General features: G+C 38.3%; 2 protein-coding genes and 1 non-coding gene across 3 annotated transcripts; 1 reads left to right on the top strand and 2 right to left on the bottom strand.

Moving 5' to 3' along the window:
* Positions 1 to 9,614: 9,614 nt before the first annotated feature.
* Positions 9,615 to 58,422, bottom strand: LOC124383806 (collagen alpha-6(VI) chain-like). Its single transcript, XM_046846131.1, has 40 exons — positions 58,404 to 58,422; positions 47,198 to 47,285; positions 43,438 to 44,016; positions 42,728 to 43,312; positions 41,943 to 42,575; positions 41,096 to 41,701; positions 40,421 to 40,981; positions 39,719 to 40,330; positions 37,552 to 38,127; positions 35,200 to 35,784; positions 34,690 to 35,042; positions 34,449 to 34,527; positions 34,142 to 34,290; positions 33,790 to 33,882; positions 33,076 to 33,129; positions 30,917 to 30,988; positions 30,799 to 30,825; positions 29,632 to 29,676; positions 29,413 to 29,466; positions 29,222 to 29,284; positions 20,311 to 20,376; positions 19,730 to 19,783; positions 19,595 to 19,630; positions 19,048 to 19,110; positions 18,407 to 18,469; positions 18,254 to 18,316; positions 18,074 to 18,136; positions 17,686 to 17,736; positions 17,567 to 17,602; positions 17,361 to 17,423; positions 17,208 to 17,270; positions 17,085 to 17,120; positions 16,230 to 16,266; positions 16,135 to 16,146; positions 15,518 to 16,011; positions 15,300 to 15,396; positions 13,413 to 14,081; positions 13,165 to 13,291; positions 12,170 to 12,327; positions 9,615 to 10,669 (listed from the first exon to the last, which is right to left on the bottom strand). The coding sequence occupies exons 1-40, from the start codon at positions 58,404 to 58,406 to the stop codon at positions 10,482 to 10,484; spliced, it is 8,256 nt and encodes a 2,751-aa protein (XP_046702087.1). The 5' UTR covers positions 58,407 to 58,422; the 3' UTR covers positions 9,615 to 10,481.
* A 5,279-nt stretch (positions 58,423 to 63,701) lies between these two features.
* LOC124383962 (collagen alpha-6(VI) chain-like) lies at positions 63,702 to 96,840 on the bottom strand. Its single transcript, XM_046846361.1, is given in 42 exon segments — positions 63,702 to 64,692; positions 64,824 to 64,994; positions 65,267 to 65,421; positions 67,973 to 68,099; positions 68,219 to 68,887; positions 69,036 to 69,132; positions 69,228 to 69,721; positions 69,855 to 69,866; positions 69,970 to 70,006; positions 70,081 to 70,116; positions 70,216 to 70,278; positions 70,355 to 70,417; positions 71,474 to 71,509; positions 71,612 to 71,662; positions 71,876 to 71,938; positions 72,041 to 72,103; positions 72,189 to 72,251; positions 72,989 to 73,051; positions 73,180 to 73,215; positions 73,299 to 73,352; positions 73,593 to 73,658; positions 74,773 to 74,835; positions 74,995 to 75,048; positions 75,163 to 75,207; positions 76,227 to 76,253; positions 76,348 to 76,419; positions 76,513 to 76,566; positions 76,661 to 76,753; positions 77,165 to 77,310; positions 78,977 to 79,055; positions 79,161 to 79,504; positions 79,603 to 80,184; positions 80,363 to 80,937; positions 82,608 to 82,902; positions 82,905 to 83,162; positions 83,298 to 83,858; positions 84,199 to 84,819; positions 85,168 to 85,779; positions 85,862 to 86,437; positions 91,575 to 92,183; positions 92,626 to 92,713; positions 96,680 to 96,840. Coding segments are annotated over 41 exon segments (8,349 nt in total). The 5' UTR covers positions 92,702 to 92,713; positions 96,680 to 96,840; the 3' UTR covers positions 63,702 to 64,504.
* A 9,718-nt stretch (positions 96,841 to 106,558) lies between these two features.
* On the top strand, positions 106,559 to 106,630 carry trnae-uuc. Its single transcript has one exon. It is a non-coding gene; the product is annotated as a tRNA-Glu (tRNA).
* The last annotated feature ends 28,706 nt before the right edge of the window (positions 106,631 to 135,336 follow it).

Here is a 135,336-nt window from a genome sequence, read left to right on the forward strand (position 1 = left end):
TCTAGTGTCTTTGGACAGCTCTTTGGTCTTGGCCATGTTAGTAGTTGGATTTTTACTGATTGTATGGGGTGGACAGGTGTCTTTATGCAGCTAACGACCTCAAACAGTTGCATCTAATTTAGGATAATAAATGTAGTGGAGGTGGACATTTTAAAGGCAGACTAACAGGTCTTTGAGGGTCAGAATTCTAGCTGATAGACAGGTGTTCAAATACTTATTTGCAGCTGTATCATACAAATAAATAGGTTAAAATTCATATATAAATTGTGATTTCTGGATTTTTTTTATTTAGATTATGTCTCTCACAGTGGACATGATTTCTAAGTGGGAGAACTTGCAAAATAGCAGGGTGTTCAAATACTTATTTTCCTCACTGTACCTGCTTTACTTTGCCAAACAAACCAAAAGCTGAAAAACATATAGGACTAATAAACTTGCATCCTAAAAAGAAACACAAAACAGGAAGCATGCTGTCAGAGCACAGTGAAGCAACTTTATTTGTAATATATGTTTTTCAACACTTATGCCTGTAGTATACTATTTGGTCTTTTAACAGATCTAATATGAAATTTGAATGAACATAAAAATTAAACATGTGTGGCTTTTTCTGGCTGTATTCTAAGACTGTGTTAAAATCAATGTGATTACAACATTGATTCACTCTATGGGCTCTGCTCCACTCAAGAGTCTCAGGCATGCAAACACTTTTGTTTCACATATGCTCACAAGTCTGAAGCATAGCCACAGTATGCAGGAATGTTAAACCACATGAAAACAATTTGGACCACATGACAGCAGTTTATTAGAAAGTAAAAATCTGCATAGCTTTGATGCTTGATAGCATTGAGGCCTGAGAACTGTACCTACTACTGAAGCATTAAAAAAGTGTCACGTCCCTGAACTATCCAGATGTATGTTGATCACAATCAGAGACTTATATCTGTACCAGAAAGACACCCTCTTAAATCATTAAAACCATGTGCTAATTTCTATGGCTACAGACGCCATTATTGTTTAAGCCAGAAATCATCCTCCCACACACTTTAAACACACACAGAAAACAATTTGCAAGAATGCAGTAATTGTATTTTTAATAATAAATTTCATTATTTGAACATAAAACTCCATAAAAACAATTCCCTATAAGTTTTTTGGTCTATCGTGCTACCTGCGGGAGACCGGGAAAATCGACAAAACAAATTAGTTATGTGGCAAATGCAATTCCGTGATAAACCGGGGGCATAAGACCTGAACCGCATTAAAGTGGGCGATTACTATATAGCAGTGGTGGGAGGTCAGGGCCAGAAAAGCCTTCTCTGCTGGCCTAAACACTATCAGAAGCACTGACCTACATTTACAACCTAAATTCTAATATTTGTTCCATGAAATTGTATTAATTTATTCCCAACAGTTTATTCTCTTTATTTCGTAGCGTTTCTTTTGGCTGCACTGCTTCCAGTACGTGTATGTGGATGTTACATTTTTTGTACAATCAGATTTCAGCCTTTATGTGTTGCCATATCTTATCTGCCCAGGGCCTGCAAAGATAGTTCTGCTGGTACTTTTACTGCTGGTCTCTTTTAGCAACAGGTCTGTTTCTCTAACTAATCAGATTTCATATTCACCTCACAGGACCAGCTAGCTGGCTCTAAATAGCATCAGCATTTTTCCATCCTCTGATTGGTTGGTTAGAGGGAAACTGTTACAGCCAAGTTCGACTGGCAAAACACGTCTGTAGCGATCTGCACACATGTATACATCAGAGTTATAATTTTTAATGTTTAGAAGAGAAATTGATTTGGTCTCGGACATAATTAAAAATACATTTTCAAAAGAGCTAGACATCGTGAGGAGAGGTCGGTCAACCCTGAAGCTAGCTAGCTTGTCTCAGCCAGGGAAATGGTTTGTTCACCACTTCCAGACCAGTGAATACGAGTCGTACCACTGGCTTACAGCATCTGTGGAGCAGTGCAAATTATAAGTCTGCGTTTCTGGTGAGTAGGTTGTATTTTATTAAATCTTTCATGTTTTTGTCATGTTAATCCAGCCATTAGGGTTGCACAAGCCAGTGCACTCTTAGTGCCGGACCCAAGCCTGGGTAAATGGGGAGGGTTGCGTTAGGAAGGGCATCCAGCTTAAAACATGTGCCAAATCAAATATGCGGATCACGGATAACAATTTCATACTGGATCGGTTGAGGCCTGGGGTACCATCGGGCTGGAAATAGTATAGCATTTCATTAAACTATATTATTTTCACATGAAGAGGATTATACAGTTTTTGCTTACCATGCTGATGTTTTGCCTTTATCCGTGACACCAGTGTATTTCTACAGTATGTGAAATCAGATATTGAACACCCATTTTTATCCAAAATGACATAATCCTCATTTTGCAACACTTCTGCGAAGATTCGACTGTGAGATCGGTAGTAGAATCAGGCTCCTCCAATCAAAGCATCCATTCTGCTAATATAGTATATAGATTTTAATTCACCAATTGAAATAAATCCATGTAAATAATATAGAAAATACATTTGGCATGTAGAGATATATTTTTCTAAAGGGGCATTTTGTTTACATTCACTCACTACACATTCATACAGTTATGTAATCAGTCAATCATGAGACAACAGCATAATGCTAAATATCCTGCAGATAGCGCTTCAGTTAATGTTTACATCTAAAGAAAGATTGGGTAAAATGTGAACACTGTGGCTTTAACAGTGACATACTTGTACCAGATAGGTTTGTTTGTTTCTTGAGAAAGGTTATTGACTCTAAACAGGCAAATGTATTGTATGGTATGTCTGCCTTTGCTCTCAATACCTTTAAAATGAATTAGCCCCTGCATGGGTAAACGTTTTTTTAAATAAGGTTTATTGAGTCACTCACTATTCCTGACATATATCATACCAGTTATACATACACCAAAAATCAATGTGTTAAAAGCATAACAACTATAAGTGACTCTAAGTGGTAGCTCAGCGGTTAAGATGTTGAACTTCTAATCAAGTTTTGAGTTTAAATCCCAGCACCACCATGCTGCACTGGTGGGCCCTTGAGCAAGGCCCTTAACCCCTTAATTGTAGACATCAGTAACAAAAATAAGATAATTGTAAATCGCTTTGGGGAAAGGTTTCTGCCAAATGTCATAACTGGAGAGGTTAATAGTGTATGCTTAAGAAAGATTTGAGCTGTTTAATACTTTGCTACCATGCCTTATGCTCTACATACATACAGTCTCATGTTGTACAGTTGATCCAATAACACAAGTGCCAACAAAGGGTGTAAATTTACCACTGTTATTGTGACTATATGCTACTTAATATAGGAGTCAGCATCTCATAAATATTGTTGGAGAATTATTGACATAATGACAGGATATTGACATTCAACATTATACTACAGAGACACATGTATGGTACACATAACACAGTGTTAAAATGAATTAAATTCAGAAAAAAGATTAATGAATTCAATTTATTAGGCAACCACTCACTCATCATAACTAAACTTGAGTCTATTAGACATGTTGCCTCATAAAATTACCTATGCCTACTTAATTAATAATATAATATTTTTGAATGTGCATATAGATAACCTATGTTGAAATGTACAGTAAAAAAAACTTTCTCTGGCTTTTTTGACTGGGAAAATTAGGATTTTACCCTTTCAGGGTCTAATTATTAACACATGGCCTCTAAGCATGTAATAATCATGAAAAAGCACTGCACATAAAAACACAATACAGTGAAGAATAGTGCATTGTTGCCTTGACTGAATGCTAAACAAAGTTAATTGAAAACATGTAGGAAAGGTTGGTGTGTAATAAAGTAATAACTGGACCAAGTTAGCAAGTTTGACTAAGAATTGAAGGTATTTGTAATTATGCACCCTTGATTGGATGGAATGAAAACCTGCACCCACACCAGCCCTTTGTCGAAAAGATTGGACACCCCTGCTCTAAGGGAACCAATGGAGGCCTTTTGGTTGTGTGCCATAATAGGTGTGTATTTGGACCTATCAATGATTCCCGCCATGACTTTAATCCCAACAGAAAAGCAGCAGCCTATGATGCCGTCAGCAGGCTTAACCATGAAAACATTTCATTACATGTTGTACTCTGTATGAATATGTATGTGACAAATAAAATTTTAATTTGATTAGAATTTTGTAAAATTTGAACAGTGTAGTTTATTGGGGGCATTATGCCAAACATATATTTTAGAACCAGCCTGGAGAGGAAGGGTTTCAACAAAAAGAGACAATACAAGAGGTTATTGTCATATTCCTGCAGCTTCCTAAATGTTGCCATACTTGTCTTACCAGCATCACTGATAAGATTTTGTTAAATATTTGCATGAGTTTTTGCTTTGTAATGTCTTTGCTTTGCAGACTTTGTTCAGCAGGTGGATCCAAAAAGATTTTTTGCAAAATCAAAAATACAATATACAAATACTTGTGTAGTAGGCTGATAACAGAATTAAAGTGACAAAATCAACTGAAGAAAATGTAAGTATTCTAGGTTCTGATCATGTTGCTTATATTCAGGTATGCACTTATTAACAAAACAAAAATATCCACTAACATGACGCTAGTTATAGCACTATAACACAGATCGGATTGAATCCAAGTTTCATGCTGTGTTTACGATTTACATTTACATTTGCGGCATTTAGCAGATGCCCCTGTCCAGAGCGATGTACAAAAGTACTTTGAGTCTCTAACTATGAATAAATCTACACTGGTATGCTGGATTACAAACTTTTACTACAACTCTTGATTTTTACAAAGCAAACTTGGAAAGTGCTAATTTAAGTGTTTCAGGAAGAGGTAGGTCTTCAACTGTCGCTTGAGGACTCCACTGTTCAGACATCTAGGTGTTTAAATGTATCTTTTTGTATTGAACACTGTCAGTGTTGTATTCAGTTACACTGTCAGTTACTAATAAGTCTCATGTTTACACAGACCTCTGGCACTCTGAAGTGCAGCACTTTTTATAGCCAAGCTTTTCTCTTTTTTCCCCTTTTCTTTTTCTTTTTTTTTTCAACCAATCCCCTAACCCTGCACAGAACAGTGAAATATTTGAGCAGCCTTCTCTGCACTTTTAACTCTTGTAATAAAATTGTAACCTTTTTCTATTTTTTAAACATGTTTAGCGATTTAATTTTTTAGCCTGTAAACCAGGTTGTGTATATGATATGCAAGTCTACTGGAAATATGACTTTGTCCCATAGGGTGAGTAGCTCCTTTGCAGTTTTCCAGCTACTGTAGTTGAAACAAATTTAACTATGCTAATAAAAAAAGACACTGTTAAACATGTCAAACCCTCAATATGTCATTTATCCCATTACAGGCAATCAGAAAGTCACTGTTACAAACAATTGAGCAAGCTCAACCTTTTTGTAAACTACAACACCTCTGCAGTGCATTGGACTATGGTATGAAGAACTAATGGATGAAGAAATATGGGGATATATAATTTGCTCTGTCTGCAATGTAACTGATTACAAATAAAATTCACTGCATACTCAAGACAAGTCATTTGCTTTAAGAAATCTCCTACATTTCAAAAATTACTTTATTATTTGTTGACTGACATCTAATGTTCTTTCATTAAATACATAATCATACATACCAAGCAGTGACACTCTGCACTCACCAGGCACCTTATTAGAAACATTTTTGCATTCATGCAGTTCATTTATCAGCCAATCACATGGCAGAAACACAGTGCCTTGCAAATACAGCCTTGCAAACACAGTGATCCCTGTGACTATGTTGCATAGTTTTTATTAGCAGAATGGCTGTTTTGAGTATTTCAGTTTTGATCTACTTCAAACTGCTGTTCTGTTATTTTCACACATTGCAGTCTCTAGTGTATGCATATAATAGTTGTAAAGTGTGGTTATTTGGGTTAATGTAGACTACTTGTTATTTCCGACTAATCTGGCGTTTATCCTTTGATCCTACTCAAGCCCTTCCACATTCCTATCCTTAAGGCCATACCTACCCACCACCTTCTCATCACCTCTGTTCCCCTCACCAACATACCTATTAAAGTCTGCCCCATTATCTTATTTTCTTAGTTAACCTTCTAATACTTCATCTAACTGTGCAAACTGTGCATCTAAGTGCAAACATTAACATTGAGCTAAAATGTGTTACTGATTGCAAGTTTAGACATGTTATAAAATAACATTATGTTAACTGTTTAAATATATCTTTAAATATGGAAATATATTCAATATTCAAAAGGAATTGTGTTTCCCATATGTGGACGCATAAATTGGGACATTTATCTTGCCTTATGATGTCCATTTAAACAGCAATATAATTTGACCATGTTTGCTTTTACACTTTCTCTGCTTGGCGTATGTAGCCTGCCAAAACTGAAAAGAAATCGCAATTTCTTTTGCATTTGAATTTCCAAAGCCTTGAACTGAAAGCTGTCAGGGGTGGAACAATATTATTGGGCTTGCATGTAAGAGGGGAAATGGCAGTAGTAGGTGATTTTGCAGAATGTTTTGAACAATGGATGTAGTTGGTAAAATTGTAATGGACATCAACTTGCACAGCACATCAAGTTGATGACAGTTCATACTCTACATGGAAACCAACCTGCCTTAGTTACTGTCACTATGTCCAAAAAGCCATGTCACCGTGACAAGAGCGCATGTCAGTCAAGCTCTTTGTAAAGTGTCAATTGCTAATACATTTATGTAAACTGTATTTACTGTATTTATCCATGCTATTCCAGTTTTCTACGGATGGTTCGCTCAGATACTCCAAGCAGCAGTGCAAGCTGGACACGAGTAATCACTAGGGGTGTAACGGTACATAAAATTCACGATCTGGTATGTACCTCAGTTTTTAAGTCACGGTTCAGTTAAATTTCGGTATGGTTTATGGGAAGAAATGCAAAGCATAAAATTGCTTGTCATGTTATTAACGCAGTTTAATAATATTAACATTTATGATAATCACCATTTGAACAGTTTACATTTTTAAATGTAATGTCATACACTTTTTATCATATTGATTAAATTGGGTAATCAATTATCAACCGTGGATGAGACAAAGTGTGTTTTATGTGAAACATAACTGAGAAAAGAGACATTCCTGATCATCTAAACATCATCACCTTTTCTCTGCTTGCATTTTGTATGGTGGTTGTTCAGCCTGGGTACATTTATAAGATACATTTTTTATATTTTGTATTAATATATTATTATGATGTGAGGTCCAGTTACCAGCATGACACTAAAACAGGGACTATTAATGGCTACTATTTACTTAAGTACATGTGAGAGCCCATACTACTTTAACTTGAGTGAAAAAGCATATTTAGTATTTCAACTTTCAACAGAGTATCTGTACTTCTACTTCAGGAAAAAACTTGTGTGTACTTTTGCCATCTCTGGTACTCAATCATTTCTAGTGGTATGTCCATCAAAGGACATCCTGGTCCTTTAGATGTTCTGTCCTTCACAAAAAGTTTGTTAGCTCCTTCACTTACTTTGGCGGAGACAACAATACTGATGTTGCTGTAAAATTAAATGGCTTCTGAAAAAGAGGAAATCTGTAGCGTATAAACTGTCATCAGCTTGCTGCACGAGCATCATAATGTCCTCTACATTATCACTACCTCCACTGTTTAAAACATTCCGCAAAATTGTCTTCAGGCTTCCTTTAGAGTTTTGACAGGCTACATACGTAACGCAAAGAAAAGAAAGTGAAAAATCAAACTTAGTATTTAATATTGCTATTTAAATATGATGTCATAACTTGTAAGAAAAGTTTAACCTCCTGTAATGCTTAACTCTAAGGCAGGGTTGTCAAACTCAATTGCACCGGGGGCCAAAACTCAAAACACACTTTAGGTCACGGGCCGAACAGGACAAACATTTATTGAACACACTAAAACTAAATGTTTTTTTTTTTTTTACATAAATATGAATAAAAACCAGACAGGAATGTTATTCCAGAATAAATAATCTTAAACTTTATATAACTTCAAGTTAGAAATATGAACATGATGCAAAAAAACCCCTGAATCAATATAATAAAATCAATAAAAATTGTGCTTTTAAGTAAACGTTAAAATAACAACAAATCAAAGATTTGTTTTCTCTTATGCCATTTTATAAAAAATAATTTAAAACTTTAAATAACTTAAAATATTTTGCTCTCCATAAAAATATCTCCAGTCAAACACCAGACGTCTCACAGCTTCATCATGCAGCACTTCAGAAACTCTCCCTCAGTAAATAACCGGCTGATGAGACTCTGATTTCTCCTCCGTTTTCACACCAGCTTCACTTTGTGATTTTGCTCTGGTGAAAAACATCTGCTGAAATGTCAGATTCTTCTTTAACTCTTCTACTTTCTGGATCTTCTGCTCTGCATTCAGGCTTTTCAGCTTCTCCTGATGTTTTGTCTCGTATTTCTGTCTTAGATTTAATTCCTTATTACAGCCATATTCACTCCTCAAATAAGACACACGTGTTTACCAGCAGTGTCAGTAAACATCTACTCAGAATCCCTTCGGTTTTGAAAGGCTCTGTTTTCAGAATCCACTTTTCTCTTGGTCATTGTGAGGAGCTTCAAAATAACTATACAATAGGGTTAAATACATCAACAGAAGCTCGACTTGATTGACGCTGGAATGGTCCCAGGTAGTCTAGCGTTCGGTAAGTCAGCCGAAGCGCTGCATTATGGGATCTGTAGTTTGCGCTTTATATCACCGGGACATTAATAACAATAATAATAGATCTTTATAAAATCATCTCGTGGGCCAGATGTAATTGTACATCGGGCCAGATGTGGCCTGCAGGCCTTGTGTTTGACACATGTGCTCTAAGGCAACATCAGCAGAACTAAAATAGAACACTTAATCATTTCATGACACTTAAATTGTGACACAGGTAATAGAGCTTCATAGTGCATTGATACCCCCTCAAGCCCCATTCATTTCCAACCCTGATGCTAACCAACATTAACAATGTAATGCAATGATGCAGTGCAACTCTTCAATAATAATGTAAAGTAAAGATATGAGTATTATTAACTAATCTCTACATGCTTGTGCAAGTTTTATAAGCTGCCAGCTCAGGGACCTTTGTGAAACACATCTTATACTGCATGATTAAGCTTTTGCATTGCTTGCACTTGAAGTCAAAGTGGTCACTTAAATATGGCCAGGAATTTGTTTCATAACAAATAAATGACATTTCTACATTTTGCTTTCAGCTGGGTATTACAGGCATCTAGAGGAACCATTACGGTTTCTGGGTCCCCAGGCTAATTTGTAATCTGGGCCCCAAGACCTAATCCACTACTTATATAATCTCTTTGCTACAGGTAACAATATCCATTATCAAAAAGCATAACAATTATAGTGTATTCAGTAAGAGACAATAAACTAAATTTTAACAGTTTATTAAATTAACTGTATGCATACTGTAAACAGTGAAGCAATTAAGACCACTGTATGGTCTCTCCCACAGACAACTGAAACATTATCTGCAATATTATAATCAGAGTGATAAGAGAATATAAATAATGAATGTTTCACACAACAGCAGCTCCAGAAAGAAATGCAGACATTAGCTCAAACCAAAACAGTTTATTTGTGAATCATTTATGCTGCTTTTATCAATGTGTTTCTTCAACTGAACTATTCTTGATTTGAACAATCTAATTGTAACAACACATCCATAAACTAAGTAAAAATAAAGAAACATTTTTGAAAAAATAGAAGTACACGAAAAAAAACTCCTCAATTACAGTAACATGAATACATGTACAGTAATTTGTTACTTTTCACCTCTGTTATGTGTGAAATACCATACAAGTAAAAAAATAAAAGAAAAAAAAAATGAAGCATAACATGTTCAGGTGAAAGATAAACAGTATCTGACAGTATAAAGACAGACATGCTGTGACTGCACTGAGCACTATTTATTACAATTATTAAACAAAAAAGGAATGCAAGTATTTAAAAAAGACAAGGACAAATTGTGACCCATTGAGCCTCAGTAAAGGAGGCAATTTCTTTTTTTTTTTAGTTCACCTTAACAACCTGTAACAGGCTATTTACATTAATCATCATGTAAATAACTCCACCCATGCTACGCTGGCTATTAAAAGTAATTAATTATTTAATGATCATCATCAGAAGAAGTGGTAGTAGTAGTGTTTTTTTATACAAAATACAAACAGAAAATAAAAAAAACAAGTGAATTCAGTACCATGTGTCAATTTGTTTTTAAAACATGAGCACCTTCATGATTTCCATATATAAAAGTTACATTGTGACAGAAGACCGCATTTTGTCAGCACCAAATAAGAAAATGGAATATGAAAATGCAACATCTACAAAACACGTAGTTTAACCTTGTAAGGTTAAGTTGAGTTAAATATACATAGATATTTTCTATATCCTAGGATGTTTGCATTGTAAGTAGTTTGATTAAAGTCACTGTAGGGTATGAAGGTCCACACATCGGGTTTCACATTGCTCCTTACTGTCAAATCTGTTAAGGTTTCCATCACATCCTCCATACCAGAACTGAATGCATTGATTTTTGTTTTGATCATAAAACCATTTAAGTACAAAATTTGTACAGGGCCCATCATTCTTTTTCAAGTAGCACATATCTGTAGCTAGAGAAAGACAAAGATAGAAATAGAGAGAGAGAGAGAGAGAGAGAAAGAGAGAGGTTCCAGAGGTTAGCAATAATGCACTAACAGGTTGTAACATTAATACTGCACTGTTTATGGATGCAGATGACTTACTATTCATGACACAAGTTTTGTAGCATTCAACATTTGTGCTAAATCGGTTGCTGTTGCCATCACAACCGCCATACCAGAAGAGTAAGCATGCACCAACCTCACTATCATATTACAGTGGAACCCCGTTGTACGAGCAACCTATAGTACGAGCAAACAGAGATACGAGCGACCTCGCTCGCAAAATTTTACCCTGTTTCACGAGCAAATTTCGAAGGCACAAGCAAACTTACGCTGCCGGTTCCCCGTTTTCGGCGGAGGGTCGCATCAGTCGCTTAGTTGATGACGTATCACTCGGTGGCTCTCGTTGTTCAGTGCAGCAAAAGCGTAACTGTGGCAGCAGGGGCGTGGCCGAGCGGCGGTTAGTGAATGGAGGGCGGGTCCGAGAGCAGATAGGCAGGGGATTTCCTCACCTGAAGTTAATGTGACTTAATGATTGTTCTCTCTTTTCAAGTGATCGGAGGGTGCATTTAAGGAGGAGACTGTGTGTGTGTGCGCGTGCGTGCGCGCGCGCCTGAGAGCGCCTGAGATGTGCTGCGTGGAGCACTAAGCAGACCGACACAAAAAACCCAAATAAAAGTGGATGTGAAGCCTTTGCATCTGACCTGTTGTGGCGTTCCTTATTCCCATATTCATACGCTCTCCCACAGTAACTTTTTTTAGTTTTATATTTTTATTTCACTAGAAATCTTGAAAAATGTCTCCCAAGAAAATCATTGATGGTGCTGTGAAAACAAAAGTAAATAGAATTACATGGAAACCGAGGAGGTTATGAGCGTTTTGTTCATCTCACACTCGCAATCAGCCACTATCACATGAGTAAGTGTTAAATTATGTTTACATTACGGTCATTTGCTGTGTATTTGTTTTTGAAAATAGGCTACGAATACTTTTTAAGTGCAGAAATAAGCGATCAGATGAGATCTCGGAACGGATTAAATCACTTTTACATTCATTCCTATGGGGAAAATCAGTTCGAACATACGAGCAAATGGACACGAGCAATTTTCAAGAACGAATTATGCTCGTACAACGGGGTTCCACTGTACTACCTTTTGACATACTCTTCACACATGGTGCCACTGTCCGTATGCAGTAAACACTCGGCTAGACAGAAGAAATTACAGACACGTGCATTGTGCATGCATCTCACTATTCATTCTTACATTTGTATTATTTACTATGCATAAAACACATCTGTCATGCAATTTTTCATTTACTTTTGCTACATCAGTGTTAACAGTGTTGGAAATTGTTATATTAGTAAGGCTATGCTCATATGTTCTCAGATATATTAAACACTTCAAGTGCACTTGTGCTACCCGCTTTACGGACATGCTCAATTCCACAGTCAAACAGAAGCCACTTTACCATTTGACATTCCAGGTCCCAAGAAGAGCCCATCCTCATTTCTATACTCAGTCTCCATCTGTGGCCCTCTCTGTTCTGAAAACTCTGTTTCTTCTTCAATCTCCTCCACAAATTCTTTCTCTGTAACCTCAGTGTAAGTAGATCCTGTGAGAGGAAACCTGAAGGAATTGCACTTCTTTTATTCAAACTGCCTTTCCATACACATGCTTCTTTTTATAATATAATGTGGAACATCATGCCTATTATGTGTGACATACTGTACATAGCATCCACTAACAACAACATAACAATCCACCTCTCTGTGCCAATCAATACAGACTAAATAAATAAGAAAACAAAAAATCCATGGATAAAACATTGTGCTTGACAACACAATTTTCATTTAACAAATATTGTTGGAATTTAATGTTCCCTGCTGGAAATATTAGTGTAGTTAGTGAGTACTTAATGTCAGTTTGAGCATCTGGCAGACTATAATACAATATAAAAACAATGTTAAACCATTTGAACTAAAGCTAAATTGAAAACGGTTTCCTTTTTGAACAAGCAAGTGGAAAATCTGTTTAATTTTACAGCATCAAGCCATTTACACATTTTGATGTTGCACTGCACTAAAATTCTGCATGTTAGTATTGAACCCTTGTAAATATAAATGTTTTCTGTGCAGTTTCTCTTAAACTAAGGCATAGATTAAAGTTTTGGTTGATTACCTTTTGGTTTTGGTTGATTAACTAATCAAACAATTAATTAATCAATTTGTTTGTTCATTTATTTATTTTAAACCCTCAAAAAAAAAGGGTCACAGCATTTTCTGTATTCAATTCCAAGGCAATTTGAAATTAAGAAGCAATACAAAAGCTTTACAACTAAAGCTCAAATAGATATGATTAACTGCATAAGATTCAGAATAACCCTTTTAGCTTCCATCTTCACATAATAAGTTGCTAGTTTAAGTGTGCTAACATTTCAGATAGATCATTGCATTGTTACAGTACCTGTTAATGGGTGGTCTCTTGACAGCCTCAAAGACATCAAGGACAGGGCCTTTACCTTGTCCTTGCTGTTGCTGAAGACTCTTACATTGTTGTTTAAACAATGGAGAAGGGTAGGTGTTCATTTGCCCTGCATTTATAAATAAATAATAAACCAAACTTAAATATACATTCACATATAAATACCTGAGAGCACCCTCATATATTAAAACTTTTATATTTTTGTAAAAAATTATAGAATAAAAACTCACGACTCAGAATGTGTAGGAAAGTCCTTATAAAGCGGCGAGCGTATTCCTGCTCTCCTTGCTTTACATGGCCCAAGTGAACAATGTGCTGCTCTGTGGGGAAGCTGGCAATTTCCTCTACCTGAGTGCTGTTGAAATTATCACCAACTGCAAGAGTACAAAGCACCACACCCTGGCACTTTGCCATTCTGGAGATAAAGTCCAATTTTTCTCTATCAGAATATTCTGTCTCTCCTCCCACTATAAGCAGCAGCATCTTGTATTTTCGAGGCTTGGAAACAGTGAAAAGATTCTTCAAGATTACAAATTCCATGGCTTGACCCAGCCTGGAGTAGCCACCAGTCTGCTGTAGATTTTCAAAGATTCTTTGCTTCATCAGGTTACGGTTTTGGAACTGCTGGAAAGTAAAGATCTGCTTGACTGGAGCCTGGACCTCACTATATGATGAGCTTTGCTGGTAAAGTGCCACTCGTGCCTGTCCGTCAACTTTACTTGGCTGAGCACTCACTACAAGCTGGTCCAACAATGTGCCTAGCACTTGCTTTACGCCCTCATACTGATCAGCCTGGATGTTCCGGGAACCATCTACCAACAAAGCCAGATCCATGTTTACCTCCTTCGAAGTAGAAGCTGCGCTGGTGTTTGGACAACCTATAGCTGGATTGCATAGATCTGAAAAGACAGCAGATAAAGTAAATCAATATAATTAAATCATTCTGTGAATTCTTTGTTAATGACTTAAATAATTTTATTTTTCATTAGATGACAAAATATTTTGTTAGATAAACATCAACTTATTTTTACAACTCCAATTCCAAAAAAGTTGGGATGGTGTGTAAAATGTAAATCAAGACAGAATGCAATGATTTGAAAATCTCAAACCCATATTTTATTAATGATAGAACACAGGAGAACATATCAAATGTTAGGCTTTTTATAAAAAAAACAAAAAACAAAAAAAACAATTAGTTATGAATTTTTTGGCCACAACATACAAGTCGGGACAGGGCCAAATTTACCATTGTGTAGCCTCCCCTCTTCCTTTAAAACCAGTCTATACACATATAGGAATTCAGTGTGACCAGTGCTGGGGTTTTGGCAGAGGAATATTTTTCACATTTGTGTTTGATACAGAATTTTATCTGTAGTTCTGGAATAATTTTGTAGAATTTTGTGTTTCATGGTGGGTTAAATATTTTTGGTTAATGGAAGATCTGTACTGCAGGCAGCTCCTTATCCAGAGCGGGTTTTACAATTACCTCATTCATAAAATGTAGCTGTTGTGGGTTAAGGGCCTTGCTCTAGGACCCAAGAGTGGAGGCTTGGTGTTATTGGGATTTGATCTCATAACTATTCACTTCCCACACAATCAGGCTTTTAAACTGAGAGCTGATAAACCGGTTGATCCCTCTCTTTTTTTAGTCTTGAGTATGCAGAGTCCATGGTTTACAAAAATAATTTAAAATAACCAAAGAACAGTGTTCCAACTTTATAGAAGACAATTTTAATTGAGATTTGGCCCAGAGAAGATGGCAGCTTTAAGTGCTTTAACCTGCATCTTTGGATGTCACTAAGAACAATGTGTTCAGACAGTGATTTTGGAAGCGTTTCTGAGCTCATGCATTACAATTCATTACCATACCTGTTTTTAATGTCGTGCCACCTGAGGGCCAAAAGAGGACAGGCTTCCAATATTGATTTTTTTTTTTTGCCCTTGTGTTTTTTTTTTTCTTTAAAATTTAGTATTTTCTCAGTTTAAACATTTGATATGTTTTATATGAATGATTCTGAATAAAACATGGGTTTATGAGATTTGCAAACGATTGCTTTTTGTTATTTACATTTTACATAGCATCCCAACATTTTTGTAATTAGGGTTGTACATATTACCAAAGCAGATGACACATCGCTGGATCTTCTCAAGTGCTGCGTTCTGGGTATCTGATGTTTCCACCACTGACAAAATAAAACTTCCAGTCTCATCAGCCTTCATTATAACACACAACAAAAGCACAGTTGTTAAGTCTTTAAAAAGTGCATCACACCAATCAATTTGATCCTTAATGCTTCATTTTTTTTCAGGTATCACTGCTGCCATTTTATATTACCTCAAAAGCACGCCGAACATTTGGAGTGTCCCTAAATCCAATGACACCAAGGTTTATATCCAGAGCCTTGTATTCTAAAACAGCTGTGATTATGGAGGTCACATCCTGGGACTGTCCACCAGAGAGGAAGATCGCCACCTTTCTGATCAGAACACCCTGACGAATACGTTTAAAAACATTTCTACCCACAAAGCGCATAGCTGCACCTATGTTGCGTCTGTTGGAGGTACGTTCCAGAGGGATGTTTTTCACAGCTTCCACCAAATCTTTCTTACGGCGATGGTCAGAAAAACGTATGAGGTGCTTGGTGTTAGAGTTGTAAGAGACCACAGACACTCGTGTCCCTTGGGGACAGTTGCTTTCAGTGATATCAATGCTGCCCAGCAAAGAAAGAAGAGTTGAGCGCATTCTTTCAAATAATGGAGAACTAACGTCATCAGACATGTCCAGACCAATCACCAGTTCAGTTGGGTAGACAGGGCAAGCTGCTTTATCTAGATGTGCAGACATGCCAAAGAAATAAAGAGGTGCTCATGTTCATTAGTGCACTTTTAACAGTGATTCCTTATAATCCTTATTATTGGTGTGTTGCAAAGTAAAGAAAGTGTCAAACCTACCTTTACAGCAGCCTGTGGGAGCAAAATGTGAAATTACAGTTAAAAACCTGAATAAACATTTAGAACTATAGCACAGTAGAAGACTAAAAATTTACCACAGTTGTTCCTGATGTAGCTAATCAGTTGACAAGTCTAAAATGATAAAAAAAAAAAAGAAACTTAGTGACCACTGATAATGTGATTGGTGGTGAGAGCAGGGAGCAGGTTGTGAAGAGCCTGGAGAGATGGAGGTACACGCTGGAGAGAAGGGGAATGAAAGTCAATAGGAATAAGACAGAGTACATGTGTGTGAATGAGAGGGAGGGCAGTCGAGTGGTGCAGTTGCAGGGAGAAGAGGTGGAGAAGGTGGAGTTCAGGTACCTGGGTTCAACAGTGCAAAGTAATGGTGAGTGTGTTAGAGAAGTGAAGAAAAGAGTGCAGGCACAGTGGAGTGGGTGGAGAAGAGTGACAGGAGTGATTTGTGATAGAAGGGTATCTACAGATACCTGCGATGTTGTATGGTTTAGACAGTGGCATTGAGTAAAAGACAGACGGTGGAACTGGAGGTAGCAGAGCTGAAGATGTTGAGGTTTTTGTTAGGAGTGACGAAGATGGACATGATTAGAAATTAGTTTATTAGAGGGGCAGCGCATGCAGGACGTTTTGGAGACAAGGTGAGGGAGGCGAGCTTGAGATGGTTTGGACATGTGCAGAGGAGGGGCATGGTGTATATCGGTAGGAGAATGCTGAGGATGGAGCTGCCAGGACGGAGAAAAAAAGAAAGGCCAAGGAGGAGGTTCATGGATGTGGTGAGGAAAGACATGCAGGTAGTTGTTTTGAAAGAGGCAGATGTAGAGAACGGGGGGTATGGAGGTGGATAGTCCGCTGTGGCAACCCCTAATGGGAGAAGCCGAAAGAAGTAATAACCACTGATCCCCCAAAAAAAAAAAACTTAAAAAAGAAAGACTTACAGACATTTCCATAGTTCCTGGGGGTCCTTTAGGGCCCTTTCATGGAAAGCACAAGAACTATTAATGTAATGAATAGTTATTTGTCTCAAAAATAAATAAATAATATTACTAAGAATTGCAAACCTTGTGTCCAGGTGGTCCAATGCTGCCAGGATTTCCAGGTGTTCCCATCCCACCTGCACTACCCTGTAATACATCAGACCAACACTGAAGAAACTATCCAGTTTCTTCAGCGAAAAGAACTTTAAATTATGGAAAATATATTACTATTCTTACCTCTCTTCCTCTTAAACCCTTAGGGCCATTATCACCATTTCTCCCAGGATCTCCAGGTTCACCCTGCATAAAATAGCTCAATACTGTTAAGTTAAATTGATGATTGATGTGATTTTTTAATTAGCTGATAGAATGCAAGACACCACATATGTTGGTATCTACACAAACTCAACTCTACAAAATGTAAATATGCAAAGAAAGTGTACCTGAAATCCAGGATGTCCTGGAAATCCAGGGTCTCCCTTGGAATAGATCAAATCAGTTTAGTGTTTTGTTAAACATTTTTAAAAACTAATTGCAACAAGAAAAAACAGTAGCGAGTTACCTTCAGTCCTTTAGGTCCTGCTAACCCAAATCCATCTTGACCATCATTACCCTGTGGTAGAGAGCCAACAAAGGTAGAACTGTCATTAACATCAGAATAAGTCAAAACACTTGAAAAGTTTTCAGAAATTACATGAAAAGAGTGCAATATGGCATTCCTTGATCAACCCAGCCTAATTAGTATTTTTTTTTTATCAACCCTATTAATTTAAATGTCTTTTTTTTAATAGTGGTTTTAACAATGACATCATTCCAAAGCAGCTTTATAGAAAAATATAGATTATAAATATAACCTTTAGCATAAAAAAATCCTTATTTGTTTATCCCTAATTAACAATCCAATAGTGACAAGTGACAAGTACCAAATTAAAAGAATATTTCATTTATACCGGTGGGCCTCTGGGACCCTGTGGTCCAGCTGTTCCTTTATTTCCAGGTTCCCCAGGCTGACCCTGCACAAGAAGATGGACTTAAACATAGATTGGCCAAGTGCTAAAGCTAAGCTGTACACAAGTACAATATACGTTAAATCTCGAAATATTACATGCACGGGGTAAAAACAAAAATACCTTTTGTCCCCTGGGTCCAACATTTCCTTTAGGTCCGGTGTTTCCTTGTGTACCAGGTAGTCCCTGGTTGGAAGTACACAATTAGTATTGTTAAAGAATTAGCCTTGGGTGGAAAAATGTTTTTGATGTAGTGGACTGAACTTTGAAGCATACCTGTGGTCCTGGAAAACCAGATATCCCTTTCTGTCCAAGAGATCCAGAAGGACCCATTGGTCCCTGCACAACAAAAGAAAGACAACAGGATGTATCCACCAGGACGGGGAAAAAGAGGAAGGCCAGGGAGGAGGTTCATGGATGTGGTGAGGGAAGACATGCATGTAGTTGGTTTGAAAGAGGCAGATGTAGAGGACAAAGAGCTGTGGAGATGGATGATACGCTGGGACAAACCGTAACGTGAGCAGCAGAAAGAATAAGAAGACTTTAAAGAGTCTCTACATTGTCTGTCTGGCCTTCCCCTGAAGGGTTATCAGCTGTATTAGTGTTGGTTAATTTTTGTGCCTTAACCATCAGCTGATTGATATTGAAAGAAGCTGTTAAAAGCCTTGTCCTGGGAAGTTAAAAGTACCCACAGAGTTAGCAAATCAGATGCAACCTCAATGTTTTTTTTTTTTTCCCCCAATGTTTTCTTATACATTATTTCTTTAAACTGTGGATCACTCAGCTTGGGAGATAGAACAACTAGTTTGTCTCAACTACAACAAATGTTTGAAATCTTTAGGAAAAGTTAAGCAAAATCTAACAAGGATAACATGGTAAATGACATTAACCAAAAGACAAAAATTTAAATAAGGCACCAGTGATCCTGAAGGTCCTGAGATTCCTTGTGGTCCTGACTGTCCTTGAGGTCCTCTGGCACCCTGAGAAAACAAGTAAATGAGTAAAACAACAGCATCTAATGTATACTGCTGTAATGTAATTTAAGATATAAAACATGCAAATGCTGATTTTATTTTGAAGGATTAAAACAAATAAGCAACTAACCAAATCCGTGAAAAAAAGAACCAAAAACAAATAAACACTGGATCTGCTACAAAACTAGAATTTATGTAGGGTTATGTAAGGTAATAGATGATTAGTGAACACAGGACAGGTGTCAGTTCTGATGGGTGACAGGTCATGTGATATGCAGGGGATGATGGGTACTGGGGTCAAAGATTGTGATTTCAGCGTAATCCTGACAATTGCATGCTGCTCCTTCATTATAATTCTTAGTCATCCCCTACAGTGTGCTCCTCATTTGTACTCATGCATTTTAATACACAATAATTCATGCTCACTAATAAAGGAAAAAGGTACGGTGGAGTTCCAATGATAAAAGAACATTTGTGGTAGATTTCATACCGGTAGACCTGAGGCGCCTCTTCTTCCTTTTTGACCCTGTAAAAAGATGAAATATAATTAAAAATTAATGAATAAAAGTTACGCATTAAAACCTCAGTTTGCTATTATTTTTTATTGAAAATTGAGAGAACCTACACGATTGCCAGCATCCCCAGGAGAACCTGGACTGCCATCTGGACCTGTGTCACCCTGTCATTAAAACAAAGAAAGTTATTGTCCTATAATAGATCCTGATGTCCACTGCAAATAAACATCTATAATATATATCTGTAAATATCTATATTTAATAGATAAAATCATACAGATCAAAGTTATCAGGTAAGGTTAACCTCAAATATCATAATAAAACAAAAAAAAAAACCACAGATCTTAGTGAGACTACTTTGTTTCAGTATTTTGAAAAGCTGATGTTCTGGGATTTTCTTTTAATTAGTTAATTAAACTAACTAAATAAAAACAAATTAGCAGCAAGTGAAATTTTATTGGGGAAAATGCTTTTAGATGAGTGAAGTTTGAGGATGATAACCAGACTGATTTCAAGCTGAAGGCTATGCCAACTCAAATAAAAACTCTTTACAAACATTTCAAACAGAAAAGCATTTTAGAACCTTCATGCTGAAACTTGAGTAAAATAGGCTGTAAACGTGCATTATATCTGGTTTCAGTGAATTTCAGCTGCAGAAATCACTGTCTGAAAAAGTCTGAACAAGACATACCTGTAGGCCAGGGTATCCAAGTTCACCCTTGGGACCACGTCTATTGTTGTCACTGCCTGTTTCACCCTTGTTAGAAGAGCAGAATACAACATTAGACCTCTTGCGCCATACCTAAATATTTAGTATATTCCGTGTAATGAGGAACAACACAGGGATTCAACAGCATGTTTATTTTAATAAATACTTCCAAGTCACAAAAACAAGATTTCTATGTCTTAAAATTTTTTTACATGAAATTTAAAATTTTTATTTTTCCATGCACATAGAAACCCCAGTAGGCAAGACTGCAAATGTGTGGACATGTTTACCGTTCGTTGTAGAGACAGCTTTGAGCACCATTTTTCACAAAAAATGGTAAACAGTTTAGTTTACCATTTTGTTAATCATTTGGAGTGTTGTACTCTTTTGCATTTTCACAGAGCATTATCTTCCACTGAACAGATTCAGTCAGTCTATTGGAGGACATATTTTGGCAATTGTTTTTTTTCCAAATACAAAATTCCATGAGTGGGGTATGTGATAGCCACAGTATTTACAGTACATGGTAAACAGTATTGGTGCTTCAATCAAGGTAAATAGAAATGTGAAGATTATTTTTTAACTGAAAAATGAGAGAACCTACACGATTGCTAGCATCCCCAGGATCTGTGTTGCAACAAAACCCTAATGATTCAAACAAACAAATTACACTTCAAGGCTCTTCTCTGTTCTGGCACCAAGGTGGTGGAATGAACTTTCCCTAGATGTCCGTACAGCGGAGTCCCTGACTATCTTCAAGCGACGACTGAAGACATACCTTTTCCTGAAACACTTAAATTAGCACTTTCCAAGTTTGTAGAATTCTAGTGTTATATTTATATTAAGTTTGTAATCTTGCGTACCAGTGTAGATTTATTAATTACTAGAGACTCAAAGCACTTTTGTACGTCGCTCTGGATAAGGGCGCCTGCTAAATGCCGCAATTGTAAATGTAAATGTAATGTAAACAAATCAGTGTTTTTATGTCCTACTAGAACGCTACAGACTTGTGAGATCGAAGTTGGAGCTAAACTCTGCCATATCTCAAGTGTAAGGGTTGAGAACCCTTGGTATACATCAGTGTTTTTCAATCCTGGTCCTGGAGACACACTGATCTGGACATTTGAAATGTCTCTCTTATCTGACACAATTAGGGTATGTTTACATGATAACTTCTTCTTCTTTCGGCTTCTCCCATTAGGGGTCACCACAGTGGATCATCCATCTTCATACCCCCTGTCCTCTACATCTGCCTCTTTCAAACCAACTACCTGCATGTCTTCCCTCACCACATACATAAACCTCCTCCTTGGCCTTCCTTTTTCCTCCTTCCTGGCAGCTCCATTCTCAGCATTCTTCTACCGATATAACCCATGTCCATCCTCTGTACATGTCCAAACCATCTCAATCACGCCTCCCTCACCTTGTCTCCAAAACTTCCTACATACGCTGTCCCTCTTATAAATTCGTTTCTAATCCTGTTTCTAAGGCTAGATTAAGAACTAAGTATAAGAACTCAAAGCCTGGGAAACACCAAGCCTACAGTAAGTCATTTGACAATGTCGGGTAATTTTTGTTCTTTAGTTTTAGGTATTTGTTATGTTCCATACCGTTGGGTTTAGTGCGCCAGATGTACATGCCTAACAATCGGCCTAATTTGCAACAAAATTGGTCATGCCAAATAATCAAACAATCACAAAAATCATCCTGATTAATCCTCTGGCCGATCAATCGGTCGACCTCTTGTTAAACAGAACAAAGATACACATACAGGTTTGGAACAAAGTTAGGCTATTATGACAGAATTGATTTTTTTTTTAACTATCCCTTTAATAAAATTACCTATAGGCTTTTTTCGTAAAAAACAATTATTTTGATAATCAATTAACCAGACAATTATTAATTTATTTATTTTAATTAATCAGATATAAACATTTAATAAGCTGTTTTGCTTATTATAACTACATAGAACCCTAATTCAGGGTATTTATGTATATTTATGTATATAAATATATTTATGTATTAAAAAAATGCCAAAGCCACATATTGAGTTTAACTATCTTGATAAATTTTTAAGTGTATAGTGGCTGCTTGTTGACTGCATAGAAGATTTTTCCTTTGAACAAATTCACTCATGCTGTGTTGTTTCTATATGAAATTTTTTTTTTTAAATAAACAATGATAACTTTTAATGATAACTGCAGATGGCAATTTGACAACCATGCTTTAAAAAATTACACAGACATTTTGTTTAGTTTTGTTAACATCTTGTTAGCATCTTGTTTAGTAAAGCTTTAAGCATCTAGAATATAATTAATTACATTTTGTATAATAATTAAATGATATATGCATAAATAAAATTTACAAACATTGAAAACAAGCATTTCAGACAGGTTAACTGTTGTAGCAGACAAATGCAATAAAAAGGAAAGGAATGGACAAATGCAGGAAGCCACCGGCTTAAAAAGAAAGGAAAAATGCATTGGTGTACAAATGGATAAGCATTCGCTGAAAAATACAAGTGACTAAAATGTAATCATTTACTGCTGCTGTTATTTGCTGCTTTTAGATTTAGTGTTTGTTTGCACTGTTTTAATTGAATCCATCACTATGTTGCGAGCTCGCAAAACACGCCAGAACAGATCCAGTGCGACTTTCCCAAAGTTAGCAAACAGTTTACTTAATAGCACTTCATTAAACTATACCATTTTCCATACCAGTTTTGCTTACCGAGCTGATGTTTCACCTTCCTCCGCGATATCAGTATTTTCTTTTCCTGCTGCTGTTCGACCCTGTTACTATCCTCCATTTTTAAGTAGCTGTGTTAACTTACCATCACGCTAAGCCTTAACTTGAGCAGCCCAACTAATTGATAACAGCATTCGGCATTGATTTCTTTATTCTCATGAACCATTTCTATCCCACAACAAATGAAACATCAAACTACTGATTTTGATGTTTGTTGTGTTTGCGGTCTAAATTCTGTATTTAAATTTTTTGTTTTCTAGCCCTCAGAGGATCCTGATACCTAAATCCACCTGCACGTGTTTTCCAGTCCTGTCTTGCTGGTTGGTGAGGATTACTGTGGTTGTCAAAGACTTGCACCATGAGGGGCCTCTTTACCTTCTGGCCTATTAATATTCACCTCACATACCCAAATACACTCTTGTCTGTGTTGCAAACAAGTTCCGAGAGATGCCATCCACAACCAGAATGCAACCCCCTTTGAGAATGTTTGTTGATTAATTAGTTATTTAAACCTGATTTATGGCTGAGGCTCTAAAATGGCTGCAGTGTTTTTTTTTTTTAGTTCCATTTGCACATGATTTGTGCTGTCAGAAGTTTCCCCCATTTTTTAGTAGTGTTTCATGTACCTGCCATAAAGTAATGCAATTTACCCACCCTTATGCTGTTTTAAACCTGTATGAGTTTCTTTCTTCTGTTGAGTACAGGAGAAGCTATTTTGGAGAATGTTGGTAACCAGACATTGGATGGTACCCACTGATTCCACATTATTTCTTTCACCTGCTATAGAAGTCGATGGCTACCGTCAATAGTCTGGTCAACTGTTGTACTTTTAAAGCAATTTTGGTTAGTAAAGACTTTGGTTATCCAAAAAGAATCTTGGGTTTAATTGACATTCACAAATGAGGCAAACCATTTCAGTTTTAGATGCCAAGGAGAAGAACACAAAGCTATGAACTGCCCAAAGAAGCAGGGTGTAAACAAGGTGAGTTGCAAACAAATCACAATCAAGATGCAGACTGAAACCAAGATGTCTTCGCTGCTGTGAGTCAAGAAAGACCAAATCACATGACCATTTACTTGCCTATGCTGTGGGAACATGCCCAGTTGTGGACATAAAGACAGATGATAGGTCTCAACACTGAAAGTCAAGTAAGCACCATAACTGAACAGTTTTTCCATCAGCACTTTTGTGGTGAAGAGCAAAACATGCTGTCTATAGGCAGTTAGAGATTAGAGATTCCATACCTTAGCTATCTTAAGTAAGATGTGGAAACAATGGGCTGGAGAATTCCTGATTTTTTGAAGATAAAGAACCCCAGACTTTTGGGAATTCTGTACCTGTTATCATTTGTTGTCAACTTGTCCATGCTGGGTTTGAGACTACTCTTGAAGAAAAACTAGCTTCAAAGTGGGAGAGTGTTTTTTAACCAGTGCAGAAATGTGGTATTAACAGGCGAATATTAGCAAGATTGGCTGGTCGAGACAATGTACATCCCTGCAGCATTAGTAATTACTTTTATGTCTAAAATGTTTCCAAAATAAACTAGAAACTGAATGTCAGAGGCTATTAAAGTCAATGAACAAACCTTTACTGGAAGGTTGTCTGGTGGTCCTAGTAGAAATACAGTGCTTGTACAAGTGGTAAACCTCACCCAGGAAGATGTGTGGTTACAACCTAGGACATGTCTGTAGGTGTTGTATCTCCAGTAGAGTGCATCAGTGATAATCTTCATGTTAAAGTTAAGTTGTAGCGAATTTCGGGAAGTACTGAACATGTCCCATTTGACTCAATGGATTGTCAGTCTCAGTATTAAAGCAATCTTAGACAAACTAGACTTTGAGGTACCAGCAAACAATGAGTTAAGAGCATTGTTGACTAGGTATACAAATGTTTTGGCTATTTATGATGACGACCTATTATATACTGAGAGAGCGCTCCAGATCATATGCATCTGTAACACAGGTCAGAATTTAACGCGGAAAAAAAGTAAATAATATCATTTGCAATAATTATATTTTTTGGTTTAAAAAAAATAAAATAAAAAAAAATATATATCCGATTTCATGGTGCAATAAAAAAATTACATCTATTTAAGTAATTACATACAAAGTATGAAACAGACGTAAATTGCCGTCAGGAAGTACAGGAAGTAGGAAGAGAAACACGCTTTGCAGATCGCGGGAGCTTTGGAGATAAATATAAGGGCGATGGTTGTTGATTTTGATGCCGGTGATTGCTGATTGAGAATATAAAATCCCATGCATAATTTTCATGGAATTTAACAATGTCTATATTTGTTTATAAGTTGCATTATTCTGTTTCTGATTTAAACTTTGGTTTGGTGATACTGTATTTTTTCTTCTTTGCAGTATTTTATTTATTTATTTTTTTTAAGTTACGTTTCTGTGACGAGGATAAACAACCCAGAAGTAATAAGAGGTTTCAACAACTAATTATTATTAAGCCATAAATTATCATAAATAAATTTCCATATAATAGATATAGATTAAGAACGAATAATAAATAGGATTATTACATTAATAATATACAAACATTAGATTACCACAATAAAATAATAAATAGACATAAATCAAGTAGCATAGACCAAGTAAAAGAAAAAAGTGTTCAAAATGAATTGAAAGACCAAGAGAAACAAATACACCTTGTTGTTTTCAGTTGTTTTCTTTTTTTTCCTTCTGTAATTTAATTTCCTGTAAACATATGTAAATTACTAAAATACATCCCATATTGGGTATAATTCATCTCCTAGTCTCAGTGTGTTTATGGATGTTATACAAATTGCCCATTGCAGAGACCTAGATAACTGCTCTTTTACCTGGTTTTCTTCAGTCTGGTTAACAGTAACTGTGGTAGCAGGTGTTACACATCTCTAGTAGTTGTCATTAGGAAGACTGATGGGAGCAAAAGACTATGTGTTGATAATTGCAAACTTAACCAGAAAACCAAAAAAAGATGCTTTTGCTTTGTCCTGCATTGATGACCCGCTCTAATGCTCTGCAAGGTGCAACGTTTTTCTTGACTAAAGACCTGGCAAGTGGCACTATAACTAGTTCACCGTGGCAGAGTATGACCGATATAAGACTGCATTATTTAGTTAATTTGGTCTCTAAGAGCATTTAATGAGCCCGCAACTTTTCAATAGCTAATTCAAACCACAATTAAATATTAAATGTTTTAGATAATGCTAGTTTATTTAGGTGACATTTACATTTTTGCCATAGACCTATATACTAAGAATGAAGTCAAGAAATTAAGTTGAGAAGAAAATTAAAATGGGTATTTACATCCCGAAAATTAGTAAAGTCCGACATTTGGAAATTGTTGAAATTGTTACAAAAAAAAATGGAAATTAACTATTCTTTGTAAGTTGCAACAAATGTGCAACAGGTGGTGAAGGTGGATGAGTTCAGGTACCTGGAGTCAACAGTGCAACGTAATGAAGATTATGTTAGAGAGGCAGGAGTGATTTGTGATAGATGGGTATATGTGAAAGTTTATAGGACTGTGGTGAGACCTGTTATGCTGTATGATTTAGGGACAGTGGCATGACTAAAATACAGCAGGTGGAGCTGGAGGTGGCAGAGCTGAAGATGTTTAGATTTTCATTGGAAGTGACGAGGATGGACAGGATTTGCAACAATTTTATAAGAGGGACAGCGCATGTAGGACGTTTTGGGGACAAAGTGGGAGAAACCGATCGAGATGTGGACATGTGCAGAGGAGGTACATGGGTTATATCGGTAGGAGATTGCTGACCATTGAGCCACCAGAAAGGAGGAAAAAAAGAAAACCAAGGAGGAGGTTCATGGATGTGGTGAGGGAAGCGTGCAGGTAGTTGGGTTGAAAGAGGCAGATGTAGGTGGATGATCCACTGTGGTGACCCCTAATGAGAGCAGTAAAAAGAAGAAGAAGAAGAAGAAGAAGAAGAAGAAGAAGAAGAAGAAGAATTAATGTAATTCATTTTGGAATAAGGCTGAAACATAACAAACTGTGGAAAAAGTGCTTTCCGGATGCACTCTAAGAAAGAAAGAAAAAACAAAGGAAAAAAAAGAAAGAAATCTCAGGAATAACTTGAATAAGAACTTTTTTTTGCATAATAATAAAAATATATATTTAATAATTCCACTACCAATAATAATAATTATAATTTTTTTACTATCTAATCCAAAGGTGCAAATAAAAATATGCACAGGATGAGGTTTGACTTGGTTCCAACCAACAGCCAACAGCTAAAAAACTAATCTCCTCTAACTGATTCACAGACTGGGAAGAGAGGGCATCCAAATTGCACTTTCCTGTGCTCTCAAAACTTGCATGTTTAATTTTATAAGTCCTTGCATCGAATGCACAAACAGGAGGAGATTTAGTGTGTGGGTGGATCTTGAAAGAAAGACACTCAAGCCTGGAACCGCAGTTAATTAATAACATTCTCTTCCTCCATAGCATTCTGGAGCAGGCTAGGGCAAGTAATTTCATTCGTTAAGTATGTTTATTAATTTTTTTAATTTTTTTGTATTATTTATTTTATTATCTATTATTATCTATTATCTATAATAAAAAAAACAGTACTAATACTTCTAATGTGAAGTATTTGGACTCTTAAATGTCAAAGTGCTTTTGATGTCTTAAAGCTTAAGAACTGATGTCTAGTGAACCAATGTTAGAATATGCAGATTTTACTCATCCGTTCATTGTTGAAACAGAAGTCATGGTTTAGGAGCTACCCTGCATCAGCAACAAGATAGGAAAAAGTGAGTAATAGCATATACCAGATGGCAAAAGGAATGTCATTGTTAAAAGATTCCAATGCTACATGCTTTTATTTAATTTACTGTCTGGACTGATAATAACCCCTTGTGTCATCTTAGCACTGCTAGATTAGAGACTTTAATTAGACCAATCGCATCTGAGCAGGGGTCAATCTCATCTTCCAGATAGTTCTCTGTTAGGTCAGGATTCAGCTGTCAAAACAAAGCACGATTGCCTTGTTATACACCAGACACATCTGGAAGATGCACATGTCAAGGCAAAAGAGTATTTTGACTTCAAAGTGGCAGAACGCATTTCTGTTTTAAAGTCTATTGTCCATCTACTAAAGTAGGTCGGACTGTGTATTTGAGAAACAGGCCCGTAGGCCGAAAAAAGATCCAAGATGCATGGAAACCCATTCCTCATCATGTGGTGGAAGTATAAGGAACAGATGTCAGTGTCTAACTCCAGAAACTGATTCAGATTCTAATAATGCTTCGGATGACAGGGTGACTGAGACAGTGGAGGCCCCAAACTCAGGTCCAGAGATGAGTAACCCCTGCAATCAGATTTACCTGTTGGGTAGTAGAGATATTACCCTTGGATGAGGTGAACAACTCAAAACCCCAGGAATCAGTATCTAAAACTAAACCAGAGCCTAGACCTACCCAGAAACATCTCCAGTTCCCCAAATGCAGAACAGTATTCAAATGTACCAAAGTCTGTGTTAGACCACATGTCCTCTCAGATCACAATTTTTATGCAGTGTTTTGTTTACTGTTCGGTGTAGTCTACAACTATGTGCACCATTTTCCAATCCCACGTTCGGGATCTATCAGATAAATTAATCTGAAAAACACCAACATTAAATTCACAGCTGAGACTGAGCGGTGTTCACAAGTCAATTCATGAAGTCAAGAAGCTTTTATTGTCTTTTCTACCATATTATGCTGACGCAGTACACCTTAAAATGAGACAATGATTCTCCAGAACCCTGGTGCTACATAAAACAACATAGAGCTACATCACACAATATAACAGAACACAGAGCTAAGGACTAGGTTAGTTGTCCTAGCCACATAAAGTGAATCGTGTGCAACCTAGTGCAAATAGTGCAAGAAAAAAGACAGTGCACCAGACAATACAGGACAGTGTGGGACATACAGTATACACAAAACACATAATAGTGCCGACCAGTAAACCTACAGTATTGCATAATGTGTTATACAGTACAATGTGCAACAGTGAATGTTATAATTAATGAAATTGGATTTAACATTGCCAAATGTGCTGATAACTAACTGTTTAAAAAACACATCATACATGAAATAGTGTGGTTCTGTACGGCAACAATAAGAAATAGAGAAAGCTTACTGGATCTCCTCTCAGCCCTTTTTGTCCAGGGAATCCTGGTATTCCTCTAACACCCTTCTTGCCCTGTAATGTTTGTTTAATATATTATATTATTTAATTTTTAACATGAAAATAACTAGATGATGGCAATGGCAGAACAAAACTGTAATGTGAATGGAGTAAATTAAAGTGAGGAGAGTGAATGTCTTTACTTGGATGCCTGGTTCCCCTCGCTGTCCTGGGGCTCCTGCTAATCCAACTACCCCCTAAAGAAAACAATGTTTAATCAGCATATTGTCACTGTAGCCTGAAAAAAAATGTTGATTTTTTTTTTTTTTTTTTTACAAAATACACAGTTAACATCATGTCAAATTACATGATCAATTAGTCTTGAATAGTCAAATGGTTGCAAAAACAGAGAAAAATATTACCTGCTCTCCATTTACACCATCCAAACCACATTCTCCATGCTCTCCCTATCAGACACAAATGTATTGAAAACAATTTGAAAATTTTTACCATTACTTGAACACATTTATGTATAGATACACTAAATGGACAAAATTTGTGGATTGACAGTCACACCCATATGTGGGGGAAGCAGCAGCTCAGTGGTTAAGGCTCTGGGAGGCTGATCAAAAGGTTGAGGAGTTCAAACCCGAGTTTGGCAATAGCCCTTCAGCACGGCCTATACCCCTCTGTGTTCCAGGGGTGCTGGAAAATGGCATGACAATGTACTCAGACCCCAGCATCCTAACATTGTTTGGGTTTGCGAAGATAGAATTTCAGTGTAGTGTAAAGTACATGTGACAAGTATAAAGCACTTTCCTTTCCTTGGACATCCAATTACATATTGGATTTTCTCTTTACCTCACATCTAAACGTTTAGAGTTCTGGTTAATTTCAGAGTTGGCATTCAGAGTTTTGGGTCATTTCAAATGTGTTTAGTGGAGTTGAGGTCATGGCTCAGCATAGGCCACCTGAGTTCTTCTACTGTGACAAACTTTGTATTCATGAACCCCACTTTGCATGCAAGGGAATTATCATACTAGAAAAGTCATCCTACTCTACATAATAGTGTACTTCCATTTTTTGTGGCAACAGTTTAGAGGAAGCCCATGTATGGGTGTCATGGTCATGTCTACAATTCTTTGGGCATGTGGTGTATAAAAATACATATATTAAATAAGAGCCTTAGTGAGCTAGAACAGTTAATGGTTATGATAGTCTTGTTTAAGGACCCAACAGTGACAGCTTGATGATACTGAGTTTTGAAATCACAACCTCCTGAGCAGTATTCCAATATTTTTCTAACCACTGACCACACTGTCCATTACAAAAAAAAGTGTTATTTTTGTATTTTTTTCAATGTCATATTATTAAAATTATTTAGCCAATTTTACCCAGCCAAGGAGATTTACATCTGACCATGGCCTGACTTTCATGATATGTGTCTAAACACAAATGTGCTTGATAATTACTGTAGTTGATAGCATTTTCAGCAGCAGCTTTTGGTTTGTAAAATCAATTACTATTATTGTACACAAGCTAGCAAAAACATTAAACCATAGTCATATTTGTAATAATTCAGCACTTACTGTTTCGCCTGTGTAGCCTCTGTTACCCTGTAAAAAAAGTTGTTTTTTTATTTCAAAATGTAACATGATCATGTTTCTGAGACAAAAAATAGCATGCACTAATAAGAACAACCACTACCTTTAGGCCTCTATTTCCACGGCAGCCTTGAAATCCCTGGGTTCCGTTTAGACCCGATGGCCCCCTCTTTCCCTGTAACAGTGTATTAAAGGAATCTGTAAGAAATATTTTAGAAGATAGTACTTTCCCTTCTGACAGCACCCATCTAACAGTTTTTGGTGATTTCAACCACCCTTGCCTTCTGACTCTCCTGAATTTATTTTCCTTGACATTCAACAGCTGCCCTCCCACTCACAGGGGAGGAAATGTCCTGAATCTGGTTTTCACATGCCCTACCCCATCTACAAACATGACTGCTACACCACTTCACATTTCTGCTCATAGCCTGTTTTCCTTTACAATCACTCTAACTATACTATCTAAAAACACATTCCAATTAAAACAATCCCAAACAAAAAAAACAACAACAAAAAAAAACAATTTCAACATCTCTCTTATTTGTTGTAACCTCCACTCCACCCCACACTTTACTTTCCTCTCATTCCTCAACCGTGAACCTCCTCTGCCCCCTGTCTTCTAAACTCAAGAAAACTCGCCTCTTACGGTGCACTCCTGGTGTGACTTCTGACAAGACTGCTTTTTAAAAAGAAAAGCTTAAGACCTCTTCACAAGATCACTACTCAACCCCCTGCTCCACCTGCTTTATCCTAACTGACAGCCAAAACTTTGCCTATGAAGAAGATTGAGGAAATCTGCCAGACCTTCACTTCCAGTCCAACCATGCCTACATTACACAGCCAGGAATCCCCTACTTCTTCGTTGTCAAATTTATACCATAACCATAGCAGAAGAAGAGATAATACAAGTCAATCCCACCACCTGCCTGCTAGATCCAATCCCTTCAACTATGCTCCACACCATCTCACAAGACCTACTGCCGTTCATCATCACAATCCTCAATGAGTCCTACCTAGACATGCTTCCTACCTGGAAAGTTGCACATACCAGGTAACATGGAGGGGGTCAACATCTGCCCCACACAGACTCTCCACTGGTGTCCCACAAGGCTTAGTAGGCTTGGCCCTCTCTTTTCTCCCTCTATACTCACTCTCTTGGTGAAGTCATATCCTCATGGGTCATGGGTTTCTTACAACTGCTATGCTGATGACATTCAACTGATCTAATCCTTCCCTCCCTCAAATACTACAGCTGCTGTTTGGATCTCAGCATGCCTGTCAGACATATCATTATAATTGAGTGTCCATCAACTTAAACTTAAAGGATAACCTTAACCATGGACAATCAACTATTCTTTTCCTTAAATGTAGCTAATGTGACTCACTCTTGTTGGTTTCTTCTCTACAGCATCAGAAACATTCAAGCATTTTTATACACATAGGCTGCTCAAGTTCTTGTTCAGTCTCTTGTCATTTCAAGACTGGACTACTGCAACTCTCTGCTGGCAGGTCTACCTCTGAACGCTATTTATCCACTGCAAATAATCCTACCCAAGTTCTCCCACACCACCCCACTGCTGCATTTTTTCCACTGGCTTCCATTAACTGTAGGCATCAGATTAAAAACACTGATGCTTACCTACAAAGCCGAAAATGGACCAGCAACCTCTTACGTCAAAGATTTTATAACCCCTCACACTGCACCAGGTTGCCTAATATCGTCTAGCACTGCTCGACTGACCCCACTTTTTCTCAGAGGAAGAGGTGGGTTTACATCAAAGCTCCTTTCTGTTCTGGCACAGAGGTGGTGGAATGAACTTCACCTAGATCTCCGAACAGCCAAGTCAATGGCTTCTTCAAGTGATGGGTGAAGACCTATCTCTTCCTTAAACTAGCACTTTTCACAGTTTGTTTTTTCTTTAATAATAATAATGATAATAATAATAATAATAATAATAATAATAATAATAATAATTATTATTATTATTATAATTATTATTTAGGCTAATGGTATTTTAAGTTTGTTAACTAGTGAACCAGTGTTTATTTATTAATTGATAGAGACTCAAAGCACTTTTGTACGTTGCTCTGGATAAGGGCATCTACTAAATGCCAATAATGTAAATGCAATTTTAAATGGTGCGTTTTTTACATCTGAGTTTAAGTATAAAGGAAGATATCCATTTCAAATATCTATGTATGTGCTGTATATTTAAAAGTGAAAAACTCAATTCATGTAAAATATATTGAGAATACACTCACAGGTTCTCCTTCTTCTCCAGGAAATCCACGGGATCCTTGCTGCCCGGGTGAGCCCTTTTAAGTTATAAAAGACATCCAATTTAATAAAATATTCCAGGATTTTTTTTCAAGTGTGTATTTTGCATTGCAACAAACAGTACATGATTACTGTACTGACTGATTACAACACACTGGGATTTGTCATCACTTTATAAAGTCCCAAATCTCACAACAGTTTTTAGTAATACCAAAAACACTGGTGAAAAATGATTATGTGACTAAATGGAACTGCACTGGCTTAATCTTACAACTTACATTTCTATTTACCTAATATTGTTGCAAAGATTCCTTTTAACATTGATTAAATACATATTTCTAAATAATACTGTAAAATATGTTCCTATTAGCCTACAAGTCACCATTGTATGGGTTACATTTAAATGTGTTCTGTTACTTGATGTATTTACATACACTAAAAGTATTGGGTGACCTGATCTTTCCTGCTATATGTGTTTCTTTTCCAAACTGTTACCACAAAGCTGGAGGCACTCAATTGTATACGATGTCTTTGAACTTTGTCTTTGATTTGTAAAGAACATGGAAACCACAAAAATCACATACTATACTTATGACCAGGTGACCCAATACTTTTTGTAAATATAGTGTATAAAATAATTTAAACTATAAATATCTAAAAAGAAAGTATATGATCAAATATGTGATATGATACAAAACCTTTGTCCCTTGAGGTCCTCCATGTCCTCGCACCCCTTCATCACCAGTGCATTTGCACATCACATTACAACACTCTCGTGAAGCCACATTATCCTAGATAGAGATAGAAAGGAAAAGACCTGTGGACTAATTTTTGCACAAAGTAATGCTCTGCACAATCTGCTTCTGCTGAAATTTAAAACCTTATAATTATGTACAGGAATTCTGCTATTTATAGGCCTTGCTTCATTTTTCCATTTCTTACCCAGAAACTTTATTATAACCTTTTTTGATTCCATAGTTGTAAATTTGTTGATTTTAACTCCTACTTAAGAATAAACTCAGCATTCATTATTTAAAATATATTACTCACAATCTGCTTCTGCAAGACACTGGCTACATTTTGAATGCCAATCATGATTGGCTCTCTGTATTCAAATCCTCGTCCATACTGCAGCTTTTGTAGGTCTGTGATGCTGCTTTTGAATCCTTCCAGAGCTACTGGTATCAGTGCATGAACTCCTGTCGTATAAATATGATAAGTAAAAACACTATGGGTCCACTTACTCACATGCACACCAAAATACAATTGATGTTCCTAATATTACTATTTTTTTTACCAACTAAAAAAAAGTTTAGTTTAGCAATAACAATATGTGTGAAAGGTGTAGTCCTTTTACCACTTCTTCTAAGATTATTTGAGGCAGCCACAAGATCATCTACAGGTTCATCCAGGCCATCAGAGAAAATGATCAATACCTGAAAACCAACCTCGAGTTAGATTTAAAGTGTCAAAATGAAATTATACCCAATGGCACTATTATCAGATGCTAAAAGAATTCAGAAATTCTTTCTTTAATATGGATGTCTATAAGTGCAAGTGAACTTAATCCTCTGCAAAGATTATCTGCAACTGCTTACCTTCACACCAGATCTAGAGCTTTCAAACTTATCCTGAAAAGAGCGCAGGAGCTGGGTGTTAAAGGCCACACCCTGAGTCATCCGCAATGCTTTTACCTTCTTTATTATTTCATCACTGTAATGCTCAAAACTAGTATCATACAGTGTTCTACCATCGCTAGTAACCAAACGGAATCCAATGTTGGTTTGTAGAGCAGGCTGCTTGGGTAGACAGCACAAGTTATGCAGAGTGGAAATTTGACTGATAATCTCAGACAGGTAGCGCTGCAGCAGATATTGACTACTAAAGAGTGACTGTGAGCTTAAACTACTATGGGAGATATCAAATCCAACTCCAATATTTACAGTGCAGCCTGTAAGAAGAGGCAAAATACCGCTAATTAGAGGAACTTATTAATTTTGTATGTGTTTGGAATATTTTAAATTAAATGAGCACAACAAAAGCTAATGTTAATGTTATTCAAAAGCACACTAATTTATATTCTGCCATTCTGTGTTTTATATACTCACTTGCTGTTATATCGCTTGGAGTAGTATCACAAATCCCATTTACCAACTGCTGTGTAGTCTGATTCACAATGCGAGGGTGAAAACTGTCGAATATAAACACTTTTTTTTTTGAACCAGTAATGCTATTGAGCTGAGTTTCGATTTTTTCAGTTGTTCCGATAGCAATTATCTGAATTCCCATGGTTCTTAACTCAACTGCTGCATCAGTATAATTGTCAGATGAAGTTCCGACAGTGATCAAAAGTAGATATTGTGGAATTTCTTCTTCAATACGGCTCCCATTATTGGTGTTAAAGAACTCTTTTACTTTGTTTAGTGCAAATCCAATGTTTCTTTTTTTTTTCATCGGGGTCATTTTCTTAATGGCCCCCTTTACTTTCTCTTCACTACAATATTCATTCAAGTAAAACTCCTTTCTGTATGTTGTACTAAACTGGGCAACACCAACTCTAAAGAGGTGTGGTTTGATACGAAGATTATCTACAAGACCCATTGTAAAATTTTGCATGCTGTTCCACAAATCTCCTCCGGTTTTTTCAGAACCATCAATCAAAATGACCAAATCAGCAGCCTCTTTTTGGCACTCTGAAAAAAAAGTATAAGAACAAAGATTTAAACAGTGCATTTTTTGTGCCTAGGCAACAGGCAACAATTATTTTACACAAGTAAAAAAAAAAAAGTTTATTGTTTCAGATATTTACTATGTACTAAGTATTATTTCTACTATGTTTTTTAATTTATTTAAGGAAAAAAGATATTTAAAAAAGTAATTGCTCCCTTATTTGAAAAAAGTAGAAAAGTTGCAAGGTAAAAACCACTGCTAGCCAACAGGGAAGTTGACTTATTTTAAATTTGTCAAAAATATCCTGGTGACCCACAAGCATTTTTTTGGATAATGTACAATTGTCTAATGAAAGACACGTGTCACATTAAATCATGCTTAAAGCTTAGAGAACAACATACTAGTAGTAAAACTAAGTCATAATGTAATTTCCTGCTTCATAGCCTTGGCATCTTTCTATAATTAGAAGAACCATGAATTGTGCTCTGTGACAGAAAATCCCGAAGTAGAATACCTATGCATCAGTCCCTAATCTGAAGTCCAATTAGACTATGCAGAAAGGCTATTTAAAGAATAGTGGGCCAGATTCCTCCACAATGGTGTAAAGGACCTGATCTAAAACACTTTTATGTAGGAGAAAAACAAGATATCAATATATTATTAATAAATTTAATCAAGGGTGGGCCGTCAGGGCCAGCAAAGCCTTCTCTGCCGGCCTAAACACTATCAAAAGCACTGACCTAAATACTAATATATCTTTCATGAAATTGTAATAATTTATTCCAAACAGTCTATTCTCTTCATTTTCATGCGCTCATTTCAGTAAGTGTATGTGGGTGTTAGATTTTTTTATCCAATCAGAATTCAGCCTTTATGTGCTGCCATGTCAATCTAATCTGCCCAGGGCCTTCAGACTCAGTAGTGCTGGCCTTTTTACCTTAGTCTATATAAGAAATTGGTCTGTTTCTTTAATCAATCAGATTTAAAATTCGCCGGCCCAGAATAGCGTCAGCATTTTTCCGTCCTCTGCTTGGTTGGTCAGAGTGAAAATGTTACTGCCAAGTTTGACTAGCAAAACACATCTGTAGCTCTGCACACATTAATACATATAAGTTAGACTTTTTTTAAATAAATAAATAATTATTTGGTTTCGGACATACATAAAATGTATTTTCAAGAAAAGCTAGACATCGTGAGGAGAGGTCGGCCAACCCCGAAGCTAGCTAGCTTGTTTCGGGAAGCCCAGGAAAGGGTTTGTTCACCACTTCCAGACCATTGAATACGAGCAGTACCACTGGCTTACAGCCTCTGAGGAGCGGTGCAAATTATGAGTCTGCATCTCTGGTGAGTAGGTTGTATTTTATTTCTATTTTAATGTTTTTGTCATGTTATTAGACAAATATTGATTCTGAACTGCTCCAGGTGATGTAGGTGGAACAGTTGCGGTTGTAGTGTGGAGGTTTGGAGCTTGTTTTACTAAAGATTGTATTTACCCTTCATATGTGAAATGCCTCTCTCTCTGTAATGCCACGTGTTATATTGCATTTCTGTATAGTATTGATGGTTTCTGTGACATGATAGTGATGGTATTAAGAAGTGGACTAAGTTGGGTAAGTCCCCACTGAAGGCCCAGGTACCAAATGCATGGCCCCCCAATGAAATTCACCAAGGCTTAATTTAAGAATGGCAGTGTCTAGCAACAGGTTTCTGTTTTATTTAACCTTACTAGTTGAAAATAAGTGAAATCATTACTATTGCTTTTGTTTTCGATATGCCGGTTATATTTTTACCTGGTTTTGTTTCCTTGCAGATCTCATTTGAAATGTTTTGCCAAAGGTTGTTCAAAGCTTGAAAGTTGTTAACATGGAAAATCTTGTTCTTGTCTTTGGTGATTTTCTCTAGCTCATCTATACTTGCATTTGCAACTCCAATACCATACAAACTAACTCCAAATCTGTGAAGCTTATTTGCAGCATCCTCTAATCCATGTGGATCTGTGGCTTCACCATCAGTAATGACGAACATCATCTGTGGGACACCACTTGCACGTCTCCCACCATTGGTTTCATGAAAGTAATCCACAGAGTACTTTAGTGCCTTGGTTGTGTAGGTATCCCCAGTGGGATAATGTAGAGCACTGACAGCATTCTGCACCTCTTCTTTGCTGTGGTAATCATTAAGGCGGAACTGGATCTTAGGTACATTCGAATAGACAATTGTACATATACGGACATTGTTTTGTCCAACCTGTGTGCTGTTCACTATTGAGATCATAAAGAACTTAATTCTTTCAAAGTTTGTAGACAGAATGCTGGTTGAACCATCCACTAAGAATACAACATCAGCCACCTGTGATTTCTGGCAAACTACAAAAAAAAAAAAAAAAGAATAATCAAATCAGCGCAACTAGAACAGATAAAATATTTTACTATATAAAATTGAACTGATAGGAATGAAATTATCTGAATTCTGGCTCTTTTATTTTCTTAGTTTAGTTAACGGGCAGTGGTGGCTCATTGGTTAGGGTGCTGGCTTACTGATCTGTAGGTTGGGAGTTCAAGCCCTGGTATCGCCAAGCTGCCACCTTTGGGCCCTTGAGCAAGTCCCTTAACCCTCTGTGCTCCAGGGGTGCCTTATCATGGCTCACTCTGCGCTCTGACCCCAGCTTCCAAGCAAGCTGGGATATGCGAAAAACGAATTTCACTAAACTATAATGTATATCTGACCAATAAAGGCTATTCTTCTCCTTAAATTTTTTAGGTTAATTAAAAAATGTTCTTATAGAAATGTGTACACATTGCTTTTGTTTGTACCTGACTTCTTCTTTCGGCTTCTCCCATTAGCGGTCATCACAACGGCTCATCCATCTCCACCCCCCTGTCCGCTACATCTGCCTCTTTCAAACCAACTACCTGCATGTCTTCCCTTACCACATCCATAAACCTCCTTCTAGGCCTTCCTCTTTTCCTCCTACCCGGTGGCTCCATCCTCAGCATTCTCCTACCGATATAACCTATGCCATCTAAACCATCTAAATCTCGCCTCCCTCACCTTGTCTCCAAAACATCCTACATGTGCTGTCCCTCTAATAAACTAATTTCTAATCCTGTCTATACTTTTCTCTTTTCTTCACATCTCTAACACACTATCCATTACTTTGTACTGTTGACCCCAGGTACCTGAACTCCTCCACCTTCTCCACCTCTTCTCCCTGCAACCGCACCACTCCACTTATCTCTCATTCACACACATGTACTCTGTCTTACTCCTACTGACTTTCATTCCCCTTCTCTCCACCGTGTATCTCCACCTCTCCAGGCTCATCTTAACCTTCTCTCTACTCTCACCGCCTGACTAAAATGTTTTAATTATTAAATGAATTTAATTCATACTATTTCTATAATAATTGCCTAATTGAACCAGTTAACCAGTCTATGAACAGTGTATAAACAAGTCTGGAGACAAATCTGTGCACATCAAAGCACTCCAGTTTCATATTTTTATCAAAAAGTGTCTTGGAAACTCATGGAGGAATGGATTCTACAAGACTCTCTCTGCAGGCTGGTCCTCCCTGCTGACCTTTGTAAGGTTTTATAACATTGCCCCTTCGTCATTTTGACCTAGCTTGGCTCATACACACTATTCCGGGACTGGTCAGTCTGGCGCTATTGGATTCTGGTTCCCAAAGCGTTACGACACAGAGTCTCTTTCCCTCAGGGATCTAGGGTTACAAACACTAACCCAGAGACGGTCTTCATGCCTGCATATTTTTTCTTTATCCAATATGCGAATCAACTGATTGCTTACCATTGAATATTTTACATATTGACATGCTATGTTATTACAACATAATTGACTTAATCACTGTGATTGGTCATAATGTTTGGCTACTGGGTATATTGTTCAATATTGTTGTTGTGCTTCCACATGGAATCTTTTCACTATAATAACGTGTACATAAAATGATGTTAGTATGGCTTACCTTTAGAAGATTTGCAGATTTTAGCGATAAGACAGTATCTAAGAACTCCAACATTTCATCATCTTTTTCCAGAAAAAAAATGTCCTGAGTCCCACTGATCTCTCTCAGTTGTGAGGTGCTAGAATCACCCACTCCTATGGAATATATTGTAATGCTCTTATTTCTGATGGCTTCTGCAGGCTGAGCAACATCGTCCATCGACCTGCCATTTGTTAACATGATGAGGAACTGTGGGGCATTTAAACGTCCCCCTTTTGATTGATCAAAATACTCTGACACAAAATTGAGGGCAGCCCCAATCTTAGATCCTTTTTCCAGTTGCTTCATACTCTTAATTGGCTGCTTCTGTTGCTGCATCTTATTAATGGCCTGCAGCATCTGTTTTTTATCAGAAAACGTATTGAGGGCAAATTCAGTTTTTGGGTTTGGGTCAAACTTCACGACTCCAACTTGCACACTATCCTTGTCAATTATAAACAATGACACTGCAGTTTGCAAGAATTCCTTTATCTTTAAGAAGTCCTCAGGGGTAGTGCTTCCTGAGCCATCAACTAAAAAAATGATGTCTGCCCACATACTTGTACAGGCTATAAATGGAAAGATATGTGCAGGTCAGCATAGTCCTCATGAAATAGTTTAGTGAAAAATAACACTAAAAACTCAATTTAAACACTTACCATCTTCCAAGCAAATCCTACTAACAATTTTCTCCTTAAGGTCTGTCAGTGCATGATAGTTGGTGATTGAAAACCTTCTCTTTGGATTATCTACTATTTGCGATAGCTTTGAGTCCTCGTTCTCGTTTATACCAACAGCATATGTTGACACCCCCTGTGCTGCTAACTTTGCTGCTGGTAGGACTACTTCATCCCAAGAATCTCCATCAGATAGAACAATGAGGATACTGCGAACCTCAGTGCCTCTTGTCTTTTTGGCTTCCTCAAAGTATTTTATCATGCTAGAGAGGGCTTTTCCTATAAAGGTGTCTCCACTGCCATGTTTAATGTTGTTCACAGCTTTATCAAGAGAGCTTTTGTCATTATATGCATCTAGACGAAACTCTAGTACAGGCTCTTCTGCAAATTTTACCACACCTACACGAACTTGTTTTGGTCCAATAGAAAACATCGATATGAAGTAAAGAATGAAGTTTTTAATATCCTGTGCATCTTTTTCATCAATACTAGTGGACTCGTCAATGAGGAAATAGATGTCTGCTTTTTCTGTCTGTACACATCCTGAAAGTAAATGTTATAAATGGTGTATCAGATTGAGATATGTGCAATAAAATTAATCTGGTTCAATTATAAACTTATTTGTTTTGCTATATTATTGGAGACAGTGACATTTACCTTGTTTTAAATCAAAATTCCTGGTCTTCAAATGTGAATGGACTGTACTGTGATCAACAGCCCCCCTCAAAGTTTTTTCCACTTTATAAATATTAGAAAAGCTCTGGAGACTGAGCACAAATTTTGTTGAAGGATAAGATGCTATTTGCTTCAACTGTTCTTTATTATCATCGGAGACTCCAATAGCATAGACTTGTACTCCAGAGCGTTTTAAACTAGCAGCTTCTGCAGTTGCTTCATTATCCAGGGACTTCACCTCTGTTATTACCACAGCAATCTGCTCTGCTTCTATGGCATATCGGCTGCCCAGCTCTTTGGCAAACATCTTCTCTCTTGCAAACTTCAGAGCCTTGCTAGGTTTGGACTCTCCACCACCAAATGGCAATCCTTTAATGTACTGCAAAATTTCAGACTTGCTTTTAAATGAATTTAAGTAAAAATCAGCTGAAGGTGTTTCACTGTACAAGACAATTCCCAAACGCATACAGTCAGACTCCAACTGTAAAAGATTAATTATGCGACTGAGGAAAAAACGGACCAAGTCTGGATGTCTGGTACTGTCTGACACATCCACAATAAACACAATATCAGCCAGTGACTTGCACTCTGTGAAGCAAACAAAGAAATCATGAATCAAACAGCAATCTACTTAAAGTTTATATCAGAATTTTGTTCCATAAAATAAATCCTTGCTTATCAAACAGAGGTAAAGGCTACTGATGTCATATATCCCTACACTACATTAAAGAAATCTATAGACCTTTTAGACACATTTGCTACCAGTTTTGAGGTATGTTGTCAAACAACAGAATTCCAAGTTTTGCAATTAAAACAATTAGAAACTTACCCTGAGCTGTACTAAGCTCATCCTTAGAACCCAATATTGTCACTGCACTTTCAGCTATTTGTTGAATGTCTCCAGCTGCAGAATAGACAATTGGTGGTAATGGCACAATAGGAGAATATCTGGCAGATAAGCCAGGTTGTATAGATTCACCAGATATATCAGGTTCAGAAGGGATTGTAATGAGTTCAGAATCTGTAACTTCACTTAGGTCAATGTTGACAAGGATCACTCCCTGATCCTTTAATGCACGAACTGCTTTAAGTATATTGTCATCGGATTCTCCTTTGCTTACCACCAGCAGGTACTGCTTATAACCTTTAGCAATTCGGCTACCTGCTGCACTGTTGAAAAGATTGATGCGCACATAATCCATCGCTTTTCCAAGTTTGCGCTGCTGCCCAGGGCTTTTTAGTTGGAATTTGCGGATAAGTGCAAGTGCTTCCTTTTTTGTTTTGTAACCATCAAAACGAAAATCCACTGAAACATCTTCACCAAACTGAGCCAAAGCCAGCCGATTAGATAGACTTGACACGTTAAGTTGATTGGCTATTCGAATTAGCAACTCTATCACCTTTTGCTGTTCAACTGAGCTGTCCACCAACACAAACACATCTGCGAACTTTGGAACTAGAGCTAAGAGAGAGAACAGAATTTCAGTAAAATAAGTGGTGTCAGTGGTAGTGAACTGCAAAATTATAATGTTTTATAAAAATGGAAAATGATTGGAAAGGTATATTATGATTGGTAATATACCAATTGTATATAATATACCGATTGTACATTACCTTGTTGCTGGGCCTCCACAGAAATACACACTTTGTCTACTGTTCTTGTGGTGGCTTTCAGAAGCTCCTCATAGTCAGTGAAACTGAGCACAAAATGCTGATGCGGTTTGTTGGCAATGGACTGCAAGGCTGTAATGCTGGCTTCACCAACCCCTATGGTAAAAATTAACACCCCCTTTCTCCGTAACTCCATGGCTGGAATCTCAATCTCATCAGCAGAGTCACCATTTGTGATCACTACAGCAATCTGAGGCACACTCTGATTGAGCCGACTGCCACCTGCCTCAGTAAAGTAATTATTTTGGATAAAAGTGAGAGCTTTTCCAATTTCTGTGTCTTCTTTCAGGTGGGTGAGTTTCTCCACTTTCTCCAGCAGGTTATTCTTGTCCACATATTCACCCAACAGGAACTCTTGTTTAGGGTCATTGCTAAACTGTGCAAGTCCTACTCTGACTTTATCAGGCTTAACATCGAGACCCACTAGGAATGTCTGCAGGAACTTCTTTACTTTCCGGAAGTCTGCATCACCAATACTGCTAGAACTATCCACTAAGAACACAATGTCAGCCAAAATAGTCTTGCACCCTAGAAATAACAACAAGGCATGTTATTCAGTTAATTAATTAATTACCTTTTTTTTTTTTAAATTAGTTTTTTACAACCATCCCTTTTAACAAAAAGTACTTAATCTAAAAAAAAAGTTACTTTACCTTGAGACACTGGAAATTTGGGTCCCTCCAAACTTGTAGAGAGAAACTGGATGAATCTCTGTGTGTTTCCTTGCAAAGCTATGAAATCAGGCACAATATAGATGTGCTCCTCATGTGGCTTACTAGCAATTTCTTTTAGCTCGTCTTTATTGGCATCTTTAATACCAATGGCAAAGGCAATGATTCCTTTGTGCTTCAAGTCCTGTGCATGCACCTTCACATTGTCCTCTGACTGTCCACCTGTGATAACCACAGCAATCTGAGGCACCCCATTTTCAGCACGACTTCCTGCTTCTTTTACAAAATGTTGTTTTAGAAGTAAAGTTAACCCTAGTCCAGTCTTGGTGCCACCTCCACGGTATGGGAGCTTTGTGATGTAGTCAAGAATCTTCAGTTTGGTTTCAGAACTGTTAAGGTAGAACTCAGTGTGGGGTGAGTCACCATACTGCACTAGGCCAATCTGAACCTCATTAGGACTCACATTAAAACTGTTTACGAAAGTGAAGAGGAAATCACGGATCTTCGGGAAGTTTTCTGTGCCAATACTCCAAGAACCATCAACCAGGAAGACAATATCAGCTAATACAAAAATCAGGTGATTAGTACAAAAAATCAAGTGAATGAGCTGTTGAAGTTTAGTAAACAATATTTAATATGATGTTTGCATTTTTGTACTTTTATTCATACATTAAAATGAATCGACTCCAGGTTACGTCTGCAATGCTGGTTCCCTGAGTGCTTTGGGAATGCTTCCACGTTGTCCATGCTCTGAAACACGTTTGTAATCCATCCAATGAAAAGCGTGGCATCACTAAACAACCGGTGATGTCACGAACCAGGTAGCTATAAAAAGCCCATGAAGTGAGCTTCTGTAAGGAGAAGGAAGTGCTGCAGGAATCGCCTCGTTCCCTCAGGGAGCCAGGGTAACATACATAACCTGGAGATGGGCCAGGAGTGGCCCATCTCTTTGGATGGCCATAGCATGTGAACAGCTGGTCCAACTTCCTCCACGGACTCGTCTTGTGGATGTAGGTGTCCAGCGCCCACACCTGGCACAGCAGGTTGAGCTTTTTTTTTACGGGTCTGAGGCCTGAAAAGTAGGAGGATAGAATGCCTTTAGCCTGATAGGTTACCGTGACCGTGGGCCCCTTAGGGATGTAACACGTTTTAGGGTAAAGTAAGGCATTCGCCATGCCTTGAGTGAACACCAAAAAAGATGGGGTCACAGAGAGGGCATGCAAATCCCCTACTTTCTTAAGAGAGCAAATGGCCTCCAGGTGTTGCATAGATAACTCATCAATAGTGTGCTTCCTACTTGCGAGCGAGTGCTGGAACAGGCAGGTAAGGAAGGAGAAAGGGACAAGCCCATCTCAAATCCCTCTACCAGGTCCATCTGTGAGCCCCAGGAACCTGCGTGCCGCTCCACCTCAGCAAGAGTGAACCAGAACCACGAGGAGTGAGAGCACCCCCCCTTGAGGAGTGATCTCTTGCAGTGGAATATGCGTGGTGCAGAGAGCGTGGTGCAGTATGTGCAGATTATGCACGGAATGTGCGAAGAAGATGCGTTAAATGTGCACAGAGTATGCGCAGATTATGCACAGAATGTGCAGATAATATGCGCAGGGGCAAGATGGTGACGGTGAGGTCAGCTGCCGTCTTGACTGCACCTATGCAGCTATGTCTTTTTTTGTTTATTTTATATTTTTATTTACATAGTTACCGTTCCAATTATACAAGATGGTCATCATTAGATATGACATGACATCTATTGGTGTACAATCCACTCATCTTTTGCCATTTTTAAACCTGGACCCATGCTGGCTGAGCGAGATCCTGAGGAAGAACAAAGGATGCGACCCGTACCGACGTCTGGGAGGGAAACAAGTCGGCGTCTGGAACAGGCTAAATGCTACCTTAACTAGTATCCTGTTAGCCACTGTCCAGTCACTGGAAAACAAGCTCAACTACCTCAGGGCATGGGTCAAGTTCCCTTGGGAAGGGTACCGGTCCACTCCATCCAGCCGGCCAAGTTTTTCTCGGTTTACCGCATGGACAGAACAATATAGTTGGGGAAGTCAAGGGGAGGTGGAGTGTGTCTGATGGTGAACAACCACTGGTGCGACAGCGCAAGCATCATTCCCCTTTAATGCTCCTGCACACCAAATCTGGAACTACTGACCATCAAATGTCAGCCCTTCTATCTACCTCGGGAATTCAGCTTGGTCATAGTCGGTGGTGTTTATATTCCACCTCATGTGGACATGGACACTGCAGTATGGGACTTACACAAGACAATAACGTGACACCAAACACAGCATCAGGACGCTGCACTCAGTGTGGTGGGAGTCTTCAACAAGTCTCCCACCACAAGCACGCAGTACCGAACTTTTAGGAGCACATCACCTGCCCCTCCAGGGGTGAAAGGACACTGGATCACTGCTACACACCATTTAAGAACAGCTACAAGGCACAATCACCTCCACTGTTCGGGAAATGGGACCATGCTGCCATCTTTCTCATGCCTGTATACAAATTAAAGCTGAAATAGGAAGCTCTGGTTCAGAGGAAGGTCGCGTGCTGGACTGACCAATCGGTGGCCGCTCTGCAGGATGCTTTAGATTATGCAGACTGGGCTATGGCCAGGCACAGCTCTGGTGACATCAGCATGTTTACGAAAGCGGTTGTGGGATTCATCGGGAAACTAGTGAATGATACGGTGCAGAAAACCACCATCAGAACCAGTCGCTGTCTTGGGACATGATGTGAGGAGGGCATTCAAGAGAGTGAATACCAGTAAGGCAGCAGGACCAGATGGCATCACAGATCGGGTACTGACAATTCCCTCCACACTCACCTCTAAGTTGGAAGTCCTGGGATTGACCTGCTGCTGTGTCAATAGATCTCCAACTTTCTGACAGACAGACCACAAGCCGTATGGGTGGGCAAACACACCTCATCCACCCTCAGCACTGGCACTTTGGACTTGCACAGCACAGTGCCACTTTATACCACACCATATTGCACACGGACACTTTAAGGACGATCACTTCATCACCTTAAATTTTACTGTTTTACTGTCATACGCATCCATGTATATACACATATATTCACATATATCTTCATATATTTTATATAGTTATATAGTATTTTTTATTTATCTACCTTCTTTTTTTCTTCGTTTATTTTTCCTCATTCCATTCACTTTATATTCCATTCCCTTTTAAACTTGAATGCCTGACCATTGTAAAAAGCATTTCACTGCATGTTGCACTCAGTACGTATGTGTATGTGACAAATAAAAAATAAAATCTGATTTGATTTTATTTGAGAATGAGAGCCGAAAATGCACGGAATTTGCACAGAATATGCCCAGAATGTGTGCAGCCAGCTCCTTCGGAACCGACTCAATGGGCTCCACTAGTAAGCGATGCACAGGCTTTCTTTTGCACAGTTGGAAAGATCAATTGCTTTTTTTTACAGACATTTACCACTTACCAAAAACCTGTAAGGGGACAAACACATAGGTTGCAAACAACTTAGAAGCTGAACAAACAGAAGCTGGCACCGGCTTCACTTCATGCGCTTTTTATAGCTTCCTGGTCGTGACGTCACCCTGCTGGTGATGCCGCGCTTTCCATTGGACGGATTAAATATGTGACACAGAGCGTGGACAATGCAGAAGCATTCCCAAAGCCTTGGTGACGCAGCTCGAGTTCTTGAAAGGGAACTACTTGAACATGATATTATGATGTGTTCATACCTGTTTTTTGTGGACAGCACATAAGAATACTTGAAGCAAAAATAAACAGATGCAGCAGTCCTTTGAACTTTTCCATGGCTTCAGTGATCTAATGGATAAGTACAGAGCAACAGAGGCCAAAGAAAATCACACACTAATATTTCATTGGCTGCATTTTGCTTTGCTTACAGAGCTTATGCAATGTCAACATTTATTTAAACTAGAAAAAAGCATTAATTTCTTGCTGAGATCTTGTATTGATGCATAAAGTCTACTTTAAAAATAAAAAAAAAATAAGGACAGGGCAAAAGTGATCACTCACACTTAGCACCTTCATTGCTGTAGCTTGTTACCCATATTGAAATCTGATATATGGCCATATATGAACATTTATATATATATATATATATATATATATATATATATATATATATATATATATATATATATATATAATTCATGATACATCAAAGTAGAACATAATACTTGATGTTGATTTACTGTATGGAATTAGTTGCTATGTGAAAATAGTATCACATAGATGCTAATGTAGAATTTGCCCATGGGAATATTCAACACTGATACACTCCTTAAGCATTATCGTGGTGGTCAGTCTTGTGCTTTACTTAGGCATCTCTGCTGTTGGATGTATACAGTATAGTACAATACATTTTTCCACATTTTGTTATGTTACAGCCTTATTCCAAAATGGATGAAATTAATTATTGTCCTCAAAATTCTACAAACAATAACCCATAATTACAACGTGAAAGAAATGTTTGAAATCTTTGCAAATTTATAAAAATTTTTAAATTTACTTGTTCATAAGTTTACACAGAATTTACTCAATACTTTGTTGAAACACTTTTGGCACCAATTGCAGCCTAAAGTCTTTTTGAGTATTATGCTACAAGCTTGGAACAAGTATTTTTGGGCAGTGTCTCCCATTCTTATTAGTAAAATCTTTAAGTTTAATCAGGTTGGATGGAGAGCGTCAGTGCACAGCTATTTTCAGATCTCTCTAGAGATTTTCAATCAGGTTAAAATCTGTGCTCTGGCTGGGCCACTCAAGGACAATTACAGAGTTGTCACATAGACACTCCTTTAATATTTTTGCTGTGTTCTTAGGATTGTCATGCTGTTGGAAGAGGAACTGTCGTTCCAGTCTGAGGTCCAGAGTGCTGGAGCAGGTTTTCATCAAGGATGTCCCCTTGGATTGTTGCTGAGCTTTTTCAGCCTTTTCTTCCTGCTACCTTCTTGGCTTAATGGACTGTGCTTTTTGCTTGAGTCTCTGTTTATACCAGCTCTGCCCTTTTGCTGTTTTTGAACTGTGTTTGTGCTGTGTTTTTTGCCTGGCTTTCAATGCTTTGTGTTCAGACTATTTGAACATTTTGACTGTGTTTTTGAACTTTTTGGGGTTTTTGTTTCTGGAGTTGTTTCTTTGGATCCACACTGTTGTTTTTTTTGTTTAAGCTCTAAAACTATTAACCTGGTTACTCCCCATTTTTTTTCATTTTTATTAAAGACACTTATCTTAAAGGCTTGTGTCCTGCATTTTGGTACCTCCAGCCAGTCCCTGACACAATCGGGTTTTTGGTCACCTTTGGCTAGTCTTTGAATCAAGACCGATAAGTCTCTAGTCTACGGATTGGGGATGAATACATTTCTGTGGTCAGGGGCAGAGCGAAGAGGACAAGCTCAGGTAAGATTTTGATCTTACCGAAACTCTACCTCGCTTTCCACAGTGATGATGTTATCTCCTTCTTAGTTTAACTGCGGAGAGACGCAGGAGGTGAACCAGGACAGTCTCTAGCACGTCTGCGAACAGTGGCGGTGGCGTCCCTGGATGCATATGTGTGAGAGCTAATAGAAAATACTTTATAGTAGAGCGAATATTTAACAGGGTAAGCCGATCGTACGTGAGAAGTGAGTCTAATGTATAACTAAAAAGAATAACACAGGTATAGACGGCAGGCCTTGTGCAGTGGCGTCATAGTTTTTGATGGAGGCCTTTTAAATCATTGGGACCATCAAGGCTTCAGAAATTTTACTGTATTCTTCCCCAGATCTGTGCCTTGATACAATCCGGTCTACAGATTATTCCTTGGACTGCATGGCTTGGTTTCTCTATCCAAGATAGAGGTGCAGCAGCTCGCAGCGGCCGCTCCGCACCCAAAATGGTGCTACTTTCACTTTGTAGCCCACCTTACGCAAAATATGGACATTGGAGCAACCCATTGGTCGAACACTTCAGGAACTCAGAAACAACCCCAACAACACAATAAACGACTATGCAACCTATGCAGCTATGCAACCTTGCCGTGCTTTGATGAACAGGTTTTCCAGACCTCAGTGTTGCCTGCAGTGGATGGACAGAGGAGGGGGAAGCGGAAGCGCTGCGCGAGGAAGCAGAAGCGATGCTCGCGAAGGTGCTGCGTTAGGAAGAGGAAGCGTGAAAAGCGAGCGGGGGCTAGTGCTAGACTAAAAGCTAACCCTACCCGGCCTTTTCTACTATCTCTCCTGCTGGCAAATGTCTGCTTCCTGGACAATAAATTGGACCACATCAGACTCCAACAAGCTACTCGGCGTGAGTACAGACACTGCTGCATCTTTGTGTTTACTGAGATGTGGCTGAGCGACAGAGTTCCAGACACCGTCATTCAGCTGGACGGACTAGCTGCGTTTCGTGCCGACAGAAATGCAGCTTTGTGTGGTAAGACTTGCGGCAGTGGTCTGCGTGTTTACATCAACACGGAATGGTGTAAGAACTCTGTCCTTGTTTACACCTACTGCTCATCGCTGTTGGAGTTTATGGTTGTGAGATGTAGACCTTTTTATTTACCCCGGGAATTCACCACTGCTATTGTGCTCGAAGTGTACATTCCACCTAGCGCTAAGGAAGCGCTCAGCGTACTCTACAGGACCATTACTGAACTACAAAACACACACCCTGACAGATTGTTTATTGTCACCGGAGATTTCAACCATGCAAACTTTGCAACCAAACATCCATGGCACATACCAGAGCTAAATTTTGAGGCTGTGAATACTTACGTACATGTAATTTATTTTCTATTTCTTAAGATTTCGAACAAACTTCTTACATGTTGTCATTATGGGATATTTTTTGTAGAATTTTGAGGAAAATAAAGAATGTAATCCATTTTGGAATAAGGCTGTAACATAACTACTACTTCTTCTTTCAGCTGCTCCTATTTGGGGTTGCCACAGTGAATAATCCGGCTCTATACCCCCCTACATCTGCCTCTTTCAAACCAACTACCTACATGTCTTCCCTCACCACATCCATAAACCTCCTCCTTGGCCTTCCTCTTTTCCTTTTTCTTGGTGGCTTCATCCTCAGCATTCTCCCACTGATATAACCCATGTCCCTCCTCTGCACATTTACAAACGATTTCGACCTCACCTTCAATTCGATTTAATAATTTCTTATTTGTAAAGTGCTTTTAACAATGAACAATGTCTCAAAGCAGCTTTACACAGATAATGTGGTGATAAAAATGAATAAGATATTCTTCATAAGTGTAAGTTTGTCCCTGATGAGCAAGCCGGGGGTGACTGTGGCAAGGAAAAACTCCCCGAGATGGCATAAGAAAGAAACCTTGAGAGGAACCAGACTTAAGAGGGAACTCATCCTCATCTGGGTTGTGCTGAATGTCCAATTATTACAGATAAACGATGTTGCGGGGTACAGTGAGGGTGATCAGAGCAAACTGTACTTCCTACACTCTCTATTACTTTGCACTGTTGACCCAAGGTACCTGAACTCCCCCACCTTCTCCACCTTTTCTCCCTACAACTGCACCACTCCACTGCTCTTCCTCTCATTCACACACATTTACTCTGTCTTACTCCTACTGACTTTCATTACCTATCCAGCACAAACCTCCACCTCTCCAGGCTCTTCTTAAACTGCTCCTTATTCTCAAAACAAATCACAATATCATCCGCAAACATCATAGTCCATGGAGACTCCTGTCTGACCCCGTCCGTCAACCTCTCCATCACTACTGCAAACAGGAAAGGGCTCAAAGCCAATCCTTGATGCAGTCCATCCTATACCTTTATCCAGTCTGTCATTCCTACTGCACACTTCACTGCTGTCACAATGTCCTCAAACATGTCCTCACCACCCTCATATACTTCTCTGACACACCTGGCTTCCTCATACAATACCACAATTCCTCTCTCTGCACCCTGTTGTATGCTTTCTCTAAATCCATATACACACAATGCAACTCCTTCTGACCTTTATCTAGCAAATATTGCGTCTGTGTTTCTCTTCCATGACATGAAACCATACTGTTGCTCACAGATGGTCACCTCTACTCTCAGCCTGGCTTCCACTACTCTTTCCCATAACTTCATGGTGTGACTAATCAACTTAATTCCCCTGTAGTTACTGTAGGTCTGAACATCCCTTATTCTTAAAGATCAGTACCAGCACACTGGCCAATCGGTATGAATAATTTTCTCCTTCCTTAGTGTACAACTTCTCATTTTCCTTAACTTTCGCCACATCCCTCTTTACCTGCTGCCACATCTCCTTGTACTCCTGCTTGTTTTTCTCTTCACTCTGTCGATTCCAATTCTGTTTTGCCAACCTCTTTCTCCGTTATTTGCCCAATCATTCAGCACATCTTCACCACCACTGAGCCCCTGTCTGACCTCTTCCCTGAACCTCACACTGCTGTCTTTCTCCTTTAGTTTCCACCATCCTTTTCTTCTTTCAGTCCTCACTCTCCTCCTCCTCTTCTTTACCACCAAAACCATTCTACAGACCACAATCCGATGTTGTCTAACTACACTGTCCCCTGCCAACACCTTACAGTCTCCAATCTCCTTCAAGTTGCACTGTCCACCTGTGTGCACCTTCCTCCACCTCTTTGATCCTCCTTCTTCTTCTTCAAATAAGTATTTACCAGTGCCATTTCCATCCTATTAGCAAAATCTACCACTATATGCCCTTCCACATGCCTCTCCTTAAGGCCATACCTACCATTCACCTCCTCATCACCTCTGTTCCCTTCACCTACATGCCCATTAAAGTCTGCCCCAATCACCAATCTTTTATTCCACCCCTTCACAATTTCTCTTTCCATTTACACCATGAAAGAACAGTTTAACAGGACCCACCTCCAATGTTCCTGGCCTTACTCCTTTTCCACTTGGTCTCATGAACAAACAACATATCTACCTTTCTTCTCTCCATCATATCAGCTACCTCTCTTCCTTTAAGAGTCATAGTACCAACATTTAAAGTACCAACTCTAAACTTTACTCTCCTACACTTCTCCTTTTCCTGCTGTCTCTGTAGACGTCTTTCTCCTCTCCTTCGGCCAACAGTAGCCCAATTTCCACAGCTACCCTTTTGGGTAACAATACCTGTGGCGCTGTTGGCCGTTGTTCGTGACCTGCATATTTGATTTGGCACATGTTTCACGCTGGATGCCCTTCCTAACGCAACCCTCCCCAATTATCTGGGCTTGGGACACGCACTAAGAGTGTACTGGCTTGTGCAACCCTAATGGCTGGGTTTTTCACATGGTACAAATAACAGTGTTAAAATAAATGTATAAAAAAATTAAAGATAAACTAATTCATGATTCAAAGTCAGTGGGCAACCACTCACTTACAGTACAGACCAAAAGTTTGGACACACCTTCTCATTCAAAGAGTTTTCTTTATTTTCATGACTATGAAAATTTTAGAGTCATCAAAACTATGAATTAACACATGTGGAATTATATACATAACAAAAAAGTGTGGAACAACTGAAAATATGTCATATTGTAGGTTCTTCAAAGTAGCCACCTTTTGCTTAGATTACTGCTTTGCACACTCTTGGCATTCTCTTGATGCCTACTTTGAAGAACCTACAATATGACATTTTCAGTTCATAAAAGTTTGGACACACAAGGTGTGTCCAAACTTTTGGTCTGTACTGTATGTCTGAAAATGAGCCTATTAGACTCACTCACTGTCCGTTATTGTTCGTGTTTGTATGGGTATGCATAACCCTATGCGTTCCTTTCCATTCAGACTCGGCTATCCTGCAACGGCTGCGCTTTTACCCAAGCGCACCTTGGATCGGCTGCGCTTTTCCCCAAGTGCACCTCGGACTACTCTTTCCTCCCTTTTGCTTACTCCAGGACTGTGTGGATGTTACCCCCTCCTGGGCGTACCACGGCTATTACTCTCTATATCTACGGACTGCTGTTTATGTGTGTTTGTGCTACTCACTCCATTAAACCCAACCAAGCTGCACTCTGGCTTCCTCCTCCGTTCATTCGCCACATGACAGAATAACGGACCCCAAAAAGACATGATCGGATTGCTTCCGTGGACTCCGAGTGATCCGATCTGTAACAGCAGGACCAACTGAAACATGAAGAAGAGGACTCGCTCTTCTGCGGCGAACCAACAACCTGACTCCGCTACGGATTACACCCGGAAGCTTGCTGCCGCTCCTCGCGATTCTCACTCGCTGGCTCTGGAGCATGCAAGCGCGGCTATCCCTTCTCACAAGGATGTTTGGTATGACCATGGCAGATCTACAGTACAGCCCCCTTGAATCTGGAAGGGCTCTGCTCCAGTGCTTCTGCCAAGGGTGCCGCGCTGCTCCAGTGTTCCGCCGAGGGTGCCGCTCCGCTCCGGTGCTCCGCCGAGGGTGCCGCTAGGCTCCAGAGCTCCTCAGAGCACTCTGGCTGAGAAAGGGATGTCGTACCGCCGCCTGGCTATAAAGGGGACGTTGTACCGCCGCCAGACCGTGAGAAGGAGGTTGTACTGCCACAGGACCGTGACATGGACAAAACGTCGTCGCCAAACCCCTCCGGAAGGCCTGTCTCGCCTCCAAACTCCTCAAAAGGCGACGTCTGGCCTAAAAGTTCCCCTGAAGGTGGAGTCATGCCGCCAAGTGCCTCAAAGGACAACATCTGGCCCCTAAGTTCCTCACAGGGTGACAGCTCACCTCCAAGTTACGTGATGCCACCAGGTGCCTTCGAAGATGGCGTGACAGCCCCGAACTCCTCCGACGGCAATGTCTCACCTTCGAGCTCCTCCAATGACAACGCATCGCCAGAGTCCAACAGAGTCCGTCTCAAGGCAATGTTTTGTCACCAAGTGCCTCTTAAGGCGACGTCTCGCCTGCAAGTCACGCTGGAGGTGACTTTACGCCTCCAAATGCCTGTGAAGATGGCGTGGCAGTCCCAAGATCCTCTGAGGGTGGAGACACTGTTCCAGGCTTTTGTGGAGGCACCTTCGCTCTGCTAGGTCTCTCCATAGGGTAAAGCAGTGTTTAAAGACCCTCTGGGGAGCTCCATCACTGCCCGAGTTCCTTCTGACAGCCACAGGTCGCTTCCAGAGCCATCCGACAGTGATGTCGTGGTCCCAGACTTCTCTGAGGGCAACACGACAGCCCCAAACTCCTCTGCAGACGAGGTTCTGCATCCAAGCTATCCTGAAGGCGACATAATGCCTGCAACCTCTCCTGAAGGCGACATCTCTCCTCCGAGCTCCTCTGAAGGTGACCTCGCACCTATGAACCCCGCAGAGGGCGTCGCCCTGCTGCCGGTCTTCGCCAGGGATGTTGATCAGCCTCCGGTCTTCGCCAAGGGCTTCGCTCTGTTCCTGGCCTCCATGGTGGACTGTGCTCCTTTACGGACCTCCACTGAGGGCATTGTTCCGTTCCAGGTCTCCAGAGCATATCCGACGCAGCGGTTCTGTCATTTGGTTCCGGCTCTCCGCAGGGGATGTCGCTCCGCCTCGGGTCCTTCCTGGCTTTCCCCAGTTCCGTGGCGATTCTAACCAGGTCGCCTTCAACCCTTGATGAATGCCAAGGCCCTCCTCTGAGTGCCCTGGCCCACCAGGCGTATGTGGGTTTGGGGCATTAGGTGCCGCCCCTTAGGGGGGGTAATCTCAGGAATCAACCTGTCATGCCCCCTTCGGCGGCTGTCATGTTGCCGCTATCTCTGCTGCTCCTGGCTTCAATTACATACACCTGGGACTCGTTAAGCACTCATCCCCAGCACCTACTTAAACCACTCACTCACAGTCCGTTATTGTTTGTGTCCGTATGTGTATGCATAACCCTATGCGTTCCTTTCAATTCGGACTCCGCTATCCTGCAATGGCTGCGATTTTCCCCAAGCGCACATCTTGTCACTCACTCCATTAAAACCAAACAAGCTGCACTCTGGCTTCTGCCTTCGTTCATTCGCCACATGGCATAATATATATGAGCGAATAAACGAAGGCAGAAGCCAGAGTGCAGCTCGTTTGGTTTTAATATATATATTATGCCATGCGGCGAATGAACGAAGGCAGAAGCCAGAGTGCAGCTCGTTTGGTTTTAATGGAGTGAGTGACACAAACACACTTAAACAGCACATATATATATATATATATATATATATATATATATATATATATATATATCTTATAGTTCCCTCCACTCTTTTTTGGAAGCTGTTACATTACATTTTGTTAATTCAATTCATTTTTATTTGTATAGCGCTTTTAACAATGAATATTGTCTCGAAGCAGCTTTACACAGATAAGTTTATGGATATTTTTGTTCATCAGCCACAAGCATATTATAAAGGCAAGTACTGATGTAGGTAAGGAGAGCTGGAGTGCAGTCAGCATATGAATTTATCCCAAAGGTGTTCAGTAGAGATTCTATTCTAGAGAGTTCTATAGCAGGCTACTCAAGATCAAAGCATGTTAAATATCTTCAAGGAGCTCACTTTGTGCACACAGGCATTACCATGTTGGAACAGGTTAAGGTTTCCAAGTTCTGGTGGAATGCAAAATGTTATTATACTTCATCCAAAGTCTTTAAGAATTGAGTGTCTCCAGCTTTGTGGTAACAGTTTGGGGAAAAAAACACATATAAAAGAAAAGGTCAGGTGACCCAAAACTTTTGGCAATATAGTGCATATTATGGGTGTGTGTCTATATATATATATATATATATATATATATATATATATATATATATATATATATATATATATATATATATATAACATTTGAATTTGAATTTAAGCTGGCAAGTAAAGGACCCATCTGAACGCATCCCACATGCTCTATTAAGAATTTTAACTTCTCCCATCTGGTTCACATCTCCACACTCCAAGGTTTAGATACAATTGCTACAAAAACTCTTTAGTTTCTCTGACTAGCAAACTGCTGATACTCATATGAATTACATTTATATGAATATTATCAATGTGTTTGTTTTGTTAAGCAGCTGCACATGTTTGCTCAAAACCAATTTATCTTATCAGAACAAATAAAGTATACATGGCCAGATTTATTAAGAAAGAAATTCAACCACATGACACCTTATATCACAAATCATCTTTTTAGATATTACATTTATTTGATTAATATTTGATGAAACAAAGGTTTAATAAATATAAATTTTTTAGAATTAAAGTTTCCTTTTCAGGATCTAATCATTAACACATGGCCTCTATGCAAATAGTAGCAGAAATAATTTGTGTTTTTTCTGAAAAAGAACTGGACATATAAGCATTATCTAGTGAAGAATAGTGGATTGTTGCCCTGACTGAATGCTAAACAAAGTAAATTAAAAACACGAAGGAAAGGTTGGTGTGTAATAAGGAAATAACTGGATCAAGGGGGCAAATCCGACTAAGAATTGAAGTATTTGTAATTATGGATCATTGCACAATTTAATATTTCAGTAGTCCCTCTGGGGGAACCAATTAAGACCCCAGAACATATATACAAAAATATTTGTGTATTTGGAGCTATCAAAGATTACCTCTTTACTTTAATCCCAACTGAAAAGCAACAACATATGCTGCTGCCAGCAGGGTTAACTAAGGGCAGTGTAGTTTTTTGGGGCAATAAGTAGATAATTTGATTCTGCACATGTTTTGCAGTCCAATTCTTTGCAGGCAATGGGTTCAAAAAGATTTATTTGGATTCATCAGAACTTTTGCTGCACAATATTGAAGAAAAATTCAAATATTTGTGTAGTAGTCTGATAACTGGATAAAAATGGCAAGATCAACAAAGAAATTTAAGTATTCTAGGTCCTGATAACTTTCTGTCGGCTTCTCCCATCAGGGGTCGCCACAGCGGATCATCCGCATGTTTGATTTGGTACATGTTTTACGCTGGATGCCCTTCCTAACGCAACCCTCCATATTTATCCGGGCTTGGGACCGGCACTGAGTGGCTGAGGTTGGTTCCCTGACCGGGGATTGAACCAGGGCCACAGCGGTGAGAGCGACGCATCCTAACCACTAGACCACCTGGGGACCATGTTGCTTATATTTACATATGCACTAACAAAACAGAAATATGCAAATGACTGCAGCATCTAGATAGTAAACTGGTGGGATACATTCTGTCTATTAACAACTGGTAAAGATGTCCTATATATGCATATACTATATTACATTATACAAATGTGTTGATGCATTAAGCTACTTGGGCATGAAAAATAAGGTTTTCTTGCTAGTAGGCTTTCTCACATACCGGTTTAAAACAAGCGCAAAAGTACTCCCCTCTTGCCACTATTTTTTGCCTATAATAACATACCTCTTTGCATTAACAGTTTTGCATTTAGGAACCTATCACAAAACAGCAAAGCTCAACAATGATGGAATTATAAGGAGTGGACATTCGGTGCCTCCTAGATCAGGATGGATGTCCCCTATTGAGTTTGGGTTCTCCCAATGTTTCTTCCTCATATCATCTCAGAGAGCTTTTCCTTATCACTGGTATTTTATAACCTGCTTTGTTAAAAAGAGCTAAACAAATTAAACTGAATTGAACGGAATTGAAATAATAGTCACTTGCACTGTTTATTCTCTGGTCTCTCTTTGTCGCCCTAAAACTATTTATGGTAGGAATGTCCCTTATTGCAAGCCCTCGCTAAATATGTACATATGTACATTTGTTCCATTTAAAAAAAAATATTTTGTGCAGTCCTGCTTATATAATGACTTCTTTGAAGACTGATTTTAGAAAAATTACTTTTAAAATTACTTTTAAAAACAACATCTACTAACACTGTTATTATTATTAATAAGAATAATTATTATTATTGTTTTATTGTTATTATTATTATTGTTATTAGTAATTGACAATTATTTTTTGTTTGGTATCATTCTAAAGGTGGAAAAACACCTTAACATTATTAGAATTGTTTTTATTTTTTACTTACCATAACAAAAAAACAAAAAAAAAACAGGCCCGGCAGGCCCTTGGTGCCCAATGTGTCTCATAGCATGGGAGGAATGAAAAAAAACAATTTTAACGACAGTGTGAAGTTTTGTATCTACTTCACATGTGTGTATGTCCTCATTAATCATCGCCAGCCTCTTGGCAACAAACACAAACATCTTTTTTTTTTTTTGCATGCTTATAAAGTTGTAAAATTGTTATGAGACCAATGCTTTATAGAAATCTGCGGTGTATTAATCAACAAAATCATTCTCATTTGAGTAAAAATAACCTTAAGGGCTGAAAACGATCGCAGCTATTTAAATTCAACATATTAAAAAAAGTTTTTTTAAAACTCTTTTTTTAGGCAAACTGCATACAAATCCAAACCCTGTAGTGAAAGTGTCCATGTCTTTAAATTTGGGCATCTTTACAACAGCTGAAGTATTCATGAAATGGATCCATTTTTCCCCTTCTCCAAGCATTTTACTTAGAACCTAGATATCCAAGATCATTTTCATCTTTTATATTATTTGCTATAGTGAACCTATAATAATTCTCTCATAGCCGACTCATCAATTGCATGATGAATAAGTGTTTCTCGGTCGCTGATTGCACATGTATTGTAAAGCAGGGACTTACCTGAGGCAGGTCTGCAGATGATTCTGAAAACCACAGAAAGGTCGGATTTAATCCAGTTTTTACCCTGTATTTACTCACAAAACATATGCATAGTTTTTGTTGAACGCTGTCAGTGTCGCCTTCAGTTACACTGTCAGTTACTAATGAGACTCACGTTTACACAGACCACTGGTATACCGGAGTGCAGCACTTTTTATAGCCAAGTTTTTTCTCTTTTTTCCCCTTTTTTCCCTTCCTTTCTTATATAAAAGGACAAAACCAATCCCCTAACCCTGCAAACAACTGTGCAATACTTGACCAGCCTTCTCTGCACTCAGCCTAATATGTTGTGATAAAAGCTATTTTCTTGCCATGTTTCATGTCAAGTTTATTTAATCTAATCTGTAAACCAGGCTGGGGATATGATATGTATTCACATTATGCTATACACTATTATTTAACTCACCTATTTAAATGTTTTATTTATTTATTTATTTATTTTTATTTTACAAATTACTTGTAAAATAAGTAATTTGTAAAATAAAAAAAAAAAAAAAACATTTACTTACTTAATAACATATAATATGTCATTAAGTAGCTCCTTACAAGTTTGCCAGCTAGTTAAAACAAATATAACTATTGTTATTACTAAACAAAGGACCCTGCTAAACGTGAACTCCTCAAAATTTTAGTCATATATCCAATTACATCTTAGTGCCATTAAAAAAAAAAAAAAAAAACATATATATATATATATATAAAGATTACGAGAATAAAGTCGTAGGATTATGAGAATCGTGGCAGCACCGGCTGAAGTACTGGCACATCGGTGTATCTTCCTCTTGAGAAAAGCCTCTCCTCTTCGAATAGCATCCAAATGGAACCATTGATGTATGTATACTTGGAGTAGACCACTGGTCACCATTTCAGGCTGCACAAAAGAGGGCAGTTTCTGTCTATATCGATAGTTACATCTGCATGCAGTTTGAAGAGGTTAAGTTGTTTCTCAATTGGACGATACACCTGCATATTCTGTGACCATTGTATTTTGTGACCTTAGAGGGAGCTATTGCTCAACCCAGCCATTATGGTTGCAAAAGTCAGTGCACTCTTAGTGCCGGTTCCAAGCCCGGATAATTGGGAAGGGTTGTGTTAGGAAGTACATCCAGCATATAACGTGCCAAATCGAATATGCAAATCACAAACCAGAATTTCATACCGGATCAGTCGAGGCCCGGGCCACCAACGAGTGCCACAGGTATTTTTAGTCAACAGGGTACTGGTAAAAATTGGGCTACTGTTGGCCATAGGAGGAGAAGGAGAGGAGGAAGACATCTACAGAGACAGCAGGAAAAGGAGAAGTGTAGGAGAATGGAGATTCAGGTTGGTACTATGACTGGTAAAGGAAGAGGGGTAGCTGATATGATGAAGAGGAGAAAGGTAGATGTTGTGTTTTCAGAAGAGCAAGTGGAGGGTAAAAGAGGGTAAAGCCAGGAACAATAAAGGTGGCTTTAAATTGTTCTATCATGGTGTGGATGGAAAGAGAAATGTTGTAGGGGTGATTCTGAGGGAGGAGTTAAGTTAGGGTGTAGTGGAGGTGAAGAGAGTTTCTGATAGAGTGATGAATGGGAAACTGGAAGTTGAAGGGGTGATGATAAATGTCACACAGCATCAGAGGTGGGAAGTAACGGAGTACAAATACTTCGTTACTGTACTTAAGTAGATTTTTTTGGTATCAGTACTTTACTCCACTAATACTCAACTAACTTTTTACTTTTACTCATTACATTTTTACACAAATATCTGTACTTTTTACTTCTTACATTTTAAAAACCAGCTTGTTACTTTAGTTTTAATCCACTGATTTGGTGAAATATATATTTTTTATTTTCACTGCGCGCCGAATTCAGCCGAACAACCGATTTCCTGTTACTGCACATCTTTTTCAATCCGCTGGTGTATAAATTCCTGACTCTTACTCTTTATGAAGATAAGAATCAGCAGACAGAAGCAGTAAGAAGTTTGGGGTTAACGTGGATGAGACAGAGGGAGTCAGTGATGTAAACATGACTGAGAACAGACACATTTATGATCATCATCTTTTCTCTGCTTGTGTTCTATATGTGGATGTTCAGCCTGGACACATTCATTAGGTAACAACATTTTTAATTCGTTTTGTATTTATATATATATATATATATATTTTAACAAACAAATAGTGCTTGTGGTCAGTGGCGCGCGTCTCCCACACGCTCCTTTGGATATTACACATACTGCTTCTCATCCAGTTCTGGACTAGTGGACCACGCTCCCACCATGCACCACTGGATTACTTCCCAGTAAAATAAACTTTGTTTGCTTTGACTTCGGCTTCCGCCTCTGTTTCTCGCATAACACTTACCCATGTGGAAGTGTGAGACGCGCACCACGCTCGCAACCTCCTCGGTATTTCTATTTACTTTCGTTTTCACAGCACAATCTCTGATTTACTTGGGAGACATTTTTCAAGATTTCTAGTGAAATAAAAATATAAAACTAAAAAAAGTTAAGTTTTTGCTGCACTAAACAAAGAGAGCGACCGAGTGATACGTCATTAACTAAGAGACTGATGCGACCCTCCGCCGAAAACGGGGAACCGGCAGCGTGGGTTTGCTCTTGCCTTCGAAATTTTCTTGTGAAACGGTAAAATTTTGCGAGCAAGTTTGCTTGTATCTCTGTTTGCTCGTACAATAGGTTGCTTGTACAATGGGGTTTTACTGTATAAGGACAGAATGACAGCAGTAAAGTGTGCATTAGCACAGACTGGTTTAAGGTGGAGGTTGGACTGCATCAAGGTTCGGCTCTGAGCCCTTTCTTGTTTGTAGTGGTGATGGACAGATTGATGGATGAGGTCAGACAGGAGTCTGTGATCTATGATGTTTGCGGATGATATTCTGATTTGTGCTGAGAGTAGGGAGCAGGTGGAGAAGAGCCTGGAGAGGTTGAGGTACGCACTGGAGAGAAGGGGAATGAAATTCAGTAAAAGTAAGACAGTGTACATGTGTGTGAATTAGAGGAAGGGCAGTGGAGTGGTTCAGTTGCAGGGAGAAGAGGTGGTAAAGGTGGATGAATTTAGGTACCTGGGGTCAACAGTGCAAAATAATGGAAAGTGTGTTAGAGAAGTGAAGAAAAGAGTGCAGGCAGGGTGGAGTGGGTAGAGAAGAGTGGCAGGGGTGATTTGTGATAGAAGGGTATTTGCGAGAGTGAAAGGGAAAGTTTATAGGACTGTGATGAAACCTGCGATGTTGTATGGTTTAGAGACAGTGGCATTGAGTAAAAGACGGGAGGTGATGCTGGAGGTAGCAGAGCTGAAGATGCTGAGATATTTATTAAGAGTGACGAGGATGGGCAGGATTAGAAATGAGCTTATTGGAGGGACAGCGCATGTAGGACGTTTTGGGGACAAAGTAAGAGAGGCCCGATTGGAATGGTTAGGACATGTGCAGAGGAGGGACATGGGTTATATCGGTAGGAGAATGCTAAAGATGGAGCCACCAAGAAGGAGAAAAAGAGGAAGGCCAAGGAGGAAGTTTATGGATGTGGTGAAGAAAAACATGCAGGTAGTTGGTTTTAAAGAAGCAGATGTAGAGGACAGAGTAGTATGGAGATGGATGACATGCTGTGGTGGCCCCTAATAGCCAAAAAAAGAAAAAGAAAAAGAAGAAGAAGGTGCTATTGCTCAAATTTGTAAATGAGTCTTTTCTGTACAGTTCAATTAGAGCATCTATTTCTCCGCAAAATGACAAGAGACTGTTTTCCAAGAGCGTTCAAGGTACAGTTCACTGCACCAGATGTGTTCTCGCACAGCCTTTTAATAAAAGGTGGCCACTGATGTTTGAATTTACACTGTTTGCAAATTGGACTTCATTGGAACCAAGGAATTGGACCAAGAGCTTCATATTTGATTACGTCAAACATCGTAATCAAAAATGTTATCCTTGTGACTTTATGTAGCATGCTTATTATTAGCAGATGGGCTGGTTTAAATATTTGAGAGAGCTTTGATCTTTAAACTGCTGATTTGTTATTTTCACACACATTGCAGTCTCTAGTGTGTACACAAAAGGGTTGTAAAGCAGGATTATTTTGGTCACTGTAGACTTCTTGTTAGTTAAGACTAATCTGGTGTTTCTCCTTTGAGCTCTTTCATGAACATTGTGTTTCAGCCTGCAGGCCTTCCACACAAGAAGGTATTTATTTGCTTGTTTGTTTTTCTCTTTTGTAGCTGGTTTCATAATCTAGTGGTCATGATATTTGCTTTACACGCAAATGTTACTGGGTACAGGCTCCAGTGGAAGCATGTGTCTACTTCATTTCATTGTGTCTGTACTCTTGAGTCATAGAGATCACACTGTTTCCCCATTTCAATGTTTACATGGATTGTGCTGCTGCCACATGATTAGCTGATTGGATAACTGCATAAATGAGCAGGTGTAAAGTTTTTTTTTTTCAATATTCATCAGTCTATTTCTATACATTATTCCGGCTTTAAATGTAAGTTTACTATAGTATAGAAGTCTGCTTTGTCTGTAACATTTCAATGTATTGCATGGAGAGACTAATGCGTAATTGCTGGGAACCTTTTGTGAAGGAATGCAAGTATTTAAAAAAAGTAAGAACAAATTGTGACCAATTGATCCTCAGTATAGGAGGCTTTATTTATTTATTTTTTAATTCCACATTAACAACCTGTAACAGGCTATTAACATTAAACATCATGTAAAAAACAATAAACATAATACACTGGCTATTAAAATTAATTCATTCATATTTAGTTACTGTTTTCCTGGTCATGGTTGTGATGGATCGAGAGGCTATCATTAGGTGCCAGGGTGGCACACATTTTTAACTGTACACTTGTCTATTGCAGTAATTCACCCACTGGCATGCCCTAATTGTTACAAATGAAGGATGACATGCATCCATGCCTGCAGAGGTTGATACTAAGCTTGTGTCCTAGAGTTGTGAATGTGTATACATATGGCTGTCCTGCTGGTATTTCATCCAAAGTGTTTTCTTAGCTTGCACTACATCCATGATCAGGATAAAGCAGTTAATGCAATACCAAATGAATTTTTCAATTGGTGTGGATAGTAAATTTAAAACGAAGGGAATACAGTACCATATGTTATTTTATTAAAGCATGAACACATTCATGGTTTCCATACTTTCGTTCATGGTGAACTGCAATATTCATTTTAGTGGATCATATTTATTTTATAAAGTTACAGAGTTACAGTGTCAGAAGACATCATTTTGTCAGCACTATGAAAATGCCACTTTCAGAAGATAAAATGCTATTACATGTGGTATAACGTGTCTAGATTATTTGAGTAAAATGGACATAAAGTATTCTTCTTTATATCCTACTGTGCTAATTCATATGAAAACAGAAAATTTGATGGTAACTTGATTTTTGCATTGTAAGTAGTTTGATTAAAGTCACTGTAGGGTATGAAGGTCCACACATCGGGTTTCACATTGCTCCTTACTGTCAAATCTGTTAAGGTTTCCATCACATCCTCCATACCAGAACTGAATGCATTGATTTTTGTTTTGATCATAAAACCATTTAAGTACATAATTTGTACAGGGCCCATCATTCTTTTTCAAGTAGCACACATCTGTGGCTAGAGAAAGACAGAGATAGAAATAAAGAGAGAGAGAGAGAGAGAGAGAGATACAAAAAAGGTTAGCAATAATGCACTAACAACAGGTTGTAACATTAATACTGCACTGTTTATGGATGCAGATGACTTACTGTTCAGGACACATGTTTTGTAGCATTCAATTTCCGTGCTAAATTGGTTGCTGTTGCCATCACAACCGCCATACCAGAAGAGTAAGCATGCACCAACCTCACTATCATAGTACCACCTTTTGACATACTCTTCACACATGGTGCCACTGTCCATATGCAGCAAACACTCGGCTAGACAGAAGAAATTACAGACACATGCATTGTGCATGCAGGACACAGCAATCTCACTATGCATTCTTACATTTGTATTATTCACAATGCATAAAACACATCTGTCATGCAATTTTGCATTTACTTTTGCTACATCAGTGTTAATCATGTGTTGTTATGATTAGTAAGGCTATGCTCATATGTTCTTAGACATATACAAACATTTCAAGTGCACTTGTGCTACCTGCTTTACGTACATGCTCAATTCCACAGTTTAACAGAAGCCACTTTACCATTTGACTTTCCAGGTCCCAAGAAGAGCCCATCCTCATCTTTATGCTCAGTCTCAATCTGTGGCCCTTTTTGTTCTAAAAAATCTGTGTCTTCAATCTCCTCCACAAATTCTTTTTCTTTAATCTCAGTGTAAGCAGATCCTGTGAGAGGAAACCTGAAGAAATTGCACTTCCTTTTCATACACATGCTTCTGTTAATAGCTATGATGTTTCAGATTATATTATAATGTGTAACATACTGTACATATAGCATAATCCATCTCTCTGTGCCAATTAATACAAACAAGGATAAAACAAGATTCTTGAAAGTCATTATAGAATATGAACAAAATAAAACAAGCACGTAGCATACACATAAATGTTATACAAAGCCTTCATTGTCTGTGTTGCCAGTATTGCTATGACAATTTTCATTTCACAAACATTGCTGGCATTTATTGTTTCATGCTGGAAATGTTAGTGCAGTCACTGAGTACTGAATGTCGGTTTAAGCATTTGACAGACTCAAATAAAACGTCTCTAGGTTACGTATGTAATGCTAGTTCCCTGAAGGAACGAGACGCTGTGCAACACTTTGGGAACGCATCCGTGTTGTTCACGCCTGAATCACATGTATAATCTGTCCAATGTAAGGTGTGGCATCCCCTTGTGGTGACGTCATGACGTGGAAGCTATAAAAAGAACATGGAATGAAGCAGTGTGGCAAGGGGAAGTAGCATCTCGTTTTCTCAGGGAACTAGGGTTCCATACGTAACCTAGAGTCGTTCCCTTTCAGGAACTCGTGCTCGACACAAGAGTCGAATACCGCCAGACTAACCAATCCCTGACTAGTGTGTAAGGACTGAAAAGCCAGAAGTGACACAGAGGTTAAGGTTATAGAACCTGACAAAGGTCAGCAGGGTGGACCAGCCCGCAGCATCGAAGAGATCTTGGAGGAACACTTCAGAGGACCAAGCCTTAGAGGCTGCCACACTCTGGGTCGAGTGCGCTCTAACCCCGAACGGAGTAAGGAGACCAGCGGACTCGTAGGAGGACGCTGTAGCATTGATAATCCATCTGATGAGAGTTTGCTTATTAGCTGGGAGACCTCTCCTCGGAGGGCTGAAGCAGATAAACAGTTGTTCCAACTTCCTCCAAGGACTCGTCCTATGGACGAAAGTGTCCTGTGCTCACACCAGAAAAAAGCCAGGTTAGCTTCACCTGGTCTGGGGCCTGAAACAGAGGAGGATATAATGCCTGGAGCCTACCAGGTGGTGTGACGACCTAGGGCACCTTGGGGACGTAACCCGCTCTAGGGTGCAGGAAGGCACTGGCCATGCCTGGGGTAAACTGGAGAAAAGAGGGGGCCACAGGGAGAGCTTGTAAATCACCTACACTCATCAGAGAGCAGATCTCGATGCCGTTCCACTAACTGCTCTGATCGAGCTAATATCAACCAATCGTCGATATAGTTGAGGATGTGGATGCCCTGAGGTGTCAGGGGAGCCAGAGCTGCATCCACACACTTCATGAAGGTGTGGGGTGATAGGGCAAGGTAAAATGGAGGAACCTGATATTGGTTAGCTTTGGCCCCCGAAAGCGGACCTCAGGAACTTCCTGTGAGAAGCGAAAATGGATACATGAAAGTATGCATCCTTTGGACCGACCATGACAAACCAGTCCTCGGATCTGATCTGAGACAAGACCTGCTTGAGTGTCAGAATTTTGAACCGGAGTCTTATTAGTAAGCAGTTCAGCTGACATAGATCTAGAATAGGACTCAACCCACCATGCTTTTTGGGAACTATGAAGTACCGGCTGTAGAACCCAGACTCTCTGTCTGATGGAGGGACCACCGTGATGGCCTTCTTCCTCAGGAGGGTGCTTACTACTTGTTCCATGATCAGAGCCTGCTGAGTTTCCACCAGGGTGGGACAAACCCTGTTGAAACGGGGCAGACGAGACTCAAACCATATAGCCTCACTCTACAGTGTGCAGGACCCATCATTACATATCTGGCAGAACTTCCCAGGCTGCCAGGTAGTCTCTTAGGGGTATTAGTCTTTCAAAACTGACCTCTGGTACATCTCAAGCCAGGGCAATGCCCTGGTGCAGCTTTAGTGGCCGCGAAAGAAGCGGCGAGTTCTCCTGGTCCACAATCATACTAGGAGGATAACCAAGGAGGGAGCTTGCTGGAGCTGCCCATGCCCTGAAACACTTTCCATGGCACGGTTAACGGACCAGGTCCCTGAGGGGGCCGGGCGGGCACCGAGAAAAACAATGCTACACACCCTTCGGCCACCCCAGAATGTCCAGTCAGGACTTTTTGGTTAAAGCCTTCTTATTGAAGATGACACTCCTCAGATCTGTCACCTCCTGGGGCTTCAAACTCGAGCGCCGTGCCAGGTCCGCCAGTATGGCACCTGGCCTCCCACAATGTCTCCTGCATCCAGCTCTCACAACAGGCCAGCTTGGTACACACTTGGTCTAGCGGCCTGACCTGCCGATGCATAAACCTTACCCACCAGCGCTGACGTAGTACACAGGAGCTTGGTGGGTAGTGTCGGGGCCTTAAGGGAGGAGGCAATGCCCGGGGAGAGATAGATCGCAAGTGTCTCTTCAACCCGAGGCATGGCTCCATAACCCTGTTCCCTGAGCACAATGAAGTTCGAATAGAATTAAAGTTAAAGCTAAAATTTCAGATAGATGATTGCATTGTTACAGTACCTGGTAATGGGTGGTCTATTGACAGCCTCAAAGACATCAAGGACAGGACCTTTACCTTGTCCTTGCTGTTGCTGAAGACGCTCACATTGTTGTTTGAACAATGGAGAAGGGTAGGTGTTCATTTGCCCTGCATTTATAAATAAATAATAAACCAAACTCAAATATATATTCATGTATAAATAACCGAGAGCACCCTCATGTATTAAAACTTTTATATTTTTGTAAAAAAATATAATAAAAACTCACGACTCAGAATGTGTAGGAAAGTCCTTATAAAGCGGCGAGCGTACTCCTGCTCTCCTTGCTTTACATGGCCCAAGTGAACTATGTGCTGCTCTGTGGGAAAGCTGGCAAGTTCCTCTACCTGAGTGCTGTTGAAATGATCACCAACTGCAAGAGTACAAACCACCACACCCTGGCACTTTGCCATTCTGGAGATAAAGTCCAATTTTTCTCTATCAGAATATTCTGTCTCTCCTCCCACTATAAGCAGCACCATCTTGTATTTTCGAGGCTTGGAAACAGTGAAAAGATTCTCCATGATTACAAATTCCATGGCTTGACCCAGCCTGGAGTAGCCACCAGTCTGCTGTAGATTTTCAAATATGCTTTGCTTCATCAGGTTGCGGTCTTGGAACTGTTGGAAAGTGAAGATCTGCTTGACTGGAGCCTGGACCTCACTATATGATGAGCTTTGCTGGTAAAGTGCCACTCGTGCCTGTCTGTCAAGTTTACTGGGCTGAGCACTCACTACAAGCTGGTCCAACAATGTGCCTAGCACTTGCTTTACTCCATCATACTGATCAGCCTGGATGTTCCGGGAACCATCTACCAACAAAGCCAGATCCATGTTTACCTCCTTTGAAGTGGAAGCCTCGCTGGTGCGTGGACAACCTCCAGCTGGATTGCAAGGATCTGAAAAGACAGCAGATAAAATAAATCAATGTAACTAAATCAGTCTGTGAAGTCTTTGTTAATGACTATCATTTATTTTTTAATTAGATCACAAGAAAATATATTTTTTGGATTAACCTTTTAGATAAATATATTTTTTAAATATTACCAAAGCAGATGACACATCGCTGGATCCTTTCGAGTGGTGCACTCTGGGTATCTGATGTGCCCAGCACAGACAAAATAAAGCTTTCTGTCTCATCAGCCTTCATTTTAACACAAAACAGAAGCAAAGTTAATAATGCATCACAGCAATCGACCTTAAGGCTTTAACCGTTTCACTTTTACCATTTTATATTACCCCAAAAGCACGCCGAACATTTGGAGTGTCCCTAAATCCAATGACACCAAGGTTTATATCCAGAGCTTTGTATTGTAGAACAGCTGTGATTATGGATGTCAGATCATTGGACTGTCCACCAGAGAGGAAGATCGCCACCTTTCTGATCAGAACACCCTGGCGAATACGTTTAAAAACATTTCTACCCACAAAGCTCATGGCTAAACCTATGTCGCGATTGTTTGATGTACGTTCCAGGGGGATGTTTTTCACAGCTTCCACCAAATCCTTCTTGCGGCGATGGTCAGAAAAGCGGATGAGGTACTTGGTGTTAGAACTGTAAGAGACCACAGACACTCGTGTCCCTGTGGGACAGTTGCTTTCAGCAATATCAATGCTGTCCAGCAGAGAAAGAACAGTTGAGCGCATTCTTTCAAATAATGAAGAAGTAACGTCATTAGACATGTCCAGACCAATCACCAGTTCAGTTGGGTAGACAGGGCAAGCTGCTTTATCTAGAGGTGCAGACATGCCAAGGAACAGAGAGGTGCTCATGTTTATTAGTGCACTTTTAAAACAGAATTCTTATTTTCCTCACAAAATGTTATGAATTTTTGTATTGCATAGAAAAGGAAGTAAAGCACCTACCTTTACAGCAGGCTGTATTATTAAAACATTGGAAATTTGAATTAAAAAGAGTACAAGAGTACAAATATTTAATTAAATACAGTTTAATAGCATTAAAATACAAAATATACTTTACCACAATTGTCTCGTACGCGGCTGATCAGTTGACATGTCTAAAAGAATACAATGTAGTTATAGATAGCAAAACAAAGTGAAAAAAAAGACTTACAGACAGAAAAAGACTTACAGACATTTCCCTTGTTCCTGGTGGTCCTTTAGGGCCCTATTAGTGAAAAAATATAAGAAACACTGATTACATTCTTATTTCAAATGTAAAGTAAATTTCCAAATTTCACAAATTCTGTTATTCAAGTTTGAAAACCCTGTGTCCAGGCCGTCCACCATCACCAGGATCACCATCTCCTCCTGGCCTGCCTGCATTTCCCTGTAATACATCATGCCAACTTTGAGCAAAGTAAGCATTTTTTTTATAATGGATAATTAATGACAACTTCTCATACCCCTCTTCCACTTTGGCCTTTAATCCCATTATCTCCCTTGCGCCCAATGTCTCCAATTTCACCCTGAGCACAAAGAACAATGTCGAAATTATCTGGTCATTTATGTAAACATGTACAGTTTTCTCTATTAACTTTAGTGTACTTCAGTCATAATGGTAGATATAGTAAAAATGCAGTTTATACATAAATTATCCTTAATCGTTAAATTGCCAATGCACACAGAGATATCCTTGTTATCATTGGTAATGTTATGTCAACCAATGAAGATTCCAATTGTTCTGGTCTTGGTTTCTCCAATCTATAACTGCTTACAACTCTTTCAATAAAGACAATAAATAAAAGTGGTGCATGAGTGCTAGTGGCACTACTAATGATTGTAAAACCAGAGACCTTAACAAAGCATTTATCAAAGCACTGAATTTTTATTATTATTTTTTTTGTCTGTCTGTGTGTGTAAATTACACAATGATGCAGCTAACAGCCAAATACTATAGAACTGTTTACCTCTGTATATGCACATGGTTAGCAATGTCTTTCTGTATATTAAAATAGCATCCATGTGCTGTCATGGCTAATTATATTTAAAATTAGGATAAAGTATAAGAAGATTTAAATCTTATATTGCATTAAAGCAATTCCACTAAAAGGTAAATGGTGGCATTAGGTAAAAACAATTAAAAACAAATAATTACCTGTCATTTATATAGAAACAAAATAAATAGCTTTAACCTTATCTAGTTATTGATTTTTCAAAAATATAGCTATACTATTACACTATAGTTGCCTCTTTTGTATATTACTGGACATTCAATGAAGAATGAGAATAAAGATTGAAAGAATACGTTTTATTTTGTGTGAATCATTGTATTCCTTTTTAAATGAAAATGAGTATAATTAAAGGTAAAACATTAAAAAACCTAGGATTAGTAAGGCATGCAAAGTTGTATAATGTGGTTATTTACTAAGTCTGTAGTGCTTATGTGTCATCTTACTAATTATGGCTTTAGGAAATATGGATGTATATCATTGCACATTTTTTATATTCCCTTTCATACAATTTTTTTTAAACCCCTAACAAGCAGTCTGAACTCTAAAAAGCTATTTTTAAAGAACATTTACCTGAAGTCCAGGATGTCCTGGAAAACCAAGATCCCCCTGTGAGCAGACAAACATCCAGAAAGTATTGTGTTTAAAACATAAGCCAATCTTTATCATAAAGAAACCATCCCTTACTGATAAACAGTACTACAGTATAACCTTCTGTCCTTTTGGTCCTGAAAACCCATATCCATCTGGACCATCATTTCCCTGTTGAGGAGATACAAAAAGAAAAAGAAAAAGAAAAAGAAAAGAGAAGAGCGAGAGAGAGAGAGAGAGAGAGAGAGAGAGAGAGAGAGAGAGAGAGAGAGAGAGAGAGAGATGGAAATCAGTAAACTATTTTATTGTGTAAAATATATTGTTATATATGTTTTGAGCCAAAATATCAACCTTTGCTAAATGATCATTGTGCTTAACACATACCGAAGGGCCCCTGGGGCCTGGTGGTCCAGTTTCTCCTTTATTACCAGGTTCTCCTGACTGACCCTGCACAAAAACACAGACTTGAACATGGATAGACAAAAAACAGTATACAAACTATAAATGTGATGTTAAATTACATATATAAATTGATGTAAAATAAAATACCTTTGGTCCCCTAGGTCCTATACTTCCTTTAGATCCTAGGGATCCCTGTTTGCCAGGTGGTCCCTGGTGGCAAGCAATTACTATTATTATACTTAAAAAAGCTTTAAAAAATAATTATTTTTTGAATAGTCATGAACTGGTAACATACCTGAGGTCCTGGAAAACCAGTTATTCCTTTCTGTCCTGGAGTACCAGCAGGACCTACTGGCCCCTGGAAAAAAAAAAAAAAGCAGAAACATAAATCCATTACAGAAATAAATTGAAAATCATTAAAACATCTGCCTAATAAACCCACAGGTTGTGACAGCATGTATTCTGATACGTTTATTGACACAGTTCTAGTTTTTCCTTTTCATTTCCCTGAGCAGTCTTTGGTGTGTTTTTGTAAAACCTCCAGACTATTAGCTAGTGATATATCAGTCACTGAGCATTTTTCAGCAGAAGGAACCACTGTGTTCAACTACATAAATGTAATATCTATCCATAATAAACATGAGCTGAGTTAAATTAAATTAAATTAAATTAAATTAAATTGGCATTGAAGAATACTGCCTATAAAGGAATCTTTTCAGAAATTAAATGTTTTCTGAACTAACATAATCAACCTTATAAAGCTTGATCTAGCAACTGTTCCAAACTATCAGCTGTGAGTCCCAAAAGCTATGGCAAAGACTAACAGGTTAAACTGAAGCACAATAAAAAATATTGTGGTCTGGCTTCACATTTATCAACGAAAACATGTTAGCCTTCGCTTTATTCAGGTGGCTTGTGGGAGTGAATTTGCAGCTGACAAAATTAAAGAGGAAACGGGAGGAAAAAGCAAAACAAAACAAGCAAAAAAAAAACATTGGCAGTTATACCTTTGTAGTTTCAAACTAACAAATACATCTGAATTCAATACATAAGAAACCTACAGTAGTCTGCAAAATAAACAGAAAGAAAATGCACCTGTGGCCCTGGAAATCCACGAGCTCCGTTTAATCCATCTTCTCCTGCAGGTCCTTTATTACCCTAAAGAATGGACAAAAACAGTTCAATAAATGCGAATACTTTATTTGAAAAAATCTTATGTTTATAAAAAAATTATCCATAATCTATTGTTGGGACTCATTTTTTTATTAGTGTTAGGAAACACATACTGTTTGACCTGCAGCACCTCTTCTTCCTTGCTGACCCTGTGAATAAGAGAAAGATAAATGAAGCTTATTCATTTAAAACTCATTACATAATGTTTATTGTAAAGCCTGTGGAGACATACAGGACTGCCAGTATCTCCAGGCCTGCCTAAACTTCCATCCGGGCCTGGCTCACCCTATGATTAAAGTAGAGAGTAAGAGAGAATTATTATGCAATGATCAGCACTATGATGAGCACCACTGAAAAAATCTAAATCTGACCTAAATGCATTATTATCATTTATCCCTGACACAATGCACAACCATGTACATTCTATATAACTTGAATGGCTCAAAAAAGCCAGGTGTCAATAATATGCTTTTTAAATGAAGTACTGAAACTCACAATATAATGTTTTAAATAAACACAGACATACCGGTAGGCCTGGGTATCCAATCTCACCCTTAGGACCACGGACATTGTTGTCTAAACCTGGATCACCCTTTATAGAAGAGCAGAAAATGATTATCAAATTATTTATATATCTGATTGTTATTAACTCAAATTGTCAAATATTTATATGTCTACTTTATATTGACCTTATATTTTCCTGAACTGAAATATCTTTCGCACATATCTCATCCAGAATTAAAGGTTATAACATTTCAGAAATGTGGTTGCACATTTTATTTTTTTTTTGTGTGCTTTTTTTTCCACTTCTATATTTATGACATATATTTACACCTTTTGTAAATGTGCTATTTCTATAAAAACAAAATTTGGCATAAAGATAAAAAAAAAGAAAGACAATTAAATTCAAAATATAAAAAATATTTTAGGCTGAAAACCAGACGTATTTATCACACGTACATATACAAACCTCCTTGAAATGAAAATTGATTAGGGTTTCAGCATTCAATGTTAAAAACTCAAATATCTATATTTAAATGACTATATTATTTTATATAATAATATATATATATATATATGAAGTCGTGTTTTACTTGCTATGCTTTTTGAATGCAGTGCTCCAGCTCAAACTGTATAAAGGTTGGCTGGTCTGAAACTACATTTATACACAGTATTTTTAGACATCATTCACGTCTTTACATCTCACCAAAGGGGCCACTCCCCGTGAATTCTATTTCTTTAGAGCCGAGTTGCCCAAAAACCTGTTTCTATGAAGGGCCCAAAATAAAATTTGACTGAGGGCCATGGGCCACAAAAAAAGGAGTGAAAGGTATTGAAAAATATCATGATCATAGAGATCCAGAAATATTAAATAACTCTTTACACTCTACATAAGCCCATTAATAAATAACATTTGCAAATGGGACTGAAATAATATATATATATATATATATATATATATATATATATATATATATATATATATATATATATATATAGATGTATAAGAAAATGTTTATATTGCATCTTCTACACGTTAAACAGACTACACTAGTATGATATGCTTATAAATGTATGTCCAGTGTGATTTTGTATCAGTGAAACTTCCCCTCATTGTTACATAGAAAATAATAGTATATTATTATTATTATTATTATTATTAAATATTATTATTAACAACAAGAAAAATAATAATGTTGTCTCACCGGGTCACCTCTCAGTCCTTTTTGTCCTGAAACACCTGGAATTCCTTGTACACCCTTCTTGCCCTTTAGCATAATATATCTTTTGTAATATATAAACTTTTGACTTACACACATTAGATAAACTATTATTTACATAAATGTAATATTTTGAAGACAATACAGTATTAGATAAAAAGTAAAAAGAAAATTCTAAAATCTAAAAATACTGAACAAATGAATTACTGGGCTGCCTGAATCTCCTGGCTCTCCTTTGTATCCTGGCAATCCAGTTACACCCTACAGTAAGAAGAAACAGAATTCTTGGAGCCAACAAATAGTCGTATGTACACAAGCAAAATAATATTTTACACAGTATTAAGATGTTGAATAAATAATGTCAAGCTGCATTACATGTTCTCCATTTACTCCATTCAAGCCATGTTCTCCATCGTCACCCTGTTAAATATAAAATAAAATATGTTGTAATATTATGCTTCCTTGGTATGCAAGCACAACCAACTGGAATACAAATGAAATACAAACTAAATATGTGCATTTCTTTGCATATGTTCAGCTTTACTTTGTAAGAAATCAGTGTTTTCTTGAAAAAATGTCCTTGAAAAAAAGGACTTTTATTCCAGTCAACACTTTTTTTTTAAATAGTGATGTGCAGAGATGGAAAGTAATGAAGTAAACATACTCCATTAGTGTACTTAAATATATTTTTCTGGTATCAGTACTTTACTTTTCTATATTTTTTGGCCCTCTTTTTACATCGTTTTCAGCCTATCAACCTGTTTCGTGTCATTGCGCGTCTTTTTCAATCTACCACTGGTGTATCATTTCCTGGCACCACAGACGTAGGCTAGTCTACGAAGATAACACTGATTACGGCAGAAGGTGACGTGGATGAGACAGAGGGAGTCAGCGACGTAAACATGACTGAGACCAGAGACATTCCTGATCACTATCTTTTCTCTGCTTGTGTTCCATATGGTGGATGTTCAGCCTGAATACATTCATAAGGTAACAAAATGTTTAAATTCTTTTGCATTAATATACACTATTCTTATGACGTGAGGTCCAAAAAGTATTAAAAAAAAGTAAAAAGTAAAAAGTCAGTATTTTAAAACATGAGCATTTGTACTTCTACTTGAGTAAAGAAAGTATGTACTTTTGCCATCTCTGGTGATGTGATGTTTTGTGTTTTAGTCTCATGATAGTAGTTTTGCTGTCAACATTGGAGATTTCTAGCCAAATACAGTGTCAGTACATTTTTTTTCCAGTACATTTTTTTACATTTTCAAAACACAGAAATCTACATTATATTTATATTTTACATGATCACTGTTACCATTTGTTTTAGTTCTGACATGAGAAATTTGAATGGTTTGTTATGTAAACATAAACATGTTTGATGATTGCATATGTTACATTATTGGCAACAGTCATATGTGGCCTGTTTCAATACTTACATTTTCACCCCTGTAGCCTCTGCCACCCTGTGAAGATTTAAAATAAACTTGTTAAATACAAAGCAAATATGAGCTTATTACTTTTATAATATGTAGAATAAAGTGTAAGAACCAGTGGCACCTTTAAACCTCTTCTCCCATGACAGCCTGGATGTCCTTGGCTTCCATTCGGACCTGGTGGACCCCTCTCTCCCTGCAACCGCACAATGATTTCAGTAAGAAAAATTAGGAATACAATGCCTGCTTGGGATACATGTTATGACATAGATCAATAATAGAGTTATACAATTCCTCCTTCATCTCCAGGAAAGCCAGGATGTCCAGTCCATCCTGAAGAACCCTGTTGAGAATGAACAGACATGCGATTTAATAAAAGTCCTAGTGCTGTTACACAGTGTGTATCATGTACATGATAATATTTGATATGATGATACCTTTGTCCCTGGCACTCCTTGAGGCCCTCTCACCCCTTCATGACCAGTACATTTACACATCACATTACAACACTCTCGTGAGGCCACAGCATCCTAGAAAAAAATTAAAATGGCACATACACACTCATTTACAGGAAATAATGTTTTAAACTATGTTTTATATATTTTGTTAAATTCAACATCTTATACACTGATTTCTCGATCCTCATAATCAAAACAATGGACTCTACACACCAAAAGCTGGTTTCATGACTGGGTTACATTAGTTTATAGTATAATTCTTATTATAGAACAGATATATTTTTCACATGTGATGTAGTTAAATTTGAAAATGCTTTTATTTGATTGTATTCTTTTTTTGGGGGGATAAAGTTAATCTCTCAAATTTAAGTTGATACTTTTATGCTTTTGCCTTTTGAGTTGATATTGCTATGTTTGTAGGCAAATATTGATCCTGATTAGTACAATTGTTCCTTAATTATTGGATAGATATAATTCACTCACAATCTGCTTCTGCAGAGCACTGGCCACATTTGGCATGCTAATCATAAGAGGATCATTGTAGACAAATCCTCGTCCAAACTCCAGCGTCTGTAGGTCTGTAGTGCTTCTAACTCCTTCTAGTGCTACTGTCATTAGTGCATGGACTCCTATAATACAAGAATGATAAGTAAAAGAACACACTGACACAGAGACTGTGACATGGATACACACATGGATAGACATGGACAATTTTGCTGGTACATTTCTATTACAAATTAAGAAATCAAAGGTTTCTCAGAAATAACTTGAAACAGGCATAATTATTGGTATTTTTATTGGGATCTATCTATCTATCTATCTATCTATCTATCTATCTATCTATCTATCTATCTATCTATCTATCTATCTATCTATCTATTAGAATATTAATCAAATATTAAGTGTTTATTACTTTTAATTTTAATGATTTTGGCTCACAATTAACAAAAAAAACAAACTAAAATAATTTTTATACTTTATAAGACCAATCTAAAAAATTGTTAATTGTTGCCGTTCTGAAAAGTATGTTCATTTACTGTATATGAACTCAATACTTGGTAGGGGTTTCCTTTGCATTAATTACTAAAAAAAAATGCATGGCATGGAGGTGATCAGTCTGTGGCACTGCTGAGGTGGAATGGAAGCCCAGGTGTCTTTGACAGTGGCCTTGAGCTAATTCGCTTTTTTTTGTCTCTTGTTTCTCATTTTCCTCTTGACAATAGAGTTAACCACAAGGTCTGGTGAGTTTGCTAGCCAGTCAAGCACACCAACACCAGGATCATTTAACCAACTTTTGGTGCTTTTGGCAGTGTGGACATGTGCCAAATCCTGCTGGAAAATGAAATCAGCATCTCCATAAAGCTGGTCAGCAGAGGGAAGCATCAAGTGTTCTAAAAAATTTGTGGTAGATGGCTGTGCTGACCTTGGACTTGATAAAACACAGTGGACCAACACCAGCAGATAACATGACTTCCCAAACCACCACTGACTGTGCAAACTTTTCATTGGACCTCAAGCAACTTGGATTCTGTGCCTCTACTCTCATCCTCCAGAGTTTGATTTTCAAATGAAATGCAAAACATTCTTTGCTGAAAAGACGTCTTTTTCCAACTGAGCAACAGTCCAGTCCTTTTTGTCCTTTGACACAAGGATTGCATCATTTGTAGCTCATGGATACGTCTGTGTGTGGTGACTTTTGAAACACTGACTTCAGCCGTAGTCTACTCTTTGTGAAACTTCCACAAATTCTTGAATGGGTTCGTTTCACCTTTTTCTGCTACATTTTTTCTTTCCATTCAACTTTCCATTAATGTGCTTAAATACAGCACTCTGTGAACAGCAGCTTCTTTAGCAATTAACTTTTGTGTCTTACCCTTCATGTGCAGGGTGTCAAGTCAGCAGTCTTCCACCATGATTGTGTAGCCTGAACCAGGCTGAGACACTATTTAAAGGCTCAGGAAACCTTTTCAGGTTTTTGGATTAAACTAGTTGATTAGTGTTGATTAGTGTGACACCACAAGTCTCCAATATTGAACTTTTTCACAATATTCCAATTTTTTGAGATACTGAATTTTGGGTTTTTATTAGCTATACGCCATAATCATAAAAAATTAGAAGAAATAATCACTTGAAATATATCAGTCTGTGTGTGATGAATCTATATATTATACGGGTTTCACCTTTTGTATTGAATTACTAAAATAAATCAACTTTTTAATGATATTCTAATTTATTGAGATGTACCTGTATATACATACACACAACACATACAAAATCTTAATTATTTGCCCTTACCACTGTTTCTGAGATTCATTGAGGCATCCCTGAGGTCATCAACAGATTCATCCAGGCCATCGGTAAAAATAATTACTACCTGAACATGTCAACCAGGCAGTTTAAGAATTTGGTCTTGAAACAGGTTAATAATAATTAATGCATAATACAGTTTACAAGCACTAATAATGATAATATTGCTTACTTTTACACCAGCTCTTGATGCTGCAAACTTATTCTGAAAAGAGCTCAGAAGCTGGGTATTAAAAGCCAAATCCTGAGACGTATATCCCAGCACTTTCTTTACTGTGTCTATATTGTAGTGCTCAAAGTTAACATCATGAACTATGTTGCCATCACTGGCAACCAAACGAAATCCAATATTGGTTTGCAGAGAAGGCTGCTGGGGTAGACAGCACAAGTTGTGCAGAGTGGAGATGTATTTTACAATGTCAAGCAGATATTTCCTCAGACTATTTTGGGTACCAAAGAGTGACTGTGAGCTACTGCGGGAGATATCAAACCCAATACCAATATCTACAGTGCAACCTATAAAAAGAAGTAAATACAGTGTTAAGTGAAGACACAGATGTGTTTTGATGTAAAAAGCATATGTCCAATAATTTACAATTCTAAGTCTGTACTCACCTCTTTTTCCTTTTGGTGCTGAGCGCAGATGCTGCTGACCACTTGCTGTGTTGTTCTATTTAATTTAAGGTGGTCAAAATTGTTGACAAAAAACAACCTTTCTGATGACCCAGCAATGTAGTTTAGCTGTGGCCGTGAGATGTCACCTATTCCTATTACAAACATCTCAATGCCCTTGGCCCTTAATTTATCAGCGGAAATATTGACAGGATCTTTTGATTCTCCATCAGTGATTAACAGGAGGTTCTGTGAAATTCCCTCTTGAATGCGGCTTCCTTTGCTGGCGTGAAAAAACTCTTGCACTTGATCCAAAGCATTTCCAATTCTTGTTCCATCCTTCATTTGTATAATACCCTCAATGGCTTTCTTCACATCTACTACATTATCAAATTTATTCAAGTAAAATTCCTTGCCATAATCTGTACTAAATTGGGCAACACCAACTCTAAAGAGGTCGGGTTTGATGCGCAGATTGTCAATGAGGCTAAGCATAAAATATATCATGATCTTCCAAGAATTCTCTTTAATACTCTCAGACCCGTCAATCAAAATGATCAGATCAGCTGACTCTTTCTCACACTCTGAAAAACAGTGAACATAAAATTAGTGTTAGTGTGCTAAAATCTAGTTTTATATATATATGACAAAACATACATATGGTACTCTCTTTCATATTTATTATCTATTTCAGTTAAAATTACACAGTTAAAACAGAAACTTAATACTTAAAGTGCTGATATGCTAATATTATTCAATTACCTGGTTTTGTGTTATTGCAAATCACACTGGAAATGTTGAACTGTAGTGTCTTCAAAGCTTCGAAATCATCAACCTTGAAAATCTTGCTCTTGTCTTTGGTTATGGTTTCCAGCTCAGTTATATTTGCCTCAGCCACTCCAATACCATAAACACTAACTTCATGTTTGTGAAGCTCATTGGAAGATGAATTTAAAATTTTACCATCTGTAGCCTGACCGTCCGTGATGACAAACAGCATCTGTGGGACACCTTTTTTGCTTCTGCCACCACTGGCTTCGCTAAAGTAGTTCAGTGAGTAAAGTAGTGCTGGCTGTGTATGTGTTCCCACCCTGTTGCTCCAGAGCACTTATAGCATCACGCACTCTCGTTTACTATAATACTGATTAAGTGGAAATTTGGTTTTAGGTGTGTCAGAATAAAGAATAGTACAAAAACGGACATTGTCTTTTCCAACCTCTGTGTTGTTTACCACTGAGTTCATAAAAAACTTCATACTTTTAAAAGCCTCATTAGAAATGCTGCTGGAATCATCCACTAAGAAAACAACATCTGCTACCTGTGATTTCTGGCAATCTAAAAAGAAATGGACAATACAAATTTAGGTTAATTTATAAATAGAACATTAAAATATACTTGTCAAATAAAAGAAAATGTTTCTTTTGATCGTTTAACTTACAATACCCTAAGATTTTGTTAACTGTTTAAAAGTGTAATTACTGCCTGAATAAATAAACATGAATGATACAGAGCAATATATAGAGCAATCTTACATTTTATATATATATATATATATAAATATAAAAAAACATTTTAATAAGTGCTGTTTAGCACATTAGCACATAAGGATTTTTTTTTTATTATTTATTTTATTATTTTTATAGAAGAGTAATATAAACCAGGGGTCACCAACGTGGTGGTTCTAAAAATAGCTGTTTCCTACCTTGTTAAATCATTGTTGATAATTATTGTGAGAAATCATTAACATGATCAGTGTCTTCACATAGATCAGGGGTGTCAAACTCAGTGCCAAATCTGGCCCAACGTACAATTATATCCGGCCTGCCAGATGATTTTATAAAGATCTATTATTATTGTTATTAATGTCCCGGCAATATGAAGCACTGATAACACAAACTACAGATCCCATAATGCAGCGCTTTAGCTGCCTTACCGAACGCTAGACTACCTGGGAACATTCCAGCGTCAATCAAGTCGAGCTTCTGTTGATGTATTTAACCCTATTGTAAAGTTATTTTGAAGACCCTCACAATGGTGAAGAGAAAAGTTGATTCTGAAAACAGAACCCTTTAAAACCATTGGGATTCTGTTTACTGACACTGCCGGTAAACACGTGTGTCTTATTTGTGGATCGAATGTGGCTGTAATTAATGAATTGAATCTAAGACGGAAATACGAGACAAAACATCAGGAGAAGCTGAAAAACCTGAATGCAGAGCAGAAGATCCAGAAAGTAGAAGAGTTATAGAAGAATCTGACATTTCAGCAGATGTTTTTCACCTGAACAAAATCACAAAGTGAAGCTGGTGTGAAAGCAGAGGAGAAATCAGAGGCACATCAGCCGGTTATTTACCGAGGGAGAGTTTCTGAAGAGCTGCATGATGAAGGTATGAGACGTCTGGTGTCTGACAGGAGATATTTTTATGGAGAGCAAAATATTTTATTTAAAGTTAAAAATAATTTTTTTACAAATGGCATAAGAGCAAATAAATCTGATTGTTTTGATTTGTTGTTATTTTAACATTTACTTAAAAGCACAATTTTTATTTATTTGTTCAGGGTTTTTTCGCAGCATGTTCATATTTCTAACTTGTATAATTTTGACAGGAGATATTTTTATGGAGAGCTATTTATTTAAAGTTTAAGTTGATTTATTCTGGAATAATATTCCGGTCTGTTTTTATTCATATTTATGTTCAAAAAACATTGTTTTAGTGTGTTTAATAAATGTTTATGCTGTTCGACCTGCAACCTAAAGAGTGCTTTGAGTTTTGGCCCCCTGTGCAATTGAGTTTGACACCCCTGATCTAGATAAATATCATTAATTATTAATAATAACATATAATTAAAGGTAAATTGAGCAAATTTGTTATTTCAGAAGTGTGTATCAAACTGGTAGCCCTTCACATTAGTCGGTACCCAAGAAGTAGCTCTCGGTGTCAAAAAGGTTGGTGACCCCTGATATAAACTATGAGTGACTATGTGAAATTGTATTAGATGGCTCACCTTAACAGAAGTGCAGATCTTAAGCAAGAGATCTTTATCTAGGAAATTCAGGGCATCAAAATCTCTTTCCATATAAACATTGTTCTGATTTCCACTGATTTCTAGCAATTGGGTGCTGTTTGCATTAAGAACACCTATAGAGTATATTGTAATGCCCTTTTCTCTGAGTTTTGCTGCGTCCAGAGCAACATTATCCTGAGATTCCCCATCCGTGATTACAATGAGAATCTGCGGAGTGCTGGGACGGCCCCCTTCTAGTGGATCAAAATACTTTGACACAAAGTAGAGTGCATTTCAGTCATAGTGCCAGCATTCATCTGCTGCATATCATTAACGGCTTGTTGCATTTCATTTTTGTCCGAAAATTTGTTGAGGGCAAATTCCACCTTTGCGTCTGAGCTGAACTGTACCACTCCAACCTGTACACTATCCTTGTTGATTATAGACTTCGAAATTATGTCATTCATAAATTTTTTCATCTTTAAAAAGTCCACAGGGTCGATGCTTCCTGACCCATCAACCAAAAATATGACATCTGCCAACATGTTCTTGCAAGCTATAAAATAGAAAAATATTATAAACTTAATACAATACAGAGCTTTTTAAAACACTTTTAACAAAGCAATGCATATTTGAATGCAATTGTTTTTGTAAAATTTTATTTTTAATATAATTAAATGCAAATCCTTACCGTCTTCTGCACAAATATCAGTAATAATTTCATTCTTGAGGGGTTTCAGCGCATCAAAGTTGGTGACGAAGTACATCCTCTTTGGGTCCGCTGCTATCTCAAGCAGCTCTTGCTCATTTGCTTCTTTTACTCCAATTGTATAAATGGTCACCCCCTGTGATCTCAGTTGTGCTGCTGGCATTTTCACCTCATCCTGGGACTTTCCATCAGTAATAACAATGAGAATCTCTTGAACCTTAGTACCACGAGTCTGTTCAGCCTCTTTAAAGAGTGGGCTCATGAAAGACAGAGCCTGTCCTATCTGTGTGCCTCCACCTATTTGCAGAATGCTGTCCACAGCTCTTTCAATAGAAGCTCTGTCACTATACTTATCAAGTTTAAACTCTAGAGTGGGCTTACTTTCAAATTTTACCACACCCACACGAACCTGTTTTGGTCCAATTTTAAACATAAGCAGAAACTCAAGAATGAACTTTTTCATGTCCTTGAAGTCTGATGGAAAAATGCTCCCAGAATGATCAATTAGGAAATAGATGTCAGCTTCTTCTGTCAGGATACATCCTAGAGAATTTTAGTAATGCATAGTAATTACACAAGTAATTACACTCTTGTGACAGTGTTGCAAAACATTGATAGTAGAACCCAACCCAACCTCTGTTATGCAAAAGTCATTGATTTTGATTATTTTGATTATTATAATTTTCAATCAAATACTATTTTGTGATATGTACATTTTGAGTTTAGTTTTAACACATTTGTAACTTAACAAATCTAAGCTGTGTACATTTTTATTTTTTTGACCTTTTAGTTTTGAACCAAGGAAAATTGACTTGGAACCTCAATTTCTGAGTTCAGTGGATTACATATTATGATTTATCTGGATGAAAGTACAATGTCTTACCTTGCTTTAAAGTGTATCTACTGGACTTGTCAACCGATGAACGAACAACATTGTTACACAGAGTCTTCCTCAGCATTTTTTCCATTGTATTAAGCTTGGAGAAATTTTCCACACTAAACACAAACCTATTGGAAGGATAAGATGCAATCTCTTTCAGCTGTTCCACATTATCTTTCGTGACTCCTAAGGCATAGACCTGGACTCCACTGCGCCTTAGTTCTGTAGCCTGAACTGTGACATTATCCAAGGAGTCCCCCTCTGTTATAACTACAGCAATCTGCTGCACTCCAAAGTCACGCCGACTGCCTGTCTCTTTGGTGAAGACTTTCTCTCTTGCAAATTTCAGAGCCTTGCTAGTATTTGATTTTCCACCTCTAAAGGGCAAAAGTTGAATGTACTGCAGGATGTCATCTTTGTAATCAAAAGTGTTTAGGTAGAATTCAGCTGTGGGTGTGTCACTGTACAACACCATTCCCACTCGTACACTGTCAGTGCGATTAACGCTTAAGCCATTAATCATGCGGTGGAGAAAGTCACGGACCAGTTTGAAGTTTAAACCAGATATGCTGTCGGACACATCCACAATAAACACTATATCTGCCAATTCAGCTGCCCTGCAGTCTGTGGTGCAAAAAAAGAGAAACATATATATATAATTTTACTGTGAATCTAGTTAATTTTTCATAAATATATTAATTACAGGATATTAATGTTTACAAAGATGCACAGATGGCAAGGAGATTAATGCTAAATGATCAATTTTTTTTTTATACTTTTGCATTGCTGTGTAAGAATAAACAGTGTAAATAGTCTAATATTAAACCAGAGATTGTAATGTGCAACTTTTTATATGTCTGTTCAATCTTTTAAGATTTCAATAACAATGATGAAATATAGATTTTGACATTTTTACATTCTGACATTTTCTAAAGTGCTATAAGATGCAATTTTAAAAAAAGATTAACCGACCTCCAGTTACTGTCACCATTTCCGTTGTTCCAATGACAGTCTTCACATCATTTGTTATTTCAATGACATTTTTGTTTTTTGCAGGAATAGCATGTGTGTGAGGTACTGTCTGTGGTGAATGGCCACGTGGTCCAGGTGTTCCGGGTGCAGCAGGTGAAAATACAAAGCTAAATTCTTTGCTGAAGTCATAATTGATAAGAGTCACTTCTTCATCCTTTAATGCACGAACTGCTCTAAATATATTGTCATCAGATTCTCCTTTGCTTACCACCAGCAGGTACTGCTTATAACCTTTAGCAATTCGGCTACCTGCTGCAGTATCGAGGAGGTGAGTGCGAACATAATCCATAGCTTTTCCAAGATTGCGCTTCTGCCCAGGGCCTTTTAGTTGGAATTTGCGGATAAGTGTGAGTGCTTCATTTTTTGTTTTGTAAGCATCAAAACGAAATTCCACTGAAACATCTTCACCAAACTGAGCCAAAGCCAGCCGATTAGACAGACTCGCCACGCTAAGTTGGTTAACTAGTCGAATTAGCAACTGTGTCACCTTTTGTGTCTGCTCAACTGAGCTGTCCACCAACACAAACACATCTGCAAACTTCGGCGCAAGAGCTAAAAGAGATAACAGAGTTACAGTAAAATAACAAATTTCAGTATTAAATGGAAAATGATTGGAAAGGTATAGTAACATTACCTTGCTGCTGGGCCTCCACAGAAATACATACTTTTTCTACTGTTCTTGTGGTTGCCTTTAGCAGCTCCTCATAGTCAGTGAAACTGAGTACAAAACGCTGATGCGGTTTGTTAGCAATGGACTGCAAGTCTTTAATGCTGGCCTCACCAACCCCTATGGTGAAAATTAACACACCCTTTCTCCGTAACTCCATGGCTGGAATGTCCATTGTATCAGCAGACTCACCATCTGTGATCACTACAGCAATCTGAGGCACACTCTGATTGATCCGACTGCCTCCTGCCTCTGTGAAGTAATTATTTTGGATAAAAGTGAGAGCTTTTCCCGTTTCAGTACCTCCTTTTAGGTAGGTGAGTTTCTCTACTTTATCCAGCAGGTCATTCCTGTTCGCATATTCCGCCAACAGGAACTCTTGTTTAGGGTCATTGCTAAACTGTGCGAGTCCTACTCTGACTTTATCAGGCTTAACATCAAGACCCCCTATGAATGTCTGCAGGAACTTTTTTACCTTCTGAAAGTCTGCATCACCAATACTACTAGAGCTATCCACTAGGAACACAATGTCAGCCTTGCATCCTAGAAAGAAAAACACAAGTACATTACACATTGTTTAGTTAAATGAATACCATAATTTGTATTAATTAAATTAAATTAATTAATTAAATTAATTAATTTAATTAATTTAACAGTTTAGTTATGTAAACATTACAATGTGCCCACACTGTATGATATCCTTTCCACCCAGAAAGCATAGTCAGCGTTGTGCCTGGCCACAGATGGCACTGTTAAGGTTTTATTTCTAGATGACAGTGCACATATTTACATGTTGAGCATAATAAATAAATGTAAATGTAATGATTGTAATGCATTGTGATAGCTACATTTAATTGCATAATTTGCAATAACAGTATGTGCTACAGAAAAGTTGCAAGTGGACTTGTATAATTAGACTGAGTACATCAAACATTTGATTGAATTTTTATATTCATTTCATTTTGTTATTGCTGTGACATCTATTGTCCTCACTACTAATAAGATTAATAATATTGTTTTAATTTCACAGATAGTGTCTGATGTGTAAAAGCAGGTGAATGACTATTGTACAAATGCATACATTTAAAAAAATGTTTTACATTTTCATTTATAGCAAACAAACAAACAAACAAACAAGCAAGCAAACAAGCAAACAAACAAACAAACAAACAAACAAAAAGACAAATGATAATCATATGCATCCTGTTTGTTTTTCTTGAGATTCACCATTAGATTGTAATTGTAGTTCACCTGGGGCTAAATCAATGAATACGTCAAGATGTTAAAAGGCATACACCTGAGTCATCTAATTGTGTCCAGACTTAGATCTGAGCCTGGTTATATAACCATTCTTAAAAGTTTAGTGTTTCCAGGTACACACTGAGATAAATCGCTGTGAAAACCGAAGTCTGGTGCCACCAGGGGTCTTATTTAAAAAGTTACATATTTGTGGGCATGAACCATCCATTCACATAAAGATATCAGTATTTATCACAACTGTGTGATCAGCTGTACAGAGTGGACATTGATAAATCTCATATGCTGCAAACTGTACTACTCATACAAGACCACACACATTTGCATAAAGAAACAGCCCCAAATTCCCATAAATGGCAAACAATTTCCCTAAAAAACAACCCAAAAGCCTCCATATAATCTTGCTGATGACGTGGAGCACATTAAAAATCTTAGAAAGTAATCTCTTTAATAATGTGAAGCTTTTACTGAATAAAACTTAAAATATTATTTGCTGTAAAAGTGGATAGCAATAATGATTAAAGAATAAATTAGTTAGATGTTGATCATTTTTTACAAATAAACTTTGGGGATACATGTGTGCATTCTATTGCACTAATTACATATAGAAAATGTATAAAATCTAAAATTATATCAAACTCCTTCATTAATTTGGACGTTTTTTACTGTAGTTGCAGAAGGCTGGAAAAAAAGATGTGCAAATCCAAAAAATATATATAAATGCGTGAGACCTGACAGCCTTTATAGGTTTTGCCCAAGGCTGTGTATAAATACTCTTATTTTTACATTAACATTCTTCTTCTTCTTTCGGCTGCTCCCATTAGTGGGTCGCCACAGCGGTTCATCCATCTCCATACCACCCTGTCCTCTACATCTGCCTCTTTTACACCAACTACCTGCATGTCTTCCCTCACCACATCCATGAACCTCCTCCTTGGCCTTCCTCTTTTCCTCCTACCTGGTGGCTCCATCCTCAGCATTCTTCTACCAATATAATTCATGTCCCTCCTCTGCACATGTCCAAACCATCTCAATCTCGCCTCCCTCACCTTGTCACCAAAACATCCTACATGCACTGTCCCTCTAATAACTCCTTTCTAATCTTGTCCATCGTCGTCACTTCCAACGAAAATCTCAACATCTTCAGCTCTGCTACCTTCAGCTCCACCTCCTGTCTTTTACTCAATGCTACTGTCTCTAAACCATACAACATAGCAGGTCCCACCATGGTCCTATAAACTTTCCCTTTCACTCTTGCAAATACCATCTTATCACAAATCACTCCTGCCACTCTTCTCCACCTACTCCACCCTGCCTGCACTCTTTTCTTCACTTCTCTAACACACTCTTCATTACTTTGCACTGTTGACCCCAGGTACCTGAACTCCTTTCACCTTCTCCACCTCTTCTTCCTGCAACCGCACCACTCCACTGCCCTCCCTCTCATTCACACATATGTACTTGTCTTAACCCTACTGACTTTCATTCCCCTTCTCTCCAGCGTGTACCTCCACCTCTCCAGGCTCTTCTCAACCTGCTCCCTACTCTCACCACAAATCACAATATCTTCCGCAAACATCATAGTCCAGGGAGACTCCTGTCTAACCTCGTCCCTTAACCTGTCCATCACCACTGCAAACAGCAAAGGGCTCAGAGACGTTGCAGTCCAACCTTCACCTTGAACCAGTCTGTGGTTCCTACTGCACACTTTACTGGTGTCACACTGTCCTCATACATGTCATGCACCACCCTCACATACTTCTCTGACACACCTGACTTTGTCATACAATACCACACGGCACCCTGTCGTACGCTTTCTCTAAATCCACAAATACACAATGCAACTCCTTCTGACCTTCTCTATACTTCCACTGCTCTTTCCCATAACTTCATGGTGTACTTCATATAGTACATGTACTATATGTATATATATATATATATATATATATATATATATATATATATATATATATATATATATATATATATATATATATATATATAGCAAAAGTGGAAATTTAGAATTGTAAAAGAAAATTTATTTTTACATCAGTGATTGCTCAAAATCTGTTACTGTATAAAACTCTTTCTTTCTTTCTTTCTTTCTTTCTTTCTTTCTTTCTTTCTTTCTTTCTTTCTTTCTTTCTTTCTTTCTTTCTTTCTTTCTTTAGAATTTAGTATTACTTTTTTACTTAAAAGCTTCACTTGTTGGAGAGGTGCCTTTTTGGTAGCACCCATGTACTAAAAGATTATTTGTTCATTGCAATCATTGAGCTAAATTTCTTCTATATAAAACAAATATTTTATTAAGAAAACTGGTATTACTTCTATTAAGTTAAACTGTAAGAAATTTCAACACTATGGATTAGTACAGATATTCATGAACCTACACATATTAAGTTAACCAAATCATTCTTAGATCAATAATTAATAATTGATTAGGAATAAGTCTTGATTAGAGATTACAAAATGCATTTTTTTTTTTTAACAATATGGATAGAAAATTTGCTTAAGCGATATAACACTGTGGTGACCCCCACCTCCCTGACTTGTTAAATCACTTCTACACACAATTTAAAGCTCTGAACAACACACAAGCATGCAAGTCCACGCCAACCCTGAGGAGCAGGTGCTTTATCTGGCTACAGCTGACATGAGGAGGACACTATCCAGAGTCAACACATGGAAATCTGCAAGCCCGGATAACATACCAGGGAGATTGCTCTGGGACTGTGCTTATCAGCTGGCAGGTGTTCTAATGGACATCTTTAACATCTCTCTGAGCCAGGTTGTGGTCCATGTGAGTATCAAAAAGATCTCTATCATCCCATGCTGAATAACTCAACAGTGAGGTATCTAAATGATTACTGCCCCGTAGCACTGACTTCCATCATGATCAAGTGCTTTGGCATATTCACCACACTCTGCTCACCCCACTGGACCCACTCTAATTTGCATTCCGTTTTAACCGCTCTACCGATGATGCTATCTCCTACACCCTGCACCCTGTCCTCTCACATCCGGACAGAAAGGACACATGTGTCAGAATGCTGTTTGTTTGTTCAGCTCAGCATTCAATACAATTTTCCTCCAGCAACTGGTTAGGAAACTCCCTACTGGGCTCAAAACTCCACTCTGCAACTGGATTCTAGACTTTCTGACAGAGAGACCACAGTCAGTGTGCATCGGCAGCAGAACATCAAGCAAAATCACATTGAGCACAAGTGCCCACTAAGGCTTGGTGCTCAGCCCACTGCTGTTTAAGCTGCTCACACACGACTGCACCGCAAAGACAGTATCCAAACTGATCGTCAAGTTTGGTGGAACAACTAGTGAACTGGTGTCACAACAACAAACTGTCACTTAACGTAGACAAAACAAGGTTGTTGTAGACTTCAGGAAAGGGTCAGGTGAACACCCTCCCCTGCTTATCAGTGGTTCAGTAGTGGAGAGAGTCAGTAGTACCAATTTTCTTGGTGTACACATCTCTGATGACCTCACCTGGACTACCAACACTAACTGCACTGTAAAAAAAGGCTCAACAATGACTTTACTTTCTAGGTAGGCTGAAGAGAGCCAGCATCCCACCACCCATTCTTACCACCTTCTACAGAGGAACTGTGGAGAGCATCCTCGATACACACTACGTACACAGAGCCTCTACCATTGTAAAGGATCCCTCTCACCCCTCCAACAGTCTGTTCAAGGCCATCAAGCAGGAGGTTCAGAAGCATCAGGACCCACAATACAAGGTTCTGCAACAGCTTCTTCCTCCAAGCTGTCAGAGTCCTAAACACTCTGGTGCCACCCATGACCTTGCTTCGTTCTCCTTAACTGTGCACTATGGACATTAATGGTCACTACATTGACATTAACGCACACTTGCACTCAACCACTTTACTGTGCATTAAAAATGCACACTGGACATTGTAGCACATCTGCAGACATCTGAACTCAGGGACTTTAACTGTTTACTGTAGACATCCTTTCATTCTGCTAAAATATGCACACTGAATATTGCACACACTTTCACATGGTCACCTCTGACTGTGCACTCGCACTAACTTACTGTACGTACACTCATTTATCACAACTAACTCATATTTATTACACCTTAACCCTGCTATGTTTAATCTTTACTATTATTTATGTCTAATGTTTACTCTTACTGTTCACTGTCCAGGCACTTTGATCCGTAGTCACGACATTTCGTTCTTTTGTATTCTGTGTAAGTAAAAGAATGACAGTAAAGCTTAAATTGAGTTAAGTTGATTAGAACCCTGAACTCGGCTAGCTCACACAGACTGATACAGGTGATGAGATGCACGGTGACGGTAAGTTAAACAATATCTGTAATAACTGCCACCTGTCACTACTTATTAATAATAATCTTAACTGAAATTATATCAAATTTTTACTTTACCTTGTGGTATCTGAGACACCTGGCGTTTGGCTTCTTCCACTGTTTTACAGAGAACTTGAATAAAACTTTGTGAGATTCCTTCCAAAGCTGTGAAATCAGATACGCCATAGATGTGCTGCTCATGTGGCTGAGTAGCGATTTCTTTCAGCTGCTCCATATCAGCATCTTTAATACCAATGGCATAAAGTATGATTCCCTTCTGCTTTAGGTCCTGTGCATGCACCTCCACATTGTCCTGTGATTGTCCATCTGTGATAACCACAGCAATTTGAGGCACACCATCTCCAGCACGACTGCCTGCTTCTTTTACAAAGTGCTGTGTCAGCAAGAAGTTTAACCCTAATCCAGTCTTGGTGCCACCGCCTCGGTATGAAAGTTTTGTGATGTAGTCAAGAATCTTCTGCTTGGTATCAAAGCTGTTAAGGTAAAACTCAGTGTGGGGTGAGTTACTATACTGCACTAGGCCAATTTGCACCTTATCAGGACTAACATCAAAACTGTTCAACAAATTGAAGAGGAAATCACGGATCTTCTGGAAGTTTTCATTGCCAATACTCCAAGAACCATCAACCAGGAGGACGATATCAGCTAATGCTTCCTCTGTGCATACTGGCAAAGGAAATTATCCAGGTCACTTATACAGTATAATTGTTTGTAAATAAAAGTGGTTTGCACTGTTAAGGCCATTTAAACATTCAAGTCAAGAGTCAAGTCCAAAAGCTTTTATTGTCATTTTTACCATGTGTAGCTGATGCAGTACACATTGAAATGAGACACGTTTCTCCAGAACCCTGGTGCTACATTAAACAACATAAAGCTACATCACACAAAATAAAGCTACATAACAGAACACAGAGCAAAGGACTAAAGTAAGTGTCCTTGTCACATAAAGTGCAGGCTAGTGCAAACAGTGCAGACAAAAAACATTGCAGACAGACAACACAAGACAGTGTGGGAGAGATACATATTGACTTAATTGACTTTTTACTTTATCTGTTTCTTATTTACATTGTTTTAATAAGTAAATTAAGATGCTAATAACTGTACGTACCTGTTTTTTGTGCACTGCTTACAAGAAAACCTGATGCCAAAATAATGAGTGGCAGCAGTCCTTTTATTTTTCCCATGGCCTCAGTAATCTAATAGGGAGATGAAAAATAACAACAAATATATTTATATAATTTGCACAGCATGCCAAAAAGCCCAGCCCAGAACATGAAACACAATTCACACTGAATATCTGGCAAGTTGGAAATGAATACATGCTGAATTCTATTTGAGGCAGCATGAGGGTAAACTCTATTCAAAAAGCATACTAAAAAAAACCCTTCACCTTAACCTCAGATTGATAACAAGTTCAGGAAAACGATGTTAATTGTTGTGGCAGTGGGCAGGTGGACAAGCGCTAATTTGTGAGTGACCAAAAGTCTTGCCTGCGTGGTCTAATACAACAGATGAGCTCCTTTAGCTCAAATTGCTGAAGAAGTTAATGCTGTTACTGTTTGATCGGTCAGGACTGTTTTGGCAGCAAAAGAGGACCAACATGATATTAGGCATGTTATGCCTGGTTGGTGTAAATGTCTCTCTCCTATGTAATTGATATCACTTTGACCTTTCTGCTTCTAATTTCTTTTTTAAAAATATCTATAAATGACAAACTAAATAGAACAGAGATGCTTTTGTAAAAAAAAAAGGTGGGAAAATATGGAGAAAGCACAACACGTTGTACATTTACTGGTCACTTTATTAGGAACATCCATACAGATAAATATTCATGCATTTACTTATTCTTCTTCTTTGGGCTGCTCCCGTTAATGGTCACCACAGTGAATCATCCCTCTATACCTGCCTCTCTCAAACCAACTACCTGCATGCCCCCCTTTCTCTTTTCCTCCTTCCTGGCAGCTCCATCCTCAGCATTCTTCTACCCCTATTCTTCATATTCCTCCTCTGCACAATTCCAAACCATCTCAATCTCACCTCCCTCACCTTACCTCTAAAACATTCTACACACGCTGTCCCTCTAATAAACTCATTTCTAATCCTGTCCATCCTTGTCACTCTACCTCTACCACTCTACTAATGAATATCTCAGCATCTTCAGCTCTGCTACCTCCAGTCTTTTTCTCAATGCCACTGTCTCTAAAACATACAACATAGCACTACTCACCACAGTTCTATAAACTTTCCCTTTCACTCTTGCAGATATCCTTTTATCACAAATCACTCCTGCCACTCTTCTCTCTACTCTCACATACTTCTCTGACATACCTGACTTCAAGTCAAATTTATTTATGAAGCACATTTAAAAACAACAGCTGTTGGCCAAAGTGCTGTACAGAATTTAAGCATATAATAAAATACAAAATAAAAAAATACAAAAGTCAACATAGGACACGGCCACAGATATTACACTAAAGTTATGCCAGTGTGCTTACTTATGATCATACACAACAGTAAATAAATAAGTTTTAAGAAGAGACTTAAAATCAGCATATGTTGGTGCAGTTCTTATATAGGGTGGCAACTTGTTCCATAACTGTGGAGTAGCCACGGAAAAGGCATGATCTCCTTTCAAGCGTGTCCTTGGAACAGTCAACTGAAGACTACTAGTTGAACGAAGTTCCCTAGAGACATTGCATTGGAACAGAAGGAGATCAGAGATATAGGATGGAGCCAATCCATGGAGACCCTTATAAACAAACAGCAGTGTTTTTAAATGAATATGGAATTTAAATGGAAGCCAGTGAAGAGAGATCAACACTGGTGAAATATGTACCCTCTTCCTTGTTCCAGTTAACAATCGAGCAGCAGCATTTTGGAGTACCCAAGTACAGTACATTACAATAGTCTAATCTGGATGAGATAAAAGCATGTATTACAGTCGCCATGTCTTTTGATGTTAAGAATGACTTCATCTTTGCAATATTCTTTAGCTGAGAAAAACAACTTCTTACCACAGCATTAATCTGTTTATCAAAAGTCAAGGCAGAGTCAAAAGTAATGCCAGTAAACAATAAAGTTTTTGGCATGTGAATGAAGATTATCAGATAGGGGTCCTAGTTTACTGGCCACTACCTCTGTAGAAGCAGGGGAGCCAAAGTTTAAGACCTCAGTCTTAAAACTCATTTAACTGAAGGAAGTTGGCAGACATCCACACTTTAACATCTCTCAGACAATGGTCCAATGACTTTCCACTCTTTATCCTCTTAATAATCATCCTCTAAATAATTTCTACCTTCTGCTCTCACTTAGCAGTTTTTTTACATAATTGACCATCATCATTTTGGTGTACTATTAGCATTAGCAGTACTATTATCTTCTGCTAAGTACTAAACAATAGCGTGAGTGCAAGTGATGTAATGGAACACACATAACTATAACAATATTTTTTCTATAAAACTTCAGTAACTCATCATATTAACAACAGCATGTCATGAGCAAGATTTCTGCATCCTGTCACTCCCTCTAAGACCAAATAAAAATTCTAAGGAAATTCATAATTAAGCCTAATTATGGTTATCAGAATAAACACACAGAGAGAGAGAAAAAGAAAGAAGGGGGAGGGAGATTTATAGGCTGAGTGTAATTATATTTTATATTCTAATCTTTTTAGAAACTCTTTAAATCTCCACTAACAGAGAGCTCTGGAACAATCTGCTTTAAAAAAAAAAAAAAAAGATATTTTAGGGAGCCAAAATAAATAAATGTTACATTCCCTGCAAATGGGGCCTAATGTGCAAATGAGGTCTATCGAGATTAAACTAAATCCAGTCACTCTTTGTTTATCAGGATGGGTGAGACTGTTTAGGTTATAAGCCTTTTGGATAAACACCCTAACCTCTGAAAGACTCAAGCAATACCTCAATCATTTATAACAAAACAATTGCAGAAATAATGCAATGTTTTCAGGTTTCTTTAAAAAGAAAGGTACAGACCATAGTGCTTGCACTTCACCAGAAAAAAAGGTAGGTTTATAGTATCTCATAATTGTTATTTTTTGAGGAATCTTCCTGGAGTCTAGATGCTTAATTATACATTGTATTGATGTTCAGTTGGTACTATCATGTTGCAAGTTGCCAAAGGTATTCTATTTGTCCTTTATGGTATTCACTAGACATACAATGGCACCAATAGAAGGCAACAGATGAACAGTAAAGACCAACAGGGACTATTACAGTTTCAATTAAATCCAATAAAATTCACATTATAAACATTTTATAACCATTACAGATTATATAGGTATTCTATTGGTTTTATCATCTTAGTTATGATTAAATCAAATAGCATTTAATAAAACTGATTTGAACTTGTGACTTGTGCTTGCAGTGTGTGTATCAGTAAGAAATTTTATCTCCACTTTGTTTGGATAATTTATCACCTCCATAACACACTGACCAAATGCAGCAGATCTTCAGCAAGTCAAATGCACAAGACCATTCAAGGAAATTAACTGTTCAGAAGGTGAAAGGTTTTCATGAAAGCATTTAATTAGTCTATATCTCAGGGGAAATGGGATTCTCATTCTTTCATATCTAACTGTATTCACTCAGAAATAAAGGCACCAAATTCTGCTTTTATTTATTGCATAGGTGCTGCCATAAATTAAATATCTTTTGTAATTTTAGTATGCATAAATATACCTTAAACATTTCTTTAACCACATAATGAAGTTTAACTTGTGTAAGTCTAAAGCTTAAGTTTTAAAGGGAATTAGTTACACTTTTTTTAAGTAAATATTTACGAAAATTTTTTTAAGATGTTTGCATGGTGTTTCAAAAGCACAGTCTGGTGCATTTTGTTCTAAAAGAGTGTACTATATCTTTTCACTTTTACCAAATTCTCCGGATAGCCATGTTCATAATTATAATTACTGGATAACTTTTAACTTTAAACTATAAACTAATAAAACAATTCTTTTTTACATGATATTCTTTCTACTAATTTACTTACTATACTGTAGGGAATAAACACCCATTTATAATTAAGGGTAAATTAAACAACATACCCGCACATCGTACAGATTACCAATTGTTCTATTTAACATGACCTTTTTAATATGCATATCTTCAAAAAAAGTATTTTTGTTCCTAGAAGCTGCTCACCTCAAAACTTCAATGTAGATCTCATTGAATCAAATGTAAGTCTTGAAGTGTCCTTCAGTCAATGATAGTAAATGTGATAAAAAAAAAATGGAGTACAGAGCAGGCACTATTGTAAAGTTGAAGTTAAGTGCATGAAAGTGAGGCAGAAGTGTGAGACAGGAAAGCGGGGTACAGTGAGAAACTTGGGCTACGCCTCTCCCTCCTCACACACACACATAAACACACACACACACACACACACACACACACACACACACACACACACACACACACACACACAGGATGAGGCTTTCCAGACACACTTCTTTTTTTTTATTTCTTTAACTTTCCATGTTGTGAGAAAGGCTACAGGTACAGTAAACCACTACAGCCTTTAAGAGATGTTAACAGCAAAGATAAATAAGAAATCACAATATCACCTACAAAATACAGTTTCTAAGCTTATATTAGTATCCATGAATTAAAATGAATATCGCACTCAAATCTCCAGGATGTGCAATTAAGCATTTCTACAGAACAAAAATAAAGCTTTTTTCATTCAGTTGAGTTGAGTTTTACACACCAATTTAATTTGCTCTCAGTTAAGTGCTCAGATTAACATTAAACTTGCATTTCATACATGAATATTGCATGACACAAAAAAAAAAAAAAGGAATAGATACTGTTTTTGTTTAAAACAGATATATTCCTAGATAATTGTCAGTAATCCACCTGCAATGCCCCCTCTCACGCCACACTCAAGTCACGCCTCAGAGGTCCCCGCAAGGCGAAGTCACACCTCACAGTTCCCCGCATGGCGAAGTCATGCCTCAGAGTTCCCCGCAAGGCGAAGTCACGTCTCAGAGTTCCTCTCCAGGCGACGTCTCGCCTCTAAGCTCCCCCAACGGCGACGTCTCGCCTCAGTGTCCCTCTCAAGGCAACGTCACGACCCAAAACTCCGCAGAGAGCGCATCCGCGCTTCAGGGCCCCTTAGGAGGCAACTAAGCGGTCTTCTATTCCTCTGAGGGTGACAACACTATCCCAAGCCTTTGCGGAAATACCATCGCTCTGCAGTGTCCCTCCAATATCGAAGCTTTGCTCCAAAACCCTTCGGGAAGCCCCAGCACTGTTTAGGGTCCCTCTGAAGGCGGCAGGTCACTTCTGGGCTCATCAGAGGGTGATGTCGCGGTTCCAGGTTCACCTAAGGGAAACACCACAGACCCAAACTCCTCCTCAGATGACGTCTCGCCTTCAGGAGCCTCTAAAAACTCCTTAGTGCCACGGATACCCACAGAAAGCACCCTCATGCCCCATGGTCATCTTCAAACCTCCACAAACCTCTGCATAGAGCATCATTCCTGGCCTCTAACCTCCATGGAAGGCGTTGCTCTGTCCCAAACCTCAGCTGAGGGTGTCGCTTGACGCCTGCTCCTGTCCTCCGGGGTGGGCATCGCTCAGCTCCAAACAACTGCAGAGGATGTCGCTCTGCTCCAGGCCTCCCTGGTGGGCGTCGCTCAGCCTCCGGTCTCCGCCAAGGAGGTCGCTCAGCCTCCATTCTCTGCCAAGGTTGTCGCTCCGCTCCAGATCTCCGTTGTGGGCGCCACTCAGGCTCCGGTCTCCGCCGAGGAAGTCGCTCAGCCTCCGATCTCCGCCGAGGGTGTCGCTCCGCTCCAGGTCTCCGTGGTGGACATCGCTCCGTTCCAGGTCGCCGTGGTGGACGTCGCTCAGGCTCCGGTCTCCGCCAAAGGGGAACACCCCGCTCCAGGTCTCCGTGGTGGACATCGCTCTGCTCCAGTCCTCCGCGGTGGGCAGAGCCCCTGTTTTCTGCCGGAGATGTCTCTCAGCCTCCAGTCTCCGCTGAGGGCGTCGCACTGCCTCCCGTCTTTGCCAAAGGCTTCCCTCTGTTCCTGGCCTCTACATTGGACTGTGCTCCGTTTTGGACCTCCGCTAAGGGCGTTGTTCTGTTCCGCCTTCCCAGCTTTCCCTGGTTCCATAGGGATTCCAACCAGGTCCCCTTCAACCCAGGAATCAAACTCAGGAATCCACCTGCCACGCCCCCTGTCATGCCTCCGCTTTCACTGACGCTCCTGGCTTCAATTGTACACACCTGGGACTCAGTTATCACTCATCTCCGGCACCATACTTAAACCCCTCACTCACACTCACTCCTTGTCCGTTATTGTTTGTTCTTACGTGTATGTGATTGTGTTTGCATATCCCTATACATTCCTTCCGCTCTGCTCGGACTCCACACTCTCTCTCCGGCCGCGCTTTCTCGCAAAGTGCACCCCGGCTTACACCTTTTTCCTCTGTGCATTCGCTCCTGGAATATGTGGACCTCGCCCCTCCAGGGCGTACCACGGATACCTCGCACTCTGGGATTCTATGGACTGCCGTGGGTGTGTGTGTATGTTAGTGTACAACTTTCTTTATTTCATTAAACCAAAGTGAACTGTGCTCTGGCTTCCGCCTCTGTTCGTTCGCTGCATGACAATAATAAATGTTTTGCATGTTTTTTGTTTAGTTAGGCAGCACATTTTCCTGTGTCTTGATGAATGATATTAGGGATTGTTTTTTATTTTCTTTTGTTTGCAGTACATAAAACACATAATGGTACATATATGGCCTCAAGTGTTGGCTTTTATCAGGAATCATACATCTCCCTTAATCTTTGGTAAACACCAGTCTTTATACAGTATATACACTTCCAGAATCAAAAAATCACACAACTATTGTCATTTGTGATGTTATTTGGACTGTAACATGGAAAAATTAATTTGGGACCGAAGAAAATTCCAGCTTGTATGAACTTTCGGGTAAAAAATATTTTTTATCTTATTCCAGAAAATGGCCAGTTCTTAGTTGTAAGATTTCTTATACGAAGCTCACAACCAAAAAAGTAAACACATTGTTGAAAAAGTTTGGCCAAAATAAAGTAAGACTGGTCATGGAGTGTAATGGGAAGTATGCTTGTGTCAACAGCAGACAGCAAAGTAAGCAAAAACTTACAGTCACTCACAGTTTGCAGCACAGTCGGTACTATATTTCTTCAATAATAAAATACAGTGTTAATAAAATAAATTATATGATTATAGATTTTATTTGACAGTTAGTGCTTCAGAAATAGTATACAGTATACTGTAAACTTTGGATATAAGAAGTCTCTGATCTTAAAACAAATATATTTATGTAGAAAAAAAAAAAATAGGAATCACCTTTAAATTTCACCAGCTATATGGAGATATATGTGATCTTTTCTGACATATACTGTAGGTTAAAGAAAGTAAGCAATTATTTTACTAAAATTCTTTTTACAATAGAATGTGTCCAAAAACATCTGTGCAGATGTGTACACTCAGCTCTACAGAAAGAAGCTTTCAGAGTTGAGGAATCATCAGTTGAGGTATCATCATCTGTGGTATAATTTTAAGGCTTCTTACAATGACTTCCGGACTATTAGAGTCAAAATTGATAGAACCAATAAAGAAAAGATGCACACAATCTTTTAAAAAAAAATTACGGTATGTAAAGTGCATGCTTTAACTTATATTTGATCATAGGATTATAATTAAAGGCAATCATCAGTTTCAGTGTGAGATTGTTTTGCACAAGCTTCTCCACATGTGCATAATGGACATGCAATGGTCTTTTGCAAATATTTTTTTCTTGTAATTAATAATTAATAAAGTTTCAATAAAGGCATATTTTATGGCTTAATTGAGGCATATAATTTTTATTAATGCTCACGTAAGTGTTACTGACCAATGCAGTTGCCACCATTTTGAAAACACTAGACACTAGACATTTTGCACTGACAATACTGGGAAATATGCAATTGACTGCATGATGTTATGTGGAAAGAATGAAGTCTGTAAAGCAAATCAATGTTAAGTAAATCAACTCAAAACCAAACATTGTTACAGCTGTGCTGCCTATTCCATACATGGACATCTTTAACGTCTACTAGATATAAAGAAGATTTGCAGTGTTTACTTCATTCCATTTTTGCCATCTATGTAAGTATACCCTTCCTGTCAAAGAAAGAAACCAGACCTTTTATACTTTGACCATTTTCAGTTTTGTCCTTTTTAAAAAATCACATTCCTACCAACATCAAAATGAATACAAAAAAAAGGAAATCAACATTGCAGCAATCTTAAAACTTACCAAAAAAATTGTTGGTATGTTAATTTTGCCTGTACATGATAAGGCCAACACTTACACAAATGTAAACCATGGCCAATGATAGATACTGATAGAAAGCAGATGTTTGGCTTTCTGCCAAGGATACCGTAGAGAGCCACAGTTTCCTGTCCTATCATAGAAGTGAACACTATTCTCTATTGTGGAATATCCTTTATGTTAAATATACACAAAATTTACAGAGTAAAAATCAGAGAAAAGGTTGAAAAGAGAAGAAAAAGCTACATTTAATAGGAAATAGTGGTAAATCAACGATTTAGAGTCTTATAAAAATGTTGACTATTAATAAAACTATCTCAAGCAAGAAACAGATGAACCAGTTAATGATTTTATCACTGCACTTTAAACATGAATCAAAACACTGTGCTTTTGGAATTAGAGACATAATTGTTGTCGGATTAAAAGACACAGAACTTTCATTGCAGAAAGCCATAACTATGGCCAGACAGAGCAAAACAGCCGGCTGATGAAGAAAATGAAAAATTCAGTCAGGATTTATTCAAATAGCCAAACAAGTCAGAGAAGGAAAGAAATTTCCACAACATTTGTAAAGATAAATCAAAGAAATTACTACACTGCATGAGATGTGGAAAAGCAAAATACCATGTAAAGGATCTCTGCCCAGCCAAAGATGCTGTGTGTCACAGCATGAGCCAGTATATGTGCCAATTCAGAAGGTTAAAGAAGACTGTGATTCAGACAAAAGACAACCTTCCTCAGAGCCATAGATTCAAAAACTCAAGGCTGGTGCATGACTGTTCAGATTTTGGAACAACCAGTAAAAATGAAAATGGGCACTGGGGCAGATGTCACAGCGATACCTGAATCAGTCTTCAAATAAAAACACAGGCCTAAGAAAAGCATGGAAAACACTGATGGGACCATGAAGGTATGTTTGTATGTGATGTGAATTCAGGATTAAGTTACAACCCAGTGCAACACTATATTCTGTAAATGTAGCACTGCAGATGTACGACATTTATGGATATTAAGTCAAGAAAGTGTTATCCAGGAAGGAGAAGCTTGACATCATCAAGAAGGTTGAGGGACATAGCGACTAGTGTTCTGGGATGTAATATATGATCAAATTAAACAATGTTGTTGGACAAAAGAATTTTATTTTGCCTTCAGTGGACCACATACTAGGACAGTTAGGCAGGACCAAAATTTCACAACAGTCACAACAGTTGACTACCTTTATTGTGCCATTTGGGCAGTATTCTTTTAAAAAGCTTCCATTTGGACTGACATTCTTATATATGAAAGGCCTCCTGAAGAACATTACATCAGACTAAGTGCTGCATTAAGGAAGCTTCAGAGTGCTGGCTTGACACTTAACAAAAAGAATTGTGAATTTGCAATGACAGAAGTCAAGTTTCCAGCACACAAATGGCTTTAGTTGGATTACAGCCAGACTTAGACAAACTGGGTGCACTTCAACATATGCATGAGCCTACCTATTCGAGGTGGACTGATATGGGTTTTCTCTGAACAATTTCAATATTTAAAAGTCAGGGCAGCCGATGGCTATGTTTGGCCGATTCTCCAGTTGATTACACCAGTTAAATGATTAACAGTTAATTAATAGGATGTGATACAGAAAATTACTTGAATTAAACAATTTTAAACAATACAAGCCTTTCTAATCAATGAACTTGTTAATAGGTTTTTGTACCTGTGCTGACCTGTAGCCTAAAGTACTGGTTGAAGGCTCACTAACAATACAATTCGAAAAGGTTAACTCACTCCAAATGTTATTCTCTTTCTCATCAGAAGCAGCATTATATTTAACCAATAAAATGAAAAATGACAGAACTGATGAAAGCAAACAATGACGGAGTAAAAAGGGAACGCACAAATACTTGTTGCCATTCTTGCTCTTGTTTTTGCAACTTAGCAGACATGACACCGCAGCAGGTGTTTATGCTGCTAGTTTTATACATTCACAGTCTTAGCTCTTTCTGTTTCCCTGTTTGGATGCCAAATATAGACTACTGCTACCTACTGGTATGGGAGAGTTATGTTCACTCGTGCAAGGGCAGAACGTACATGCATGGTTAGGTGTGTCAGATGCACCAGCCTAATAATCGGCCTAATTTGCAGCACAATAGAACAAAACTAAGTAATTACAAAATGGAAACAGATTGCCGATTTCAGCACAAGCTGACCTCCCATCAGATTTGCCATCGTATTCATGGCAGAGAGCTACAGACTAAATAAACAAAAATACATTCTAACTGTCAACTATTCAAGAGACATTGACATCCCAAAATTGTCATCCACCTCCGAAGCAGTCGTAATAGAACATCTAAAAGCTGTGTTTTAACGAAATGCCGTGCCCGAGATATCAGACAATGGGCCACAGTAAAGCAGTGCTAGACTTTCGGGAGATTTTGAGGGGGTATGATTTTAACCACATTACAAGCAGCCTACAGCCTCTCAAGGGAACGTTGAAGCAGACAAAGCAGTACACATGGTCAAAAAGCTCATGAGAAAAATGTCAGATCTATTGATCTATTTAAAGCCCTGTTTGCATATCAGCAAAACTAAAAGATGTTGACAAACTTAAAATGTTTGAGTCCATCCTATGTGCCGCACATAAAAACTTACAATTAAAGATACAGAGCAAGATCATTGTCACCACTAAAGCATGGGGAGACTGTTTGGATTAGTGACCAAGCCATCACAGGGAAATTGATTTAACACCAGAAACTTACACAAGATAGAAAAATATGTTCATTTGAATGAAAAAAGTTAAAGGAAATGTATATATAGATTAAAGAAATTAAAATGTTTTAATTTAAATTTTTTGTATACGAGAAGAAGTTAAATACTGGGAATTTTCTAGTTTATTGTTTGGGAACGGGGAGATGTGATATTTGATTGACAAGATCGCTACAGGGCTTTAAGGGCTTTACCAAATGCAATCCTTTTCTTGTTCAGAACAGGTAAAATCTGGGTTACCTCAGAATAGTGCTGGACCGCAAGTTTGGTTAGTCTCCACCTCGCACTTTAAGCAATTATTTTTCAATTATAATTACCTTGAAATCATACACAACAATGCCAGGGGTTTAAAAAAAGAAACTATAGTTAAGTGTCAGTGTGGCTACTCACACCTAAGATTTGTTTTGCATGAACCTGCTTAAGAATCCATAGATCTCCGCTAACCAGGAAGTAGCCAAAGAACGCTGAAATAAGTAGAACAGTTAAGTAGGTCATATCTTAAGAAAATAAAATATTAAAGTATACAAATCACACACACACACACACACACACACACACACACACACACACACACACACACACACACACACACACATTTACTTTTAAATACACATCTGTATTACCCAAATGGGGTCTAACAAATGTAAACTAATTCATATTTTATTTATTTATTTTTTTACAAAATTTAATTTGTGCCAATTTAATTGGTTACTCAAGGTAATCCATAAAATATAAGGGATAATTTAATTTATTCTATTTTCTGTTTTATTTCAATAAAATAATATTTTATAAATAATTTAACCAAGCAGACATTTTATTTACAATTGTTTAAAGATATAAACTGTTAATGTTTACAAATGTTAATAATAATTAACTGCACTGATAAAAAAATATATTTGTTCAATAAAGCAAACTGGAAGACATTTTGACCATTACAATTGATAATATTATGAAAAATATTCATTTAAAAATTATGTATTTTTATATTGTGATAAGAATTTGGCAAAAATGTTTAAAATATATTGCTTTCCGCTTATTGATCAATTACTGATGTGAAACATGCAGAAAGTGGGAGAAGTAGCACTCCAATATTGTAATTTGAAACATTGGACGATGTTTCATTCTCCTCACATTCTTTAACAATACTGTGTGTAATGTTCCAATTGTTGGGAAACAAGTAAAAATATTTAGATTTTTTTGGAAGACACCAGTCCAAAAGTGTCTGCAAATTGTAAGATTTTATGAATGAACACAATCATTTAACATAGTTCAGAAATGTGTAGCAGCAATATCAGTAGTACAATGTGTTCTGTAGCATCCTGTCTAGCAACTGTTCCCAGGCACATTAATCATGTATGTTTGCTGATAATGAGGCAAAGGGAGTAGGAATAAAAGGGAATTAAACAAACCATGTATTAAAAATGAAGATGAACTTCCTCTGTATTTAATCAAAGCGTTTCCAAAGCAATACATTAATTGCTTTATTATCTGTATTAGCGATACAACTTCAAGCTAGTTACTTTGTTATAATGGTGGTGCTAATGTGTAGCTTAGAATTTGGGAACTACATCTTCTTAAAAACTTTGGTGTTGTCAGATTTGTTAATTATTGACCAAGAATATTTTTTATTTTCAGAATATTTCTAAACAGATTGAGAAAGATGTAAATAGGTAAAAATGTGATTTGAATTAAATATATATTAAATTAACAAGAAGCAGGTGTCATTTTGCTTAAATAAATAATAGGGTAAATAATGTGCTTTGGCAAACTATCCTGACATTTTTGGGCTGAATTAGCTGTGGAAAAAATGTATGTGTTTTTTTATTAAATAATGACTATTTATGACAACTTTTATTATAACCAAATGTTGATTTAAATTCATGATGGCCCATGACCTATATAAACACATATTTCATCAAAATCAACATTATAATGTGCCTTATATTATTCTTTGTATACACTTTTATTTAAGGTCCCTAAAACACATTTAATCCTTTATTTGTAAATCTTTAAGAATAAAATAGCTGAGAGTGGTAATGGATTAGGGAATATGCTACTTTTTTATAATTGATCTATTTTTTCTTTCATTAGAGTAGATTAAACTTTATTGTAATTGTGCATAGTAAAAGTACAATTAGCATCTAAATAGAAGTGCAAATAGCAATGTATATAAATAAATAAGTGTGTATAAATATGTATGTATGTATGTATGTATGTGTGTATTACAATAAATGTTTTATAGGAGTGCAAAGGTGTATATATGTATTACAAACAGTGGGGAGCTGTCAGGGCCAGCAAAGCCTTCTCTGCTGGCCTAAACACTATCAGAAGCACTGACCTACATTGACAATCTAAATTATAATATTTGTTGTATATGACATTGTGTTCATTTATTTCCAACAGTTTATTCTCTTCATTTCGTAGCGTTTCTGTCCTGCTGGCCCTTTTACTATCGAGAATATTATCAATTAGTCAGTTTCTTTAACCAATAACAGTTCATATTCGTCTCACAAGGCCAGCTAGCTGGCCCAGAATAGCGTCAGCATTTTTCCGTCCTCTGATTGATTGTTCAGAGGAAACTGTTACAACCAAGTTTGACTGGGAAAACACGTGTGTAGTGATCTGCGCACATTAATACATCTGAGTTAGACATTTTTATGCCCACGGAGGAAGAGAAATTGATTTGGTCTCGGACATGCTTAAAAATAAATTTTCCAGAACAGATAGACATCATGAGGAGAGGTCAGCCACCCCCGATGCTAGCTAGCTTGTCTCAGCCTGGGAAAAGGGTTTGTTCGCCACTTCGAGACCAGGGAATATGAGCCATACCACTGGTTATATTAGTTAAATTAGCTACTGGACATTTCCTAATATATGTTACACATTTTAATTAGTAGAAGGGGCAGTCAGCAAGGAAATGTCCAGTAGCTAATTAAACTAATATACAGTCATCAAACTAAAACATATGAAGGTTCCCTGGTGGTCTAGTGGTTAGGATGCGGCGCTTTCACCGCTGTGGCCCAGGTTCGATCCCCGGTCAGGGAACCAATCCCAGCCATTAAGGTTGCACAAGCCTTAGTGCCGGTCCCAAGCCCGGATAAATGGGGAGGGTTGCGTTAGAAAGGGCATCCAGCATAAAAACATGTGCCAAATCAAAATGGGGATGGTCTGCTGTGGCGACCCCTAACGGGAGAAGTCGAAAGAAAGTAAGCTAAACCATATGATATCTGCTACATCTCCATGGTTGCGCAATGAGGCGCTTCTCAGCAAAGAATGCAGTAATGTCAGATCCGGTGTTATGTGTTAAAATGCTCCCCTGCCACAGACTGCCCCAAATTATCTCATAATTATGAGATACTAAGTCATAATTATGATATAGTAAGTCAAGTTGTTGCGGGTTGTTTGGACAAAAATAATAGGACAAGAGGTTAGAGTAGTTATTGCTTTTAAAGGTTAAGTGTAGTGGTGTAACAAGCAGATTTCAAGTTGTTCAAAAGGTGTCAAGGAAACTAGACTCACACCAGCAAAAGAACATGGACAGTGCCAAAGAAATGAACACAAGAAAAAGGTCTACTCTAGGCTGTATTTTGGAAGAATAACCTGACTTACAGCAACAGACCATCTGACTACACTAGGCTACGCTATCATAAAAATACAAGGGAATACTGGACTTGGCAGTATAGAGTACTTTTTTTAAGCCAATTGTAATCCCATTCCTGGACAGTTTCAGGAACAGCTACAGCATATGATAATAATTCCCAGGTTTTTCTTTAGAAATAGAGTAGAATAATGTGCTGACACACTGGTGCTAAACTTCTTAAGAACTGGTTATAACTCCTAGTATATTTAGTGTGTCCTATGACTGTGGTCAGAATAACAAAACTCTAATATTCACTTTAAAACTATGACAGGATTATGTGAAGAATATTTAAAGAAGAAACTGATTAATGGTGCTCTTTGAAAATGAATTATATAGTTACCTAGATTTTGAGTCTGGTTAACTTATTCTTGTTACATTTATTTAAAAAAAAAAAAAAAAAACTATTAATGCACATTCACTTATTGTAACTGTTGTCACCATACACTCATCTTATAGTATTGTATAAGATATTAGTCATTTATCTGGATCTTTATAAGGAAAAAGATGTACTGTAGTCTATAGGGTACAGTGTAGCTATGGGAAGGTTTCCTGTAGCCAGAAGGAGTCTGCTGTGTCAGTGCTTTGTAAGAGGTAGAGGCTTATCTGTAATATAAATGTTTTTTCTATTCATCTTATTATTATTAACTTAAAATAGAGAGAAACTGCTAAAAAAAACACTAATGTCCACACTAAACAATGTAACATGCAACTGTATCGGCGTCAAATTGGGTAATGTACTGTAATTTATGTGCCACTTTTAGAGGGTCAACATAGGGTCATAATGGCACTCTCCTCTGATTATATTCCAATATCAGCATTTCCTATTGTGTTTTATTCTTTATGTGTATTTTGAAACATAAACTGTATACTGAGTTACTGGTGTATTATGTACACATGTCTAAAAACAAAACAATAATACAACAAACAAACAAACATCAATTTTGTTCAACCCATTGAGAACATTGTAGACAAATGCTCAAATTTTTTTTTTAACAAAATTTAATAAAAACACTTACATTTATGCTCAATTATGTTAGTGGGGCCTATTTCCAGGATTTTGCCTTGGGCCTTGCAGTCCAGCTGCAAAACATATGTGATTGAAGGATGATTAAAGTCAGACATTACAATCAGCTAGTGTTTTAATTTGGCCTTCTATTTAAAATAAAGATACAGGTTTCTGTGTAAATGCAACATATACACACATACATATACATTATATATATATATATATATATATATATATATATATATATATATATATATATATATATATATATATATATGCACACACACACACACACACACACTCACCTGTCCAACTGCTCGTTAACACAAATCTCTAATCAGCCAATCACATGGCAGCAACTCAATGCATTTAGGCATGTAGACATGGTCAAGACGATCTGCTGCAGTTCAAACTGAGCGTCAGTATGGGGAAGAATGGTGATTTAAGTGACTTTGAATGTGGCATAGTTGTTTTAGAAACTGCTGATCTACTGGGATTTTCACGGACAACCATCTCTAGGGTTTACAGAGAATGGTCCGAAAAAGAGAAAATATCCAGTGAGCGGCAGTTCTGTGGGTGCCAGAGGTCAGAGAAGAATGGCCAGACTGGTTCGAGCTGATAAAGGCAACAGTAACTTAAATAACCACTCGTTACAACCGAGGTATGCAGAAGAGCATCTCTGAACGCACAACTCGTCTTAAGGCGGATGGCCTACAGCAGCAGAAGACCACACCGGGTGCCACTCCTGACAACTAAGAACAGGAAACTGAGGCTACAATTCGCACAGGCTCACCAAAATTGGACAATAGAAGATTGGAAAAACGTTGCCTGGTCTGATGAGTCTCGATTTCTGCTGCGACATTCAGATGGTAGGGTCAGAATTTGGCGTCAACAACATTAAAGCATGGATCCATCCTGCCTTGTATCAACGGTTCAGGCTGGTGGTGGTGGTGTAATGGTGTGGGGATATTTTTTTGGCACACTTTGGGCCTATTAGTACCAACAATTGTGCAAGTTCTCCCACTTTAAAAAGATGAGAGAGGCCTGTATTTTTTATCAAAGGTACACTTCAGCTATGAGAGACAAAATTAGAAAAAAATCCCAAAAATCACAGTCTGATTTACTCATTTAAATCGATTTCGTATAGTGTTCTTTGTGTTTTTACTGAGTTGGAAGGGGCGTATCAAAAGGTCGCAAAAATTCGGAAGGGTTCCACTGTATACCCTTTGTTGGCAATGACAGAGATCAAACGTTTTCTGTAAGTCTTCACAAGGTTTTTACACACTGTTGCTGGTAGTTTGGCCCATTCCTCCATGCAGATCAGGCAACACAGATTATGAACTCCCTCCAAAGATTTTCTATGGGGTTGAGATCTGGAGACTGGCTAGGCCACACAGAACCTTGAAATGCTTCTTACGAAGCCACTCCATCGTTGCCCGGGCGGTGTGTTTGGGACCATTGTCATGCTGAAAGACCCAGCCATGTCTTATCTTCAATGCCCTTGCTAATAGAAGGAGGTTTTCACTCATAATCTTACAATACATGGCCCTATTTATTCTTTCCGGATCAGTCGTCCTGGTCTCTTTGCAGAAAAACAGCCCCAAAGCATGATGTTTCCACCCCCATGCTTCACAGTAGGTATAGTGTTCTTTGGATGCAACTCAGCTTTCTTTCCCCTCCAAACATGACAAGTTGAGTTTTTACCAACAAGTTCTTTTTAAGTTTCATCTGACCATATGCCAGAATCCTCTCCCAATCTTCTTCTGGATCATCCAAATGCTCTCTAGCAAACTTCAGACGGCCCTGGACATGTACTGGCTTAAGCAGGGGGACATGTCTGGCACTGCAGAGTGTTACTGATGGTAGCCTTTGTTACTTTGGTCCCAGCTCTCTGCAGGTCATTCACTTGGTCCCCCCGTGTGGTTCTGGGATTTTTTATTTTTGTACCGTTCTTGTGATCCTTTTGACCCCACGGGGTGAGATCTTGCGTGGAGCCCCAGATCGAGGGAGATTATCAGTGGTCTTATATGTCTTCCATTTTCTAATAATTGCTCCCACAGTTGATTTCTTCACAGCAAGCTGCTTAACTATTGCAGATTCAGTCTTTCCAGCCTGGTGCAGGTCTACAATTTTGTTTCTGGTGTCCATTGACAGTTCTTTGGTCTTGGCCAAAGTGGAGTTTGGAGTCTGAATGTTTGAGGTTGTGGACAGGTGTCTTTTATACTGATAACGAGTTCAAACATGTGCCATTAATAAAGGTAATAAGTGGAGGACAGAGGAGCCTCTTAAAGAAGAAGTTACAGGTCTGTGAGAGCCAGTAATCTTGCTTTTTTTAGATGACCAAATACTTATTTTCCACCATAATTTGCAAATAATTTATTTAATAATCAGACAATGTGATTTTCGGGATTTTTTTACTCATTTTGTCTCTCATAGTTGAAGTGTACCTATGATGAAAATTACAGGCCTCTCTAATCTTTTTAATTGGGAGAACTTGCACAATTGGTGGCTGACTAAATACTTTTTTGCCCCACTGTATGTATATATATATATATATATATATATATATATATATATATATATATATATATATATATAAAAATAGATTTCGCAATACTCTACAAGGATCACAGTCCATTTTTAGGTAGATTGTTACAAATGGCTGGAATGTATTGTTATTGTTATTCTCCTGAACAGTTGGCAGGCTAAAGATTTAAATTTCAAAATTCCTAGGTTAGCAGCCAGTATCTGTCAGCTGAATGTTTCATTAAAATTCATGTTCAAGAAAAACACAATAAAAGTTTGGAGAGTCTACCGGAGCAAAAGTCTAAATGTCTGTCAGATCTGGGGAACCACACACACACACACACACACACACACACACACACACACACACACACACACACACACACACACACACACACACACGTACACCCAAAGAATAGTCTGATAGTGTGTCTGATAATGTCTGATAGTGTGGCCTTAAGGCGCCAGACTATGGCTATGTTGTCAACAAGTGTAAGAAGTTAGCCTGGAATTTTGTAGATCAATTAAAGAGCAGGTATAAGACTCTTTAAAAATAATAAATAAATGAAAAAATAATAAACTAAACTAAAGTCAAAAATTGCATTAAATGGTATAATCCCTTGGACCTTTACAACTGAGCAGTTAAGGGGTTAAAGTTCTTGCTCAAGTATTTATCATAAGCATCTCTTTGTGTTTTATTCACCCCCTGTAGTTCTCAAAGCATGTTGTTCTCTTATTAGAAAGTCAGAAAAATATTTGACCTTCATTGAAACTGACCATGAAAGAGTTGGCTTTATTTACTTAATCAATTATGTTTTCCTGTGAGGGTACAAAGGAAGAAAAAAGTATGAAATGTTTTAACTCTAAACAGACATTAAATTAATTTAATTTCTCTTGGAAAGATATCACTTGGAAGTCTAGACAATTGTAAATATATCTGAATCAAACACATCTGATGAGACACTTATTTCCATCCAGTCTCAGTTAGTCTTTAGGAGAAGAAGTGTGATCTACTTATACTATATGTGTCATATGTGTTTTTGGCTTAAAAATATCTTAAACACTAAGCAGTGCACTACTGCTGTTTGCAGGTTTAAAGGGGTACATGTTTACATGTGTGGCTGAAACAGGTACTTATTTATTTTTCCATGTTATTTTCTAGGACACTGATTTTTCATTTAAACCTGTAAGAAAACTATTTCTAAGAAATGTCCCTTTTATTGTGTGTGGGCGTGTGTCCCCTGTCTCTGAGTATTAAGAATTTTGTTGGCTTGGTGCAAGAAACTTACAAGATAATTTTCTCAGCCTTCACAATAAATAGAGACACTGCTAGACATTCTGGAAATGGAGTTTGCTAAGAAACCAGGTGTGATTTTACATACATATCTAATAAATGGCTATACTCAGCAAAGAATTGCTCTAATATTATGTTATACTCTCTCTTCACACATGACTACATTTCAATCCACAAATTATATATCATCCTCAAGATGAAAAATGACATGACCCTCCTATAATTAATCACAATCAACAACCTGGAGACATGGAATTAACAACATGGCAAATACAAAAAAATAAATAAATAACTAATCCTGGAGTTCAAATGTTAAAGGTGTAAAGGTTCCACAAGGTCCACATCATTAACAACCTATCATGTACACTCAAAATAACAACAGCAAAAAATTAATTTTGGAAGATTGCTAAGAAAAGCATGGCTCCTTCAACAGCTCTTTCCGAACCATTGTATTATTGAGCACAGATGACAAGAAAAGTATTCATGCACATTATTAAAACATAACAAAAAAACATTACAGGGCCTTGTGCACCTGTACAACCAGATGAGGAAGAGCATTGTTATATTACTAAACACTCAGTTATTACTTCCATTAGCAAACTAGCATCTCAAAGTACTCTGCAGTACCCCACTCCAAGCATCAACCATCATACCATTCTGGATATCTGTGTCCACCTTCCAAGTGCAATACAAGCTTTCTGAGTGCAATAATGTGGGTAACCATTCAGTCCAATATCATAGACTACACTTACCCTGTACAAAACTCTGTGTACTCCACATCTTTAAAATAGTGTACATACAGTATAATTTTTTATTTATTTATCTCTTGACAACCTATTTGTGTATAATACTACAACCTTATTCTGCAGATTCTATACAAAATACTGTTATTTTCTAAGGTTTTTTTTATATTTGTGTTTTGCAGACAGCCTATATTATTTTATTCCTTTCAGTAGGCTGATCTGTAGAGAGTGCTTCCCACACACATACTGTAAGCATACACTTGAACTTCAGTTTAAACTTGGATACAAGACAAGTAGTAAGCTGTTTAGTCTTATGCCTTTTTATGGTTTACTCGAAGTTTTTAGAAGGTATGCTGCAAAAACATCCACGCTGAATAAAAAAGGAAATTGACTCTTGATTTCTTCACAAACACACACACACACACACACACACACACACACACACACACACACACACACATCTGTTCTAAACTACTTATTATTTCTCTCTCGGAGCACATGTAAAGTATAACATTAATTTAAAGGTCATTTCCTCTGGCTTTTAATAATGAGGCTTTATGGGTGTGTAAAAAGAAGATATTTATTTGTCATCCATTCCATCTAAATGGTGATGTACTTACAAGTAACCTTATATAAAGTGAGGAAGTTTATGTGGTCTCTCCCCAGTTTAATTTAAGCTAAACTTACAACCATTTTATTCTAATGAAATCATGTCTGCTCTTTCAACCTTCTTTGATACTCAGCCAGGGTTGCACAACACATACCATGTAATCAGATGACCAAACAGAAATCTACAGATGACCCCACTGTATTAACTTCTAACTATGCACATCTGGATCCAACCACACATATGTAGATATGATGGCTAACATTGACTCAAAAGCCAATCAATGAATACACCATATGGAGTCCAGTTTGCTTGCTTGCCTAACCTTTTTTCCACTTTGTTTTGTTTATTGTATCGCTTAATGTAAGCTTGTATTGTGTATACAGTGTTTACTAGTATATTACATCCTTGCAGATGCATTTGTGTGTGTGTGTGTGTGTGTGTGTGTGTGTGTGTGTGTGTGTGTGTGTGTGTTAAAGCATATGGACATCTACGGGCAAAATTGTTGAGATCAGTTTGATTGCATGCTCTGTATACATACTATCTGGCCCAAGCCTTCAAAATATAGGCTCCTTTATGCAATAAACATCCAGATTGCAAGCAAATGGGGCAGAAATGTCAGACCACCATCTAGGCGTTCTAATTGAACACTTTAACGTATAAACACACGTGGTCTAACATAAAGCGAGACCTGATGTGTGTTTGCTCTAGCTTAGGGTTGGGCCTGACTCTTATGCCTCAGAAGAATTTTCTAAACTTTGTTATTTTTATAAAAGTAAACGGATGTTCATGAAGCATTAGGGTATTGTGTTTTTTCACATAAATCCACAGGAAGACTGGGGCCAGGAAGTTTAGGAGCAAAAGAGAATATTACAAAATAATAGAAAATATGTTTTTTTCCCCAGTGTGCATTATGTGCACTGAACACTAGCCATTCTTCTCTCTTCTGCCTTCTCTCTTTCTCTTGCTTCACTGAAGACTTTGTAAGTTTTAACATGTTAATTGTTAAACTTACTTTTTTATTTGTATTGACTTCCTGACAGACAGAATGCCTGATGATGCATTGTTTGTATGTAGTGCTAGAATTTTTTCTCCGGGTGTGGTACAATAGGTGACCAGGGCCTCTCAGGATGCAATGCTGACAAGTGAATTAATTCTTGATATGATTTAAACATTTGTTGAATTGTTTGTTAGACAAAATAGGGTTTTAGACACTGCAAATATACTTTGTTGTACTGTACTAATAACAGGCTATATAATTTATAACTATATTACAGTTTTTAGTTATAATCAAAGTTTTTTAAATATGGGGCTTAAGAACACATCTGGATCATTATTTGAATTTTCACAATATAATTTGACTTATTTCAGAATTATCATTTCACTTATGCTACTGTTGGGCTGCATTGCCTCAACAACCCCTGGTCTATTTTCCCAAATTTTCTAGTTTTCCTTTACTGTGTGTAAGAGTGTGCAACCTGAGTAATTGTTATGAATAATCTCATCTTGAGACCTGAATTCTCTACAAACGTGTGCTTGAATACAAAAAAATAAACACACTGTTTAGTCAATTACATACATTTATATTTTCACAATATCTCTTTCATTAACTGTTTATTCTTTTGTTATATTTACACTACTCTCTCTAGAAACTTATAACATTTCTTCTTGTTGTAAGGGGAGAAAGGTGCAAGAGGAAAAGACAGACAGGATGAAATCATTGTTTACCTTTCGTTTTGGAAATAAAGACATGGCAACCTTGTCTCTTGGAGAAATATTATTCAAGCATATGTTTGTACAGAATCCAGGTCCCAAGATGAGATAACTCATGACTATTATTTAGGTTACACACTCTTACACACAGTACAGGAAAACTAGAACATTAAAGAAAGTGGAGGAGGGGTTGTTAAGGCAATGCAACCCAACCACAGTATAAGTAAAATGATAATTCTATTTCATGGTTAATGAAAAAACAAATAATATTTAAATTGTTTATATCGTTCGCATTTTAATCCTTCAGGAATGTTTTGTGTATTACACAAAAATCTTAAAATGTGCTCTGTATAAAGAGAGCTTAATATGATGTATTTATGGATATGTAAAGGAGTTGAGGAGTCTGATAAAACCGCACATTATAAAATTTTATGTTTGTAATCACCAAGCCTCAAGACTGCCATATATGAACACCTTTACCACAGCAGATGTCTGCGCAGAGCTCACAACATTATCAAGGACTCTTCACATCCCAGTCATAAACTGTTTCACCTCCTTCCATCACGAAGGAGATACAGGAACTTGCGCAAAAAAAACCCAGCAGGTTCAGGGACAGCTTTTTTCCATCCACCATCACACTACTGAACTCTACACTACACCACTAATCACTACAAAACAAAACACAAAACAAAACACTGTATATAACCTCTGTACTATACATGTACATATTACATACTTTTCTATTACTCATTACATCTGCACTATTTTTATCTATGTATCTTTATATCCTCTGATTGTTTTTATGGAGCGGGATCTCTTTCCTAATTAGTTTGAGGAAATATATGGGTGAGTGGGTTCAGAAGTGCAAATTGTGTTCTAATCCTGGATATTCTGTAGGGGTATGTCAGGACCAGTGGGAAATGGGGCAGCTAAATATAAAGCTTATGAAATAACAAAGCTAGACTCATTCAACTTTTGTCATTTTAATCAAGTGGTATAAATTAGTAGATTGTTTTTATTTGTTGAAATAAAAACAACTAAATATTTCATAAAAACTGTGCATTGGTCCGAAGCAAATAATGACTGCAGAAGCAAAGGGATTGATCAAGAATGTCTGCAGGAGCAGATGGGATTAGTCAGAATTCCTTTGGGAGATGCCGGGAGCAGCATTTCAAATATACTCCTACACCCACACATCTACTGAACAGTATCATGTTTAATAATGAGACGGGACTGGTTGAAAGACTTGTTGAGTATATTCAGCTGTTCAGTTAAGAACGTCTCTAGGTTACGTATGTAACCCTGGTTCCCTGAGGAAACAAGACGCTGCATCAAACAATGCTTTGGGAATGCCTCCGCTTGTCCATGCTCTTAATCATGTGTAAAATCTGTCTGAAAATGGAAAGGCGTGACGTCACACAATTGTGGCCTTGTGTGAAAAAGTGTTTGCCCCCTAAACGCTGTGGAGGAATTTTGGTTCACTCATCTATGCAGAATTGTTGTAATTCAGACACATTGGAGGGTTTTCAAACATGAACCGCCCTTTTAAGGTCATGCCACAGCATCTCAAGAGGATTTAGGACAGAACTTTTTTCTTCAGCCATTCAGAGGTGGACTTGATGGTGTATTTTGGATCATTGTTCTGCTGCAGAATGCAAATTTGTTTCAGATTGAGGTCACGAACAGATGGCCGGACATTCTCCTTCAGGATTTTTCGGTAAACAGCAAAACAGCCCCAGACCATCACACTACCACCACTATATTTTGTTTGTATGATGTTTTTTTTCTGAAATCCGGTGTTACTTTTACACCAGATGTAATGGGACACACACTGTCCAAAAAGTTAAACTTTTGTTTGTCAGTTCACAGAGCACAGAGTATTTTCCCAAAAGTTTTGGGGATCATCAAATGTTTTCTGGCAAAACTGAGACGAGCCTTTATCTCCTTTTTGTTCAGCAGCGTTTTTCGTCTTGGAACTCTGCCATGCAGACCATTTTTGCCAAGTCTCTTTCTTATGCTGGAGTCATTCACACTGACCTTAACTGAGGCAAGTGAGGCCTGCAGTTATTTGAATGTTGTTATGGGGTCTTTTGTGACCTCTTGGATAAATCGTTGCTTTGCTCTTGGGGTAATTTTGGTCAGCCGGCAACTTCTGGAAAGGTTCTCCACTGTTCCATGTTTTGCCATTTGAGAATAATTGCTCTCACTGTGGTTTGCTGGAGTCCCAAAGCTTTAGAAATGGCTTTATAACCTTTTACAAGGTGTCTTTTGTTTCTGAATTTCTTTGGATCTCGGCATGATGTCTAGCTTTTGGGGATCTTTTGGCCTACTTCACTTAGTCAGGCAGGTTTCTTGATTGCGAACAGGTGTATCAGTAATCAGGCCTGTGTGTGGCTAGAGAAATTGAACTCATGTGTGATAAACCGCAGTTTTAACGAACACTTTTTCACACAGGGCTATGTAGTTTTGGATTTTGTTTTCCCTCAATAATACAAACCTTTATTTAAAAATCTCATGCTGTATTCACTTGTGCTATCTTTTACTAATATTTAAATTAGTTCAATGATCTAAAACATTAAAGTGTAACAAACATGCAAAATAATAAGAAATCAGGAAGGGGTCAAACACTTTTTCACACCACTGTATATGTGGGTTTTTTTTATTTATTTATTTTTTTTATTTCAAGCAGTGTCAGTTCCCTCAGCTTAGAATTCCCAAAGCTCCGCTGGACACACTGGGAAATCTCTTCTTAACTGCTATTGTAATAGACAGAAAACACAGCTATATTTAAATGGGTGGCTCACCACATATCCACATATAAACATTAATCAATGCACACATCAGTAATGGCAAATAGAAGCTTAAGCATGGTTTCTTGATGTATGACAATTAATTAGGTTCATTCTTAATTACACTTCATGTTTGAGGCGTTAAAAACAATTAAGTTTGTTCTTGCACATCAAGCAAGTATGGCTGAGCCTCTGTTTATTTTTCGCTGATCAAAGTTTGTGTAAATAAAAGCCTAAATTAAAACTACTTGTCATATAAAGTGATTAAGTTTCTCCTGAAAATTGGTACAGAACTGCTCGATAAATATGAATAAGGTTTACAATCTCTTTTAAGAACTTTTTGAAGCATCAGTGCGATAGCTGTGTAGACTGTCAATAGAGGAACAGAAATCTCTTAGATTTCATTAAAATATCTTCTTTTGTGTTTCTGAATTAAAGTCTTACAGGTTTAAAATGACATGAGGTTGAGTAAATAATGACAGTCTTTTTTTATTATTTCTGGGTGAACAATCAAACTGAATTTTTTGCAGCAAATTCTCCTTTCAGCAACTCTGTGTCCGAAACCAAATACTTATTCCATATGTAGGGATGCACGGATACAACTTTTCTCCAGAACAAGTGCAATTACTTTTATTCTTTTGTAATTGCAATTACTGATACCTGCATTTTCATAGCTTGTGTAGTTAAAAAAATACTGGGAACAGAAGAAAATAATAAAAAAAATAATAATATGAATCATGTTAGCTGACTTATTAAGCAAACAGATATTTCCTTCAGTTATATTAATACATAATTATATGTATAAAATCTATTCCTCTCAGCATGCTTTGCTACAGCTCATGCACATCAGCTATACAGGCAGAAATATTGAATGTTTAACATTAAATTAACTGCATAACATTAACATTAATTACATACATGTACATGTACTCTTTAATAACTCCATTCTGCCCTCTGTTGATCTGTTGTCTGTGTTTCTTTGTTTGGATACAGCACTGTTCACATGATGTGTGGTATCGGAGCATACCAACTCGTATGTATGCATGTATGTGAAAAACAGCATGTTAACAGAGTAGCATGTGTGAATTCACAAAGTTATGAAAAGAAAGATTGTAAATGCTAATGAGGGGACGCTGATGATGCTGGTAAGTCATGTGACAGTAACAACATGGCTTATTTAGTAAGTCCAAATTTGGAAATTTTGAATGGTTGCAAATTAAGTTTAAATTCAAATGTGTCACCTATTCACACAGTACGCGTTTTTTTTTTTACAGAAATGTGGAACTTTTTTTGCACTTATATTATATTTTTGTATGATTTAAATCTAGAGAATGAGACGCTGTGTCAACAACACTTTGGGAACGCCTTTGCCTCTGTGTGACTCACTGGTGGGGTGACGTCATGACCAGGAAACTATAACAAGCAAATGCCTTAAAGATTGCGCTAGCTTTGAAAGTAAAGGAAGCACTCGCAGGGATGCAGTGAGTGTGGCAACAAGACACAATGTCTCGTTTCCTCAGGAAACGAGATACCTAACTTAGAGACGTTCCCCTTTAGGAACTCGAGCTGTGTCAACAACAATGAGTGTACAATACCCCAGATTGACCAATCCATGCCTAGTGTGGATGGGCACAGCTAGATCAAAAGATTGAGGGGTTAGGAGTGGCACTAATGTCAAGGCTATAAAACCTGACAAAGGTCAGTGGGGTGGACCAGCTCACAGCAATGCAAATCTCCAGAGGCAAAGGCTTTAGAAACCATCGCACTCCAGGTTGAGTGAGCTCTGATCCCAAAAAAGATTGGGAGAACAGAAGACTCATAAAAAGAGTGGATAGATTCCACAATCCACCAACTGATGGTCTGCTTATCCATAGGGAGATCATTTTGATACACACCATAGCAGACAAACAGCTGGTCCGACATTCTCCACAGGGCAGTTCTGTGCATGTATGTGTTGAGTGATTGCATCCCTGGTTAAGCTTCTCCTGATTGGGGGCCTGAAAAGGAGGAGAATAGAATGCCTGGAGCAGGACATTAAACAGCCAATGGCAGCTTGGGGACATACCCCGTCTAGGGATAGAGGAATACTCCAGGATAGAGGGGTGAACTCCAGACAGGAGGGGCTCAAGGAAAGGGCGTGAAGGTCCCCAACTATCTTTAGAGATGAAATAGCCAGTTGAAAAAGTCTTGACTGTTAAAAATCTCAAGGGCACCTCGGGCAGGGGCTCAAAGGGAAACTTAGACAGGGCCAGGTCCAACAAAGGCACTCTGGGTCACACCACGGAGGAAACGTGTCACTAACAGGTTTTCCCCAGCAACTGCTCTGCAAGCGGAGCATGATAAGCTGCATTGGCAAACACGTAAACCTTTAGGGTGGAAGGACACAACCCTTTGGTGAACTGTTCCTGAAGAAGTTCCAGCCCTGGGCCAACCAGGCAGTTAACTGGATCCAACTGGTGACCTTATAGTACCATATAGTGAACAGGCGCCACTTTGTGGCATACAACCTCCTCGTGAAGGGAGCTCTGGATTGAATAATGGTCTCTACCACCTTGGCCAAAAGACCAGATGCTAAGAGCTGTGCCCCCTGTGCTTTGATTTACCCCCACCCCAAGCTGTGATGGCTGTGGCTCCTGAGGCAGAAGATCCCGCCTAGGAGAATCTTCCAGGGAGGGTGTTTGAGAAGGTTTACCAGGTCGGGTAACCATGGCATGCCTGGCCAGCACGGGGCCACTAGAAGGAGATGAACTTCATCCCAGCAAACTCTCTACAGAGCTACAGAGAGCAGCCCGACAGGGGCCATGCCTGCACCATAAAATCCAGTCCGAGAGGAGCTGGGCGAGTCGCAAAGAATTCCACTTGTGTAAAACTTCCTTCATATCTGCTCCACCACATCCAGGTGAAACCTCCACTCCCTGATTAGACAGCATGATTATTGCTGCAGCTTTTGCCTTAAAAGGGCATCTGCTCTCTTTGTTCAAGCACCCTAATATGTATACTGCACTCCATGAGAGAAGCTTCCCTTGGACCCACAGAAGGATCTGTCATGCCAGCTTGTAAAGGAGGCAAGAGCGCAGACCCCCTAGTGGTTGATGTAAGAGACAACCTGAGGGAGGCATCAATCGTTAATCGTTGTGACGACAAGGAGCCCCCAACACGGGGCCAGGAAACCAGGTTCTCCCCACATGTCTATGAACCGTAAGGCTCGCCATGTGACCTTGATTGTGTGGAGTGGGTTGCCCTTCCGGGAGAACCTTTTGGACCTGAACCGCCTGCATGTCGCATGTATAGTAGGCCAAGTGGCACCACATTGGATGCAGCTGCCATCAGACCAAGCAGTCTTTGGAACAGTAAGTGACGGACATTTTTTTAAGACCTTTTTTGACTCTGTGGTGGCCTCAGCCATCTTCTATAGTGTGGTCTGCTGGTGCAGCAGCATCTCTACTGCAGACAAGAAGAGACTGGATAAGCTGATCAGGAAGGTCAGCTCAGTCCTGGGGATTCTCCTGGACACTGTACAGGAGGTGGAAGAATGGAGGATGGTAGCTAAACTATCATCATTGCTGGAGAACGATTCTCACCCTCTGTATGAAACAGTTTAATCTCTGAACAGGTCCTTGAGTGACAGACTGTTACACCCTAAGTGTCTAAAGGAGCGATATAGATGGTCTTTTCTCCCTGCTGTTATTAGACTTTACAATCAGAGCTGCTTTCTGTGAACCAGTCACCAAAATATACACTATATACACAATATACACTATACAATATGTTATTGTGTTTGACTGTGCAATAATCACAAAAACACTGTTTTTATGCAATAAATGTACAATAACGATCATTTAAAACGGTGCAATATTACCTATGTGCAATATGTTTTATAGTGTAATTAATTATTGGTGGGTTTTTTTTTTTTCTTTTGTATTTATACACTGTGATTTATATACTTTCAGGGATCCACCTGCCACGCCTCCCTCTGTAGCTGTCAGGGATCCCCCTGCCACGCCTCCCTCGGCCGCTGTCAGGGATTCACCCTGCCATGCCCCCCTCGGTAGCAGTCACGCTGCCTTGTTATCCCATGCCTGCCTTGATTACCTACCTGATGGGTAGGTATGGCTTTAAGGAGAGGAATGTGGAAGGGTAGATGGTGGTAGATTTTGGATGGAAATGGCAGTGGTGAACACTTATTTTAAGAAGAAGGAGGATCATAGGGTGACGTATAAGAGTGGAGGAAGGTGCACACAGGAGGACTATGTTCTATGCAGGAGATGCAACCTGAAGGAGATTGGAGACTGTAAGGTGTTGGCAGGGGACAGTGTAGCTAGACAGCATCGGATGGTGGACTGTAGGATGGTTTTGGAGGCAAAGAAGAAGAGAAGGAGAGTGAGGACTGAAAGAAGAATAAAATGGTGGAAAATGAAGGAGAAAGAGTGTAGTGTGAGGTTCAGGGAAAAGGTCAGACAGGGGCTCAGTGGTGGTGAAGAGGTGTTGGGTGATTGGGAAACTAGTGATGAGGGAGGCAGCTAGAAAAGTACTTGGTGTGACATCTGGAAATAGAAAGTAAGACAAGGAGACATGGTGGTGGAATGAGGAAGTGCAGGGGAGCATAAGGAGAAAGAGGTTGGCAAAACAGAAGTGGGATAGACAGAGTGATGAGAAAAGTAGGCAGGAGTACAAGGAGATGCGGCAGCAGGTAAAGAGGGATGTGGCGAAAGCCAAGGAAAAGGCATATGAGGAGCTGTATGAGAGGTTGGACACTAAGGAAGGAGAAAAGGATTTATACCGATTGGCCAGGCAGAGGGACTGAGCTGGGAAGGATGTGCTGCAAGTTAGAGCAATAAAGGATGGAGAGGGAAATGTGTTGACTAGTGAGGAGAGTGTGTTGAGAAGGTGGAGGGAGTATTTTGAGCAGCTGATGAATGAGGAAAATCAGAGAGAGAGAAGGTTGGATGATGTGGAGTTGGTAAAGCAGGATGTAGATAGGATTAGTAAGGAGGAAGTGAGAGCAGCAATTAAGAGGATGAAGAGTGGAAAGTCGGTTGGACCAGATGACATACCTGTAAAAGCATGGAGATGTTTAGGAGAGATGGCAGTGGAGTTTTTAACCAGATTGTTTAACAAGATTCTGGAAGGTGGGAGGATGCCTGAGGAATGGAGAAGGAGTGTGCTGGTACCGATCTTTAAGCATAAGAGAGATGTGCAGACCTGCAGTAACTACAGGGGAATTAAGTTGATCATCACACAATGAAGTTATGGGAAAGAGTAGTGGAAGCCAGGCTGAGAGAAGAGGTGACCATCTGTGAGCAACAGTATGGTTTCATGCCAAGGAAGAGCACCACAGATGCCTTATTTGCTTTGAGGATGTTGATGGAGAAGTATAGAGAAGGACAGAAGGAATTGCATTGTGTATTTGTGGATTTAAAGAAAGCGTATGACAGGGTGCCTAGAGAAGAGTTGCGGTACTGTATGAGGAAGTCAGGTGTGTCGGAGAAGTATGTGAGGGTGGTGCAGGACATGTATGAGGACAGTGTGACAGCAGTGAAGTGTGCAGTAGGAACGACAGACTGGTTCAGGGTGAGGGTTGGACTACATCATGGATCGGCCCTGAGCCCTTTCCTGTTTGCAGTGGTGATTGACAGGTTGACAGACGAGGTCAGACAGGAGTCTCCCTGGACTATGATGTTTGCGGATGATATTGTGATTTGTGGTGAGAGTAGTGAGCAGGTTGAGAAGAGCCTGAGAGGTGGAGATATGCGCTGGAGAGAAGGGGAATGAAAGTCAGTAGGAGTAAGATGTAACATGTAACATAGGAGTAACGTGTGTGAATGAGAGGGAGGGCAGTGGAGTGGTACAGTTGCAGGGAGAAGAGGTGGAGAAGGTGGAGGAGTTTAGGTACCTGGGGTCAACAGTGCAAAGTAATGGAGATTGTGTTAGAGAAGTAAAGAAAAGAGTGCAGGCAGGGTTGAGTGGGTGGAGAAGAGTGACAGAAGTGATTTGTGATAGAAGGGTATCTGTGAAAGTGAAAGAGAAAGTTTATAAGACTGTGGTGAGACCTGCGATGTTGTATGGTTTAGAGACAGTGGCATTAAGTAGAAGACAGGAGGCAGAGCTGGAGATAGCAGAGCTGAGGATGTAAAGGTTTTCGTTGGGAGTGACGAGGATGGACAAGATTAGAAATTAGTTTATTAGAGGGACAGCGCATGTAGGATGTTTTGGTGACAAGGTGAAGGAGGCGAGATTGAGTTGGTTTGGACATGTGCAGAGGAGGGACATGAATTATATTGGTAGAAGAATGCTGAGGATGGAGCCACCAGGTAGGAGGAAAAGAGGAAGGCCAAGGAGGAGGTTCATGGATGTGGTAAGGGAAGACATGCAAGCAGTTGGTGTGAAAGAGGAAGATGTAGAGGACAGGGTGGTATGGAGACGGATGATCTGCTGTGGTGACCCCTAATGGGAGCAGCCGAAAGAAGAAGAAGAAACTATGATTGACTTACTTCCGCTTCCGCGTCATGGTCATCAGCCTGACAGAAGAACCGACCTAAACCGAAAGCGAATTCGCATACCGCGATTTCAACCGGTTCGGCGGTTCAGAACCACAGACGCCGGATCATGCGAGCGCGGCTGCGCCACGCCCCTCAGCGAGCGCGAGAGGATTTCCGGCTCGTTTCTCTGGGAAGAGAAGAATTGGGCGGATTCCTGGGGAGCATCGGCGAGTATGTGAAGGAAAATTTTTCCCAGTTTCCCTCCCAACGAGCCAAGATCGCCTTCTGTATTTCCCTGGAGGTCGCTCCGCCCCTGATCGCCGCCAGGGACTTCGCTCAGCCTCCGGTCTTCTTCAAGGGCGTTGCTCCGTTCCGGGTCTCCGTGCTGGGTGTCGTGCCATTCGTGGTCTCCGCAGAGGACGCCGCTTCGCCTTGGGCTATTCCCAGTCTCCCCCGGTCCCACGGCGATGTTTACCGGGCCTCCATTCCTGATCGGTTGGAGAGGCCTTCCTCAGAGTGCCCTGGCCCGCCTGGCATAGGTAGGTTTTGGGGCATCAGGTGTCGCCCTGGAGGGGGGGTACTGTCAGGGATCCCCCTGCCACGCCTCCCTCTGTAGCTGTCAGGGATGCCCCTGCCACGCCTCCCTCGGCCACTGTCAGGGATTCACCCTGCCATGCCCCCCTCGGTAGCAGTCTCGTTATCCCGTGCCTGCCTTGATTACCGACAGCTGTGGCTCATTAAGGATTAGGATATATAAACTCACATTCTTGAGTCACAGGCTGTCGGTTCTTGAAGGTCATGCTGGTGATTGCCTGGATTCCGCACCGCCAGTCTTTTCTGCTGGTTCTGTCTACGGACTCGGACTTTGCCGTAGGACTTTTACTTTTGTTTTCGGACATTGCTTTCACTGTGGATTACTCGTCCTGAGCAGATATCCTTTGTTTACTTCTCTTTACGGCTTGTGAGCGTTTTTTGGTTTAATAAACTATGATTGACTTAATTCCGCTTCCGCCTCATGGTCGTCAACCTGACATATACTGTATTTTGTTTCTACTTTTTTATATATATATTTGCACATTTGTTCTTCTTTGCTGCTGTAACACAGAAATTTCCCCACTCTGGGATGAATAAAGGCTTATCTTATCTTATCTTATCTTATCTTATCTTATCTTATCTTATCTTATCTTTTTTGATGGCCGTAAGGATAGACTCGACTCGACCAGGAGACAATTTAGTCTTAACCCCAATTCCGTCATGTTGGGCCGCAACAACATCTCGATACAGGGTGGGCAAGTGCTCTGACTAGTCAATATCAACCAATCATCAATATAGTTCAGTAAGTGGATGCCCCCTGAGTCTCAGGGGAGCCAAAGTCCCATCCACACACTTTGTGAAGGTGCGGGTTGAGAGTGCAAGGCCAAATGGAAGGACCCAATATTGGTAAGCTTTGGCCCTGAAGGTAAACCTCAGGAAATTCCTGTGAGAAGAAAGGATGTGTATGTGGAAGTATGCGTCCTTCCAATTTATTGTTACATACAAATCACCGAGACTGATTTAAAACATGAATGATCTTAAACATGAGCTTTACTAGTGAGCGTTTCATCAGATTTAAAATGAGATGCAGTCCCCCATCCTACTTGAGAACTAAAATAAATCAAATCAAATTTTATTTGTCACATACAGTACAACATGCAGTGAAATGCTTTATACGACTGTCTGGCATGAGGGAATAGGATTGGGAGAAAAAAGAAAAAGAAAAAAAAAGAAAAAAGAAGGCAGATAAATAAAGAGTATAAACAATGTAAATTATTTAATTATATAAAGATATATATATATATATATATATATATATATATATATATAATAAAAGTGTATATAAAAGGTATGCTTATGGATACAAGGTATGCTTATGTACAGTAAACAGTAATCACATAAGGTGGTTGATGTGATTGTCTTTTTAAAAGTGACCGTGTGCGGTGTGGTGTGGTATAAAGTGCACTGTGCTGTGCAAGTCCACAGTTAAAGTGACAGTTCAGAGTTTAAAGTGTTGTACTGCGAAAAAAATAAAATATTTGCAGAAAAGTGTGATGATGGAGAGAGTGGACCAGCGTTTAGATCCTGGGTGTTTCCTGGTTCAAACTCTGAATAGCCTGTGGGAAGAAGCTCCTCCTCATTCTCCCTGTGTTCGCTTTCAGGGAGAAGAAGCGTTTCCCTGAACACAACAAAGAAAAGAGTCCATTGTTGGGATGGCTGAGGTCCTTCAAAATCTTTCTAGCCCTGGTCCGGCACCACATGCTGTAGATGTCCTGCAGGTTAGGGAGCTCGGTGTGGATGGTCCGTTCAGCTGAATGCACCACCTTCTGGAGGGCTCGCCTGTCCTGCATGGCGCTGTTCCCGAACCAGGAAGTGATGCTACCCATCAGAATGCATTTTAATGGTACAAGTGTAAAAAGTCTTTAGCACCTGAGAGGGTAGTTTAAAGTCCCTGGGGAAACTGGGAAACTGTCCATTCTCTCTACTGGGGTCCTGTTGATGTTTAGTGGTTGGTATGACCACTCCTGCTTTGTGCTGAAGTCCACTATCAACTGCTTAGTCTTGCTGACATTCAGGAGAAGACTGTTCTCCTGGCACCATCTCTCCAGGTTTTTAACCTCCTGTAGGTAGGCCTTTGTTGGAGATCAGGCCCACCACAACAGTGTCATCAGCAAACTTGATGATTGAGTTAAGTTGGAAGTGGCCACACAGTCGTATGTGTACAGTGAGTACAGCAGGGGCTCAGAACACAACCCTGGGGAGCTCCAGTGTTGAGGGTGAGGGTGGATGAGGTGTGTTTTCCCACCCATACGGCTTGTGGTCTGTCTGTCAGGAGTTAGAGATCCATTAGCACAGCGGCTGGCTGAGTCCCAGCAACTACTTTGCTTATATTTTTATATATATTATGCGCTGCAAAATAGCTACGTTACTTTTTATGGAAAGTAATGCATTATATTAAAAAGTAATATGCATTATATTACTTTTGCATTACTTGTATCTCTTTCACGCCTTTCAGGTGTAACAGGTGTAATATAGATAATTGCCATTAAGAAATAAGTTATATTAGGGCAAAAGACATGTCTTAAACATTTAAAATGCTTAATAACTTTTTAGATAACGATAAGATGATCGACTTAATTTTGACCACAAGGCTGAACACTTTCCAGTCGCACTTCTGTACACTGCTTTGCAATCGGCCTATGCCGTCAGAAATGTAACTATCATTTGTGTATATAAGGTTAAGGGTGTGGGCTGCACACCGGTGATGTGGAGGGAGAAGTAAAACTTCATGCAATTCCGTAAATATGACCTCGTCCTTGTCTACATCATTATCTGCTTCTTCATCAGCTTGAAACATTCTGAACGCTTTTACAAAGTTCACGCTATTATCAGTGACCGTGGCAGTTTATCTTCCCACAAAGATCAAATGAGCTGTGATTTTGGTCTCTATCTCTGCTGCGATGGCATCATACGTGTCTCCCATTTCCATATATGCAACATTGCATAATGTTGCATATATTCAACATTATACACACACACACAAACACACATCCATCTGTAGTGCTGTGCTTTGCATGCAGATATTTTTTTTTTTGAAGTGGTATTTTTTGCAGTTGACAAGAGCTTTTCACCAACACATAATCTACACTTAACCATTATTCCTTTCTCCTTTTCCTCGACTATTTCAAAATAATAAGAATACTTTCATCGCTGTAATGTAATTCTCTGGTTTGCCATCTCCGCTTCTGGCCAGCTTCTGTTCCCGCGGCTTACACGTATGAGTGTGCGATTCTACGTGACTACGTTCATTTTAATTCAGTGTTTATTTTTTCATGCAAAATAATTAAACTGGAAAGTAACTCGCATTACTTTTACTATTATTTATTTTATTTTATTTTATTTTTTTACCATATAGGGACGATCTGCAAATAACAATGAAAAAAATCTAAACCAAAATGTCAATACACAGGAGCAAATGTTAAGGTTCAGAGTATTGTACAAATGTGCTGGAAGGAAGTCTGTTTTGTGGGTGTAATAGAAAGCAGATGTGTGTGTGTGTGTGTGTGTGTGTGTGTGTGTGTGTGTGTGTGTGTGTGTGTGTGTGTGTTTGTAAGATTAGAATTCTAGAGAACTCTGTAAACATGCCAGTGGAGTGTTTTTCCCTGTTTTAAGCTTCACTGTGGTCTGGGAAAATGAGTTTCCAGCGTGTAACAATCAGATATTAGTTCTAGTTCACTACAGATCTTGCACATGTTTTTTGCACACACCTTTTCTCTCTATTAGAATATTTACTGTACATTCTTTTATTTCACAACTACCAGAGTCTTTTGACTGCCACGTTTTATTAATTCTGACCAACACACTATAGTTTTGGTATTTCAGCTAAAGCTTGCAGGTGATTTGTTTTTTGTTCCCTGATGTTAATTTTCAGTTCTTTGTGATGTGCATATACAGTATTAGAAGAAAATGCTGCTGACTTGTCATATTTGTTTTATTTGACTGTATTGCCCAAATAGTAAATGTTGTAGCTCAAATGAGAATGTTTTTTAAAAATAAAAAGCAAATAACAGCAATAATACATTATTTTTTATCTTCAACATGTAACTAATCTCTGGGATATACATCGATCAGAACTTATTAGCCACGAATCAGGTAAAACATTGTGACCACCTGCCTAATATTGTGTTGGTTCCCTTTTGCTGCCAAAACAATCCTGACCAGTCTTTAACTTCCTCAGCAGTTTGAGCTACATGAGCTCATCTGTTTAAACCGACCGCATGGACCAGCCTTCACTCCTCACATGCATCAGTGAGCCTTGGCTGCCCAAGGCCCTGTTGCTGGTTCACCACTGTTCCTTACTTGGACCTTTTTTGATAGATACTGACCACTGCAGACCAAGAACATCCCAAAAGAGCTGCAGTTTAGGAGATGCTCTGACCCAGTTTGCCAGCCATCACAATGTGGCCCTTGTCAAACTCACCCAAATCTTTACGCTTTCCTAATTTTCCTGCAAATAACACATCAACTCTGAGGAAAAAAATTCACTTGTTGTCTAATATATCCCACTCACTAAAAGGTGCCCTGATGATAAGATAATCAGTGTCATTCATTCATTAAGTTATGTCTGGTTGGTGTATGACCAGGGTTTAGTATGTAGTCTAAATCACACTGCTTGAGCTTCCACATTGCATCTCTCTCCACTGAAGCAAAACATTATTTCTAGACAATTTGCTAAAACTTTGAACTTCTCTTTTGCTGATTTCAGATTATATTTATAGTTCCTGTAATTGCAGGCAACTATGAAATGTCTGTATTCAATAATCAAACTAGAGGGCAAACAGCTGCAGTCATAACTGAAAGCATCTGAATCAAATATCCACAGATAGTCATTTATGAACTTTGATCAAAATTACTTTTTTAAACGATTTGCCAGTTTTAAACCTCATGTAACTACTTAAAATGTACAGTGTTGTGTTTTTAATGTTTAAACTGTTTTAAACTTGTTTTATGTTTTAAAGGTGCAAAATAGAGCTCCTGAACAAAAGACATATCTAAAGAATATGTTGAAATATCTTTCACTTTGCTGTGAAATGTCCCTCCTTTAAAAACTTATTTTTGTGTTTTTTCTTTGTTTTAGTAACAATCTTATACTTTGAGTCTTATTCTTATATCTTTCAAACAAATTCATGATGTTTTACTCGTCCTGGTTGTATCATTAATGGGCATTCAATTACTTTTGAAAAGGTGGTATAATTAAGATTTAATTAAATCCTTCTCACATTCACAGAGGGGGTTTGAGAGACCAGGCTGGCAACCAATTTGCAATTAAACGTTTTATTTGGTGCAATAAGTTTAATACATTGAAAAACAAAATCATTTTTCCAAATTTTTATTTTTTATTTTGTGAAGCTGGATAATTTTATGTTTCTGATATGAGTTCAGAGGTACATTACATTTATGTTTGCTTTTTCCTTTGATATCTCTGATTAAGAGATTTAAGGCATATACTACTTTGTTTAAAAAAATGAACTCACATATCTGCTTCATATCTAGTATAATTCTAAAAACCAAACATATAACATCTAGTCTACTACTGGATACGCTATAATAAAATTTGTGAAATAACTTGTTAAACCATAATATTCTTCCCCATTCAGCTGTTACAGTTTGTTTTCAATTTTACTGCATTTAAACTTCTAGTGAACAGAACAAGAATGATGCTTCACCCTTTTAGCAGACTTCCCAAAGCTGAACATCTGTGAAGTAACTCCTGCCAGAGAAGACTTTCATGGATTTAACCAATTATGAGAAATAATCGGTGTTGTTCACTCACCGGTCATAATGTTATAAGGTCAGTGTTATGCCTGCTCAGTGTATATGAAATACCTGAATGCTTGAATATATTAAAAGGGCAAAATGTGTGCAAACAGTACATTCTGGACCTTTGAGATAGAAATTGTGTTATCAGATCACATCATATTTTTCCATTCTTCAGTCTATCTATTAATTAATGTACTTATCTATTTATTGGTAAATTCAACACCAAAAATTAGAAACTTTAGAATATTGTATTAGAGTATTAGGGTATTGTTCCCCATATCACATTCCATCAACATACATGAGTAATCTTTCTCAAAGCAGCACACAGTGTCATATAATTAGTGAATTCCAGCCAAAAGGAAGTGAGATCAGTTTACCCCTGTCTTACATTTGAAACAGCTGCAGAGAGTATTTCTTAGTCAGTTTTGTGAAAGAAAACCAGTCTGACTCAATCTGTCCATATTTTAATCACTGTTGTGTTGTGATGTGATGCACGACGGTCGATTTGTGATGTTTAGACGACATCAGTGCTTGCTGAATGGCTATTACAGTAGTTATACAAATGTTATTGTTTGTTTTAAGTCAGTTCTTGCTCTGTTTAGCATTCAACAAAAAGTATACAAATATTTAATTTTAAGTTTCTTTCCTACATAAAAGTTTTTTTGGCAGCACAGGGCTTTCTGGCATAGCAGTTTTGTTGATAGACTACATTTAAGAAAAATAAACTGTGTATGTGAACCTGTGCTTGCTAAATATTATTAGGAATGTGATTAAGTTTTTAATTTTATATTTCAGAGTGTGTGAGAAAGGAAATGGGTCCTACAGGACTCCATGGTGTGCATGTAAGGAAGTAAAATAGCTTTGTGTTGTACACTAACTAGATGATAGTGTTCCATTCTCATTGCAGATTGTTTAACACTGCTGGCTGTCCAATCACACACTCGCTAAGGCAATGTGGACTTGGTTGGGGTTCAGTGACATGAGGGTCTGGCTTGTGTATTGCACTCAGCAGTGTCTTCCATTGAATTGTTTGGTTTTCTTTGATATCCTTTTGATGTTTTATAATCATGATTTCTTCTTTCTTTCATGTCAGGCTCAAAACATTGTCTCATTTCTAAGAGGTCAGCCAGAAGAGCCCAGATCTGGCCTGAGGCCAATCAAAGACTACCTCTTTAGTCTCACTCTGTACTGTATGTACAGTATGCTTGATGCATTTTAAGCATTTTTATTCTGTAAACCATTACAAATGGTTGATAAATGTTAAGAAATAATGAGTGTAACAATCTATTAGTAGCTTGGCAACAAAACTATTGTCCTATGTTGGTTTAGTTTTTTTACTTGTCATCGTAGGTGCATGTCCACTGTTAGAGACATAATCTAAAAAAAAAAATCCAGAAATCACAATATATGATTTTTAAACTATTTATTTGTATGATACAGCTGCAAATAAGTATTTGAACACCTGTCTATCAGCTAGAATTCTGACCCTCAAAGACCTGTTAGTCTGCCTTTAAAATGTCCACCTCCACTACATTTATTATCCTAAATTAGATGCACCTGTTTGAGGTCATTAGCTGCATAAAGACACCTGTCCACCCCATACAATCAGTAAGAATCCAACTACTAACATGGCCAAGACCAAAGAGCTGTCCAAAGACACTAGAGACAAAATTGTACACCTCCACAAGGCTGGAAATGGCTACGGGGAAATTGCCAAGCAGCTTGGTGAAAAAGGTCTACTGTTGGAGCAATCATTAGAAAATGGAAGAAGCTAAACATGACTGTCAATCTCCCCTCGGACTGGGGCTCCATGCAAGATCTCACCGCATAGGGTCTCAATGATCCTAAGGAAGGGGAGAAATCAGCCCAGAACTACACGGGAGGAGCTGGTCAATGACCTGAAAAGAGCTGGGACCACCGTTTCCAGGTTACTGTTGGTAATACACTAAGACGTCATGGTTTAAAATCATGCATGGCACGGAAGGTTCCCCTGCTTAAACCAGCACATGTCCAGACAAGTCTTAAGTTTGCCAATGACCATTTGGATGATCCAGAGGAGTCATGGGAGAAAGTCATGTGGTCAGATGAGACCAAAATATAACTTTTTGGTCATAATTCCACTAAACGTGTTTGGAGGAAGAAGAATGATGAGTACCCTCCCAAGAACACCATCTCTACTGTGAAGCATGGGGGTGGTAGCATCAGGCTTTAGGGGTGTTTTTCTGCACATGGGACAGGGCAACTGCACTGTATCAAGGAGAGGATGACCGGGGCCATGTATTGGGAACCTCATTCCCTCAGTTAGAGCATTGAAGATGGGTCGAGGCTGGGTCTTCCAACATGACAATGACCCGAAGCACACAGCCAGGATAACCAAGGAGTGGCTCTGTAAGAAGCATATCAAGGTTCTGGTGTGGCCTAGCCAGTCTCCAGACCTAAACCCAATAGAGAATCTTTGGAGGGAGCTCAAACTCCGTGTTTCTCAGCGACAGGCCAGAAACTGACTGATCTAGAGAAGATCTGTGTGGAGGAGTGGGCCAAAATCCCTCCTGCAGTGTGTGCAAACCTGGTGAAAAACTACACGAAATGTTTGACCTCTGTAATTGCAAACAAAGGCTACTGTACCAAATATTAACATTGACTTTCTCAGGTGTTCAAATACTTATTTGCAGCTGTATCATACAAATAAATAGTTTAAAAATCATATATTGTGATTTCTGGATTTTTTTTTTATATTATGTCTCTCACAGTGGACATGCACCTACAATGACAATTTCAGACCCCTCCATGATTTCTAAGTGGGAGAACTTGCAAAATAGCAGGGTGTTGAAATACTTATTTTCCTCACTGTAATAACACACCTTATTTCAATACCTCTGGAATAGTATTTTACACATATCTTCTTGATCACTGATGTTTTAAAGATCCATAAATAATGCATATAATTCTTAGCCCACATGCCTATGAATTCCCCTCTAAGCGGAATGTCAATCTGTCTAATCACAGATCGACTGGATTTACTGTCACTGACAGGATGTGTGAATCTATAATCTTGTCTAGTGAGAAATCAGCCACACAATTGCTTTGTTTTACTGGTCTGCTCTTACAACCATTGGTAATGCTGTTACATTTGACTCCACAAAGATCCGAAATAATACACTTTAGATGTTTGTTTACAACAAATATTCTGGTGTGGATACCAAACATGAAACATGTTGTTTGGTTAACTGGGAAGTACATGTGACTCAGCTCCTGTTGGCACATGTATACCATTTGCACCAGCTATTTTATTATTTATTTTAAATAAAATAGTAGATTGTAGTAGGCTTTTTGATAGAATAATAAAATAAAAAGAGGGAAATCATATGCTGGATTTAAAAGCTCTACCCTAAGACCTGGGGGTCTAGGGTTTCTTAATTTGTAGGAGCCTTGAGTGGGGGAGCACTGAGGAAGCCCAGCTTGACAACATATGTTGCATTCCCAGAGCATGTGTTTTAAGGCAGCGTCTGGCGAGAAGTGAGATGCATAGTCCTCTGTCAGTTCATCTAAACTTCAGTTTTGTTGTAATTTAACAATAATGGCAAATTCTATGATTGTTGCAGTACATGTGGTTTTTTCAAACATTTTCTATTGTATTAGTATTATATTTTATTAGTAAGTCAGCCCAAAATTTTTATTTTCTGCTATTTTGTTCAAATCTTCCATATCAGAGAACTGAATTTTACCCCCTTGATTCTTCTTCTGATATCTACTTAGTATATACTTTATATTATAGTTGTATGTTACCATAAGGTTTTTTGCTCCAAAAAAAAATTCTTAGAGCTAGTAACTTCTTTAGGTCTGCATCTTTCTATTTATATCATGTTCACATGATGTGCAATTAGATTTTTGATGATAATCGCTTTTGCAATAACTCTGCTTTTATAATAATCATAGAGTAACATGGAAATCAAACAAAAATCGGTACCTAAAACAGCAACCAAGATCTACACTTCCAAGGAAAAGCATATTGGAGCTGGTTACTCCCTGAAGAAACCTTTGTAAGAACAAACTCAGGGAAAATCTTTCCTCATCCTGCTTTGGACAGCTATATGTGTCCTTAACTTTGTTTTTTTTATTAATAAAACAGTCCAACAGTAGTAGTCATTGCAATAATTTTACTTTTACTAACAGCAGGTATATGCAGAAAAGTTTATCATTAATCCAGTATTGTAACAATAGGCAGAAAGACATTTCTTAATAAAAAAAACCCTTCTATTTAAAGAAGAAAAAAAAAAAGAAAAAAAGGAAATCTTACTTCTGGGAACTATGTAGCTCAAGAGAAAGTGTGGGGGTAGCAGGACCCAGGAGTTGATGTTCTTTTCACACGAATTTAAAAGGAAATCTATTAAAGTTTCATTGCAATACTACTGACAATAGAATAACACATGTATTGGAATAAACTAAAAGTGGTCTTTTCAATGAATGGTTTAGAATTTTACCACACAGCAAATACACAGACTGTTCAAAACCTTACAAATCTACTTTATTTCCATAAGAATAACAGATATAAGAGACCTATTTATTTCAGCTTTCATTTAATATAGAGGAAATGAATTAG

This window comes from Silurus meridionalis, chromosome 4, assembly GCF_014805685.1.
Source record: "Silurus meridionalis isolate SWU-2019-XX chromosome 4, ASM1480568v1, whole genome shotgun sequence".
NCBI classification, from domain to species: Eukaryota; Metazoa; Chordata; class Actinopteri; order Siluriformes; family Siluridae; genus Silurus; species Silurus meridionalis.

Coding starts and splice junctions, on each gene's coding strand:
- LOC124383806 (XM_046846131.1), bottom strand. Junction 29,677..30,798: donor GAGGCTACACAGGCGAAACA/GTAAGTGCTGAA, acceptor TGTGTCTGATAG/GGAGAGCATGGAGAATGTGG. Junction 29,467..29,631: donor ATGGTGTAAATGGAGAGCAG/GTAATATTTTTC, acceptor TGTTTTCTTTAG/GGGGTAGTTGGATTAGCAGG.